This window comes from Cenococcum geophilum, assembly GCF_001692895.1.
Source record: "Cenococcum geophilum 1.58 unplaced genomic scaffold K441scaffold_24, whole genome shotgun sequence".
Lineage (NCBI taxonomy): Eukaryota > Fungi > Ascomycota > Dothideomycetes > Gloniales > Gloniaceae > Cenococcum > Cenococcum geophilum.
Window position 1 is genome coordinate 1,619,295 of NW_027137582.1, and position 136,368 is coordinate 1,755,662.

Here is a 136,368-nt window from a genome sequence, read left to right on the forward strand (position 1 = left end):
ATAATCGTTAGGAAACTATAGCTAAAGTGGAAAATAAAATGCTTATATTATTCTAAAACGCTAGCTAAACTAATTAAGACTTTTAATTCTAAGAAAGAGCTAGAGGACGGTATCCTTTTTATCTTATAATAGTTTATTATAGCCTAGCAATTATTTAGTAGACCACGTGGGGTTAAGAAAGCTTATATTAGGCTTAAAGGGAGAACTTAAATAGGATTTTCTCGGAATCCACTATGCCGATTTATTTAAATAGTGGGAAGACGCTAGAATTCTAGGCATCTTTAAGGAAGAGTTTAATATATATACACACCATTTATAAAAGACCGCTAGGAAAGAGAAAGATGGTATCCTCCAGACTATATGTTATTCTTTACTATAATAGGTAGTTTATATAAATCTAGAGCATTACAGACACACTATAGCTTTATGCACTAATAATGCTACTCATTTTATTGCATATCCAAGCTATACACTCTAGTTTCTTAATGGCTATCTCCCTAAAAAACGGAACTTGGAAATTAATCTTCTTTAGGTATAAGAAGGAGTGCCAAATTCTAGGGAAAGCTGGCTTCGTTCTTGTGTTTCCTTAATTAATAAGGGGAGTTAGTCTTATACGGAACTCCTACCCGGAATAAATAAGCTTGCTTTAAGAGCGTAGGGAACTTAATAGTAGAGGGTATATTAAGAATATGGAGACAGCCTAGACTAAGTCTAATGCTAAGAAGTTTAAACTTAACTGGATGCCTATTACGTTAAAAACTGGAGAAGTACAATTTATAAAAGCTACTATTGCATAAGAAGCACCTTAAGCAACATTAAGCCGCTTAATTATTACTCCAGATTTAATTGTATAGAAATCCCTAGGCTTAAGAGCTAGTAGGAAGTTATATAGATAAATCTGGCTAGCCTTCCCCTGGTATTAGCTCCTATTAGCAAACCTATTACTAATGCTCCTCCATATAAATTCCTGGCCTATATATAACTGCGGGCAAAGAGTGCCCTTTTAAACGCTTTAGTTAGAAGACTTTATAGGATAATCCTTAAGTAAGGGCAGAATAGCGGATAATCCTAGATTTTACCTTAAATAATAAATATAAAGCATTTTGGGAGAGATATAGGGCGCGTATTACTAAGGCTATTCGGGATATCTAGAAGTAAAGATAGAGCTACTACGCTTTAGAATATTAGGATTGCTACCCTAAATCTTGGTCCCGATATCCTTAATAATAGAGTAGTGCCTATAGAAGTTAACTAGGAGCTAAAAGATATAAGTAAGCCTAAAGAAAATGGCTTCTGGAGTGCTGTTTCTAAACATTTACTAGTATTTATTAATACTCCGGAGGTTGCTAATAAACTAGTAGTATTAAGCCGCCTAATACCTTCGCTAATTTCAGAAAAAGGCACTGTTTTAGGAGAACAGGTAATTGATTTTAGCGTTCTATAATCTTCTACGTAGAAGGAGATATAGGCGGAAATGGATACTGTTTAAGAAAGAGTGTCTTTAAATCTCTAAGCTGGTGCTTTTAGTATAAATAATAATATAAGTGTAAAGCTTAAGGTGAAGGGCGTTACGGATAAGAATAATGCGGAAGAAATAGAAGTAATGATTAAGGAGGGAGTGTAGGCGGCTTTAGAAAAGTTAAAGGAGTGTTAGGCATTAGGCTATTTTCTGTCTTTAGGTATTTATTACCTACTAAGGGGGTTATAAGGAAACGTTAGGGGACAACGTTTTAGGTAGGGGTGGTAATATAGTAGTATTAAATGCCTTAGTTATTTTGGTTTATTTTCTTATTATATATAGGAGGCTTAGGGTTATATATATTATAGAAGGAGCTTAGGTTTTAACCTTACCTTACCTTAATATAATATAATTCTTTCCCCCCTCTATTTATTCCTCCACTTCTCTAGTATAATAAAAATGTTTATTAGTAGATTATAAGCACCTCCTACTTCTACTAACAATATTAAACTTCTCTATTTTTAAGCCGTATAGCTTTTGCTTTTATATATAACTTATTCTATAACAAACGACGTTACCTATAAGAGGTATAAATTCGGTAGCCTAGTTTGTACTAGTAATTATAAAGATCCTAGAAAAGCATATCCCGAATATAGTAGCACCCTTTCTTAGTAATATTACGGTAAAAGGAGCTAAAACAACCTATAGAGGTGAGGAGGCTTTACTAGGTATACGCCGCTATATACTTAAATATATCTAGTAGTTAGACGCTATATTTGTAGATTTAGAAAAAGTAGGCTGTATAATTTCTAGTACTAAATCGCACTTCTATAAGTCTAAAATAGTAATTATAGGATACCTCTATAATAGTAATAGACGACTACTAGAGGCCTTAAAGGTAGCGAAGATTATTTTATAAAAAGAATATAAAGACGTCTAGTTAGTTAGAGCATTCTTAAGGGTATATACGTACTATAGGATATAAGTTATTGACTTTTCCATTATGGCGGAGCCTCTGTTACGGTTGCTTAGGAAAAGTATAGTGTTTTACTAGGGACTAGAGTAATTATAAGCAATAGTGACTTTAAAGACAGCTATTATTATAGCGCTAGTACTAATCTAAATTAATAAAGAAGACAGGCGCTATTTATATAGGTTTAAGAGCGGGATATAGTTAAAGGGAGAATGGAAGTATAATTCTAGAAAGCTTAAGTATAGAGCTCTACTTTATGCGCTTAAGAAGTTCTAAGTCTAGCTATATAGAGCGCGATTTACAGTCAAAATAGATGCTAATACCCTAGTAGCCTAGCTTAATAGGTCAGCGACAGATCTCCCTAGCTTATTAATAACTTGTTAGTTAGCTTGGATTTAGTTATAGGATTTTAGTATACGGTATATACCTAGAAAGGAGGATAGCGTAGTAGACGGCTTGCCCCAACGGCCCGCGTAAGAGGGAGAATTAAAAGACAAACCTAAGGAGGATTTAGAGGACTTTATAGATTTAGAACTTAGGTATATTACATATATAATAAATTTAATAGTGCTGTAAAATAAAGATCTAAACGACAGCCCGCTTAATAATATATACTCTAAAGAATACCGGAAGATTACGCGATAGCTATTAACGCTTTAAAGACCTTAAGAGATGACTATAAAAGAGTTTAAAAGCTTTAAACGCAAGGCAGTCAAATTTAAGATTAAGGAATAACTCCTACTTAGAAGAATAAGCAAGAATATACTACTACGAAAAGTAGTAGATAGCGAGGAATATTAGAAGGAAATAGTGTAATAGATATATAATAAGAACGGATACTATAGGAAGGAAGGAACGTATATAAAGGTATTAGCACGATATTAGTGGCCTAAACTCTATAAAACGGTTAAGAAATATATAGAAAAATACCCTAAGTGCTAGAGATATTTACTAAAGCGAGAGGAGGAAGCCTTATATTAAACTTAAATAGCTACCCTTTAAGAACAGGTCTTAATGGATATTATCTATATACCAACGGCCAAATTTAGAAAGCAGTATTTAGCAGTAGCTAGAGAGTACTACGCCTTAAGGATTATATAAACCCTACTAAGAAGTAGCCTCCTATAAAGATTCTTTTATAAGTAAGCTGTTACTTAGAATAACTGTCTATAAGAAGTAACTCTTTTATTTTCTTTACCTCTATATAGAACACATAAAGCAACTGCAAGGACTAAGAATCTTCTACTACACTCCTACCTTATCTCGCTGCTATAGAGAATTAAGAAAAGAAGCTTAGTTCTTTAAAGCTGGTTTTAAATCCTCTATCTCAATAACTGTTCTCATAAGAAATAACTTTATATATAGTCTTCTTCCCCCTATCTTTATTACTAATAGCTATCTCTTATAAGCATTTTACATTTTCACGCTCTATAGTTTTTGAATTAATATATTTATTTTCCTTTTAAGCTAAGAGAAGAGTTACTTTACTTTAAGAAATCTTGGTTAAGTATACCGAAGGTTAGAATTAAACGTTATCTAAGTCTTGTCAATTTTTTTAGAAAATTGTTAATGTTTAGGTTATTGACATGTAAAGTCTTAGTAAGGAGAATCTAACTAATTAAATAACTTTGACCGCCGGTTAAAGTTCCTTAACATCTTAAGATTTTACGTAATAGCCCTTTTTAATTCACCTTTTTCTAGAAAATACCATAAGGCCTTTATTTTGATTTCCTATTATCTTATCTCGTTCAATTATATATACTTATTTACTTTTCTTAAGCGCTAAGAAGGCACTGTTATAACTCTTTTCTTAAAATACTACCTATACGCCCGTTATACACACGGAATTTCACTATAAAAATGCCTGGAACTATAGAACTCCGCTTAAAAAGAAAGCCGCCGCCTCTACCCCCTACTATTTAATTAATGGCCCTTATATACTAAGGAAAGGCGTAAATAATAGAAGTTATCCTTAGAGCTGCCTAAAGCTATCTAGTTAATTAGCGCGTAAACATCTATTATAGTTTAACGTAGGTTATTTTAAACTAGGAGTATAATATAGTTAAGGCTATAAAAAATACGATAATTAAGATTAAGAAGGATGTGGAGCTTAAGGGAAACTTAGAAGGTAAAGAGTGGGAAAATGCATTTATAGACATTAGAAAGCTCTCTAAGATTACCTATAAGATTAATAAGATTAAGGCGGTGCGGGATATAATTAAGAAGGAGTAGGGAAAGGAGCTTTTGGAAGGTCCCTGTAAGCTCTTTTATATATACTACACACTAAAGAGCATTTATATCTTTATTAATTAGGTAAAAAGGGGTTAGGTCTCTAGAAAGGATGCGTTAGAAATGGTTAATAATACAATACTAAGCCGCCTAAAACTCTTAAAGGTTAGGATTTTAAGGACCCTATACCTAACGCCTTTGGACTTCCTTACCGCATATAAGTTTAGATTAGTAGTTAATAAGGAGTTAGTTAAGAAATAGAAGCTTATTTATTATCTAAGCTAGGGTTATAAGCTCTTAGTACTAGCCTTAACTATTAAAACTAAAGAGGAATTTACACTAGAGCTAGTTACCCTGGTACCTTTACTGTTACCTTTTAAAGAGATTAAGGGGTTAAACGTAAAGATACTGCGTAGCTTATTTCTGTTTAGAGGTAGGGTTCTTAAAGCGTAAGGAGAAGACTCTATATTTAATGGATCTATATCTTTAGAGAATAGCCTTATTACTAGCTCCCCATAGAAATATAGGGCTGGAAAGGCCTCTAAGAGATTCCTAAGGAAGAAGCTAAAGATAGGGCCTACGGAACCTTTAGCTTTTAATAGAACTAATAAATAGAAAGGAAAGGCGGCTATAATCGCTAAAGTTAATAGAGAGGTAATTATTAGGAAAATATAGATAAAGCAGAAAATAAAATGCTTGTGTTATTCTAAAACGCCAGTTAAACTAATTAAGACCCTTAATTTTAAGAAAGAGCTAAAGGGCGGTATATTGGCTGTCTTATAATAGTTTATTACGGCCTAGTAAGGAAATGGAACGGAAGTCTACGCATTATACTAAATACATCTTTAGAAAATGGTAGGGTTATTAGGGTTAGATGCTAGCGTTTCTTCTATAAATTTATATTTGCGAATCTACTTAGTCTTTAAGAACTATAATACTGTTAATATTCTCTGGACGGCCAAAAGCTCTTACTTCTAGTTTAAAAGAGATAGTCGCCCCAAATATGCGAATAATAGTCTTAGAATTTATGCCTATTCTACTGTATAGCCTAGCGATTACCTAGTAAACCTTATAGGGTTAAGAAAGCTTATATTAGGCTTAAAAGGAGAACTTAAATAGGACCTACTCAGAATCCACTATGCCGATTTATTTAAATAGTAGATAGACGCCGAAATTCTAGATATTTTTAAGGAGGAATTCAACATATACGCGTATTATTTGCGTAAGACCGCTGGAAAGGATAATAGCGGTATTCTTTAAACTATATGCCATTTACTACTATAGTAGGTGGTTTAAATAGATCTAGAGCACTACTAGTATATAGTGGCTCTACGCACTAATAGTGCTACTTGTTTTATTGCGTATCCAAGCTACGCACTCTAGTTCCTTAAAGGCTACCTTCCTAAAAAATAGAACTTAGATATCGACCTTCTCTAAGTATATAAAGGAGGGCCAAATTCTAGAGAAAGTTGGCTTTATTCTTATGTTTCCTTAATTAATAAGGGAAGTTAGTCTTATGCTAAGCTCCTACTTAGAATGCATTAGCATATACCGGAATGGGTAGGTTTACTTTAAGAGCGTAGAGAACTTAATAGCCGAGGGCGTATTAAGAATATGGAAACAGCCTAGACTAAAGCTAATACTAAAAAGTTTAAGCTTAACTAAACGCCCATTATATTAAGAACTAGTAAAGTGTAATTTATAAAAGCTACTATTACATAAGGAGCCTCTTAAGCCATATTAAGCCGCTTAATTATTATACTAGACTTAATCATAATCCTACTAAACACTAGAAGATTGGAGATCCCTAGGCTTAAGAGCTAGTAGGCGGTTATATAGATAAATCTAGATGCCTTTCCCCCGGTATTAACTCCTACTGGCAGGCCTATTACTAATATTCCCCTATATAAATTCCCGGCCTATATATAGCTGTAGGCAAAGAGTGCTCTTTTAAATGCTTTGGTTGGGAGACTTTTATAGGATAACCCTTAAGTAAGGGTAGAACGGCAGATAATCCTAGATCCTACCTTAAATAATAAATATAAAGCATTTTGGGAAAGATATAGGGCGCGTATTACTAAGGCTGTTTAGAATAGCTTTAAAGAGCTAGAGGAATTTGAATGAGAAGTATTTAGAGCAAAGTCTTACTTTTTAGCAAAAGAATAAGGATATGGGCGTCCTATAGATAACCTAGAATATCCTAAAGACCTAATTTTAGATCTAGAAAATGAGAATAACCTAGTTGGTATAACTTCTAGCGCTCCCCTATTAACTAAGCATGGTTCTAAAGGCTATACTAAAGGTAAAGATAGGGCTGTTACGCCTTAAGGCGCTAGGACTACTGCTCTGTATCTTAATCCTAGTATCCTTAATAATAAAGTGGTGCCTATAGAAGTTAACCGTAAACTAAAGGATCTAAGTAAGCCTAAGGAAGATAGCCCCCGGGATACTACCCCTGAACGATTATTAATAGTTATTAGTACTTTAGAAGACACTAATAAACTAGTAGTATTACACCGCCTAACGCCTTTACCAATTTCGGAAAAGGGTGCTGCTTTAGGAGAGTAGGCAATTAATTCTAGTATTCTATAATCTCCCTTATAAAAGAAAATATAAGTAAAAATAGATGCTATCTAAATAAGAGTGTCTTTAAAACTCTAAGCTAGAGCTATTAATATATAAGAAGATGTAAGTGCGGAGATTAAGGCAGAGGACGTTATAGATAAAGATAATAGGTAAAATACAGAGACGATAATTGAGGAGGGAGTAAAGGCTGCTTTAGAGAAGTTAGGGGAGTATTAGGTATTAGATTATCTTCTTTTTTTTTAGGTATTTATTACCTACTAAGAAAATTATAAGGAAATGTTAGGGGATAATATTTTAGGTAGGGGAGGCAATATAGTAGTATCGAATGCCCTTGGTTATTTTAGGTTGTTTCTCTTTTTATATATAGGAGCCTATAGTAGTAGTAATATTAATCCGGCTATAAAGCTAAGCTCCCTATATACTACTATATATATATTAAGCAGCTTGTTAGTAAGGAGGCTTAGCGGAATATATATAGGGTGTAAAATAAAGGCTGAAAGGTAGGAAGTATTAAAATTGCTTAACTATTAAAAAGTTAGTAAATATGCTCTTAAAACGCCCTCTTTGGTTAACTCTAATATATATATAATTGCCTATTTAGGTTGGAATTAAGGATCTAGACTAAATTAAGATTTACCTATATCTATTAGACCAAATTAGGATCTACTTATATTTATTTGGATTTCGTATTAACCTTATTAAAATATTATCAGAATGGCAATAGCTTACCTTACCCTTTATAACCGCGATAAGGACTAGAACCTCTTCCTCTTCCTCTTTCTTATATCTAGTATGTTCTAAATATATTATATATTTAGGCTTTATAAGCTTAATAGGCTATAACTTATAGGTAATAGCACCTAAGTATTATATAGAGTAGGCTAGCGTAGGGGTTGGCCTAGAGAGAGTTGCGGTTATATAGCGGATATAGTAGCGACTAATATAGCGACTAATATAGCAACAGATATAGCGATACTAGTGGTAGTAGTAGATATAGCAGTATTAAACAGGGAGTTAATTAATAAAGTTTAACTCTAGCTCGGCGTCGGATTAATACTAGAAATCCTAAATATCGCATCTATACCCTGTAATAAAGGGTATAGTATACAATTATATTTAAAACTAGCCGCACGCAACTCCTGCTATAGACTTTTAGATAGTAGATCTGCGTACTCCTATTTATTTATATAGTCGTTAAAGCGTTTACGTATAGTAATTAGGTGGAATTAATATGCTATTTAATATAGCAGAGTATATAGAACGGTAATAGTATAATGTATTAGAAATAGAGCAGATCTACTAATGGCTACAGGTACTACTAATATCTAAGCCTACGTCTAAAGTCTCTTAAGGATATAATTCTTTTTAGCATCTAGATTTGCCCCCTTTTTATTATATATTTTACGTTCAGGCGTTCTTAACTAAAGTAAATTATTATAGTAACTATAGTAGGAGCCTTTATTAGTATTAGCAGCAATTAAAGCGTTAGGCTCGGCGAAATACTTATATAGTGTTTTCTTAATATACTTGTAGTCGTTATATAGCTAAAAAAACTTATCTCTTATCTCTATACGCTTCTGTTTATCTTCCTTTTTATCTCCCTACTTTAATTAGATAGTATTATTAGCTAATAAGTTATCTAAGTTTATAGAGTTAACTAACGGTGATTAGGATTGGTGTAATAGTAATGGTTAAAAGGTAAAAAAAGGATAGGATAATAGTGCGTAAGACTGTTACTGTTAATAAGAATTTAAATGATATACTACCTTTGGCTTTAATTATAGGAGTAGATCTTATTCGCTAAAGCACTAGTGTTTAAATAGAAAGATTACTTTAGCCCTTCTACTATTACGGCTAGCTTAACCACCACGCTATAGAAGAAGAGAGAAATATAGTTTAGGCGCTGGTATTATATATATAACCACTCTACGGACGTTTAGAAGATTAATACTAACCCTAATAGCCTCTATAGCAAAAATAATTTAAATCTTAGAAGACTCTACCAGTTTCCTAAACTTAGCTAGTATTAACTTCTTTCTAAATAATGAGATTGTTTAATAAAATACGGCCATAATTAAGCTGGTAATATCCTTAGTATATTAAGCTGGATATAGCTGCTGTAGGTACTTGGATATGCTTTTATGCGCCTTTATAGCTTAGAGTTTAGTATTAAAAAATATAATAGTCTTTAGAATCTTATGCGGAGTAGCTAAGCGGCTCCCTCCCTAAAAGACGGTAGGATTAATATACGTTTTAATAGTTGGAGGATTAATAGCCTTATTAAGAAGGAAGCGGAGTAAGGTATATCTAGCAATTTTATCCTTTAGTATCTGGCTAAGATAAAAGATAAGCTCTTTATAGGTAATAGAAGTCTGCTTAAGGTGTATATTAGTATTATTAAAGCCTAACGATTTTTTTACTGTTTTTAATATTTTTAGATCTAAAGTTATAGAGTAAGTAAACTATAGAACTGAGCTTCCAATTAGATTGCGTATATAGCGTAGCTGCGTATACTTAGGGCGAAACTTCTTGCCCTATTATGTAATAAGATAAGCTTTATTGATAATAACTAAGGCTAATTACTTCTTAAACTTAGGGTCTTTAAGTAGAGAATAGAAATTTAGTGTACTGGTAAGCTTAGGGCTAATAAAGATATAGGTATATAGGCCGGCTCTTGCATTCTTAATTGCTTTATCTATATCCTTAACGTCGGCGTTAAGGAGTAGCGCATTACTACTAATCTAATTAACCTTTTAAACTTGCTCTTTTGCAATCTCGTTTAGAGGAAGAAATACTAGTAATATAGTATTTTTATAAAGGATTAAAATTACTTATATAATAAGGCTTTTACCAAAGCTAGTTTGTGTAATAAGGATAATATTAATATAATTATAGATAAGCCTCCGAATACAGGTTACCTGCTCCTTTTTTGCATAGAATTTATTGCCGTATAGCAGTAATATAGTATCCTAAATTACGTTATCTCATGCTTAAGTTGTTATATTGGGCTTCTTCTTATCTTGGATTTTTCTCTAAGCTCTAGCTACCCGTATCTTTATTATATCCTAGCTGGCTAAGCTAGTAGAGAGTTAAGGTGTATCCTGGCTGGCCAAGCTAGTAGAGAGTTAAGATATTTGTTAGTCTACTATACTAATAGTATTATCTACTACCTTGCTAGTAGTAGGACAGTCGCGTACTATACTGGGCGCATTTCCAACCTTTAGCCTCCTTATTAAGGCCTTTAAGCGTTTCTTTATACCAAACGGCGTTATATAGCTTATTAGTAAACACGGAGTTAATAGGGGGTTTATAGGTTAGTATAGGCAGCGGAGAAGCAATAAAGCAGGTAATAAGGCACAGAATTAATCTAGATACAATATATTAGCTATTTAAGTGTTTATCTACTATAAATATTAATATAGGAGGTTAAACGTTAAGGATTGGTGATGGTTAATGGCTCTGGCTGAATATTTACTGCTTTGGTGGTAATATTTAAGGCGAAATATAGCGGTAACTACTAGGCCGTTTGTAGTAATTTTGGCAGCGTTAGAATTGCCTTATAAAGTTCTAGAATATAACGTTGGCCAATTGTTTATAAAGGCGTTAGTTTGTTGTTAATTGATGGCTAAAAAATTAGTATAGCGCGCGAGTTTGTATGAGGATCACATACAAATTAGCGCGCGGGACTAATAAATTTCCGAACCGTGTACCAGACGATCATTATTGTAAGCTGATTAATCTTTATGTAAGCAGCTTGTGATTGGATGATCGTCTGGGACCGAGATAAGGATAAACCGCCTTACTTTCAGAACCGCCTCGGTCGATCACCTTGGCCGCACGATCACCTTAGTCGCACGATTTTCCAGCTCGTAATAATCACCTAGCTCGCAAGATCTCCTAGCTCGCACGATCACTTAGCTCCCACGGCCTCCTAGCTCCCACGATCTCCTAGCTCGCATGATTACCCAGCTCACACGACCTCCAACTCGCAAGATCCCAGAGCTCCCAAACTCGCACGATTGCCTAGTTCGCACAACCCTCCCGGCTCGAACTTGAGCGGAGAATGCTTATTTATACTAGTGCGCAATTAATATTGCAGTCGTGCAAGCTAGGGTAGAAGGTCATACAGGACTGGATTCATGCTGTAAGCAGGAGGATCGCGGGCGTATATACACACATAGGGCGATCAAGGGAGCAAGGGCAGGCGTACAATAACTTTACGGCAAAGTGGAAGCATGGTACCGAAAGGCAGATAGGGCAAGACAGGCAATCAGGACGCTCCCTTACAGGAGTCTCAGAGCCGTTGATGTAATACAGGTGCTGCCTGGAGGGGTACGTGTAATTACCTCTCACGTCTCCCTTGGAGGTTTTTCGTACCTATAACTTATCGGTATTAGTCTGCATGGACCCTAATTTGGGACCTCACCAGACGTTAATCAAGAATCGAGAATAATATATCTACCTTAACTCTAAAAATATCTAATATTTAATATTTAATATCTCTCAGTATTGACCCTCCAATATTCAATATCAATATCCAATATCCAATACCAACAACACCACCAGCTGAGAGCGTTAAAACCCGCGCACCAACGCGTGCATCGGAAGCCCGCGCGATCCAGGCAGACGCTTCTTGACCACTAAGAAGCCGCGGTCTTTGGCTGCAACAAAAACAACGTTTAGAGGATCTCGCCTTTCATATAGTAGGACGCCCAAGAGCACCACCTAGTCCCTTTGCTTTCATTCGGGTTTAAAAATATTATTATCCCACGGAAGGGCACCCAAGAACGCCGCCCATAGTTATATGCCCCGATACAAGCAAAACATTCCATATTCTCTCGGAGCGATGCTCCCGAGGAAGCTTGCTTAAGCCAACCGCAAGTCCTCAGGTTTTGTTCCCCAGGGATTTTTGCAGTCTTGATGAAGTATCAAAGGGATATTTCAGGACAGGGACCGCAAGTTGATGGAGCAAAATCCTGACGTGGAATGATGCAACAGTATTGCTTGGCTTAATCTTGTCTAGTGTCAGGATGTGTGGTTACAAGCCTTTCGGTCAAAGATAAATGTGACTCTTCTACCAGCTGTACTAGTTGAGGGTTTCTGTTGGTCCTCTGGAGGCTTCATTTTCCGATGAGACTTCTATCCTAGAATTGGAAGAAAGCGCCTTGAGAGGCTCGCCATTCATCTGAATTTGCTCCGGAATGATGACATGGCATAGGCGTCAGACCTGATGAGCGCTCATATCCTATTTCTCGAATTATGGAATGGAACTTGGTCCTCACGTCAATCAAGTTGTGCAACGTGAGAATTTGTAGAAGCGATATAGAATATGCCACATCATTTTAAGATACTGCTGCTGTCCTAGTGAAACTCGGTGTCTGCTCCGAATTTGTTCAGAGGATTTTATCCCTAAGCCTAAATTATTCCGCACATTTTGCATCTGTGTAGCTGGGCTGCTTCCCTTGGGCGACAAAATCTTTGAACGGCCTTTAAAAGCACACAGGCGGGCTTTGACGTATAACTGCTCACATCCAGACGCGTCCTCTAAAATGGTAGCGCAATAAAGAACTTCCGTTTACATCCTATTATACTCGAGTCCAATGTCGAGATAAGAAGCTCTTGTGCCTGCTGTGTCTCAGCGGTTCTCTGAAATATAAAACGATACTGCTTTCCGGTTGGTTCCAAATCCTGAGGCCCCAGAGGTTCAGGATGGTGGATTTCTACCTCTGGCGTAGCTGGATGACTGCTTCTTTGCTCTCCGATCTGACTCTCGGTTCCGGATGATGTAGTTGGCGTGGGTTTGCTTAGTTCATTTGGACGTAGGGCTTTTTGTATAGATTCAGAATCCTTAGAGCTACTCCCGTTGATTAGGGGGGAAGTTGAAACTGGTGAGGGCCGCTGGCAGTCCGCCAACACAGCTCCTCTAACACACTTGCCGAGGTGCTCGTAGAAAGCCTGCGGGTCAGCGAAGGGGATGGGACATATCGAGCAAGGTCCGCTCATGGAGGAACTCTCACGCGCTTCACCTGAGAAGCGGTGGTCGCGGGTATCCCCCCATGGTGGCTTCGGGGCTCCTGTGTGGTAGCGGACAGGGTCGGGATTCTTCCAAATGCTCAGGAGTGCCACGTCAACATCGTGAATACTGATCAAACGGCGCTTGAGGGAGTCAACAGGAAAAAAGCAAGCTTCGTTTTCTGTACCATACCCCGGACAGAAGGCGCACACTAGTTTCCTCATGCTGTGCGCAAGTATGTGCCTATCCCTATCGTATTTACGCGCGAATTCTTTGATATAATATTCGCAATTCTCGACTAGACACTTCTCCAGCCGTGTATTCTCATGTGTCAGCATGTGCCCCTTAAGGTCTTTAAATATTAGTTCACATTAAGGGACGAAATACCTTCCTCCCTCATAACCTTCTTTTTCCCACGCGATGTTGGCGTATTTCCGTTTCCGAGTATGCTCAGGATGCAGCTTGCTCGATACGCCCACAATATGCTCCCCCAGCTGCGGAAGTGACTGTATTTCAGTACAGTCACCGGAATCAATGGTTCTTAGACTTATCGGTGCAGACGGTGGCGGTTGTAGCAAAGCTAGAGCCAGGGTTGGCCTAGGTCCATCATGATCCAGTAGCGGCGAGCGCTGTGGCTTGACAGAAGGGTCGGACTTCGCGAGGACTAGGTTATGCGGACTTGCAGCCTTTGTCCTAAGTAGTGTTATATCGGGCGTCTGAGGAATGGTATGTGGTCTGCGTCGCGCCAGTGAAAACGAATGTTTCTTAGGTAAAGTGGAGGGCCCACATGACGAACAGTCCTAAAGCCTTTAGTAGCTAAGTAGCTTAAAAAGCGGCACTTGCTATTGATACTCAGATTGGCGCATATTCCCGGGCTACGTAAAGATGCTCAGCAATGAAAGACAGTTCTATAAAAAGGCCACACATGGATAATGGACTCAGTTTCCGCTGCTTTCCGCAGGTCTTAAAATGGAAAGTCAGGCGAGTATTGAGATGTACGCGAAATCAGGGCGGTAAATGGGGATCTAGTGCAGGTTGCAGTTGCTCGCGCGAGCCGCACCAAATCGGGAACGAGATCGGGTTTGTAGAAAGATAAGGGCTGGCCTTCAAGCTAGGTTCGTATGATCCACTCTTATTATACAAGATGGGGGAGAAGCAGTGGGCCTCAGGAGGTGGCTTGCTCCAGATCTGGCTCGGGGCGTACATGTAACTATCTCAAAAAATAATTATAAATTGTTGGACTTCAATTGGGCGACTCTTACCTTTTAGTAAGGCTGGAAAATTACCTTTGAGAGTTTTTAAGCTATTTCACCCCTATCACGTGCTATACAAAAACCTCATCCAAACGACGTCAGAAGCTTGGACCTCCACCCCCGCGGCAGCAATCCCACGGTGTGCATCATCGGCGGAAACTTGCATCAAGAACAGTCATGCGATGGCGGCCTACTGATATCCCATAAGGGTCTTCTGAAAAAGGGTTGAGTTACGCTACCTCTCTAGTCAATGGAGAATAGCACATCAAAATGGAAGAGCAGGTTGACCGGCTAGTCAAAAAGACATGGGAAAAATTCGAAGACTTACCCAAATCGCAACGCCTCCTGATCGGGATATCAGGCATTCCTGGCTCAGGTACCACTTCCGTCTTTTCCCTACATAGGCCCAATTTTATCAACATTCTTCCGTTTGGAATCTACTAACACCAAGTTGTTTCTGCTTCATAGGAAAGACTACATTAGCCGCAATTGTCGTGAACAGGATCAATAAGCTATATCACCAGCAATCTCCAGGTACCTCTATTGGTAACCCCCTGGCTGCCTTCATCCCCATGGATGGCTATCACCTTTCGCGCGCCCAGCTCTCCGCAATGCCAGACCCTGTCTCCGCGCACGCTCGGCGCGGCGCAGCTTTTACTTTCGACGGGGGCTCTTTTCTTGCCCTCGTCAAAGAACTACGCAAGCCATTGCTCCCTGAGAGTCAAACGTTCTACGCGCCGAGTTTCGACCACGCGATTAAGGACCCTGTTGCTGATGATATTGCGATTACACCGTGTATGCGCGTGGTCATATTTGAAGGGAATTATTTAAGCTTGAGAAAGCCTCCGTGGAAAGAAGCTGCGGAGCTAATGGATGAATTGTGGTTTGTGGATGTCGATTTCGAGGTGGCAAGGAAGAGATTGGTGGGACGGCACGTTAAGGCCGGAATAGCGAAGGATGAGGAGGATGCGAATAAGCGGGTTAGCGAGAATGATTTAGTAAATGGAAAGGAGATTGTGGAAGAAAGGCTGGAGGTACATGAGCTGATTGTGAGTAAGGAGGATGATGCGTGGAAGCTGGAGAGGCAGGGAGTCGGAGAAGGGCAGGAGAGGGAGGTGCCTGCTATGGCAGAGTTGGCGTGATATGGTCTATTATTGGATGGAACGGAGTTTGAGAGAGTGGGCTGGGCCCTAATAGTTATTATGGCTTCCATGTATTGAGAGTGACCTATTAAGATAAATAGTACATTCTTGTGTGCTCTGTAAGAGTTTATAAATTGCCTGGCGGACAAGTTCGGTTTTACCAGAGAGTGAAGAGCTACCCTCTTCTTAGGAGCTGCACCTTAAAAGGGCGCTCCTTAAGGGGGGAAGAAACTGGAGGATCCTGAAAGTATTGCATATTTTCTCAAGTATAATGTCCCCTTTGGAAATGTAGAGAATGTCCGCGAGCCGTAAGCCGATACGGGTGGATCTAGATAGTCTATGTAGAGCTGAATTGATATAACAATATTCAAATTGAAACCATTTTATGGCATTTAGACTTTGTGTTTGGAGAGAAATGAATATATAAGAGAAGTTGTTTGTTGGCTTCTAGAGTTCGAGGGTTGAAGTGTCAACGCTCGGGCGTCTTGGCGTGCATCGTAAATGTTGCCAAACAATGACGTGAGGAAGAAATGGCGATTGTAGGCTCGATGGGCTTCGTCGCATGCCAAACAATGACGTGAGGAAGAAATGGCGATTGTAGGCTCGATGGGCTTCGTCGCATGGAAATTCCATCCAAATCCATGGCATGGCTAGGAATGGGCTAGCTAGGGGCACTGTGTCTATGCCATTCTCGAATTTAGCAGCAAAAATGCCTTGATGATGCAACGTTGGCGGGAAGTACACCAGCACCGAAGTCAACTTGGCAGCTATTCGTTACGTCACTGTGTCAGGTATCATCAAAAATTGGGGTACAAAAACTCCTGGCAAGCGCATTCCTTGTCTCCTCCAACACCTGTACTACACCAGTGACTCCAATTCCATCCACTTTTTCACACTCAAACTCAATCCTCCCATCACCACCAATCCATCACAATGGCCACTCTTCACTGTAAGTTGTTCCCCACTCTCTTCCCTTGTCACTAAACATGGGAGCTTGCAGAATCATTCGAGACGAGATTTCAATGTAACGGGAGTACCCTGGGAAGACAGCTGCCTCTCCATTGAATGGTCTTAGCTTTACTCTGCTTGCTCTCGCCTACTTCGTCTTCCTGCTTCCGTACTCTCATAAAACTAACAGAAACTCCGCAGACCTCCCACCTGTTAAACCCTCAGCCATTGCCCTTGGCACTTTCTTTAACCACGCCATCTCCCTCGCAGTTCTTGGCCCCGTCTTTGGCAACACCTACCGTCAAGCCCAAGCTGCTAACTCAAAGGAGGAATTCTTCAAGTCAAAGGAGGCTGCCACTGCCGCCGCTTCTTGGGGTAGCTCTCTCCTCGGCTCTGCCATCCAGTCATATGGCGTCGGCGCTCTTCTCAATGCCACCGGCACACTGACCTACAAGGGTGCGGCATACATGGGCAGCTTGATCTTCATGGCTAGCACGGCACCTTCGGTATGTCATCGCAGGATTGTTTCCTTTAATTGAACACCTGATTCAATTGTACATGGCGAATTAAAGAACAGACGACTAATCAATGAAAAGATCATCTCTCAAGTCGTTACCGAAAAGCGTCCCCTCGACACGATCGCCGTCAGCGCTCTCGCCCGCATCTTCGAAACCGTTGGTCTCAGCATGTTCCTCACCTACTGGGGCACCCGGACGAACGCATTCGACTAAATTTTCTTTGAGTTGGGGAAGGGAGGAGATGGTGTGGTTGAGGCGATGGTAGCAGAGACAGACTTGACTTTGCGTTGGCTTTAAAACGATACAATGAATCGGATGAAGGCCCATCAAGTGGCTATTAGGATTTTTTTCCCTTGTAACAATAAACCACTATCCGATAAAACTAATTGGGAGCTTGTGCATATTGTTTGATGGTGCTACAGAACCGTCTGATTGACATCTCTCTCTAGTCTGAAGTCAGGACATGACGCGGCTATTTTTTGGATTATCTTTAATGCTTTGATACCTTGTAGTGGATACAGAAGGCTCTAAATTGATCAAGGTGTAGTGCCTTTTTTTAACCCCCGTGCAGTGCTAAATGAAAGCAGATAGGTGATTTTCAGCCGCATCCCAACTTATAATAATTTCCACGGACCTTTACTACTCCACCGTAACCTGCAACCTCATCAATTCGATCTCTCCTACCTTTCTCCACCGATTGACTACCGGGGGCATATGGGGCATCAAAGACTTGATTAATTCAGCAGCCCATCGGGCATCTCGTCAAGCAAACCACCAAACGACACTGACAGCCTTTCACAACTCATTCCACTTGATAAAACATCATATCCCCTCTTGCCTTGCCTTTCCGCATGCTTAATTTATACCCATGCATCACTCCGTCTACTAATCTCGGGCAGCGGAAATCATTTGCGCTGTGAGACCAGGTTTGAAGGGAGGATGTGGAGAACCAAGCTCGTAACGAGGATGACGATAGTAGAATCACGGGAGGTCTAGCGACAGCCATTGAGGATTTAATTGTTCAGGTTTTGGTGATTGGCTTGTCGTGTCGGTAGGTGAAGGACTGCTGCTGATTTTGTTGGGAGCGAGTGGTTGCTCCCGTGGTTGCAGAAAAAGTGAAAAGGCGTCTTATGAGAGGGGATATGAGTCTACAGTAAGTGGGTAGGAAGAACATTGAAAACACTGAAGCCTGCTTATCCCATGCGCTGTCAAGATAGGCGTCCAAGTAGACGAGCCAACTAGAGGCTTTAGATCAAATGAAGTCTTGGCAAACTTAAAGTTCTGATTCTATCAATATAAGGCCCATATTATTATAATAAATCTTAAATATGCTATATTATTGAGTTAATCATGATTAGATTAAGTTGAGGCGTTCCTGCTAACAAGGGCCTTCTTTGCAGAGCGGTGTGAAGCTATATAGATTCTATGGTGGAGACTAATTCATATTTTGGTGGTCGCGCACGGGCCATATCTATTGCATGGGATAACCGTTAATTTTGTTCACCAGCAACACTCACAACGCAGTCATTAAACACATTAAGCAATACCAAGCTCAAGAAGCTTTTCATTCGTTGCGCCACTCAGTCTAGTATCTAGACCAGGAACGCAAAGCCTCTAGAATACACGACTCAAATGTGTGTGACCGTAAAATCCTTGCCTCAGATACCCATGGCTTTTCCGCACTCCTATCAAAGCGACTAGAAGACAGAGCGCGAAGCGAACTCCAGTTCAAACACCAGTACCCCCACGTCCGCCCGGCCAGGGAAGATAAACAAAAAGTGAAAAAGATAAAAGTGCCATTGCATACTGGCAGGCCGTCAATCAACTCCTGAAATCTGACATCGGTAGAAGGAAACAGCCAAAAAAAAATAAGCCGTATTCAAATAAGAAAACAGGCCAAGAAAATATACGATGAATCCACAGCACAATGCGGGTGATCGTACAAGAGACATGGTAAGTGTCAAAAAGATATCAATAGGCCTCAGCCAGCCAGCCAGCCAGCTCGAGCCAGATCGTACACTCATCCCATATATTAGAAAGATTTATTAGTCAACTTCCTCATAGTCTCTCGCGCTGCAATCTCTCCACGCGCTCAGCCAGCGGTGGTGTCAGGCCTGCAGAGATCCAGAATTCCTCTGGGATGTCGTCTCTGCGGGCCAACCGCTCCAGTATCGATCTCATCTGCTCTAGCTCTGGGTCCTGAATATGCGCGTCATCTTCTACATCTCTGTCGCCAAGAGAGATGTCATCATCGAATGAGTGATTAGGTAGGCTATCTTCGCGCGGACCAGCACGCGAAGTGAATGAATAGAAATTACGGACGAAGCGACTGGCATCGCGAGAACGATTGCGCAGGTCGCGGGAATAACGATATGGGTTCCGGGACGGTGGTTCATCAGCAAGGTATGGGGCCATGCGGGACGATGTATGTCGAGGGGCGCTAATTTCGCGAACTTCAATATCCTCGGGTTCCGTGTCCGAGGCCGTGTCTTCATCTGAAGTGTCGCAAACCCGAGCGATGACCTCATCCGGAGAGTTTCGCGATGGTATAGTCAAATGAGTACGCGAGGAGGATGCTGAGTTGGAGTTTGAACTTCCCGAACGAGAGCTCGGATGAGAATTTGAGAAGGATGCAGAAGCAGCCGCTGAGGTAAAAGAGGAGTCAGCACTGGGAAGATGAGGATCTGGAGCAACAGTGCTGAGCATAGTGTCCCAGTGATCATCGACTGGGCTGAAGCTGCGATCTCGGTCACCTAAGCCATCAACGGTGCTGGCTGGACTCCATGACTCTCGAAGAGAACTTGAGGGAAGTGGTCCGTCTGCAATAGTACGGCGACCCATGCGGCGAAGTGGCGGAAATCCAAAAGCAACATGCTCATGTTCATCTTCCTCTCCATCTTCAACGATGATAATCTCGTTTCTTAGATGCAGAGGAGCTTCTCTTTCTCCATCTCTCGAGTGAGGTCTCATTGGTGGCCTTCTCGATTGGAACCTGATCGTATTTGTCTCCAGCATTTCTGCAGCTGGCACATGTCGCGATCCTGCATATCCTGCTGGTGCAAAATTTGGGGTATATGCCGGAAGTTCGCCGTATGCTCGTGGAGGCCGCGGTGCACGATGGTAGAGCGCATCTTCCAGTTCGGGCGGAGGTCGAGAGAAAGGATTCGGTTCATCACCGAGCCCGAAATACTGTGAAGACCGCTCATAGTCCCGGAAGTGATGTGAGTTTCTCGGGGTAGACATCTCATTTGCGCCACGAGTATAGTTCCTAGACTCAGGGACTGGAGGGAGAGGAGCATCTCGCTCAATAGGGTTGGGGCGGCGGTCACTGTACTCGAAGTCGAATGCAGGCGGTGTCCGGAAACCAAACTCGCCTCGCCTGGGGGAGCGTTGCGAAGTGCCACTGGGTGGCGCATGTGCGTTGCCAGATCTTCGGGCGCGACGGGGTATGACCGGAGAGCGCACCCGACGGCGGATGGTTGAACGCGACGACGCAGTTAAATCAACCTTGATAGCATCTTTAGATTCCTCGGGCGACGGAGCGCGCCAAACTCTGAATGCGATGTTGTCAGTTAATGATGCGCGGATCTTGAAGGGGGGTAGAGGCGAGGCTGAAGCGCGAAGCCGCCGCGCAAAGCAAACAAGCATGCTGATAGAAGGAAAGCTTACGGAAGGCCCATTTTTTGGGGTAAAAACCGCGAAAGAGAGGAGATTCACAGCTGTAACCAAGAAGGGAGAGTCTGGGAGCAAAATTCGGATGAAAATGGGGATGAGTGGAGGGTTTGTTGTGGTCGGGTTGGCGATGGAGAGAGTGGAGGCCTGAGGAAGAAGTTGAGGAGGGAGGCGAAAGATTGACCCCAGGTGCCCGGTCGTGCCCGTCACAAGGCTGCCCTGCAACCCGTAAGCGAACTAAGATCTGCCCAGTGTAGCCGCCACAATGGGGCACTGCTCGTCCAGCCTTTCGACACGCTGAAAACACGCAAAGTGAGCCTTTGGGGTGATATGGCAAAAAGATAAATGGACGAGGCCGGCTCACGCTTTAGTATCGCGAGTGATATCCCTCTGGTAAAGTCCCGCGGTTTGGCGTCAAGTGTCCAGGGCTAGAGGTTGAAGATTCGGGTGAGCGGGCAGCGATTATTCTGGCCATCCCGAACCCCCGATCTACCTTTTAGGCTACTCTGCTGCAGGACATCTTCGAATCTCGCTCGCCCGCCATCCAGCCGTTGTTCTGACTCACCGCCTGTTCTTACAGCTGCAGGTACATGCACCAAGGCCGACGGAGACTCTGACTCTCCGTTTCAAAACACGCGTGTGCACTCCGTTTGCCTGGCAACACCAAGGCCAATGCCCTCTAGAGTCCCGGGAATTTCTCATGGTCGCGATGATTCAGCCCGGTCTTGAGCGGATCAGCCTCCTCCTCAAACACACGCCGTTGCCGTGGAAAGCGATTCATGTTGCAGGCACTAATGGAAAAGGCTCAATATGCGCTGCTGCGTCTGCAATGCTGCTCCAGTCGAAGGTGCGGTGTGGGCGCTTCACGTCTCCTCACTTGATCGACAGGTATTCCCTCACTTGCATCTTCTCTGCGACATTTCCACTTTATGACTAGTGGCTAACGAGTGGTGCATGTTGGCTTTTGAAGGTGGGATTGCATTACCATCGACGACGTTCCAATTAAGCAGAATCTATTCCGCGAAGTAGAAGACCAGGTCCTCAAGTATAATACGACAGAAGGAATCAAAGCGTCTGAGTTTGAGGTTCTTACCGCCACTGCATTTGAAATCTTCACACGAGAGGAGATTGAAGTAGGCGTTGTTGAGGTTGGCATGGGCGGGCGACTCGATGCCACCAACGTCCTCCAATCGCCTCTAGTCACTATCATCTCAAAAATCAGTCTAGACCATCAAGCATGGTTAGGAAACACTACAGATGAAATTGCAAGAGAGAAGGCGGGAATCTTGAAGCCAGGCGTCCCTTGTGTAATAGACCACACTAATGAGCCAACTGTGAAAAAGGTCATCGAGACCGTTGCGAAAGAGGTGGGAGCTGGCCCACTACTATATGGAGACAAATTGCCTGAAGAAATAGAAAAATTCAAAGGATGGCGGGATAACGTAGGCAATCTCCCACTTCATCAGCAAGTCAATACTGCATGTGCTTATCTTGCGATCTGCCGAGCTTTGGAATCCTTACGACGCCCTGCTCTAGACGTACATAGCATTATGTCCGCTTTAAAGCAGCAGAACTGGCCGGGCCGTTTACAAAAATTACATCTCGAACCGATCACTGGTTGCTCCGAATCGGTCCTCCTCGACGGTGCTCATAATGCTGACTCTGCTCGAATTCTTGGTGGATATGTCAACAAGAGAGTTCGCGCAAATCGGTCGAACGAAAAGACAACCAAAATTACTTGGGTTTTGGCAATGTCTGATGGCAAAGCCGTTACAGAGATTCTGACCCCGTTGATTGCTGATGGTGACAACGTTGTCACTGTAGAATTTGGACCCGTCGATGGCATGCCATGGGTTCGGCCGATGTCTTCTGCAGACCTTCTCAAGGCTGCTTACGGGATTGCTAAAATCGAGCAAGGCAACCATTATGGAGATGACGTTTTAGCAGCTCTAGTATCAGCCGCAAAAATAGCGAAAGAGAGCCATATGGTAGTGGCTGGGAGCTTGTATCTGGTTTCAGATATTCTCCGCTTAAGGAGGAATTTTTCACAGCAGATGTCCCCCGAGGCAAAACCAACGGATGCAGGACAGCATTGAGGGGTTTTTCTCACTCCGATGAAGGCCACCTCCTCGCCTAGATACGGAGACTTTGCAGAGAGAGTCGAGATAAATAAAGGTACGACCTACTTTCTTCAGAGACACACCCACAGTCTCGGTTCCAGAGATCAGAGTAGTTGGTAGCATTGTAGCAGACAAATACCGCTTTATCGCGTGCTGCTATATTCACGGTTGCTGTTAAAGTAGAAAGCCGCTTCATGTGTAAGAAACCATTGAGAAAGACCTTATTGTCATTCGTTTTCAATTCCTCTTTGCTTAACAAGGCCGATTTTTCCGACTAATTACCTTAACCCCAAAGCTCAGCAATACCAGGAACCATTATCTTACGTTATTTGCTACTATTTGTCTAAACCCTTCAACGCAATGGACAAAGTACCCTTACGGCACTGTTCTGATACAATCAGCCACTTCTCCTACAGTCAACATAGTGTCCTCAACTACTAAGACTGCAACAGGAGTTGCATAAATTTTGCATTTGCATTCGGATGGAATAGAGGGACAATTAGACGTCGATAACGTGAATTTCGATACGAGTTTCCCACGGTGTATGTTCCCATACTTTGTAAGCGCGCATCAAAAAGTAGCCGCTTGGTTGATGCTTTTGATCAGCATATTTAAGCCTTAAGTTATTCTCATCTCAATATGTAATGATTCAAGGAAAATTCCTTGAAAAGTTTCCTCTTTCTTATAGTTACCTTCTTATGATTTTACTCAAGCAAGTCCTCAAATGGCAAATTTTTCCGCCTACCTTCTCATCCTGCTTTTCATCGAACTCCCAAGCAGCTACGCTCAGAAATGTTATTTTCCTGACGGGTCTTTGGCTAGCGGCCACCATCCATGCTACTTGAGCGCAAACGCATAGTGCATGTTGCAATGCTGATAACCCGCAAGGCGCCGACTACTGCCTCTCAAGTGGCCTATGCTGGGGTCGCGGCTATGGATTCACATGGAGAAATTCACATGAAAAAAGAATTTGGACGTTGGAAGGCGGCGAGGCTTTTTGGCGAAGCTTTAGGATTGGCCTGAGCGAGATATTCAAGCGAGGGAATGAGCATAGATTTGTAATCCTAGTGCTTTTTCGATGTATGGATCACTCCCATTCGTGCAGTTTATCAATATGTCGATTTTGCACTAGGCGGATGGGAGAAAATGATGGCGTCGATTTATAGTACTTGATAAAACCTTTACAAAGGCTTTAGAGAAGCTTTATTGTAAACTAAACAGGCACGACTTGGGTAATACCCTTTTATTTTTTTCAAGCAAAACTACAGTAGTATTAGGGTACCCGTTTGGTTGGAAAAGGTAGCTACTCTGCGTATCGCCTGAGGATTTTCGACCTCGACATCAAAGAAACTCTCTCCCGCCAGCTTCCCTTTGGCTTCTGTCGGCCCGCTAGCTCGGTCTGAGCTGAGCCTTGTTGGCCAGGTTCGCACTACGGTGTGAGCTCGTAAAACTTTCGCTCCGTTGACGAGGCGAGGTTTTACTGACATTTCCTCTTTTCTTCCCATTCGCGCTAATTATGCTCCCCTCAGCATGNTAAGACTTTACTCGCTTACTCTGCTTCCGAAACTCCAACCGTCCCTCAATAAACAGATTCGCGTCTGACCAGAGAGCGTAGCCATGAAATAGTACTTCAGACTCATCTGGATCGTACATGTATATCTGAGGGAATAACATTGTCACAGGACGTGGGGAACCGTTGATAACGTCCTCTTGGCTCTGGGTCGGCGGCGTAACTCCCTCCTGTCCGTTGTAATCTCCCCAATCCCCCACGCCTTGTGCAATATCAGCGGCTGCTACTATTCTGGACGAGCTCCTTTGTCCGCGATTCCAAAGTCCTTCGGCAGTCGTTACGAAACCGACCAGATCCTGGCGGAGAGATTCGATGGTAGATTGCTCTGGGAGCAGTGGAGCAAAGATGGCGACTATGTCACTTACCACAGAGTTTAAGAGAGACTGTGTTGCGTGTGGCCGATCTGTTGTGTGCGCCGTAGCTAATAGCGATCGCAAAATAGATTCTTTTGGGGGGCTTGTTTCGAGAAAGCTATCCAGCATACCGGTTAAGACAATCCGTTCATTTTGTGACCGAAGGTAGAGGTTTTGAAATATGCCCTCGACTATCTTCTTGGCAACCACTGCCTCAAACGCTGCCGCACGGAGGTGCGAAGATGCGGCAGAGTTCGAAATGGGAACTTGCTGATTTATCACAATAGGGGACCCTGAACTCTTAAGGCGCATAAAGAGATCATCCTGGATTGGTCAGCTTAGATGGAAGTGAGTGGTTATCAAACTCACAGTGTTGACATTAGTTGGGTATTGGGCATGGAAGTACTGTATTGATAAGCCATGCAAATTTTCTGCCAGCATTTGTAGTTTTCCAGGGCTGTGTTTGGTTAGCAGCTATCTTTCCCCTGGGGATAGACTAACAAATCATCACCCAATTCTTCTAAGCCGATATTTAGTTTAAGATCTCCGAGCTCGTCCTGGCATTCTTTAAGCTGTTCCTTGGCTCCACGAAGGGACGACGACGTGTCCGCTAGCTTTGCTTTGTTGCTTTCCAACTGTTTCAATGCTTCATCACGTCCCTCCATTAATTTCCGTTTTTCACCAAGCCAAGACGCTTCTTGTTTATGTTTAATCCTCTCAAGTTCCTTAGTGATTTGGGATTTCTCAAGCTTCCAGTTTGCGGTGTCTTCGGTGAACTGGGTGGTCAACGATTTGTTCGCGGCTTTATGTTCTGCAATCTCTTTGTCTTTTCCAGTAAGTTGGTTTTTAATGCGATTTATGTCGTTGGTAAGGCTTTCGCACTCGGCTATAACCTGTGAATATTTCATCACTTCTTTTCCAGCATCCTCAAACTTCTTCCAGCACTCAAGCAGCGCCTTACGATTGGGACTGGGTGTTGCTGTTGACATTGCAGGAGCTAGGCCACAAACGCAGGTACCCAGGATGCAGTTTAAATGAAAAGAGCTGTAATTCAATTTGCGATCTGGCTGAAGTAAATGTCGGGTTCGTTACTCTAACGCGGGGAAAAGCCACCCCAAAGCCACCTAACACATGTTTAAGAGTCACCGAAGCTAGAGAGTATCTACTCCAATAAGCATGAGGGGTGGCCTCCCACTGGCACTCTCAAGTTTGGGGGTTACGTGTTGGGACATTAGTGGAGGAGAGTTTGATCGCCCCGTTTGTATGATGGTTGATGAAAATGCTGTCGTATAACCTTCGTTATGCACTGGCGGGTATGGAATAGCTGTGTGATTGGGGTTAAACATTTATGACATGCAACAGGGCAGACTGCTTGACCAATCTACATGCAGGGTTGGGTGGTGTTACACAGCCTGAATGTGGGGTGACAAGCCCCGCACCACTCAGCCACCAGACAACCCTGCAATATGGTAAGCGGATAGTTATATAGCTCAATTGCCAGATACGCTGCGTAGAACATACCTGATACTGAAGACACAGCAGAAGCGACTAGAATGTCTTAGAGAGACTAGCCCTTATTGTAAAGATCTAAACTATAAAAGTAGAAAAAGATTAAGCTAGAAATAAAACTACTTATATTAAAAAGTCAGTATTAGAATATATTATTTCTATTTAAAAGTAATTTAATTTATTACTATTATATATACGTTGAAGCTTTTATTAACTATTTTTAAACTAAACTAAATTACTTATTATTATTATTATTATTTGTTCTATTTATTGCCCGATTCGGTCCCTTTTCTAGGTCCATGCAGGCTTCTACCTATTTACAGGAAAAATCCCTAGTAAGGGAAAAACCCAGGTGTATCCTTCCAGCTAGTCTTGCGCGCTCCGCCTACGCCTAGCCTGTTTACCATTTTAGTGTGTCTGCCTTTCGTACCATGCTTCCAAGGTATCTTGGAAGGTCTAGGGGGTAGTGGGAGGGTCTGGTGATTCGCCTGCGTGCCGCCTTCGGCACAGCGGGGATTACTTTTCAACGGTTTTACTTTTTAAAAGGTATTATAAAAGAGCAGATAGGCTTCTCTCTAACCTGTAAGCTTTTCTTATTTTTACGTAAGAGCGGCAGAATTACGTATAACTACTTTAGTAGGTAACATATACTTTTAAGGACTTCGAAAGCTACTTGTCTCTAGCAAAATATAAAGCGGAGTACCCCTTAAAATCTTTAGAATTCCCTCGTCGTGATCCGTTAGGGTACCTCAAATGCTTAGATCTTGAAAGAATAGCACTGCCGGATCAATGGGTCAGAAAATTCACGGGCGAATTTTAGAATTGCACGAGAAGGTTGTTATGCCTTTGTGCCTTTAATTGTCTCATCACTAACCAAGGATTCAATGATGAGAGATAGCATTTCAAAATAGTGGGCGTCATTATCAATTCGTAATAGTGCTAGCTACTAAAGCAAAAGCAATATAGTTCACCCTTGATGATAGCTATTAAGCATTATCACTAGTTTTCTTTGCCAGCGCATAACTCGACTCGTACGACAAGATCTGGTTGCCCCACTTCTAGCCTAGTAAATAGGCATACCGGATTGTGATTGCACTGGATAACAGTCAAACTATGGTCGAGTCTAGCACTACTAACCTGACCCTAAAACGCTTGCAGCAATTATACACCTTTTAACTCTACTTGAAATTGTTTTGCGGCTCTAACGAAGACAGAAGAAGTCGTCCTTATTGCAGTCGGTTCTTCGCTCTTCCGGGATGGCGTCCTTAGCAAGAAGCTGAGTGTATCAAGAGGTATACCGCGTGCTCATGGACCAAGTCTAGCCGTCAGTTTGCAGAAATTTACATGCGCTGAGAACCGGAGGAGAGTTTAATCAGTTGTTGCCAGAATTCGGACGCAACATATCTGAAGACCTTCGGTTGCTTCAGAAAATTTGGATACATCTCCCAAAAGTTTGCGGGATGCCTTTAGGTCTAAGTTGAAGAGTGATGAAACACCAAACATCAAACGTTGAGAATTGCTTTGGATTTTGCGCGGGAATACTGATGCAGTATCGCTGAGTAGTCGTGAGGACGTTGGGTTGATCAGAGCTTACTGGTTTTCCTAGGTATCATCACTCTAGAATGTATTATGAAGTCGCTGGATTCATAACTCATAAATATGAAAGCTTTAATTAATCACACATATTACGATTCCAGATTTGCAATCAACTTCGCAAAAGCCTTATCCACCAGCTTAGCCCTCTCCACCGTCTCACTCATAACCCTCAGTGCATCTGCGTCGACCGCAAGTACTTGGCCACCCTTCATACAACTCACATCCGCCTTTGTGGCGCCTTTCACCCACTCCGCATCAATCATCCACCACTCAGGCACCGTAAACTCCTTTTGGTCAACCGCCTTATTTTTCAACAAGCTTCCATTATACCATAGGAGTTTGCCGTCCTCACCAGCATGCGCAATGCTGAACCCGCAAACCTTCTCCTTCGGCATCTTGAGTCCAACAGACGCGGTGCCATTCCTCCTCACATTCGCCCCGGACCTAATTGGCACCTTATCTCCCAGAACAGCGCCATAGTGCTCCTCAAACGCAAACGGGACGCCGGACAGCTCCATGCCGAACCACCAGCTCTCCTTATCGCCATATGTCATCTTATACGTCCACTCATCCCTCACCTCCCGGCTGTTCTGCCACGCCACATGCAGCAGCCCCGTCAGCACCTCCAAGCGCCTCTTATCTAGCACCACAACCCCGGAATCGCCCTCCTCCGCATATCCTTCCGTCCAGACCTTACTCTTCCTCAGCGCCTCCGATGGCGTCCGCCCCGCCTTCTTCAGCTCCCAACGCCACCACTCCGCGCGGTCCACAAACTTATTCTGCGACACCAGCTGATCATGATACAGCATCACGCCCGTCTCATTGTACCCCAGCGTCCGCAACACCGTGTCCTCGGGCCGTGCCGCAAACACCACATCCGCATCCAGCAGCACGACCTGCTCGAAGTCGCTCGCGAGCGCCGCAAACGGCTTGACGGCCCAGCCCGCCTTGCCGTCGCGCAGCTGCAGCGAGCGGTCGTCGAAGACGGACAGCACGTCGAGCGCGGAGACGTTGGCGGCGAGCCCGCACAGCGCGGCGCGGTACTCGTGCGGCAGGTCGCCGTCGCCCGCGTACGCGATCTGGATCGGCAGCGACGAGTTCAGCACCGCGCGCAGGTTCTGGATTAGGTGCGCTGCGAAGCGGAACTGGGGTTTGCCGGCGGGGATGACGATGCCGCGGGTGCCTGAGCGGATGCGGTGGCGGAGGGCGGTGAAGGGCGCTCTGTTGGCTTGCTGGAGGGTGTGGAAGTCGGTCGAGGTGTAGGGCAGGCTCGGGTTGCGGAGGAAGGGGAAGGAGGCGAGCAGGGCGGTGTTGAGGGCGGAGTCGAGCGTGGCGGTTTCGTTGGGTGTGAAGGAGGGTGCGAGGGTGTCAGAGAGCTTTATCCACGAGGTTAGGAGCTCGGTGCGTCTGCCCAGCTCGCCGAAGGCGGAGGATGGGAGCGGGTAGTTTGTGAAGTACGATGCGGCATCGGAAACGATTGCGGTGAGGTTTGGAAGGCTGGAGGAACTGGAGGAGGCGCGGAAGGGGTTTCTGAGCCTGCTAGAGACTTCTAGGCCGTTTCTATCGATGTGGAAAAATGTGTACAGGAATAGGACGAATACAGCGGCGATTGCTATGTATTTATAGCGAGAACGCTGAAAAAATGGATATTTGGAAGTCAATTGAGCGTAGAGTGAATACATATTTACATATTACAAGAAATAACGAACGACTTTTACAAGAGAAGGAGCGAAAGTAGCAAAAGAACAGCTAGAAAAGGTCGAAGACAAATTTTGGAGGTTGCAGTGTCTTGCGTTTTCCACTAGCGCGGCTGACTGCTGATACTGCGGAGGACCCAGCACCGCCTTGATTGACCTATCCTGGTGTGCCTCACGGGCGATCATATGCTCTCACTAGACTTTCTATTGGATAAGAATAGGATGGCGTGCGCCATTGTGTTATCCAACCAAACGGGAGATGGGTTTAAGAAACATCCTGGGAGAAAGAAAAGGGGAGGTTATTGGTGGCTGCGTTAGCTGGAGGCCGGTGCAGCTGTAGGCCTCGTGTAGTGATTGCTCTCATAACGTCTGGAACAATGATTATTTTGCGATGAACCTTGGGCTGATCTACATGCTGACTGTGGCTTTGCGTGGGCTGAGCTTTCTGCTGTGGCACCGTGGTCAATCCGGGATCGTGGGATTAGGATCACGGACCGTGCGAGCCCGTCACCCCCATACCCAGCATCACCATTTAAATACACTCTCTAGATACAGGAATATCGCTCACATCTTTACTCATGCATTTAACTTCCCTAAATCCACCCCAGTCCAGATTTCATATTTGATTGACTTGCAAAGAGACAATCTCCTCGAAATCTCTGCGACAAAGACTTCATCTGGCCTCTCACTTCCCCCCGGTTCTATGTATGCAAACTGCACCCATTCAATATCCAAAGATTGAAGGCTATCCGCAAATTGCTCGAGAAACACAGTCAATGACCGCTGTGTTGTTGGAACAGCTAGTTTCAATCGCCAGAGCCCTGGACATGAGACCTTCTGTTGCAGTTGTGCAGGAAGGTCGTCGTCAAGCATATATGCCCTATTTCCCAACATCGCAGTTGAGCCATACGAAATTTCCAGTTCCTCCAGTTTCCTGAGCTGCTGGATGAAAATCGCAACATGTCCCGCCATATAAATCTCATTTCTTAATTCTGTAATTTCGAGCCGACGGAGGTTGATAAAAGCCACTCCCATTTCTTGATACCCAAGTTTGACGCCTTCTTTGGGGACAAGAGGCCAGTAGCCCTTGTTTGATTGTGGAGGCCAGAAGAGGCTGCAATCAGCATTGATCTTGAGAGACTTTAACCTTTGACAGGCAGCCGCCTTTTTGATAACAGGGAGCAAGTAGTTAAATGACGTAAATTCTTCACCTTCCCCATAGTATTTTATCCAGTTTCTATAGTGTGTAGTGATAATAATGGATTTGAGGTTCGTAAAGAGACCTACTACCCTATGTAAATCCTCACTTGTGGTGTCAGTCCCCCTAGTCGTTCCTAGTGGTTGTATGTAGAAGACAATATGTTTGACCATCTGACAGAAATTTTCGGTGGTAGCCAATGCAATAAAATCCCTCATCCTCCTCGGAGATGGATAAATATGCACCACGGAGAATAGCAGCGGACTGGCTATGTGAGCTATTTTCCTACACGTACTGCGAAGTCGTTTAAGGGTTTTAGGGTCGCAATAAGTAAGAGTATGGTTGATGAGTTCTTCAGGGAGTTCCAGTATCTTGAATGGGCACGGCCGGAGACGCTTGGCTGGGTTCATGGTCGGCGGGAGGTTGGGCTGAAAGCAAAGCAGTGTTGTCCTAAAGACCTTGAGCATGAGGTTAGCTTCATTACGGGCAAAGCTTACCGGAAGCCCATGAGGTTAGCTTCATTACGGGCAAAGCTTACCGGAAGCCCATGAGGTTAGCTTCATTACGGGCAAAGCTTACCGGAAGCCTAGAGAAAGGCGGAGTGCAGACTGTCAAGGATGTCTCCACGTCGACGACGGAAAGTGGTCGAGGCACTCCGGAATCTACGCGCGTATGACGCTCAATGCCAAGACGCCCAATGCCAAGACGCCAAACCGACAGGTCGAGAACGCTCTGGCAGATTCTGGGATTCTAGAAAACCTGAACAGCTATTAAATTATTAAATTATTTCGAGACTACTTAACCGGAATATGAATTTCAAAACACCGAAATTTTCATGCGGCTCCAAACCGACTACCACTCCAATGGACCCTGACCGCCCCCAGTTGTGCCGCAGAGGGACCTCAATCCAGCTAACTCATCCAGTTCTTTGCATACTAGGGGACGAGTATTAGCTTCGGATCCGTCGTGTGATTTTTTCCATGCTCGATCTCACCTTGTTCAGCCCTCCGGCACTCACTGCTTCTCCCTTCTCGTCTCGAGCCCGGTAGTATTTCTCCTCCAGACATCTGCTCAAGCTTGAGATGAGCTTTGAGTAAAGGTAAAAATACGGGCTTATCCGATAATGGTTCGTCCTTCAGCTTAGCATACTTGCATTCGAGCTCTCGAACCCATCCTTGGAAGTTGTTTGAGAGAGCATTCTGGTAAGCTTCTCCAACCGATATTTTACGTGTTGAGTATACGTCGCATCGCACAGAACTTTTGGAAGCGGAGACGGGAAGCACAGTCAAAGCAACCCAAAGCGAGGTTCCGGCAATGGTCTTTACGGTGGTTAATGGGGATAAGCTTAGCCTATCATCTTCCCGAATGGCAACACTGGTACCTCGAAACATGAGCATATATGCAAAAATTGAATTTGATCTCTGCTGAGTGCGTTGTGTGACTTTATTTTCGATTGGATCTTGCGCTGCTTAAACTGATGAGTATGGCCATGCTATAATAAATATATTTTAAAGTTTAAATGGCTCACCTGCGGCTTTCCAGTTGAAGTCTCCTCTAATTTCCCATCCCGCTACCCATGAGCTTTGCGCAGTGATACCATATTGAGTAGAGAAGCTGATAATCTGTTCACAGCTCGGAGGCTCTACAATCTCACCGGCATCTAGATTGATGTGGATAAACCCGCCCTTGTCAGTACAGGTATGAATCTTGAAAAGACTATTTTGGGCCTTGTCAAAACCGGCAATACCGTCGAATTGCGGCGCCTTTACAAGATTTCCTTTAGTATCATAGCTCCAACCATGATATTTGCAACCAAGGACTAGAGAAGACCCAGCAACTTTCTTGGTTACGGCATATGCTCGGTGTCTACACACGTTATGGAAAGCTCGAGGAATGTTGTCCTTGCCAAGGATGATGAAGATTGGGAAGCCTGCCATTTCCATAGATATATAATCACCGCGTCTGGTGAAACGGCTTCGATGCACGACACAAATCCATGTCTATTACAAGGTCAATTTGATTACAAAGGATAATTTTGATAACATTACTTTGCTGAATATTGCCCGCCTCTCAAGCATGAACAATTTTTCATCTGTCCACCATCCTTCAGGAAAGCCTGGTTCTTTAGACACTTCCATTGTTGGCTCGTCAAAGAAAAGGTGATGAGCCCAACTGAACTTGCGTCACTAACAAGTAATATGAAATTAGCCTGCGCAAGATATTAGCAAGCTAGGAGGTCTTGATGCTCGAAGTCCAAATAATGGCGTAATTAACGGATTCAGAAGAAACAAGACTATTATTGGATTGAGTAGCACAACTATGAACGGTGAATGCGAATTTCTATACCAAGTAGGAATCAAATACCATGACTCTAAATCAAATCAATAATATACATATCAAGCTGCATGAGTTCCAGACTGGGCCATGTTATGGAAATTCTCCGGAGTTCTTTGTGGGGTGCGGTAGACGTCTGGGATTACCACAAACAATTTACATAATCTAAACGACTTTATTCGTCAAAGGAATAAGAAAAGTTAGCAGAGGAATTGAACGCCGATAGAGGTAGGACGAATGAAACCGAGTTGCCTTTTTTGGTTATATTTTCCCGCTTGCACACCCAACAAAAAAGCCGAGATCTATCCATTCATGCAGGTCATGATCGACGCTAAGAGGAAGAAAATAGGTCGTTGAGCTACAGCATGCGCATGTCGGGCCGCAACCCTAATTCAAAGCCTTTCAACTTGTCAAATGATTCATGGCAAGCCTACCAGAAGCAAACCAGTGTTCGTGCATATAAGCCAGCAAATACTCGTGATTTTCTGGGACCCTATGAAGCTGCAAGCTCCACAAGGCTGGAGCGTGCCACGTATTTGTTGCTTGGAACCGTGTGACTGGGGTTAACGCGTTTCTCTCCCTCGTGCTGCGAGCAAACAAGGTCGAGAACGCGTTGCTGATAGACTTTATGTAACACATCAATATCTTGAAAAATACGTTCTTAACCGGGAATTGCTTACAGACTACTCCAGTCTCTTTGACCGGATTAAGTATCCCTTCAGTATAGATACCCTTTTCCAGATTTTCTTGGGCCTTTTCACAAAGCTCGAAATCTTCTATGGCGACCTGTCTTACAAACTTGAAGTATTCTTCAAATTTATCGCCCGATTCCGTATGGTAATAGTCAAATTCCATCCGGGTGACCCCAGGCTTCTCCGTCGGGCAAATCCGGAACGATGACATACCACCACCGTAAACATTGAGTGTACAATTAGGAAAGAAGTAGAGGAAGAGGCCGTCATTCCGTTTTTTTGGATCCGCTACATGTTGGGAAAAGTTCTTGTGGTTGTATACAGTATAAAATGTTGGCGGATAATATATGGAAAATGAAGGATGAGTGTATTGGCAGTGCAGGCATTCTTGATATCCATCCACCCTAAATTAATTAGCAACTTGTTTCGTTAAAAATCCGTCTAGTTGACTTACATTGTCTTCCAGTTGAAGTTGCCCTCGTACTTGATGCTTCGCCGGTATGGAAGTTTTGTGAAATCTACTGTCGCAAGCAAAGGTTCCAAATCCGGAAAGAATTCATCAAAAGTTGGTGCGTGGGCTGATATTGTAGTAAAAAGAAGCCCGGTCTCTGTCAAATGGCTTCGCATTTCGACACTCTGCTCAACTCGATGAGTGTTGCTTGCAGGATAATTGGCAGCGCCAGGTGACGCGCAAGCATACTGACATCTGCTGTGTAGACCTTGATATCTCGAACTCCCTCGGAGTTGCGGCGAACTGTCAACCTAATCTGAGCTATCTCATAGTCTACCTCTTCCCCAATGTTCCGAAATCGAGTTGCCGGTCCTAGAAGGTACCATGACTGTCCGGAAGTCATTATGGGGTGTTACGGCTACGGTTTTGTTGGAATGATACTAGCCTTCATAAAGACCGCACGACGCTCAAGTTGATAGAGAGGTGAGCTACAGTACCAGGACGCAGGAAGGGTCTTAGTGAGGGAAGCCATATCGAGACCTGAATGCACACAAACGAACGAAAAATTCTGGGGGTTCTTCTTTCAGCTTACTCAAGTGCGAGTCTTGGAATTATGTTTTCACGACATAGCATTGCATAAAATATATAATTGTGACTGTAAATGGATAAAACGTCCCGATACGTGATGAAGCATGGTACCCGCATGCCGGTTTGTCATGGAAGCCTCGTATTACGTGCCTGGTCTCTTTATTGCGCCAGGAGCAAGGCCTGGAGTTGATAATGCTTATCGCGAGTTGGACGAAATCTACACTTCAGGGATCACCAGCTTATCGCAAGTCGGCTGCAAAGCAGCAGTGACCCGGTGACTGCGCGATTCAAGCCGGCATCTCCGGTATCGATCCACATTGAAGAGATGTGTTATTGTTGCAGGACCACGTAAGACAAGCGTGTTGATCCTTCGGTTGTGCATTTTGGAGAGGGGTTAGGTTGGTGGCTCTAGCAAATCAGTAGGATTTATTTCTCCGCGGGAAGAGTGGGTTGATAGTGTTCACTAGCAAGGGGAATATAAGCTTGTCAGCAGCTCATATATAATAGATATCTGAAAGTTTGGAGATACTTTACCGGCTTTACCAGATTAGGGTTTCAATACGCTTGGCTTGAAACATCATGCTTGCCCTCGAGTTCCTTACTCAAATGATATATTTTGTCATCGTAGTTTATTGCATGACTTTGATAGCGTCCGAAAATGGTAAAAGGAATCCTAGCCATCCTCAGATTGTCACCTCTAATCCGTAGATCTATTCTATACACATCTTTCCGGGCATCGTCGCAGTCTACTTTTTGGTCATTGGTACCTTTGGCCTTCAGTGCAGTGACTTAGCCGGCCGGAAAAGTCTGCGGTTATCCATCACAATTCCGGACGTATCTTCCAGGCTCTCTGATATTTTGCCTAGCTGATGCATTATCTGGGATCTTTTGGTCCATTTCTTCCGCGTTGCACTGGATCCTCCTACGTACGACTAGGTGTAATATTTTAAAAACTCGATTCGCCGATATGAGCCAAGAACAGCAGGTTTCGAAGGGTTTCCAAGCTTTGGAGAAAGTTTCCTTTCTCTGCTGGCTGCTTTTTGTAACCGGTACCATCCCACAGGTCATCAGAGTTCTATCTCTTAGCGGAGTTTGCTGGACAAAGACACGGGGTTGCATGTACTTGGTTTCGTTTGGAATACTTGAACTACTCTTACTCGTGACAAGACCGCGTTCAAGCCTCCGCGCACGGCAAACAATGTTCGCTGTTAAATTTGACTATGGCATCGAAAAAGCTATCGGACGAGTTACTTTGGCCGTACAGCTATCTTTTCTCGCCTGGGATATCCGCCAAATATGGCATCCTGATCTAGTAGTTTGTGTAGAGAGGGTTAAGTGGCTTTATGTGGCTGCTGGTCCATATGGGCAATAACATGTATCCTTAGTAGACTTATGTTATTTACTTGCATCGTGTATTTACCGGCAGTGGCGATCTCATAATTCTTTGGCTTTTCCGAAGGATCTCGGGATGAATTTGATGCTCTGAATCACACTCTGTTCATAGTCCTCCTGGTGATTGCTCCACTGGCTTCTATTTGCTATATCTACTCTAGACGAGCTAGCTCAGCGTGCATGTTAAAACCTTTGGCTGGGATGATCTGCGTGATCCAGCGCTTCTAATATCTTTTGGTGTAATGTTTTTGGCCTCTTTGGTCCTATCTCATTCTCGCTCTTGGCAGCGCCAGGGCTCAAGCATAGATGCTAATCACGGGTCTGACGCACTGATCTTCTCTATTCATATCTTCGTCTTAAGGCAGTTTTGGTATAACTTGCGGTATGAACCTTCCTGCATATAAGCTTGCATGGACGAATGATTTTGGATAAATAATAAACGTCTCCGTAGCGCAACGTTAATAAAATGTTAATAGAAGGATTCTATACTCCGCGAATAGGAAATAAAGCCCGCGCAGTTTAATATGCATAGTACTTCATTGCATCCTAGTTCATTGCATCTTAGTTTCTCATTTCGTAGGCTTCGTCTGCCTAAGACAAAGCATGGCCAATTAGATGGTGAGAATTTTCGCGTCGTCGGGTTCGAGCCTGGGCCCTTTCCACACTAGCAAAATCTCAAAGAGGTCCTTGGACGCTGTCACTTGATCGTCGAACCCTCAACTACCATCTTCGGGTATCGATATAATAAGCTCCATTCTCTCCTTAATAGCCTATTATCAATTCATGCGAATATTCGGATGCTGAAAAGAAATCAAATTGGGCTGGATATGCCCGCCCGATCAGCTCTTCCAGGGTGAGTGTCTGGAACCGAAACATTCAGCCACAAGCTTTACTAATCTATTACCATAGCAGCTATAGCACTCTGCAATTGCATCGTTTTCTAACCCTGCTTAACCTCCCCGAAGAACTTTTAGACCACATCATTGTTTACATTTGTGACGATTTCATCTCCCTCAAGAAGACACGCGCTACATGCAGGGGGCTAGCCCGGATAACTACACCTTATGTTTTTGGAACTGTTCACATTACTTTGTCAAAAAAAAGTATAGAGAACTTCATCAATATTGGGTTGAACAATGCCCTGGCTCCACTGGTCAGGGAGTTGGTTTTCCATGGGCAAATACCGCGCAAATTTCCCGATCAAGAGACATGGGAAAGGTATATCCATCTAGGCCTCGAGGAGGACGGCCTCGGGTCTGGAAACCTGTCTTGGTATGAGTATGATAGGTATGGATATGAGAGTGAGTCTGCCTAACTCTATTTATGGCTTATTACCAATCACAGGTTGCCGAGTGCCCTATCTCTTACAATATTTCGGGACCTCAATGTGTATGAATTGTTATCTTTCTAACACTGTATGAATATAGATAAAAACCCACCGCATGAACCGGAAAAACTTATGCGAGATCTCAACCGATATTACCAAGCGTATAAAGAATATCAGCATGCCCCCGAGCACTTCAACGATTGCTATTCCCTTAACACGATATCCGCCGATAATCCAATGCTCTATTCTTATCGGTACTTCTCAGTAGCCATCGGAATGCTGAAGAACCTGCGGTTTGCACAAGTCACATGTCATGATCCAATGGACAATTTTCATCCTGTATGGCGGAACTTTCGCCGAGAGATCTTACAGGGTCCTTCTGACTGGACTTCATATACCGAAAAATCGCTAGCAAGCTTTGAATATGCTGACCACCAACTTGAAGGCGTTACTCAACTTACTTGTCTATTGCATGCTCTCGGTGTTGCTGGGCCGAGGGTCAATTTAAGGTCCCTGAAGTTCTCCACTGATGGGCACTACTTTTGGCTTCAAGACCAAATTAAAATACGCCATGAAAACAAAAAGTTAGTCAAGAATAGCTTAGCTCTAATGGCGCCAGCCTTCATAAATCTGCGAGAACTCGACGTATATGTAATCTATTCAACCACGAATAGGTATAACTACCCCATGGTGACTACCCTTGCTGGGTTTCTCCGGTCCGCTTTAAATTTGGAGATGCTTCGTGTGGAGTTTAGAGAAGCGGACTGGGCCGAAAATAGTGCAGAAGATCCCCATTTCGACCTGTTGGCTCATCTTATTTCCGGATCCTGGCCCCAGCTTAAGCGGCTTACTCTTAATCTATCAACTACCGAGCAGTCATTGAAATCATTCCTTAGAAAGATCGGGTTAAGCCTACGAGCGTTAAACCTCGAAAGCGTTACCTTCTTCGAGAATTGCGGGTCATGGGAAAACTTGCTCATCGAAATGCCGAAACTCCTAGCTTTAGATTCTGTGTACTTAGAGAATCTCTGCGAATTTAGGCAAGGCCGGCTCGCTGACAGTCTGGTATTCTTTAAGGATGCAGAAAATTCATCAGCCCCGTTTTCCTGCCATTACCAGGCCATGGAGAGATACATTCTCCGTAAAACCTCTGAGAGACCGCCCTTGGATTTGGAAGAATTTAGCAGATTTCATGGAGAGTGCAATCTTTGTACACCCTCTGATGGCAGGGATTTTCCCGGTGAAGATATGCCGATGTTTAAATTGCAAGGTTGACATGTTGTAGAGGACCATGGCGGCCGTGGACTGCAATTCTTATACGAAGCCTAAAGTAAGTCAAGGCTTTCTCAAAACTCCATTATCTCTTTCCTTAGTATGTGGTAAAGTTTTGGAAACCGATTGCGAACAATCGGAACCCACATAAATCTACGCGTCGATAGCATATGAGAAACTGGGCTTTGGGAACGTCCGACGAGAAGAATATCTATTCAAATTGCTTGATGAGTGGCTTTAGCCCCACATTGATGTCAAGCTACTAATACTATCATAGATTTATAGAATTTTCTTGTAGTTGCATTTCGCTCTTCTTGCAGCAAACATCCACCCTAATCATATCCACTCAAACCCCTTCCTGACATTAAACCGTGACAATTCATAAAATTGTACTGCGCACTCGTCGTTCCAAAATCTCCACTGCTCCATCCGTTGACCCAGTCTTTCATTAAGATGGAAGATTAATTCCTTTCAAATATTCTTGTGCCGGCAGGTCCTACTGCCTCGACAGCATAGCCACCTTCCCAACCTGCGAGACCAACCTGGCCATCTCCACTTGAGTGACACCGCCGGTATTACTATTCTCTTCCTACACGTCCTCGAGAACGACGTCCATCCTGGCAACACTCAGCCTCTGGAGAACCCAATCCTTCTGCGCTCGGAAAATTCCTCCTGTTGCTCTCGCTCTGCCTTTAGGTTCGCCTTCCGTTCCTCCTTCGCCGCACCTTCCGCTCTTCTTCGTTGTCGAAGTGTAGACGCATGCCATGATAACGCACACCGGCGTGGTGGTCCGGGCCGACGGGGAGATGCCTCTCCAAATTAGTCGTGCACGCCAAGTGGCGCTTCAGGACTTCCCGCTGCAGCTCGAGGTACTGCGCAGAGGAGGACTGCATGGGGAAGCGTCGGACGGGGACGGGGGGCCCGCTCTGGTACTCCTCCATGAACCCGAGGCCAGAGTCGTAGGTGGCGTTGGCGTCGGCGTCGGGTTCTGCAGGCGGCGAGGCGCAGACGTTCTTGCCTTCAGGCTCTGCTGTTGGTGACGCCTGGCTGTTGAGGAAGCGGTAGACGGGGAGGCTATTCCACTCTTCAGGATCCTCGTCCGGTCCGTTAGACCAGCGAGAGGTGAGGTGAAGGACGGAGCTGATTTCTTCCTCGGGCGACGGCGCGTCCTGGGTGGCTTCGTCCTCTTCTAAAGTGTAGTCGTGGATATGACTTGGGCGTTTGAAAAGCATGTCGAGTGCTTCATCCATTGCGTACATTGCTTCAAGATGTGTTGACATGGCGATTTTTTTGGGGGATGGCTTTAGAGAGCTTCTTTGTAACGTGTAAAGGAAAATGTAGTGTGGAACGCTTCAAAGTCTTTTGAAGGGCCTATTTGAGAAGTGCGGAGGCCTGCAAAGAGTTTTGGGGGGTTTAGCAGGTCAGCATAGTGCCAGGAGGAAGTTGATGAAGTGAGTAGGCGAGATATAGGACAGTATTTATGCACCGCATTGTGCGTCAGAAAAGTTCGTAACATCAGAGCGCCTTGAGGGCAGAGCATATATAACGCTCTGTTAAAGTCTATTTGGATCCAAAATGGTGGGCTAGCCTATATAGGTAACTATTATTCCTATCTAGGTATGGTGCATTGGATTTGGACTGAAGCATTGGAGTGGATTCGACCTCACCACGCCGGTCCAAATACTGGTGTGAGTTTAAAGGTTGAGCTTCCGAATCAAAGTTTTAGCCAATGAGGACTACATATGGGCCTAGCGAAAGCTCATATTTAGCATTGAAACCATACTAGAGGATTTTTGAAGGTACAATGATGCCTGCAAATGTGTGGAATTTGATCCGAGTCAGTAATATTAAGACTCAGGCACTAGTATACTTCTAGGACCTTGATGAAAACGTCTAGGTCACCTCATACCTAGATCACTCTAGCAAAAATAGCATTGTCTTATAAACGGACTAGACTTAATAAGCTTTGACTAAGGGGGGATACTATAATAACTCTATGATCAGGACACTTTAACTTATTTTAATTGTGGTTGTCGTCATTGTAAGCTTCACTTATGCCAAGACCAATGCGACTCGCTCAGCCTAGCAAAAATTCATTGTAGCAATAGAGCACGTCCACGCTGTTTACCTGGTACAGGCGCTTTCAGACTGGCACCGCATTTCGTTTTCCGATTTGGGCGCTGGAGAGTGAGTGCCTCCGACCGAGTCCGTCATTCCGAACGCTATGTTTACGGATCCATTACGCTTGCGGCTTTAGCAAAATACTTTATCTACCTGACTGCTGCGGGCTCTGCTTGCACTGATTTTTCTCTATTCAGCAGTTGTACACGCTATAGCGAAGAGTACGGGCCTATTACCCAAGGAGCCTGACTGCGTCGCTGCTGTTGCGAATCCGTATGCAGATAGCGAGAATGAGTAGTGAAGAATACTAAGTGCGCCCGAAAGTTTATTTAAGGTCATGCCGTTCCAGAACAACATAGAGTCAAGTCTAGCTTACCGTTTCAATGCATCAGTGAGAATGCTATCTAGTGCCTTGATGCAGGCTTACCTTAACAGATTCTAAGTTCCCTGTATTCTACGAGGGAGAGCCTCTCTAGATCGTAAGTACGGTACTGGAGAGTGAAAGCCCAGAAGACTGCAATGGCAAGGCATTTAAACAGACACAGTACATACTACCACCGCTCCACACGAAGATACAGCGAGATGGAAAAGAGAGCAGAAATAGTCTTTGATAGTGTCATTGCTTGCAGCAGTACTCCTTAATATTGGGGGGATATGGGGCCACCAAAGACATATGGTTGCCTTGAAGGAATATGTGGAATGCTCGTGGGATTTGAGGCCACATTAACCTTGCGCTTCTTGACATGCTGGATACTTTTTCCTGATAGAAGTAATGGCCCCCAAATTGTGGCCTTTCTAGAAGCTATAATCTCACCGGACAGGAAATTGCCGATAAAATTTCCTGAAAAGATATAAGTGACCGTGATAAAGTTTTGTTTCATAGGTTAGCACTTGAAGCCCGGGGATGGCTGCCGCAAGCTAGGCTTCTTCACCTGATACTAGAGACGCTGTTAAGCAGTCCCTTACAATTGATCAGCTTCAATTCGATTTTAGCAGCCTTTCGATCGTTATAGAATAGGTGTTAGGAGGATATTTAAGGGAAGATGTTGTACAATGATTGCCGTTACGGGTGGGCCTTGATGCATCTCCAGGTCAACGCTGGTGTTTAAGTTTTAGCATTCTCCTCCACTTCCACATCGTGAGAACTCGCATGCTTAGAACTTGTCCTCAAACACAAACTGTACAATATCTTTGCGCTTGTTGTAAATTTTCTTTTAATATTGATCGCTACTTTTTGACGTTAGGAGCAATTAGGCCACACCTACAGGCAAAAGGGTCACATCTCTGGAATTTACCAACGGGGCAATCACAACACCTCTTTTCGCATTCCTCAACTCCTTACGGTGGCTACAAGCTTTTCAAAACGCTACTCCCACATGTTATAGCATTCCAGGGACCTAGCCGCTCGCATGGCAACCTTTAATTTCAAGCCACTACAAGTGGCGAAACGAAAGTTGCAACCTTACAACACTGTACCGGCTTATGATCACGAAGGCGACTCTTGCGATGTTGAGAAACGCTTATCTGACGACGATGGTGAATATCTCTCCTCTCCTTCCTCCGCTTTCTCCTCCCGAGCGTCTTCGGGCGTGCACCAGCAGATGGTCCGGCGGCATTCGACGGCGAGACCGACAATTAATGCATACTCCTATCGAAATCCGCGAGCCTTCTCCCGATACTTTACGCTGGCGCTAGGATCTACAATAATAATATTTATACTCTTCTTGACGAAGATGGGATGGTCATCGACGAAGAGTGTGCAATTGGGATTATCGAAGCCACCTCCGCCGCCACCGGTGTGGGAAAGCTTCCCATTTCTAAAGAGGTATCATGGAGGCATACGGGCATTAACATCGCGGCCTCAGAATGTGCCGGAATATCCAGGGGAAGGAGATGAGGCTCCCATACCGTCATCATCACCTGTGGCCGAGGAAGGACGAGATCAGAATTCAAAATTTGAGCGTCGATTGGAAGGCGGAGGCGTGCCACCCAGCGACCGGTTTAATCCTTATCCAAACTATGAGTCGGAAGCATATCTCAACGAATTCCCTCCCGTGCAGCCCTGCTATCTCGATGCTGAAGAAACAACCAAGATACCTCCCCTGCGCGCTTATCATGGTGTCCCGCGAGGCATGCCAGACAATGTGATGGGATCCTATGAGGTTCTTGGATTGAGGAACGATGTCTGCTTCGAGCGATTTGGCAGGTTAGGACCGTACGGATTGGGATATAGCAGAAAGCTGGGCGGGACAGGAGCTGGTATGGAAGGAGACAGAGAGGGCATAGATAAGGTGTGGGAAGACGATCAAGAAGTTGATTTCAGGGAGGTCAAGTGGGCAGAAGTACAAGACCGTTGCATGGAGAAGAATCATCTTCGCTTCAAAGCCAAGCCCAAAGGCAAGAACCACTTTTACCAGACAATGGCGATGGGAGGTCCAGATGCAGAGTTACCTGACGCTACCTCAGGGGAATTGCATGAGCTGGCCAAGGAAGGGAAATATACCAATTCTACCGGCAACAAACCTCCAAAATCCCCACCTCATCACAGTCTTATATCTCGCACTGTTGTTTTGATTCGCACATGGTGGGACTACAACTACGATGACGAAGATCTTATGTTCCTGCGAGCTCTCATCTCTGAGCTTTCTGTCCAATCCGGCGGCGAATACACAGTCCACTTTCTCGTCCACGTAAAAGACGATAATAAACAGATTTGGTCAGACGATGCCACCTACCAAGAAGTCCTTGATAATGCCCTTCCAGCTGAATTCAAAGGTATGGGAACTCTCTGGTCTGAACGTCAAATGGGTCTTATCTACGGTGGCCTGGAGGAATCACTCTACCGCAACCTACCCGTCCACGGAGCATACCGCTCTACCTTCATGCCGGTCCAATACTTCGCACACCAGCACCCTGAATTTGACTACTTCTGGCACTGGGAAATGGACATCCGCTACACAGGTCATTTCTACCATCTCTTCGACCGCATTTCCAACTGGGCTAAAGCGCAACCACGTAAAGGGTTATGGGAACGTAATTCGCGTTTCTACGTCCCAGCTGAGCATGGCTCGTGGGAAGATTTCACGCACATGGTGCGCGTGCAGACAGAGCATGGCACAAACAACAAAGCAAACACATGGTCTAAGCACCTTCCCGAGAATCCAAATGTCCCCTCCACCGAACCCGCAAAACCGGAGAAGCCAATCTGGGGCCCCGAACCACCACTCGACGACGAAATCGACCTCTATGAATCTCCGGAAGTCACCGGGCCTTACAAAGACGATAATTACATCTGGGGCGTCGGCGAGGAGGCGGACCTCATAACCTTCAACCCACTCTTCGATCCCGACGGCACCAACTGGATCCTCGCTGAAGACGTGACAGGCTACAACACTTCGCGCTCGTTGCCACCCCGACGCACAGCCATCATCACGGCGAGCAGACTGAGCAGGAGGTTGCTCGAGACGATGCACCGCGAGACGGCACTGCACCGCCGCACCATGTTTTCCGAGATGTGGCCGGGCTCCTGCGCGCTGCACCACGGGCTCAAAGCTGTCTACGCGCCACATCCCGTCTTCATCGACCGCCGATGGCCTACTGGTTATCTCGCCGCTATCTTCAACGGTGGACGGAACGGCGCGGCAGGCGGAGCGAGGTTGAGCGTTTTCAGCGATGAGAGGCAGCATAATTTCCGCGGTACGACGTGGTATTACGACGCGGGCTTCGCGCCGAATCTGTGGAGGAGGTGGCTAGGATATAAAGTTGATAATGATGGGGGCGAGGAAGAAGAGATGGCGGGTGAAGGGAGGATGTGTCTTCCCGCCATGTTACTACATCCAGTGAAGCAGACAGATCTGGTGTTTGAGCATGAGGAATAGTATGGATGCAGAGCTTCAAAAATGGAGATGAGAATGGAGTGAAGTGGGCGTTTTGGCGTTTTGCTAAGCTTGGTGGCGGCTGTATAGCTTGGTAACGTGGATCTTTCAGCGTTCACATATGTTGCTGGATTCCTACGCATAATTTATTTGGAGCTATGAGCCGTATAGGAGCATGGTATTTAGAGCTTGTGCATGGAGTTTTGCGTCTACATCACGGAAATCCCAGAGTACGTTTCGAGCAAGGTTTCGTGCAGCCTCCCTTTTGGCCAAGTTGGATTCCCTGCCGCTCAATTGAATGCCTCCCAGGACACCTTACCCATTTAAAATTAGAACAGCGTTTACGAATGCAGGTACCCAACAATTTGTCATTTGGTACTTATTTCTTTCACTGGGGTATAATGCAAGTACACTTCTCATCTACTTCATCATCATCCAATGTTTCAACTATTTCCTCTTCTCCAAACTCTCCGGCCACTGCCTCATCCCCTTCTACTTCCGTTACGCGGAACGTTACCTTCTCTTTCTCTTTCTCTTTATCATCCTCGGCTTCCGGCACCCCAAACAGGGCCCCTTCATTATGGTCGTCCTCCTCCGCCTCTCCCGTTTTCCTAACTTTAATCCTGCCCAACCGATACGCAAACACAAAATCATCACTCCCTCCAAACTCCACCCCATCCTCCTTCTTAATTTCGGCCTCCAACTTCGGGCCCACGCTTCCGGGCGCCACCATTAAAGTTCTGTCCACACTAACACTCAACCTACCTCCATTCGCCTTCGTGCGTAGCGTCTTGGCCGTAGCCCCACGAGCAATCTTGACGCCTTTTACGATATACAGCGGCTTCCTCCCGCGACTCTTGCTGAGGTATCTAATGACGCCTGGCGCCTTCACCGCGCTCTCCAGATAACCCTCTACCGTATGCGGCTCGAAAAACGACGTCTCAAGCTTATCAAACTTATACTCGTTCTCCGTGCCGCGCTCCCAACTCGTGCCAACATCTACGCCGACGCCGACGCCGACGCCGACGCCGACCACAACTTCCAGGAATTTTGCCCAGATCCCAACTTTGCCCGAGTGGGATTTTGCTGCGGTGGACTTCCAGTCGGTCTTTGTTATTGTTTTCAGGGCGGCGGTGGGGATTGCGGGGCGGGTGGAAGCATTGTTAAGGGGCTTGTCGGGGTATCTCGGCGAGCTGATGATGTTTCCGAGGAGGATGGGGCCGGTGGGTGGGTAGTCGAAGGAGGGCGTTAGGAAATAAGTTTTTTGTGGGTTGGCCATGAGGTGTGCAGGGGTGCTTTTGAGGGTGATTACGAAGCTTAAATAACTGTATAAAAGAGGCAGTTTTATGCAAGAAGCTTTGAAAGGCTGTGTATGGCGAGATTATATTAAATATAGGTATGGGAAGGGTATCTCAGAGCTGTATATCAATTCAGAGAAATCGAGTTTCACCCCGCTATGGGCTTCAGACCCCACTTCAGCCACAAATCGTAAACTCTGCAAATCGCGTAGGGCTGTTTTAGTGTATTTCGCGAGTCATGCCCAACACCACGCTAAGTGAAAACGCGTCATGCTAGCAAGTCATATTGAATCTTTCGGAAATTTAGGAAGCTTGATCTAATGCCAGGTAATTCCTTCCTGAGCGACAGTAAGCTGTAACTGGGTGAACCTCTGCTTCTTTCATTAGAGGATCCTAGGCTCTTGCATTTTTGATATTAGTCAAAATATTGTTCAAATAATCCGCCGACGGCTTGAAGCCTAAGCCCCTTAGATCCTTCAATAAGGTTCAGTACACCTCTTAGGGCAGCAGAGCAACCTTAACAACCGTCTCTAAATTCGCCCGCGCTAGAATTGCAGTGTGCTAGTGCGATGTGTAGTTTGCTGCGGCTCCCTCATTGTTTCCAGCCTTATCGTCCTTCTCGGTAAGAATTGTGGCACGCTGAAGCAATATATTAATTGTATATCCCTCTTTGATCTGTTTCTCGAACTTATCATTCACTGGGCCTGCTTGGTGGTTGATGTCGCTGAAGATATCGGGGCCAAAGTCTGTGCACGCGCTTGTTTGCTGTTTTGATGTGTATCCTGGAGCCTTTCTGCCAGTATTTCACGGCACATCTCTAGGACCAAATCGTTTGAGAGACAGCCTCAGCTACGATTTATCCCATATAATTCTTGCTCTTCCAGTTCCCCAGCTTTCCTACCTCGTTCCACTCTAACTAACTCCCAAACGGCTAAACCCGCCACCATTGCGGCTAAAACGAAAAGCGGCACCATCATCCACCGAGTGGCTCTTTCAATCATACATTGCCTGCCCATATCGCCACCTATATTGCTCTGCTCCTCCTCCGCAATTATGGTAACGCTATTCAATTCGCAAGTCCATGTCTCTAGATCGAAGACTCCTTTGTCATAAATATGTGATGGGCCGTACCCAACATACTTTGAGGTGTAGTGAATATCGAAACGAGCGGATTTGGCATGTACTATGTTTAGAGTGATCAATAATGATAAAACTAGAATGGTGTTCAAGATAGGAAGTGTAGTGTGGATACGGCGACGCGAAAACTTGTAATTCAACAGGATGTTAGCCTTTTTAGTGGGAGATTGCTTAATAGAACAGGGGTCCGGCTAGAAATTGGTCTTACCTGTACGCCACCTTTTCCAGTACAGAGCATAAAGATGAGAAAACCGATGCTAATGCCTGCCGAGGTGAATCCCGTAGCTGCGGTGAACTTGACGACGTCGTAGCTGCATCAAGATAGAACTCCTCGCCCATGTTGTTGGAGATGAACGTTATACTTGATTCTGAGAGTCCAATTATTATGACAGAGAGGATGACGAGAAGGGGGATGACTATGAAGAGTACTTTTCGAACGAGAGAGGGCTCCATGGTGAAGCTTTAAGTACTCTAAATGAAAGGTATTCTAGCTTTCCAAGCACAAGACGATGACTGTTGGGAATGAATAGGACAATGAGGCAGTTGTGAGGATGAAGAAATCACGAGACAGAGCAAACCTGTAACGCATATGCATTGACGGCCGCTACGTTGAGCTGGCAAGTGAGGCACGGTATGGGAGGCTTGCAACAGGGCTAATCAGCAGGACATTCATGCCTATGTAAGCGCTGTCTTGGTTACCAATTGAGCTATCCTCGAATCAATTTAAAAGTCAAGAGCGCGGAGGAAATAGCTCTATGCAGTCCTCTAACCTTAGGCAAGATGTAGAAAAGAATCGGCATGCCTCCGACTAAGGAGGCTGAATAATACCATGTTTGTTGTTATTGTTCCCACCGGCTGACGACTTCTTCGGAGGCGAACAATGTCGAAGGTTCTTTTGTGGTTGATGAAGGTACCCACCGGGAGCGTTTTGGCTTTTGACTGCAGAGGCTTACTATTATGCATGGAGCAAAATGCTTCAAGACTCAGGAGGTGACAGGCGGAGAGAGGTTGGACTTCTGCGGCGCAGCAGCTGGTATTAATACAACAAGCCTAAAGGAAATGTTGGACGACCCTAGATGAACTAAACATAGAACGGAAAAATGAAACCTGAGTCAATGCTTCCTAAAACATACTCTTATATAAGAGCTATAGCAGTGGGTATTTCTACGAACGTTACGAGAAGATTTTTGATGTTGAGGCGACCTTTGAAGGAAATAGCGCCTCGCTTCCGCCGCAGCGCGTCCATCATGTATGCAATACCGAACCTCCATCACGTCTTCTTCTCAGCCCTCATTTCCAATAATTAAAATGCCAGCAGGCATGCATCCTCCAGAAATTGACCTAGCTTTCTCTAGCAATCCTGAACTCAGAAAAAGAGTTCACGATGCCATCAGTAAGTTGGCTTAGGCTCCAACATCTCCGCGTATGTATGCTTTAATCCTCCGAACTAACAATTACCGTGTTATTGTAGACGAATATCCAGCCCACAGCATTCTCTTCCGCGATATTTCCTCCTACATACTCAGCGCCCCTAGCTGTCAATCCACGCTCGTCAATGGTGAACCAGCCACGAAGAAGCGTAAAGTCGAGAACGGCGAGCGTGAATTGAATGGGGCTGCAGGCAGGTCCACAGCAGGCACTTGGGTCGATGCAGCGGTGCGGGCATCGTGGCAAGGCCGAGACACTAGCTTCTCCATACCCCAGCGGAAGAAGTTGACGCTGGAAATGGTGAAGAGGGGCGACGGGTGTAAGGAGGGAGGAATTAGGGGCATAAACCCTGCGACCGGGGCTGTTGAATTCGGCGTTGGATGGAAGAATATTGGTGAGTCTACTACTGTGCTTCCCAGCAAATTTTTGGGATTTAACATGCAAAACTAACCGGTGCGTCCTTAAAGAGCAAATATTCTGTCTTCCCCTCCCGGAGAAAGCCAAGCGTCAGCATAACCTCATCGTAATACCAGTCAACGGCGATGGCGTAAACCCTGTTCCTGACTCTGTTACTGCGCCCCCCGAGCCGATTGTCTGGACATTCGCGGAGGCGACGGGCAAGGATGTTAAGGAGGGCGAGGATCCGGGACCTGCACCTATCGCAGCAGTTATAAATGAATGCTTAGCGAAGGAAGGTGTAGGGAAGAAGGTAGTGTTCCCAGATGATAAGGAGTTTGCGAGTGCGATTGTGCAAAGCCATCGCAAGGGAGAGAAAGCATTTCATGTCAAGGCGTTTAGGGGAAGTAAAGACGGTGAGTTTGTTCAATTCCCACTTCATCTCACCCCTCATGTCAACACTTGAACCATATATAAGAAATCGGTCTGAAGGCACTGTATCCCGAGCTACACATGCTGATAAGTATGCAGGCTTTCTCTTCTTCACCTCCGTTGGCATCCTCTGGGCATTCAAAAAACCTCTCGCCTTCTTTTCCTTCGACACTGTGTCCTCAATATCTTATACATCCGTCCTCCAACGCACATTTAACCTCAATATCGCCGTTTCGCATCCTACCGATGCATCAAAAACTCCAGAATTTGAGTTCTCTATGTTAGACCAGGCAGACTATGCGGGTATCGATGGATACATCAAGAAGCATGGGCTGCAGGATGCCAGCATGGCAGAGCAGAGAAAGGCCAAGAAATTAAATGTCAACCCCCCAGCTGTGAAAGCGGAGAATGGCGCTGCGGGTGATGGGGAGGAAGGGGAGGACGAGGAAACGGAGTTACAGAAGGCAGAGAGGTTACTGCAGGAGGAGGATGATGAGGAAGAAGAGGATTATGATCCTGGGAGCGAAGGAGAAAGTGAGGGGAGTGGGAGTAGTGATGAAGAGGATGAAGGGGGTGAAGGATATGAAGAGGGGGGCGAGGAAGAGGAGGGATACGAAGAGGGAGAGGGCTATGAGGAAGGGTACGAAGAAAGGTATGACGAGGGCGATGAGGAAATGGAGGAGCAGTATTGAGTGCATGTCGACGGTGATGTAATATCATGTATTGGGTAACGAACGGGCCAAGACGTCACCCCAGATAAATAGTTTGAAACATTACTAGCATACGGAGTGTCATAGACATGTCAGAACCCAAACTTCACGACAGCGTACTCTCTTCTTGAGCTTCATCCCTGAATTTGTTGCTTTAATATTTTCTTACTCCAAGCCAACCATCCCTAAATTCTTCGACGATCCGTTTTCGTGCCAAGGAAAATATGTGAGAGGTTACCACTTCACGATAATTTGGACACGGCAAAGTGTATCTCACCACGTTTCTCCATGGAAGAGCGAATGCCTTTCTATTCAGCTATGAATTACGAGTCCTCGCTCTGCGGAGAACCCTAATAACTTCCTCTACAGTCGTATCGAGATTGCGGGATCTCCGCACGAACCAGTGGCGTCCCCGTTTTTGCGCCTCGCCCAAGCCACGTCTATAGCAGATGTCGCGCAACCAAGCTCTGCCCTCGTACAGCAACAGTTTCAACACCATGATCTGATAGTCGTTCGCTATGCATTCTCCTAGTTTCCCTAAACCGTCCTGGCGGTTCCTGCAGTTCCTCGCCCTCACCACGGCCCTCCTCGTCGCTACTATCCTCCTCACCTGGACTAATGGCGCCCCGACCCACATCCCCTTGTCAATCCCCTCCCCGTTCCGGGACTCACCCATTGGGGTTTCAAACACCCTATCGATGAGCTGGTCGCGGCTGCAGAGGCAGATTTTGAGGCTCTGCTTGCGAAAGAGGTCAGGAGCTTGGATGCTGCAGCGAAGGCATACAGGAAGAGGCGCGGGAGACATCCGCCTCCTGGCTTCGAGGAGTGGTATAACTTCACCGTGGAGCACGGTGCGCTTGTGGTTGAAGACTTCTTCGACCGGATATACGATGACCTAGGTCCGTTTTGGGGGATTGAACCGAGAAAGATACGGCAGCAAGCGCACTCGTTTGATTTTGTGATTAGTGTGAGGAATGGGAGCACAACGCAGAAGACGGACCATGAAAGAGCTTGGATGAATTTATGGGACCAGCTCATAGGCACGATTGAGAAGTTCCTGCCAGACGTAGATGTGCCTATTAATACGATGGACGAATCGCGCCTGCTTGTTCCTTGGGAAACGGTTAGTGACTATATGAATGATGCGCGGCACACCATGTCTCCAGCTTCCGATGTCATACCAGAGCTCTCTGGGCTTGGCGATCTCGATAATTCAACCTTTGACTGGAAATGGCAAGGCCCACATATTACTTGGCCGGGCGTGGATAAGCGCCCACGTCCTTATTGGTCTTTTGTGCGCGCCGCGTGCGCTCCTGATACTCCTACTCGGAAAACACCTGTATATGAGGATATCTGGAGTGACCATCCTCGTCCTGAACATGCGGCAGCATTGCTACTCCCGACGTCCTTCCCGACGTCCTTCCCGCCCAAAACGCTGCGTGGATATGTGCAGAACTGGACGCAAGCCACAGATCCGTGCTACCACCCGCACTTACAAGGTCTCCATGGCACATTTGTTGAGTCAATATCGTTATCTGTATCTGAAAAACTATTTCCGCTTTTCGGAGGCTCGAAACTACCCATGAACAACGAGATTTTGCTGCCTGCGGCTATGTACTGGAGTGACATGGAACTCTACTCTGGTGGCGAAGAATCGCACGGTTTGCCTTGGCCCGAGAAAAGTAATAGCCTCATCTGGCGCGGCGCTGCGACAGGCGGCCGCAACAAGAAAGAAAACTCGCCGCGCTTTCAACGCCACCGCTTCCTCTCTATGGTGAATGGGACTCAAGTCTCGACCGCCGAGCTGCCGCCCGGAGAGGTCGACCCAAGCATTGCGGGCATCGGACCGGGTGGGAATTTTCGTCTACCACCTGGCAACCCGTACGGAGTCACCGCTGCATCAGAACGACACCTAAGCGACTGGATTGGCAGTTTCTCCGACGCCAAGTTCATGGACCTTGTCTGCTTTCCCGGCGAAGACGCGCCAACTTGCTCCTATACCAACGAATTCTACTCTGTGACCGGGATGATGCCGATGAAAGAGCAGTATGCGTATAAATACCTGCCCGACATCGACGGAAATAGCTTCTCTGGCCGCTAACGCGGCTTCCTGCGCTCCACCTCACTCCCCATCAAAGCTACCATCTACAAAGAATGGCACGACTCGCGCCTGTTCCCCTGGGTGCACTTCGTGCCCATGGAAATACATTCATAGACTTCTACGGCATTATGGAATCTTTCATCGGCTCAGACCCTAAGCTCACGCCCATCGCTCCTCTGGCTGCCTCAGAACCCGAACCTGAACCCGAACCAGCGGAGGAATCAGAAGCGGAAGACGGGCTAGGCGGCGAGTCTCCTGAGGCCGCGGAAAAGCGGTCAGTGCACAAGGAGAAGAAAGACGGCCACGACGAGGCTGCGCGCAAGATCGCAGAGCGGGGGCAGAAGTGGGCTGAGATGGTGCTGCGGTGCGAGGATATGCAGATTTACGTTTACAGGCTGCTGCTCGAGTACGCGCGCGTCTGCGACAATCGCAGGGAGAGGCTGGGCTTCGTGGAGGATCTGAAGGCGGTTTGAGACATAGCAATAGCGTGGAATTAAGTACAATATTGAGGGCTATGGCCCAGACGAGTGGGCGAACTCGCACAGTATCAGGCGCCGCGGATGCTGGAATCGCCTAGGTACGCTTGCAGGATTGGGGTGGCGGGAGCGAGGCATCCGGCGCGCTTGGGGAGGAGGAAAGGCGGTGGTGTTTGGGTGGTATACGGGATCTCAGATTCAGAGATTGAGGGCGCGGTTCTAGCCGCAAGGCAAGTCTTGAGGTTATATACACATGAGAATCTAGATATCATGAATGGTATGTTTTCTTCGACCATATCCTTCCATGTTTTAGGTTTCCGTTTGCTGATCATACGACTCTATCTCAGGCATGGTCTGAGATCCGATTCTGGCCTTTCCATATTCGAAAAGGGGGACCAGAGCGGAGATGTGGGATCATGCTTGTTCTTCGGTAAGCCAATATTCCTTTTTTGAGCGATAGCCATGGCGAGGTGCGAGCAGATCCAGTACTTGAAGGCTTTGCGCATGGAGCCATGAGCGGGAGACTTGACGTAAGTGTCGGCAATCAGTGTGCGCCAGAATACCACGCTAAGGCCCTGTTGTGTTGGTCCATATGGGTCCTCGAGGCCTGCGCAGATTTCAAACCATGTCGGGATATCATGGCCGTCTAGAGTATCACTGATGGGCTCGGAGGCGGCGACAATGCGATCGAAAACTGCACCGCGCGTATCGAGAGACTCCTCGGGGGTTATGTTCGCAAAGGCAGGACCGTAGCGCTGTGGGCAGCACCCAAACTCCAGGCGTGGGATCGAAAGCGGTTGCGGAACGTCTGGGCAACTACAGTCAGGTGCCCACGATGGCAGATTCTGAATTCTGCGGCTACTTTTGTCTTCGACATATGGGGGGTTTGATAGGCGCGGATGCCTGATTAGAAGAATTGTGGCGACAAATTTATACAGTGTTTGAGGCATCGATGAAGACGAGTAGTTAGGTACTATGGGCATTGTCTTGCCTGGCGGTAATGCTTTTTGAGCGATTCCTAGGTATGCATATATCTTACCGCGCGGGTCTGAGGATAGATATGGCCGAGTAAGGTAGAGCAGGCGCTGGAAATATCCGAACTAATGAAGGTCTGGCTCATTGCCTTTGAGTACATCTGGCCTTTTTTTTTAAAATTTTTTTCACTCTATAATATATAACATAGGCAGATTCCAAGTAGAATTTCTTGAATTAATTGCCCTATAGGGCGCCCGAAGACCATCCCCACAATACAAAGAAGAAATATCTCAACCCAGCATCTAAAATGGACGCTCTCCTCAGAGAGAATGCCAATCCAAGACTAGCTATGAGACATCTAAGTAGAGGCCCATTTCGAACCACCCAACCCACCTTGCTTGACCCCAGGGCCCTTCAGAAAAGTCTCGGAGGTAACCAACATGCTCCTATTCCAGGCAATGGGGGCGCAGGCGGCGGCTGGGGCACGGGGGGGAGCTAGGCGTGCAGGAGGTGGAGGAACAGGAGGTAGAGGAACAGGAACCGCACGAACGGGAACCGCACGAACGGGAGCAGGACGGGTGGGAGCGGGACGGGCGGGAGCAGGGCCGGCGGTAGCATGGCGGGGACGAGCGGCAGCAGGAGGCGGGAGGAGAGCGGCCCGGTTTATCCTATGTAATTGGCCACCATGCAAGTCGCCCTTGGCGATCGCGTCCGCATCCTTCTGGTCTGTTGTCTCAGAAAATCCTATAAAGTCAGTGGACCGAGCGCTAAATGGCTGAGAGGATGGTGACTTACTGCTCCAAGCTGCGCAAGCTTCTTCAGCTCCCTTGGCGGGCTTGGGTTGCTGGAGAGTAGGAAGATAGCCGGTGCGGAATGCGTGGTCGCGTTCTGTGTACGCCGCAACGGTCTCGTTGTAACGCTCTATGCCAAGATCCGCGGTCGTGAAGTGGGGTTGGTCATCGTAAGCCCCGTCTAACTGTGGTGGGCCACAATAATCGGGGACATGGTCGTAGTTGCCAAGATAGTCGGGGCCGCAATAGTCGGGTTGGAAAAATGGAATGTGAGTTCTGGACAGCAAGTTCGGTGGGCTAATCATACTGACCGTGATGCCCCGCTCATGGCTGATGAAGATTGTGCCAGTTGTGGAGTAACGCCAAGAGAATTCGAATGGATGGATATCGTCGCGAGCTATAGAAAAAGCATAGATGATGAAGATAGAGGCGAATACGATTATATCGTAAGGGCCTGCCAGGTGCTTCGAAATGCAAACGAAGAAGCCGCAGGCGAGCATATCAATGATGGCCGTGGCGGAGTGTTCCATGACTCTAGCTCGGGGTATGATATGTACATCCAGGAGCTCGCCAAGAATTGACGTAGGGAGTGTTGGGTCGAAGATGCCGCAATCAGCAAACACAAATATTTCAGGTATCCAAGAATAGATGCACATGATAACTGCGGTTCGGATGAAGGCGCCAAAGCTGCCTGCATCTAGGTTGGTGTAATATATTAGCTAAGAACGTTGGAGAGGCGTGATCAAAGGCGAAGATCATTCAGGATGAAGTTTAGCGGGTATAGATTGTCGTTTGTCGTCGATGCAGACAAAATAATTCGTTAGCCATCGAAGAGATAGATATAGGAAAGTATACAGTGATTTCTTTACGCAAGGCATGTCTGGAGAGAAGCAGAAAGATTGTCGTTCTTGGTGATGAGTTATTTTTGAATGCGACTTACTGCGAGCGTGTTGTCCGTCAAGCCAATACCCCATGATTCCACCCAAGTCCATGTTATCCATTGCGGTGTGTTGACTGATGAGCTGACGAAATGATATAACTTGTATTTGTTGCTTGATGATCGAGATAGTGTGATGAGCCGAGAGGTTGCTGGTGGTGAAATGGGAAGGGAGAGGAAGTGAGGCAGACCACTCTAACTAGGAGGAAGGGAGCTTGGTATATACCAACTTGTCGCGTCTCATGTCAACCAGCCCCCACAAAAACGCAAGCTTGCAGTGCCCACCCCCAATTCAGTTAGGGCCAGCTCCGTAATCATATATCTTTGCCATAGGCCATTCGCTAGAAATTGATTTCATCGTCTGTCGAAAAATCCGATTGCTGAAAGTTTGAGCCTTTACTAAAAGGCGTGCTGGACGGTGAGCCAGCATCGAGAATTCTTCTGCAATGTCTCCCGCGCCTAGTAAGCGACACCCATATTCTTTGGAATAACCACTTATTCTCTTGGTAATGATTACTGACGATAAGAATAACCTACCGTGACAGGATATATTCTAGAATATCCGCGAATCCACATCCAAACACAGATCGGATCGCTTGAGATTTTTTCATTGGTGGCAAACCTTTGCGCGAATCTTAACCGTGCGTTGTCTATGCGTAGCGTGCCATGAGCTACATACAGGTCATCACGTTAAGGGAGCAGTAATGAAAGAAATGCTGAAGACAGATCGATCTTAGTGCACACAGGCATCTGAGCCGCGACAAACGCTACTGGGAATGCTGGGCAAACAATGCGACCTACGCCACCAAAAAGCATACGAGCAACTCGCGCACCCACAGATAACAAGTGAGAGGGGAATAGGACGAGCGTGCAATACCCCTTTCATGAACGGAAAATAGGCCTTAAGGGCCTTGATTCTGCCTAAGATAAGGTCAGCATGTCTGTGCGCGACATAAGCACCTCCTTGGTGAAGCAATAATATCGATCATTGAGCGTACTGTTCCATGGCAGCGCAGCGCCGCAAATACAAAACAGGGTGGAAGGGAGACGGGGACAAATAGACATTAGCGTTTAAAGGAGAGAGTCTTAGAGAAAGAACTAGGCCTTAGAGCAGCAACCTGAGAATTTGCGATCCGATTTGAAAGAATCTAGCCAACGAAATCGGGATACGGTCAGCACAGAATGTATTACAAGGTGTGAGCTGTGGAGGAACGAACCGAAACGATGCTGAGCTACAAAGTAGAGCAACACACAAGAGCTATAAGAAGGTTATTGGAGCCGACGAAGACAATAGCCACTGAAGATTTAGGCTGGGGAGAGAGATATTGCTAATGCTAAAGCTTCGCGAATTCAAGAAGATGGCAGAATATGGAACAAGCTCACAACCGGACAGGTTTACGGACCAACAGGCAGTAGCGACGGCTAACTCTGAGGATCAATAAGCTGTATGAGAAGGTTGGTTATTAAAGAACATGATCTGGAGTTCAACGCACTCACATTATGATACGGTTGGAGACATCTTTTGCGCCGAATATTACGAGCTTCATCCCAGGCATCTCCATCAGTGACTGTGCACGCAAAAATCCTTAGGCCAAACTTCAACAGCGAACGCAAAAGACTGGCCGTGAGAGGCTGTCAAGGCATTCAACATGGGAAAATAGAAAATGGCGATTGATACAAGAGCCAAGACATGTAGGAGCTTAGGAGGGGACATACCACAGACTGTGAAATACTAAAGGAAGTATGAGGCATGAACCAGGAACCAGGAACCAGGAACTCCGCACACCGGGAAGTCAGCAGACAATGCCCAAGTCTAAATACAACATTGGGCACCGATCAAGCGGCACACAAAAAGAAAATCGAAAGTGCGAAAAGGATTTTGGATTCCGGTTGAGAATGAAATAAAAGACTCTGTTCTATATAGAAGGAAGAACACTGATGGTTGAGAAGACACAGTTCCTAGCAATGATAAGGAGCAGAACTCAAGCACGTTCCATACAGCCACGCTACCTATAAATGGCAGACGGATATCTCTACAGCAAGTATGATAGACGGCAGAAGCACCATTGACTTGCTGCAGCGGGGTAGGAGAACTCTGAAATTCCAAAGACATTTATACAAAGAATTAAGTTGGGAGGGGTTAACGCGGTGGCGGACAGGAATTAACATTGATCGGAGAACGAGATAAGTAAAGTGGGGGTACATATACATTCCATCCAAGAAGCCTTCATGTAAAAGGGTACTGACTTAAGCTGATAATATCTTCCTCAATTCTCAAACTCCAGCCGCCTCTGATCAGAACAACCAAACGAATACTCAAAGTACAAATCTCGAATGGTATAAGGTATGCCGAAAGTAAAAGCGAATTAAATGGTCGTTAGGAATAAAGAAAAATGCACGCGTTGAAATCCCTCCCCCAATGTGGCAGGTAGGCTTGGGTAAGCTGAGAGCTAGATGGAAGTTGACAGGACGGAGTATTCATAAATCGTGGACCCCCAAACTAGACCCAGAACTGCTCCAGCGGCTCTCTTTTGGACTTTGGATTTTTTAAGAGGCGCAGTCAGCCAAGTCAGCCAGCTTACATGCTGGGAGTTTGTTGTTTCCACTCGGAGATCCACAGAGTGGGCGGTTCTAAAGCGATAGTTCACATACCTTCAGTTGCACGCTTCTATTCAGCCATCTCGCCACATCGCCTGAATGTTGGGAAGTAGCGGCCTCTTTGTCAAGCGTATCGATGCTGGCCCAGGAAAAGGGAGTCGGCATCGTTGAAATAAAGTTGGCGCACGCTATCCCGCGCTCGGTTTGGCGTTGTGGGGAACGTGAGAACGTTCCTCGGCAGTGGGCTCCCCAATCCAGCAACCCCGGACCTAACTGTGCCTTGTGGTATTACCTAACGACATCGACTGGCATTTGATCGTCCGACAACTCGTAGCAGTACCGCTATATAAGCAAGTTGAGGTCTTCACATCTCAGATACGATCGATTGCGCCTTACGCTATTCCGCTTCGCCATGGCTCCAGCTCCAGCGCGTCAGGAGCTCACAAAACTCTTGAATATCATGATTCTAAGCTCGCAAACCAGTCACACGCTTCCACCCGGGTGGTGCTGAACAGCAGGAAGAGTTAGGTCCAGCGGCTCGATCTACTACGATCTTATTTACAGCATACGGGCTGCAAAAGCAAACCTGTTACCTTCCGTAATCGTAAGCAACAAATCTACTAGTCGTTCAAAACAACCCGAAATGCCCTCTAGAAAGAAGATCGTTGGAAATTATGGCGGCCATGACAGGAATGATAACTTGTCCTGGAGCAGCCTAACATCCTAACTCAAGAAGCCTGAAAGGAACAGAACTGGGCCTGTTCCTAATTTCTTCGTTAATCCAAGGCGGAAAGATGGCTGGAATCTCACTTTCGTACAGACCAATTAAGCATCCAGCAAGTTGACGCGAACGAATAAGCAAATAGCCGGATCGGATAGTGTTAGAGCCCCATGTCTACTCCAGTCATCAGACGGCTTGTTGCCTGCTACGCAAACCGGCATCCCGCAAGTCAGCTGCAGAGGATAGATAGATGTTGGATTTGCTAGCCGTGGAAGATGACGACGACTGTGGGGTACCTTCCATCTAGCAACAAATGTTGCAGCCAAGGCATGAGAAGGCATCGTTTCCAAACTTGTCCAACCGGGCTGTAGTGTCCTTGCTTTGGCAACCTGACCAAGCAACCTTCTTCCCAGCTATCGGTTTCAATTGATGGTTCCAGCTTACGAACCGTAACGAGACGAGCTCGGCAGATATAGCTCCCTGTTAGGTTGTCCGCGCGGCCACACGAAAATTTTGAGGAGGTTCTTCTCTAGTCGTATTTGGGTACTTAGTTACCGGGCTAGCCCTGTAGTTGTCGTGATTTGTCTGCGATTGTTTCGCAATATCTCCCATTAGGTATATACTCTATGCCGCCAGCGATATGCCTAGGCCGATGAGCACTTTTTGCCATCGAAAGGGCGGCGGTTAACGGCACATGATTCCTTTAGTTGAGATCCACTGTCTACAGGGTCTTGAGTTGCTGCACTCGAGCTGGTTTGTCTCACAACAATGCTAATGTTCGAGAGAAATTGACAATCTCCCACAGGCTCAAGGATGCTTGGTTACCGTTCTCCTATGCCTGCATAACTGTGCATATGTTAGTCATCGCTCCAGTCTTACTCAAGCCATCTCAACCGCACATGTTTTACGTACCTGGCAGGCGTCTTTATACTCGAATATGTTGAGGAAATCTTTATCTGGACTCCGGAGTTAACCGAACCTCCAAATCGACATGATCTTGATCTTGATGTAATTCCTGCAATGATCCAATAAATAGGAAGACACTCACGTTAGTGTACACCCAGTTGGGGGCTAAAGGGTTATATAATTTCAATTGACTACTCATTACTCCAGAAACCCGCGGCCACTTAGTCTAAACCGGAGCAGCAAATGCAGAGTTAAAAAAAATTACCGCCACCACCTGTCGACCGGAATTTGAGGCTACATATTGTCCTAATTGGCGCTGCCAAAATGACTTGTCTTTTTGGTGCCAATTGGCGGTCAACACCACCACTACCACAAGAACAACAAAACTGCAACACCAACGCCCGCAAAAAAAGAAAGACCAAACTATCGAATACTTTGATCAAGTGAGTCGTACGACACCGAGCTTGTGGAGAGCCGACGTCCTGCACGCATTGAATAGTGTTGTCTGATTAAAGTTTTCGATTAGGCTCAGGCTGTAAGCACCTGTATCTAGTCCGCTATGCACACACATACCCCACGACCATCCTAAACCCAACCTAGGTGGTAGGGGTGTGACCTTCGGCTATCGAAGCACGAAAGGGCCAATTGTAAAGAGAGTGTATTAGCTTGAGGATCCAGACTTCTACGAAGATGAGATCTTGTGCAGTCGAATAGTAGGAGTCGCTGAACAACCATCGCAACTTCCTCAACTCGGCCTGCGAGAGGACTTGGTATCTCATGAATTGCAGCGCTGCGATGCGCGGAGGTCTTTCGTCATTCCATCTGCCTCGATGAGGACACGCGGATACCGCACCACAGCCACCATGCCCCAACCGAAGCCCGAGCCAGCAAGCAGATTCAGTCTCCAGACACCGCAGTAAGTGGCCCCAGGAACACGCCTGCTCCTCAAAGCGAGACGGTGCTCCGAGCGACTGGACACGCTTTCCGCTAGCCTCGCTTGGAACAGGCCAGCCTCGGGCGAGATCGCCCCGGGCGGCCATTCTACAAGCGTGCTGGCGGCGAATGTGGCCGGGCCGTTTGGAGATACCAGTTGCAGGAGAGGAGTGGTGGTCTTTGGGTCATCATGATCTGCGACTGGCGCGGTCTAGGGTGAGTAGGCGGAGCGGGTCCGGTGTCATGTTGGATTCCGATGTCTGACGTTGGAAGGGTGGTGTTATACCATGGGATGGGTGACGAGGGCCGGGTCCTTGGATGGAGGGTGTAGGGTTGGGGTTTAGTTGAGGCTCCAGCGTGCTGTGTTAAAATCTCTTGTTTGTAATATATACTTTTGTGAAGTCTTGCTCAGTCGATATCCTTCGTTGATTTGATGTAGGTAAATTTTCTAAATTTGCCTGATATTCACTCTTAAATCCAGCACGTGACCTTGCTTCAGTTTACCATATTCGGAGCAGACTTCACCTTGTACACCAATATTCGTATGTTACCCTCCCAGCCAAGCTTCAAGACATAAATTATTGGAACGGCTGTTAAGATCTAACTGGTGTCATCCTATTATTGACTTTTCTTTTACTTAACAAGGCGCAAGAATTCGAAACTATTGCCAGAAACGCAACCGTCGGCTAATTCTTACTGAACCAGATTTATGAGTTGCAATATCACCGGCCGGACGAGTCACAAAGTCTTTTTTTGGTCGGGCACGAAGCAAATTATCGCCTCAAGCAATAGCATCTCGCCAACCTTGTAGACCCACAAATTTTCTGCGAAAGAATTCTTAGTAGACCAAACCCTCCGTTAGAAGGCTCTCGCCGGGCCTATCGACCTTTAGTTTTACTCAGTGTGGCCAACAGGCAGCGTTCAGCGAGCGATGATGCCTTCCGCTGACTGCAGAGCTGACAGCGCGCTTATCCTAATTGGGTAATTTATATAAATCTAATAGAGTTACAGTTAAATTTTAGGTTTTTGGCAGCACCTCTATATATAAATATTGACGTTATCCGATCTTAGATCTACTAAAATTAACCTTAAATAGTATCTAAATATTATTGGATTTAATTAGTACGCCGCGTGGGCTTTAAAGTAGGTATTTGCACCGGCAGTAACGTTAATAGTAGGAATCTAGGTTAGGTAGTTAAGCGGGCTCTATTTTAAAATTAGACTTTATTAAGGGATAAGCTTTAATAGATCTACCTATCTTAGCTAGTGTTTTTACCGCTATATTTAACTTATAGTTAAGTTAGTATTTAAATTTATTAGCTAAGGCGTAGTTAAGGCACTGTTAAAGCCAATATAGTTAATTAAGCTGCTTAGTAGAAGGCCTTTAAGAAGCTACTACTTCTAATATTAATCTACTTTAATTATATTGGTATTTATAATAACTAGTAAGCCTGCCGTGCTTACCTAGGAAAAGATTCTTTTAGTTAATTAGGAATTAGGAATATATAGCTATCCCTTAACCCATTAGGGTCCTATAAGTAGGTAGTCTATACGCGAACACTAGACTTAAGACTATACGTACTCTATATAGAATTCAACCATTAATTACACCACCACTATGCCTTGCAATTGCGCTAGAATTGATATAGACCTTATTTAGAAGACTTAGTATAACGTTCCACTAAATAAGATAGCGAAAACACCCCCCCTAAAGCCCTGGCCGCTGCCCCATTTTAAACCTCTCTATATTAATAATTAGGACGACTATAGCTTACTAAACCTCCCCTTAGACATTAATTAGCATAATCCTTATAAGCTATTTAGCTTATTTTTTATAGAGGATATTATAAATAAGCTTATAAAGTGGATAAATAAGCACGCGGAGCTTTATCTATTATATAAGGAAATAAAGTATATACGCCTATAGCAGTCAATATATAAGAAGGAACTATACGCGTACTTTAGTGTGCTTATTTATATAGGCATTACTATAAAATTATATATTAAGGATTACTAGAAGGATTTAGACACCTATAGCACAGAGTATATTATTAAAAAGTATATTTTAATTATCTAATTTTAGCAGCTTAACCGTTACTTTTAAGCCTTACTATTAATTAATTAATAATTAATAATTCATTGCTTAACGTCCGATTTAGATCCCTATTAGGCCCACGCGGACTACTCCTTATGTATATATAGGGAGAAAACTCTATTTAAGAAAACCCCGTAATCTATCTCTTTGCCTTTTAGGACTCGCCTATAAGGCGCCTACAAGGCGCCTATAAGTCACCTATAGTACTCCTACTACCTTACTTTTTAACCTTTTTAGGAACTATTACTGCCGTAATAAGCCTACAGACGCGCTAGTATTGTAAACTTTACTCTACTACTATAGAGTTATTAGGGGGCGCCCGTTACTTACCCTCCCACCCTCTATTACTATTTCCCTTATAACCTAAAACTGGTTTAGTATATTTTAGCTAATAAGCCACTAGGTAACCGCCTTAAGGCCTTTTTATATTAAGAGTAGTATATTATAGTTCTCTATACCAGCTACTAAAAGTATTACTTTTTAGTTAGTATATAAGGGGCATAACAGTATTACGTGTTTTAGTGTCTGTCTTAGCCAGCTATATTTATATCTTAAGCTACCTACTAGGATACCTACCCAGTAAAGCTAGTCTTTTAGTCCTATTATTCCTATTTTTAAAAGTATCTGTTGGGAATGAAGTAAGCGGTCATTACATAACGTCGCGGAACTAGCGTGGTGAGGAGTCTTAAGCTCCTTGCCCTCCCTTATTTTAATAAATAAGCTTTATTAACTAACATTACTATAACCTACTTGAGTAGTCGTTATTAGTAAGTTACCCTGTGTAACTAATACTAATTAGTGGTTAAATATATAGTTAACTATAGAGCAGCTAGGTTTTTAAATAGAAGAGACAGTCTTATATAGGGGTGCCATATACGCTTATATGGAATGGATTCCGGCGATACTGTGCTACCTTAAACTTGTAGAAAACTAGTAATAGAAGTGTTATTAAGTACTAGGAGATACTAAGTTGCGTTTATTACGCAGAATAACCACGTTTACGAAGATTTGGTTAAGTACTTTAGGTTAGAAGTGTTACTAAACCTATAGTCCTAAGTTAACGTCTAAAACGCGTTAAACGATGTCTAAAACGCGTTAAATAATATCTTAAATTGCCTACCTCTTAATAGTAAACCTACAAGATCCTATAAAACTGAAAATCCTACCTACCTTCGACGTATAATACCCCGTTAATTCTGCACCTACTATAGCGTTAACCTATCTAAAGAAGTACGAGAAGGACATTAATCCGGAAATATAAAATACCGATATAATCGACTTTATAAACGCTAAGCAATAGGACCTAAACGGATTTTTATTATACTATATAGTATACTATAAAGATAGCGAATATAACGACACTATACTATAGTACTATATAAGGGAGGATTTTATTAAATAGATAAAGGAAATATAGACTCCTATAAAGAAGGATATTATATAAGACTTCCGTAACTTTTTATAGGAGTATAAAGTATTTATACCTATAGATGGGGGTACTATTAGAGACAATATTTAGGAGTAGGTTATTAATATAAAAGAAGAGCACGAATGGACTTTATAAGAGATTAAGCACTAACTACGCACTATAAGGAAGCTTAACTTATAATAGAACCTAAGTAATATACCTCTAGAGATAAACCTACCTTCGCCTTTAACTCCTTTGTATCTAATTTAACCTATAACCTTAATATCGGATACTATACCCTAATAAGAGCAGGTATAGGATCCCACTACTTTACAATTTAATGACCTTTAGACTCCATTAACTAGACCTACGTCCCTACTATAGCCTGTAATGCAACTCCTACCTCCTTTATCTTAATCTTAAATTAGAGGTAGTTTAAAATTGCTTATAGAGCTTACGAAACTCTACTTAAATTAAGAGAAGAAGTTTAGTAGGGAATTATATAATGTTCTTAATTCTAAACTACGTATCTTCTATAACTATTACTAGAAGGTAAAAATAGAGTCTAATTAATACTATAACGCCTATTCTATTATGCTTAAGGGCTAAGCTAGTACCTTCTATTATAATTATTTGGTAGGAAAAGGATATAATTTTAACCATATAATATATAAGTTAAGATACCATTTTAAAATAGAAGAGAATAAGTAGCAGTATATATTAGAATAGAGAGAGACTACCTTTTTAAGAATTATTGCTATAAACCTAGATATCCCTTAGCTTAATTATCTTTAAAAGCTCTTTAATTAACTTTAGATAATTTAGCGTAGTTTATCCGAATTATATTAAGAGGATTTTAGCCTACGTGATTAAGTTATTAGCGTATGCTAAGGCATTAAAGAATATAACCTTGCTCTCTTTAATCCTATAAATACTTATAAAGGTATATATACCCAATTAAGATCTTTTATTAGCACCGCTCTACGCTCTTAAGAAGTATAGTAATTTAACGCTTAACTCTAACCTACTTTAATTAACCCGCCTAACTAATATAATTATAACTAGACTAATTAAATATATAGTGGCTGTGGTAGGCAATATAGTAGAGGGTATAATTAGCGACTATAAGGTAAAGGTAGAGGTCCTTATAGAGGTTTATTTCGAAGTAATTGCTAGAAGAAGTGTTAGGTGAAACCTGAGTAGATAGCTATGTAGCTGCGAGGTGCAGGCGACCCGCAGGCGACTCGCCTGTGAGGCACGTGCGCTGCACGTGCCTATGGAAACCCCTTACCTCGCACCTCAGACTCCTCCTTCTCCCTTAAGGATTCGTCTCTACTATACAATATACCCTATTGTTCTATCATTGGACTCCCTATCTATATCCTCACCTTATAAGAAGTGCTACGTTTGTAAGAAACCGAATTGCTAGTTAACTAGGCATTCTCTTAATAAATAAAAGGAGGTATATAATAAGTTTCGCTAAAGTATAAGAAATGTTAGAAATTATAAGGCTACTACGGCCTACTTTTAAAGCTTTCTAGTTTAATATAAAGGCGTAGAAGATCTTAAGGGTGAGGTTAATAAGGCCAAACAGCTCCTTATAGATATAGAAATTGAGAACTACTTACCTAACCAATACTTTACTAAGTATGGTGAGGTAGATGGTATATAAATTATTGCTGTTCTTAATAACCAATTTACGCTCCATTCTATTATAAAGTTAGATATTTTTAACGAACTAAAGGAGAGCTTCGCGTTCTCCTTTAATAATAGATACTTGGTAAATGTTTTCTATAGTATTATACTAGATACTAGAGCCGTATAAGTATCTATAATAAAAGAACCTTAAGTTTAAGCCCTTTAGTAGCTTAATAACTCTGTTTAAATTAACTATTTAATGGCAAGCTAATATACGATTTGTTTTGGCAAGGGTACTGCGATTTTTCTTAGCATAATTAGGGTCTAAACCCCCTTAGGGTGTATTACTTTCTATATTGTTCCTATAAATACCCCATTTCTATTTTGCATTAGAGATATAAATAAATTAGGCGTTAAGCTTGATAACCTTAAGAATATATTTGTATAGGGAGATAGTCGGATACCTATTATACGTAAGTAGGATTACCCTTAGTTGCTCCTTTATTAACTAGAAAAGAGTATTACTTAGAGCCACCTAACTAAGTTAAAGTTACATTAACTATACCGTTAATTTAGCCACCTATTTGTTTATTAATTGCTTAGGGTTCTTTAGCGAGTAGGTTATAAAGTTAAGGTTAAGGCAATTAAGTATCTTATAAAGTACTACTATTACTATTAAATAAACTAGAAGTCCCCTGGCCGATTTAAGTTCACCCTTAAAGATAACTACGACTTTAACTTCTGTATTATTATTGATGTTATATACCTTAGCGGCAAGCCAGTACTTTAAGTTATTAACTTCTTAACCTTCTTTTAAGCCGTACGTTTTTTAAAGGATATATTAGCTAGAAACGCATAGGATACCCTATAATTATGCTAGATTAATATCTACCTAGGACCCTTTAATTAAATCGTCCATAATGTAAAAAAAAACTTCTTATTTATAGAGTTTTAATAATAGATAAAAGTAATAGTAATTAAGGTTAAGGAAGTCCCTATTAAGGCATATAACAGTATTAAAAAAGTAGAGCGATATTACGCGCCATTACGCCGCGTATATAAGATTATCTCTTTAGAACTAGAGAACGCTAACAAAGAACTTACCTTATAAATAGCTATTAAAGCCATTAATAATTCCGCTAGCCTAGATGGACTTATACCTACGTTACTGGTCTTTAGCGCCTACCCTTAAATAACTAATAATTCTCTACTATCTCCCTCTATTATATAATAAGCTAAGGCTATTTATAAGGCAATAAAGGAGGTGCGATATCTCTACGTTATACGCTAGGTTAACAACGTACTAGGAATAAGAAATGGCCTAAATACCTTAACTATACTTAATTTGCCACTCTAGTTTAAGGTACGCGTATAGTGTAAAAAGGGAGAATAGTTAGGCCTATATTAACTTATTATAATTAATAGTTAAACTTATACTATTTAGATGCCTTATAAACCCACTTAATTTCATTTAACTGTTATTAAGCCTTACTATAAAGATAATAGTTCTAAGCCTTTATAGGATGCTATAGAAAATGCCCTAGAAGAGAACTATAATTAACATGCTTTAGAAAGCGACCATAATCCTAATATAATTATAGTAGATACGCCATAACTATAACGCGGTAGAGGTCGCTTAAAGGGATTATAAAATTACTAATATCTTATTAATTTCGAAGAGTAATTTAATAATAATTCATTGCTTAACGTCCGATTTGGATCCTTATTGGGCCTACGCGGACTACTCCTTATATACATGTGGGGAGAAAACTCTATTTGAGAAAACCCCGTGATCTATCTCCCCGCCTTTTGGGACTCGCCTGCGAGGCGCCTGCGAGGCGCCTGCGAGTTACTTGTGGTGCTCCTGCTACCTTACTTTTTGACCTCCTTAGGAACCACTGCTGCCGTAACAAGCCTACGGACGCGCTAGTATCGTAAACTTTACTCTACTGCTATAGAGTCATCAGGGGGCACCCGTTGCTCGCCCCCCTGCCTTCTATTACTATTTCCTTTATAACCCAGAACTGGTTTAGTATATTTTAGCTAATAAGCTACTAGGTAACCGCCTTAAGGCCTTTTTATATTGAGAGCAGTGTCTTATAGTTCTCTATGCTAGCTACTAAGAGTATTACTTCTTGGTTAGTACGTAAGGGGCATAGCAGTATTACGTGCTTTGGTGTCTATCTTAGCCAGCTATATTCGCATCTTAGGCTACCTACTAGGACACCCACCCAGTAAAGCCAGTCTTTTAGTCCTATTACACCTATTCTTAAGAGTGTTGCTATTGTGTTTTCTGCCTTTGTTAGGCCTTCTCAGAGCCCTAGAGTGTTTACCCCCCATGGCGTTGACCATGCTACGGCTTGGGTTCTTCTTGCCTCAGTTAACCTCTGTACCTTTGACTCCCATGCGCCTCTCCAGCGTTGGTCCAGCCAGTATTGCATTGCGGTAGTTGTCGAAGAGTAATTTATTACCGCTATTGAGAATAGAGTTAAGCTATTAATGGCCTTTATAATAGCTAAGGAGAAGGCTAACTTTAAACTTATAAAATAGCTTTAAAAGGAAGGTTATATTATAACTCTAGGAGCTCCTTTCTAAGCATCTAATAAGTAGGAGATCGATAGTCTTATTGTAAGAGGAGTCTTTAAATTTAAGAAGTATAACCCTATTAAGTTCGATAGAGTTTATATCTTTAAGTTAAGAATAGTTAACGAGATTAAGGGCAAAGCTATTAACGCCCTATTTAAGAAATTAAGGCTTATTATCTAAGGTTATAATAATAATAGTAAGGAGGTGATTCTTACGTAATCTCCTACGATTTAATAAGCTAGTTAGTAAGTTATTATTACGCTAGCTTCCTCCTTAATAAAGAATAGAATAGCGGTTTATTTACGAGATATTACTTAAGCCTATACTTAATTAGAGACGTACCTTTAGCGCTTAATATTAGCATACCTTCCGGAGTAAATTTACTACTAGTATCCTAAAGATACGATTATAGTTGTGCTTAAGCTATTATATAGAATTGCAGAGGTAGGAACTTACTAGTAAGCTACCTATAGTAAGCACTATAAAGAGAAGCTTTTGATGACTACTTCTATATTTAACCCCTACTTTCTTATTATAACTACGGGAACTCTATTTAGAATTGTTGGTATATAAACTAACGATATAATTATCTTAGGAGACGACTAGTTTTTAGCTCTTAAAGAAGACGAGCTAATAAAGGTAAATCTTATGGCAAAGCTAAAGGAAAAGCTTAATTTAATAACACTATTACTTTTTAATAAATATATCCTCTCCCTAAATAAGGATTCTATTACTTTACACTAGAAGGGTTAAGGTAAGAAGATTAACGTTATTAACGTTAATTCTCTAAAGTAAGGATATATGGAGTAACGCGCTTATAGAGCTTATGTTACTTCTATTTATTAACCCAAGGCTTTATTTAATCTCTCTATTACCGCTTAACACTAGGAACTAACTAAGGATAACGTTCTTGCTCTAAATAAGCGTTTTTCCTGGTAAATAAACTATCTTAATTAGGGACTATTCTATATGCCTATTAATCTTCCTACCACTAAGCTCTTTATATTTATTAATAGATTATTTATAAATAATAAAGANTTTAGCTNCTAGCTAGGATATAANATTATTATTNNAAANAAATNTACTANAGAGAATGACTTTANNATCTACGGTAATCTTATTTATTAGAGCTTAACTAAGAGTAAGCGCGTTACTTAAAGCGTTCTAGCGTTAGAGATATATAGAATAGTTGGCGGAGTTAATATAGTAATTGTAATTAGAACTACCCTAAAGATAATTATAGATTGACTTGAACTTCCTATTATCCCTATAATTATATATACCGACTTATATTCCCTCTATAAGTGTTTAGTTAAGCTTGGTACTATAAAGGAGAAGCGCCTTATAATTAATATTATGGCACTTTAGTAATCCTACAAGCGTTAAAAACTCTTTAAGATTTAATAGATTAATAGCTAAAATAACCCAGTAGATGTAATAATAAAGGCGAACCTAAATAAGGCACTAGAGACGTTTATTAATATAAATACTCTATATATATAAGTTAAAGGTTAGGTTAAAAGGGAGTCCCTAAAAATTTCTTAGTTATATAAGGTCTTAAGATATCTAGGAACTTTAACCGCCGGTTAAAGTTATTTAATTAGCTAGATTCTGCAGACCCTAACTTAACCCAGCTAATTAGGATTTTCTATCCCCGGGATAGAAAATCGCTATTGGCTTGCTTATAACTAGCGCCTTAGCGGCCCTAATATAATATATACTTACGACTCCAAGTAAGAAAGCACTACGTGCTAAGAGGCAAATTTTAGAATAGTAAGACTTATATTACAATGGTAATAGTAAGTAAGAAGGATTGGTATTTGTTACGCTAGTTAAGCAGTATTTGTATATAGATGGCAACTATAAAAGAAGAGTTGCTAGTGTCGGGAATAAGGTAAGCGGTTATTACGTAACGCCGCGGAACTAGCGTAGCGAGGAGTCTTAAGCTCCTCGCCCTCCCTTATTCTAATAAATAAGCTTTATTAACTAACATTACTGTAACCTACTCGAGTAGTTGTTATTAGTGAGTCACCCTATGTGACTAACAGTATCGCTATTATATTTTCTGCCTTTATTAGGCCTTCTTAGAGCCCTAAAGTATTTACCCCCTATAGCGTTAACTATACTATAGCTTAGGTTCCTCTTGCCTTAGTTAGCCTCTATACCTTTAACTCCTATACGCCTTTTTAGCGTTAGTCTAACCAGTATTATATTATGGTAGATAATTTCCTAGCATTCTTTTATACCCTACTTTAGCTCCTTTCTCTTTCTTACTATTATCTTTACTAACCTCTTATACGTCTCCCTTCCTCCTCTATATAAGCCTAAGCCCTAAAGCAGCACTATTTTTCTTTTATTTTCTTTACCTGTTTCTCTAATATATCTTCCCTACTTTAAGGTTATTAGTTTATTCTCCTATAGGGCGCCCTAAAGTCCCTCTATAATTTATTTAAGCGTGTCTTAATATACTTTATAACATTAGAGTTATATTTATTTTAGGCCCTTTATATTGCAGCGGCTTTAATATATAGTTATAGGGGGGGAATATTAGCTTCCTTCTTAAGTAGTGCTGTAGNCGTTCGCTTATATCCGCCTATTATACTCTAGAGGTAGGCTATTTAGACCTTTTAACGTAGTTTAAGAAGCGACTTAGGGGGGCCTTTTTTAGATTCTCTAATAGCCCAAATACTAGACTTATACGTTATAGTTAGCTAGATAACTACTATATATAGTAAGCGTAACCTTTAGAAGTATAGGCCCTATATAGAATTAACGATCCTAGATAATATAATATACTATACTTAGCCCTTATAGGCCGCTTATACTATATATGCGCTTTACTAAAGCTTACTATCTACCTATACTCCTAATACCCTTAGGCCCTAAACTAGTTAACCCCTAAAGCCTTAGATACGGATTATATACTAGAGATCTATAGATTAGTTACGTTTTCTTATAAAATAGATTAGCTAGTATTTCTCTGGTAAAAATTAAACTTTATATTATCTTGCCTATTCTATATAGGTATTATAAGCTTTCTTTAGCATTCTGCAATTCTTTATAGCTAATAGCCCGTATATAATTAGGTTTATATTATTAACAAAGCCTATCCCCTAGGTCGCCCCTTTCTTAAAGGAGTTAAGTAGGTTACTTATAAAGAAAAGGAAGAGTATAGGCGAGAGGGGTAATCCTTATAGTATTCCTGTTACAACTGTAATAGGGGGGCTCTAGTATCCGCTAAAGACTAGTAATATTTCTTTCTAACCTATAAACCCTTAAATAAATTATATAATCTATTTTAGGAAGCCTTTTGCCCTAAGGATATATAGAAGACGCTCGTAGGGTATATTATTATAGGCGCTACTAATGTCTAGGCTAAGCATTAATACTATAAAGTCCCTTCGCATCGCCTATGCAGATTTAATAGTGGTAGCGAGTAGCATAAGTGCTAATAGTGTTAAGCGGTTCTTTCTTGCCCCTATTTAGCTCTATAGTAGTAGGGCGTGTTTCTTAACTATGTCTACTATATAGTCCGCTATTACCTTTTTTAAGATCTTATTAAGGGTGTTTTCTAAGGCAATAGGGCGGTAGCTTCCTAGGATTAAGTAATCTACTTTACCTTCTTTTTATAGGATAACTATCGTTATAAATCTTCCAAGTCGTAGGTAGTAGCCTATAGTAAAGTATACTCTGGCTATATCTATAAGCTAGGGTACTATAAGTAGTCCATAAGTCTTTAAGGCCTTATTTAAAATCCTATCTAGGCCTAGTACTATATTATTTAAAAGGCGGCTAATAGTTTTAGCCATTTTCTCTATTATTATATTGCTATTAACCTATAGGTAAGTTACTAGTGCTTTACCTATAATGTTACTAAGGTCTACTAGAGCTGGTTAGGGGAAGAACCTTTTTATAAGGATCTTTACCTTCTTATTATTATTATTAGTGGCCTATAATTCCCCTACTCTTTATAGGGGTAGTAGGTATAGGTCTTTTACTAGTCGCCCTACCTTTTTCTTTACCTATTTTATTATAGCCCACAGGCCCTTATTATAGGGGAGGCTTGGGTTAAAAATATACTTATTTATAAATTATCTCTAGTTATTCCTTACTTCTTTTTTTAGGGTATTCTTTAACTGGTTTCTTATATCTTTATATTATCTCTTATCTTTAGGGTTATAGCTACTTAAGTATTTCCTTCTTACTCGTTATTGGCTAGCTATAAGAACCGCGCCTTATATAGACTAAGTATATCGCGTATAGGGGCCCAGTCTTAAGACCGGGCAGTACTCTTCTAGCCCGTTTTTAATTGCTGCCTAGATCCTTTCTAGTTTTTAGTTAATTTCCTTAGGGGTAGCTAATAAACCTCGCTCGATTAGTATTAGGTGGATTTTTTCTAGGTCTTAGAGTTATTATTTAACTATATTAAGGAAGCTATCTACCTTAAGCATCTTTATTACGTATCTTTTGCTATTTAGTTACGCCTTAATATCCAAATCTAGCTATATCTAGATGGGGATATAGTCTAAGGTAAATGCCTATTTTTCTTTAGGGTTATACCTTTTAAGTCTCTAGTATAGGCCTTCGTCTATAAATATAAGGTTAATTATACTTCTAGCGGATCCTTATTACCATATAATTGCTCTAGGGGGGGTGGCCAGCTTAAAGCCCTAGGTGTTTATAGCTTTTAGTAGGCACTCTACCTATTATTTAGTAGTAACGTGGATACCCCCCTACCGCGGGTAGTAAAGGTTTATATCTCCTAATAGGATAGACTCTATGCCTTTGGTTTTAAGTAAGCTTATTACTAATATAATATTCTCTATTTATGGGACCCTTTTAACCCTAGGGTTATATATATTAATGATTTATACCAGTCCTCTATATATCTGGATTATTATAACTATAATATTTAGATTAACTACCTACTATAACTATAAGGATAGGCTAATAGTCTTGCTAATTATAAAGTATATATATATAACTGCTTTTGGTTTATATAGGAGCTGGAATCCTTAGGGGCAGTATATTAATTATATATAGGTATTATAGTACGGCTCTTATATAGTAAGGATATAATATTTCTCTAGGTCTAGACTGTCTAGTAAGGGCCTTATAAAATAGTAGTTTGTATTACTATAGTTATACTATATAATAGATAGGTAGCGAACCCCCGGTAAGGGTCCTTTACCTTTTTATTATTCCTCGCTTCTTCTATTTCTACTTTCTTTAGGATATTTAAAACTTCTATCTCTTATATCTACACCCTAGTTACTACTTATTTTATATAGAGCTTTTTATTCCCATGTTTTATGTTCCTACTAGCGCTTCTATATTTAAATCTATTATTATCTCTAGTTTTTCCCCTATTCTTACTAGTTAGCTATATACCCTTTAAAAGTCGGCTATGAATATTATATTTGCCGCGTTAAGTCTAATTCTTAATTATCCTGGTCTTAAGCTTGCTATAGCTGTCTATAAGGGTCTTCCTATAGGGCGTCCTCTCCCTTATGTCCCCTATAACCCTTATATCCCTATATAGTCTAGTAATATTACACAGCGTCGCTTTTGGCCTGTTAAGGCTTGGGATAGCTAGCCTAGCCCCCTAGTATTAAAGGTAGGGAACGCTAGGAAGGCACCTACGCCCCCCTAGCTTATTACCTATTATTTCCATTTATATAACCTAGCGTGCAGTTATTCCCGTAGCTGTTAAGCCCTAACCTTCTATCTCCTATATTTAATACAGTCTTCTCTCTTCTATACCTTATGTATACTTTAGTAGCAGTTTATACATTTTATTTAGTCTTAATTTAAGCAGTGTCTTATATCGTAGGGGCCTATATAGTGGCCGTAGCATACCTATACTGCGCATATAGATTAGGTGTGCCCCTATTATATATAGTAATAGCATTATTTTAGGCGGAGTCTATAGTTATAGAGCCTTACGTTATATATAAGGCTATTTATAATAATACCTTTTTGGATAAGGAGTTTTTGCATTCTTAGTGTATATATACTAACAATAAGGGAGCCATACGTTTAACCGGCGTTTCCCTAGCAAGTCTCTAGCAACCCTTATATTCTTTTATTATTCTTATTATATACTTAGTTTATATTTTCCTATTAAAGCTATTAAATTTAGGTAATTTTAAATCCTAGTATAAGGCGTTCCGTTTATTTTACTATCTTATATATAGTTGCTATGTTATCCGCCTAGCGTCCCTTTTCTACCCTAAGGCTTAGGAGAACCACTAAGACTTTAACTAGGTAATCTTTACGGAGCACTTTTATGCCAATATGTTTTCCTAGCCTATTCCCTACCCTAATAGCTCGTTCCTTTACCTATTGGTCCCTTAGGGTAACTCTAATATTTCTACTCCTAAGGTGTCGGACTATAATAGCGTCGTAGACCTCTTTATAGATCTCTATAAGGACTTTTATTTCTAATTATCCCCTAAGCCCCTCTACTTTTTCTATATTTAGTCGTATTATAATTATATACCCAGATATTATCTTTAGGGGGGTAGGTTCCCTATACTATAGACGCGTAGCTATAGCGGCCTAGGTGCGGTTTACCGGTAAGGAGGGATTTTATTTATTTTTAATTTTACTTAGCCGTTAGAGGATTTAATTAAGGGTTTGCTAGAGGGGCGCCTAAGGTTTACTAGACTAGCGGAGCTATTCTACTAGCTATATTAGTTCGTTATAGCTAATGGTAGCTCCCCCGTAACTACGGATACTAGACGCGTTTAATAGGCTTTATATTTTGTTAGATGCCTTCTTAATAGAGGTCTTTCCGCTTTATAGTGTGGTATTCACCCGTTCTTATTATAGAGGGCTATTACTAGACGTAGTTCTAGTAGATGCGCGCGAGTGCGAACCACCGTTGTTTAATATATGCCTCCCCTGCGATGTATACATCTTAGGGGGATTCTCTAGGTGTTTTTCAGGGTTCTTTTGGTTGGTTTTGGTCTTTTTAGGCCGGGTGCAGCAAGAGCTCCAAAGTTTTTGTTCCTTTATTAAGTTTTCTAAGCCTTACTATTATAGCTAAAGGATAATACAGTACCTAAATCTATATTTAATTAAGTTAACAAGCTTACTAAATATATTTGGCTAACCTATAGGAAGCTTTATACGCCTAAAATATACCTTACCGTTAATAAGATAATTTAACGCTTTATAGGCCGTGCACCTAAGATTATTAATATTCCATCTAAACCTATACTAGAAGGCTTTAAGATATAGATTTTAGTAAATAAGGGCTATATATTAGACTTTATATAGCACGCTAAAGGTAATAAAAAGGGCCTAGTTAATTTAGATAAGTCTTTTATTAATAAAGGCTTTTTAAAGATGTAGGCAGTAGTTCTTAATTTACTTTTATAAAAAGATACTAAAATAGATAAACGCCTCTACCCACCTAGAAAGCACGTTATTTGGCTTAATAATCTATTTATAAGTATTAAGCTTCTTAAACAACTATAAGGCCTTAGTATTAGAGGCGTAGGAACTATTTATATAACTAAAATATAATATAAGGAGCAGGGGGACCTTAAAGGCGATATTAAGATAGTTATAACTATAAAAGAAAAAAAGAAAAAAAAGGTACCTATTAAGTAAATTAGCTAGAGGCTTATAGAGCTTAAATTAACTTATACGGCTTAAATTCTATAGGGAGAATTATATAGTAAGCTTTCTAAAAACGGCTAGGTAATAGAGTTTGCTTAAAAAGACGCTAATATAGTGCTTTTTATAAGTACTGTTAATAATAGTAAGCTAAACGCCTCTATAATAAGGCTTAAAAGCTAATAATATTATATATCGCTAGGTTAATAAAAGATTAAGGACTTATAAAAATAACCTATTTTTACCTTTAGCGGCGCTAGATAGACTTAGAAGGTCTTTAGTAATAAGGTATAAAAGTAGTTACTTATTCCTACCTTTATTTTCTACTATAATTACTATATATATGGTGTAGATATTATAGATTAATTATAATAGTATTTTATAATATAGAGGATCTATAGGTAGACTTAGAAGCCTCTATTACAATTCCTGCTTAATATAGTAATTAAAAATTACTTCCTACTATATTTTTACCGTCCTACTAATTATTATAAAGGCTGTTATAACGGCTATAAGTAGTTTTAAATTAATCTACGCAATATCTTATTTAAACGCTTAATTTAGAAGTAAAAGGCTCTTATATATAAACACGAATACCTTCCTTAACGCTCTATAGATAATATTATATAGGTTCCTATATAGCTGTATAAGCTAATTAAGATATCTTATAAACCTATTTACTACTTAGCTTACGTAACGGCTAGTAGATATACTTAGGTAGAGCATATAGGACGTTAAAAAGCTCTATTAGAGCTTTCACTAAATACTATAAGGAAGCCTCGCGATAGTAAGAAATGGGATAGGCGCAGGCGTCTTCTAAGGACGCTTTTTGGCTGCAGTATCTGCAAAATACCGTTCTACAGGAACAACGACTGCTAGAGGCCTTATATCAAGCGACTCAACTCCAAAGAATAAACTTATATATCAATTTTGTATGAGAATTAAGTAATATTACCAACTTCGTATTCCTGAGCACGGGTCTTAATTCTATTGATTTAATTGGCTGGCCCTTATCGATAACCGTAGGACCCGAATTAACGGGTTAAGGGATAGTTCTAGCCAGCTAGTAGAGGCTCTCGTTATATAGAGTTGTTCTACTTATTTAGTTTAAATATGTCTTTAATTATAAGGGGAGTACAAGTAGTAAATCGCAAGGTCTATAAGCTTTATGGACGTAAATTAAGAATTAAATAAGGAAGGAGTAATTAGAGGAAGAAGCTCTACTATATTTCTAGTAGGAAATATAAGGTCCCGTTGTATTTTCCTATTGTAATAAAGGCTGGCATTTAGTGGACAAAACGCGTATATAGACGCGACGGGGAATTTAGAGAAAACTATATAATTTAGTATAAATATCCCNGGGTTTCCCACCTAAATTTTAACCGGAGATCCGAAGATCCTCAACTTCTACAAAAGGCTTCAAAATACCACCAAATTGATCCTTCCTTACCACTTAAGCAGCGAGCTGTCAGCGCGCTGCATAAATATACGCTGACTGGCTGTTGTAACTATGTACGCTGACTGACTGCTTACATCAGCAGCGAGCTGTCAGCGACGCTGCCAGCGACGCTGCCTGTTGGCCACACTGGTTTTACTATAAATCAATTAACAGTACCGCTGCTAATTATAATCCGTTTCTTTAACATACCTTAAGAGCGGGTTCCCATACCAAACTTTTTTGTGGGCGATTGGGTTGAGATGCAAACTCCAGAAGGGTTAGGTGATACTAAGGACATAAAACTAAAATATGGATCTATGGCACTTGCAAATAGTTTCGCAACTCAGGTTCCGGGAGGAGAAGCCATAACTCCTACGATTCTGATGAAGCAAATCAGAGAGAATACTGAAAAAGTGTGCAAAGAGCATCCAGATATGGATCATGGATGGCAAAACAACAACTACACTGAGGAGCACACTTTCTTATGGCGTGTAGTGTAAGACCAGTTGATGACCTAATAGTATGAATAGGTCGAATGGATGCTTAAAGGATCCGTGATTAAAGTCGCGTACCGTAAAGAAATAAAAGCAGTGATCTTATTGGACTGGACTGGAGTGGATTTGGGGGTCAAATCCACTCCATACGCCGAGGAGGCGGTGGAGCTCTAGGACTCCAATATGACTCCAGATTAAATATATACTATAAATAGTAAGTCTTGGCAGAAGGTAAGGAAAAAGTTAAGGAAAGAAGAACGTACTAAATCAACCCTAAATCACAAAGCCTCTATATAAGAAGCTTCGTGATCTTCTACCTTAATCGCCTCCTTAAAGGCAGCATATGCGCCCTTATCGTGGCTCTCACTCTCGTCATCATCTGGCTCTATAGCCACTGGCTTACCCGGCCCACCTAGCTCCCCCGGAGGTGCCTCTGCTACTGCATTTGCTGCTATAGCTTCCTTATACGCGGCAACTCGAGCCTTTAAGGCCTCCTTTGGTGGTACCATTTGTGTAGGCTCCTCCCTCTATAACTCCAACATATATTATTAAACGTGCCCTTGCGCGGAGGCCCGTACCAATGGCGGAGGCACTCGTTAGCCTTAATAATATCTATTTACAAGCGAGAGCGACGGGTGACGTGCGTTGCTTTGTATGCTTCGGTTTCTTCGTTAAGGCGTTACATTGAATATAGTTCTTGCCCTACAGCTTAAACTTAACCACCTCCTTTATGTCGTCGGCTTTCGAATTGATTGATTTTGGGGCGGGGGTAACGTGGAGGCGGGCGTACTGAGAGATATCGTTCCATCGCGGAGGTAGGAAAGTCGAATACAACACCACGACAGTAAGTGTAGATGCAGAACCGTAACAGCAGAAGTGACAGCAGCCAGGTGTCCTAGATTCTATAGCTAATACACTACTTATTAGACAGTGAATCAGTGGTAGAGTTAAGAGACTTGCCGATTGGCTTCTTCTTTTGCACTGACCCCTCAGCGCTCTATTCCTCCTCAGCCGCACTTTGAATTGGGTATAGATCTGGAGCTCCAAGAGTCAAATCAACCGTAGATCCACTCTAATCCACCAACCAGAAGGCCCAATCTAAATCCATATCGAAGCCGAATCCACATTGGAGCTCCAAATAGACCCCGCTCCAAGTAGATCACTGAATAAAAGTGATACAGAGTTGTAGGGAAAGTAATTGCGCGTATAGTTTGCCACAATGCTGGAGCGAATAGATCCTCAATACCGGTATTCGGCTAAGTTGAATTAAATAGCTGGCACAGGTCGAGTATTTAAAACCCTTAGATGCCGAAGAACACGTTTCCAAAATGGCATCGGCAAATGCCTGTGGTGGTAATATAGGTAATGATCCTGCGTAGAAGTTAAAAGAAAGATGCTGTAAGGTCGTTTTATGTAGTGAGATAGGTCCTGCCGAATAATTCATTGGTCAGAGGGCTCTATAGGTAAATTGAAAGGGACCATTTGCTTGTTGGGGAAATGAAAAGACGAACAAATAAAATAAAGTAAAGAGCGACAGGGGTAGAAAGGCCAAGTGAAAGAGAAATACGAAAGGGTCAGGTTAATGAGCGGAAGACTTGTGGTTTGCAAAGGTGGGAGAGGGATGGTATAAATACTGTGCGCCAAGATACGCGGTTGTTGGGAGCATAACCGGAAGTATAAAAGAGGTCAGAGGGTTGAGTCAAGATTGCAAAGCTTCCATGTTTCGATAGAAACCAAATTCTTAGTGTTATACAAAAAGTACTCGCAACCACGGCACCGATTGATGATCCCAACGCCTTCAAGCCATTTTCTCCATCCCAATCTATAATGTTAACAGGGAGATTTTGAGCTATTCACCATGTTTCCAGAGAATAAATCTAAATGTTGCAAACAATGGTCAGTTGAGGCCCAACTTGTTAAGGGGAGGCCATACTTAAAAGTAAAATCAACACATCTCAAGCGCCAAGTGTTGTTGATAAAGTTAGTAACAGCCAGCAAATTTTTTGCTCAGAACCCTCTCAACACTTGGCCGTATCGCCCTCATCTATCCCACGTTAGAGGTGATGAATGAAGATCACGACGCGAAACCTTACTTCTCACGATCTTCGCAATTGCCAACATCATACTAATCCCCATGACAGTGCACCCAAATGCCACACACAACCCCGCTGCATATGTCTTCCAGCTCCTAGAACTCAGCTTCATGAAGCAGAGAGGAGGTAGGATATAAGCAAGGGCGCATGCGCTTGTAGCTCCAATCAATTCAAACACAGCGCCGAGATCACAGGTCAATAGAGAGAGTGTCATGGCCGACACAACTAGCACAGTGGTGAAGAGGAGGTGGCGATTTGGATCCCACTGCTCGTGTGGAAAGTAGTAGTTCGTCATGACTTCGCGACAGACGAAAGCCTCAAGAGGGAGAGTGGTAAGCATGTTGAGCCCAAAGCAGCTAGTGTGGAGTGAGTCAAAAGCAATATTTGGACTATGTCATTCGGCACAGTAGATTCTTACAATCTTGCAATATTGACCATAATGTTGTCAGCTGGGAAGTTGTTGAGAACGTTTCCTTGCGTCTTATCACCGAAGGTGAGGTAGCCAGCGAGCGCCATAATTAGACACGCCACCATTGAGATGCCGGTGGAGTAATGAGTGACGCGTGCGAAGCGGTCTATGGTCGGCTTCTTAAGAGAGCCGTAGATGAGGAGAGAATTATGATCTGAGTGGTATCATGAGTGGGATGCGTTTTGGGGGGACGGATAGAATGTCTTACGGCAAACAAATGCTATGCTGAGTTAGTAACCCTATTTCTATAAAGAACATCGTCAGAGCATTACCAAAGGAAATGACGCCAATGGCTTGGAAAATCCCCGAGTGGATTAGCAATCCACCTTTCAATTCGCCGCGTAACTCCGAGGGGACACGGAAGCCCTGTGTAATAATTGTGACAATTATAACAACCATACTGATTAACGCTAATGTGCTCGCTTTCGCCAACTGTTGTATGTCAGCCCTGCGAGAATAATTCATGAAATCTGATTGTTGACTCACTTTTGCAATGTCCCTGTACAAAGAAAGAGGATACGAAATCCCAAGAATAAATATAACAATAACCGCACGTCGATTTGTTAGAAGCCATAAAAACGACATGTTTTCTAACGAAGGAAACAAAGCATTCATGACATGCGGTATGGTATCGCCAATAATGATACAGAAGGCGATCATGCCTCCAAATGCACTGGCATCAATTAGCAGGCCTCAATAACAGCCTTTGAGTGCGGTGAAACTAACAACGCCCATTGTGCGATTGATATCGCAATCAACCCAGTCTTTCCAAAACAGTGTTCCACAGTTGCTTGAAAAGAATTGGCGCCGCTTAATTTCGAATTAATCACAATGAGGCGTATAGTCCAATCTACGGTAACTGTAAGCCCAATGAGAAGCAGTGTTCCTGTTATGAGGCCGGCTTGGCGGAATGCGTAAGGCTGTCCGATGATACCTGCACCACTTTGAAATCATGAAGATCAGCACGCATTCGAGATGAAACCCGGGTATTTTCATTGTGATTTGGGGATTGGAGGAAGTGTCTATAAAACCCGAGAGACCAAAAATGTCACACGTACATGATGCTATTTGCCATGTTCATGAACGCGCTACGCATCCCACTCTTTGGTCTTGCGCTCTCTAGGTGATCTGCTGGGTCGAATGCCTCGTCCGCTACAGTCACACTTGGCGCTTCAATACCCGTTAATAGTGGTAGGCGTTGCACTCTTTCACGCCCTCTTCCATTTTGTCTCCCCCTGTCATCAAGGTAGTCCTCAGCTTCCAGCTCAAGCCACCCAGAATCTGTATGTCCATTCGCGCCACCAATATCCCCTGTATGCTCTTGGAACCTGACTCTGTTAGGGGTCCGCGGAGTGCCATCTGGTCTCGGCTGGGCAAAGGAGGACTGTCTCTGCTGCGGGCGTGGAGAGTTGCTGTTCGGTCTGCTACTCGGACTGGGGCTTAGGCTTTGGCTGCGGCTAGGGCCAGGGTGAACGACAAGCTCGTTGTCACTATCATCCTCGGATGCAGAGCCTTCTTCGAGCAGCTTGCGAGACTCTTGCATTATGGAACCAGCAGTTGCATTGTCGGCGGAGGCTCGTTGGAGAGGTTCAAAGACGCTATCGTAAGCGGGTTCTCGACAATCCCTGCGTTTCGCGTATTTTTGGCCAAGTCCCAGGGCTACCACGGCAAGTGGGGGTCAAAGAAAGCTCGAACACCACCAACGTCTTTGTATACAGACCAGGGCTTGCTTCAGCGTAATGAGAGCTCCATCAAACATTTCTACGAAAGCTATTACAGAAACTATATGATTAGACGTAATTTACTTAAATCTCCTCACCCTAAGCACTAGTTAACAGCTTGTGCGCTCAACCAAATTCCCTACCTACCAAAATACTTCACAAGGGAGGTATATTACAGCACAAAAATGCTTAGCTAGCTGTCATTTCATGATAACAGTGACCTACGTACCCAGTTGCAATCTAGCCAAAAGTTGGTATTGACACTCCAGCTTTAGGCCATGACACTCAAAAGACACTGACAACACCAAAAGAATCCCCAAAAATTGTCATATAAAAGCAGAAACATGCATATGTCAACTCCGCCCCAATCCCTATGTTCCTTCGTGTTAGTATTGTTCTTAGAGTACAAGAAAACATGCATTAAGGTGATGCCCGTCGCAGGTTATCTTAACCCTCTCTTCACGTAGAGTTGCCCTAGACTAAGTTGTTTGTGGTTCATGCCGCAAGTGACACCGCACCCACAGAGTCTCTTTAAAGTCTGAAACCACATATCGATAATCCTAAGGGATGGCGTTGAAGTTTTTGTGATAGTCGCTTCGTTTAGGTGTTGAAGAGCAAAAGACATGCATCTTGAGTTGACTGATGAACCTGGGATGCATTGTGCCAGTGTTGCATGTGTACGAGTGCTATCGGTTGCACTTACCATACATTAAAACTCTTCCGTGGTCATGACTCAGGTTTATGCAAAAAAGCGAGGCGTGTCTAAGCTGTCTCAGGGCCGAGTGCAGCTGCAGAAGTTTGATAGCGAGGTCTTAAACCAACTTAATTTCACGCTCGACAACTCCTTGAAAGAACTCGCTGCCAGACGAGAACATACCGAGACGTTCGTACGCGCCTGGAACCCGTTGTGACAAGCCTAACACAATGCCCGATATCCACTCGTGTGAGTAGCTTGCAATATTTAAGCATAGGACCGTAGACTTGAAATGCTTGAGCGTTTCACTTGGTCTTGCCCTTCGCACCGTCCGCGAACGTGTTCCTGACTCAGACTCTACATCATCCTCTACGAGCAGAGAATCCGGCGACACGTTCATAGTGGAGGCCCCTTTTATTAGGAGCTGGTAAGCAAACTCATTAGGCTCTGGAGCGACAAGAATGCCCTCAAGAACCGGTCCACGAAGTGTGATAAACCCATCCGTGATTTCTCCCAAAGAGTTTAATCCCGCAAGTGTACACTGTGCGTCGATGATTTCGATGTTCGACCTCCCTTCAACGCCCTCAGCCACATCGGGCTCGTAGTACTGGATCTCGGTATCGACTGAAGCCCACGAAAAGCTGGGCGCTCTCCAATCCGTGAGCCTTTTTGCTTGGTGTGGTGGTTCTAAGTAAGGAGATGATCCCCATAAGAGCCCCTCAGCAAGATTGTCTCTCCACAATCCGGCAAGATAAACGGATTTTGTTGCATCTTGGATTTTGGATGCGATCCCGGAGATGGCCGGCAGCTTGTCAGACGGGACGGTTAACCTTCGCTTAGTGTACTGGGCGACGACTTGATGCCAAGTTGCCCAGGCCCTATTCTTCTTGCTAGAAGATAGCATCTTAGGGATTAAAGCTGGCGTAGTTGCAAATCGCTTAGGTGATGGCATACATTCACATCGATAAGCTATCCTGCATTCGAAAATAAGTTCTGTGGAGGTGTAATAGAGAATTCGAGAACATAACACATGTTCTTGGAGAGCCCACGCGCGGCTCATCAGAGGACCTCTTGGTCGTGCAGGCGTGCCTTCGGATGGATCTGGATGGTGATCTAGGATTTTTCGCACTTTTAGTATCGATGCCTCTCCTTTGGTATTCAAATATTGGAGGTTGACAGTCTTAAAACGCTCCGTAAGGCAATGTGAGTCGCTATCTCCAGAGGTAACTGCGGCAATTGTGATGTAAGAGTTCTCATATATGCTACTCATTTTTGCGGATTCGCATTCCCAGTCTTGTTTTGAGTCTTGAATTATGCATAACGAATCGATCCATAAAAACCTCATTCCTAACTGCCGGGTGATTATAACAGCATCTTGGAACAATGCGGGCAACGACAGCCAATCAATACAGACTTTCCTAGAACTCAAATTCTCGGTGGAAGTTGTTAGAAGCGGTCCAGCCCCCCAGCAGTGGCTCAAAGACGCATATTTTATGTCTTTCCCACGTGGTTCGCAAATCTTGATGGGTTTGTCGACTCTCCCGACATCAAGTAATCGTTTCGGAGAGGCAGGCTTGGCGCTGCCACGACAAGCACGATGCTTTGGATTCGTCAAACAGTCCTCAATGCACTTTCGGGCAAAAGCGAAGCACTCATCTGATCCGGAATTTGATGAAATCTCGTGTGTGCTGCCGAGTGTTGGCCAAGGAGCTCGGGTGCCTTATAATCGCTTAGAAATATGTAACAAAGAGATGGGCAATATGAGATGCGAGTGCTGTTAACACCCTAATGGAAAGAAAGGTCCTACCATGAGGCACGTATATTTCTAGGCTTACACCATTGTATTTGATCCCCTCAATTGATACATTGATTGGCTTCCCCTCAACTAGATCAATTGTGATCCGACCTCGACTAGCCCGCCAGTCCTTGAGAAATGCGTCGAGAGCTTGGGCAACAAGGAGACAAAATTTACAACCAAATTCAGCTGTGCTCTGCAGCTTTAGTCCATCGACGACTAGCGTTAAGCTGGCGCCGGCCCGCGAGCTACTCTCAGCATCGTATGCAGCAGCTGTGTGTCCTCGGGGATCCAAATTATTGCAAAGTTTGCATGGGCCCCTGCGCCTCTTCTGCGCGCTTCTCGTCAGAGGTGGTTGAAGCGTCTTTGACCGGAGCGCCTTTGGCATCGCTACCGTTGGAGGGAACGAAAAACAAATATATACAAGATAAAATTACATAATTGATATGCGGTTTTACATGATTCAATAATTGAGATGGCGTACAGACACCCCGATGACGTTCTGGAGCTGGAAGTCCGCTCTGACCAGAATGACCGGGATCCTGAACCCGTGACTAAGGATAATCGTATTTCCGAACGCTAAATTTGAATCGTGTTTCTTTTCGTATCCAGGGGAAACATCATCCTGCCAATTTTCCAAATACGAAGGTGCCTAATGCAAAATTTCCATGCTATCGTTACCTTTTGGACAAACTAGATGCATCAAATGATGATCCGAAACGTTGCACGGCAATAATGTTTGTCTAACACACTCAAAAAGCCATCGCGTGTCACAGGCGGTGCATGTAGGGCTGCTCAGCCCCGTTTTCCAACGATCGCATAGCACCAAATCACAGTTTCTCCAGATCTTCACGCACTGACGCGAAAGAAGCATGATTAGACGAGGGGCTGAGAGACGCCGATATTGGAGCTCCGACTCTTTGTAGGTAAGGCCATTCCTGGTGCATAAAACAATTTAAATTGGTGAGCGCCACGACGTAGGCCATTGGTTCACCATCCTCGTGTTTCGGCACTGTGTTAGGAACAGTCTGGAATAATTCTTGGCACCGTGTCTGAATCTTCCAGACACAAAGTGCAGCTAAAATAGTATACGAGCCTTGTGGCATGTTTTCCTAGCTTCATTCTCTTCTCGCCCAACCATCACCAGCGGCTGCGCCCAGAACTCTCCAGCCGAAGCTTGTTGTCCTTGCATTGGGCGGCGGCCTAGGGATATTGCCACGGGGGCTGAAACCAATTTCAGAAGGGGCAGCAGTGCTAGGAAGGTGGTACCTCCTATATATACCTTTACAATTCCCAAGTTTCCGCTTTCTTGTTTATCTTCATCAAGTCGCATAATTACTAGTCTCTCGTTTCACAACTCTTACTGGATCTCAAATACCGCTCACTAAATACCACTCACTTCATACCTAATATCAAAATGGTTTCGAAAATTCTCGCTGTTGCGTCTTTCCTCGTTGCCTCCGTCTATGGAGAGCTCTCTGGATTCTTCATGATGGACAATAGCTTCGGCTCAATGATCAAGCGTCAAGGTGGCTACTATCCCACGACCCACACCTGCGGTCAAGGTGACACTTGCGAAGAGGCATGCGGTGCTGGTCAGATAACTTGCCCATCCACCTCTAGTATCATGTACTGCTATGACCCCACCATCGGTGATACTTGCTGCCCAGACGGAAGTGGAAGTCAGTATTCCCTGCACTCTGCAAATTGAACCAAACTAACAATGCATACATAGACTCCTGCTCCGATGGCTACTTCTGTACCTCTGACTCTGCTGGTAACACCTACTGCTGCCTTGATGGCATGAGCCTCTCCGACTGCGGCGCCGCCTACAGTCTCACAGTTGCTCTCTTCTCGGAAACCGGTACCGTCGTCGCAACCGCCGCAGCCTCGTCAGGCTCACAAGTAGCTCCATCAAGCGTTGCCGCCTTCACGAGCTCCTCGGTTATCCACATCCAACCCACGACCAAGCCAGCTACCTCTCTGAAAGCCACCAGCATCACCCCACCTAGGAACGCGACTGTGAGCACCGCATCTGCCCCCGCGCAAGTCACCACCAACGCTGCCAATGCTAATGGCTTCGCTGGTGCGGCTGTTGCGCTTGGTTTCGCTGGTGTTATTGCTGCTTTGTAAATATCTTTACATAATAATTTGCACGAGTAGAATGGCTTAAGATGGTTTATGTGCATCGGTGTGCACGGTTTAAAATGGTGTTGATTCTAATTCATTTTTGGTGGAGGGTCATGCAAACGATTAGCAGCGACGATTTTACTGCAGATAGTTCGCATATACATCCCGACTGAGGAATACCATTGAAAGCCTCTGCACCATTTTAGCGTCCATAAATGCCCCCTTAATGCCCCCTTTGGTGCCCAAGTGATTTTTGTTGCACTACGCATAGCAGAACCATCTTCCACCAATTTGCTCGAGGCCCTGTGATGTTGTTATTAGCTAAACATAAATTAAGCTTGTGCAGGGGCAAATAAGGCCTCTTGGCAGGACTGCAGTTTTTTGTTTTTCGGTTTCAACGGTGGACGTGGCGGCCAATCCGACGCAGCACAAGGAAAATTCCGAGAAACGTTCGAATAGGGGCACACGTGATGTAAAATTTACGCTGCCCGACTGGCCGGCGGCCGGACGGAAACAGCGAACACAAACCCATTCCACCAGGGCTAGAGAAGAGACATGAAAGACTTCGCGTATGCTATTCGTTAATCTGCGCCGAATCGCAGGCTGAGTCTAACGTGAGCGATAGGGTTATGATGGTTCCTAACAAATTTCATCTGTGCGCGGTTTTGATGTTCCAAACCGTCTGGGATTAGTGGCCTTCCCCCCATAAGGTCACCCATAAGGTTAGGGGCCTTTGGCGGGTCTTACGGACAGAGACCGCCTAAAATCCCGTCGCTTCGGCGACAGAGCCCCCGTAACTCTGGGGCTTTATGGAGAGTAGCCCCAAAAAGGAAGAGGAAATCTATTTCCGCGCGGTCCTCCTGAGAATCCTTTCGTTCCCTCTAGAAAGTTCGCCTGTGCTACTACCACAGTGCACGAGCTCCGGCGTCTCCGTTGCGCAGTGCGGCACACTAGCAATCTCGCCTTCCCGCACACTAGTTTAACTCTTACAATTAAGCTTTAAAAATTAGACTTTACAGTAGGTGCACAGTGCACTTGACGGGGCCGGAGCTTGTACACCCTGTACTGCTCTGCCGCCTGGGTGACCTTGCAGTATCCATTGAATGTCAAGGACCATTCGTTACACCTGGTAGGCTTCGCTCTGTGCTACACGGCTGAAAATTCGAGCGACCGTGTCGCTCAGCTTCCTGCCCTGGTCTGCCTGAAACGGAAGCTGCGCCGATTGCTGACCCTCGCACAAATCCCGGCATCAATCCAACGGCTCTTTCAACATTTACGAGGGCTGCTTTTACCTCAGTTCAAGAGTTTATCTTACTTTACTTTGCTTTGCATGCATTCATGGCAAAGCCTTCCACGTTCATTAGCTCTGCGCCCGCGTCGCGTAGCCAGGCCTGCTTCATCCGCAATTTTGTCGCATTTTTCAATAGTGATGCTTCGGTTTTGTTGGAGCTCACTGCGGCCAAAAATAACGGCTTTTGATTGCGCCGTCTAATTTGTGGCGCTTTTTTGCATTTCTACATGCCCTAGATGGAGCCTTTACATAGTTAAGTATTGAATGTAGAGTGTTCATGTGCAACCCTCGTTCAATGACCCCGGGGCAGGTGCACCCAAGTTGGATCGCATCTCCGTATCCTACAGTGATCTATTTATCTTTCTTAAAATACATGCACCCAAGTTTTCTGTCTGAACACCAGTTTTCTAGCTTGTTATGAAGATAAAGATATCCGCACTTTCGAGCAGGTTTTTCTGCCGCATAACGTCCTTTCAAGGTTTTGCTTAAGGCGAACATTTTGGGAACAGCGTAACGAGAAGCTTGGAACAAGGTTCCATGTCTACGGTCGGCGACGCCGCATGATTGTCGCAACGTGTCGAACGGACAATTAGGTCAGGAAAGGAGGACTCGTGTGTAGATTGATCTACGAAGAAAAGAGACTATATATACATGAGGTAGTACGTAATGAATAGGTAATAGAAACAGGTTTGTAAGACATTAGCGGGGTAGTGAGACATAGGGTGGTCAGTTCGACACAACGAATTGATCCACATAAACTACGCTAACGGAGCGAAGGACACCTACCGTAGTCCGCTCCACTTTAGGATTCTATGTTGCTATATACGCACAGTGGCTTTTCTGAAATCTTAAACAGGAATTCTTTGAGAGGGTTCACATCAAATTAGGAGACGTGCTCATGACACTTAATGCGTACTGTGCCTGGTAGGCTTACAGCTTGGAAGGTTACCAGCACAGAGACTTCCGCTAGAGACCAATACATGTAAACAGTAGATTACAGATAACACCCAGAAGGTGGGGGCAATAATGTGGTGTCGACTTAAGCTTAATTAATCGTGGCTTGCCGAGTAATTCCAGGACTACATTGCAATCAGAATCATTCCGGCTGTACCATTCAAGGCAATCACAAATTTCGCAAGACCGCAGTATTCACATATCGGCCTGTTCCAAAATTCCTTATTATTTTCCACGCAGGGCTCTATGCGAAAGGTCAATAACATCAAATGAACTTATCAGATCACATTTAGATTCGCTAAGTTCCGATATCTGATTTCCCAATCCCTTCATCACCACAGATTGCCCTTCTATCACCTCGTAAATACTATAAAATGTAGGAAACTTATATTCTCCTATTTCGTCAAGCAAAGTAAAACTTCATTTGCAGGCAGTGATCCGGTACCAGCCCCAATACGTTACCGTAGTAAGGCCTCTCCTGACACCTCCTCCCCCTTATTTTTTTCCCCTCCCTCCCCGCTCAAACCACTAGCCGAGTCCACAGCCCACACACATGCCTGCGTATAACACCCCGCGCCTTTCTCCCCCATCCAAACCGGCTCGCCCGCGTACGCTCTTCCTTCGGCCTCTGTCGACCTGTTTCCACTACCTATTACCGACTGAGTGGCAATATCGACCGGGCGGCAATGGAGTAACAATTACAAATTGTCGTCAGCATCGTCGTCAGCCTTTTGCCACCTACTTAGTGTATATAGTGAGGCTCTAGAGCCTCTTGCAATGAGACGGAGTCTTCCTTCTTCTGATCTGCATCGGATCGACATCCTCCCACGCCTTTGCGGACGCGTAGATAGGGTGGTTTACGGCGTCGCTGTACCAGGAGAGGTTCTCGACTTCACCGGGAGGCGGATTGTGCGTGAGGCCGGCGTTGATGGCGGCGATGTGGCGGGCGTGGGAGAGGGTGAGAGGGGAGGCGGGGGAGGGCGCGGTGGGTGTCTTTGGTGGACATTGTATGTTGGGAATACGTGTGTATGGGTAGCTAGATTATTTAGGTAGGGGGAGTCTCTCGCGGTGGTGTTGCTGGAAGTTTGAAGTATGATGGGAATTTAAGAAATGTGTAGAGTAATGAGTAGTTTTGCGAATGACCTGTCCCGCCCTGAGCATAATTCACCCACTTAAGCGAGGCATACTCACACTTCAAAGTGTATGAATACCATGGTGTTCAATATGGATATATTGTGGCCCCCCCCCTAAAAAACCTCCCGCTATTCACACTACCACGCTCTATAATACAGACATCAGGTCATATGAGAGACAACAACGGCATCACCAAATCTCAATAATAGTAATACAAGTAAGCAAAGTTGAAGCTGCCCGAATTGGAGAAGAGAAAGCTAGGGTATCAGGCGATATTCAAGAGACAACTGCATAACGCAGGTCTTAAATATGATCGTGACCTGTAGCAAGTATAATTAGTACCGTTCTCAAGCACCGGTACGTCTATAAGGAGAGAAGGAGGACTTACGACCAAGGGGCTTGGCCCTCTTCGAGATAGACCTGGCCTGGTTCTGCTTGATCTTGGCAAGGCGGGCTCTGAAAGGGGAAGACAAGGTTAGCCGATGACATCACCACCCAGCAGCCAATCGCTGCATAAACAACGGAGAATCAACTCACTCTTCCGCAGCCTCGCGCTCAAGTCGCTTGATATGCTCCCTAGCCTCTCTTACTGCAGCCCTGGCCTGCACGAGAGCCCTGTCCGCATCCCGCTCAGCCGCCTCGGCGCCCAGGACGCGCTCGCGTGCCGTGACGATGGATGGGTCTTCATGGCGGTGCAGAAGCCCATGGCGGGGGGAACTCGTGGTCGTGATCGTGGTGTTCTCAGCTGGGGAGAAGGAACGACGGCGGCCGAACATGCCGCTTCGGCGGTTCTCGATGACTTCTAGAGGAGGAGAGGTTTCTGCGGTACGGCGGCCGAAGAGAGGCATGATGTATTTATGAATTTAGCTTTGGGGGTGTGCAGAGGTAGAGAGACAGAGAGGACTGCGGGGATATTGCAATTGTGGAGACTGTAGAGAGATAGAAGTTGTGGACATGGGGTGAGTTTATAGTAGCTTTTGGTGTTGGTGCTGAAACCAGATTTCAGAGCGAAGTCCCAATGACGTCAATCACCATTCGCTCCGCAACAACATGATCGTCCAACGCCGATAAACTTCGGCCCAAGTGTCATTTACATTGTTATTCTCGTCCGGGCAAAGTTTCATTTCCCCCTTAATTCTATTTCTGGTCTCGCTTTCTCATGCGAAGGTGTAGTTATCTACAAAGTCACGTTGTAGTGTTTGTGTGGTGAAAGATCGGAACAGCGCCGGTTAAACAAGAACCAAGACCGTGCTAAAGGAAATAGTTGTCTGATGCAGGAAACCCCGAATATCTAAAGACTATTCTATTATTAAAGCCCCACTCTATCTCACAAATACACCAATATCTTCCAATTAGCTAAGAAACAGTAAGGTACCTCTCCTACGTCTGGGGTAGTAGATGAGGAAAAGCTAAGTAGTGGAAGATATACTATTTCATATCTTCTAAAAGCACCAAGGGAACGCTAGAGCACGCATAAAATCGTTCCTAACTCGCAGTATCTGTGACCCAGAGTCCATGCCTGTGCACAGTAATCGGAGCAGGTGAACAGCATAAGGTCTAGAGACTTGGAACGTATGGGCCCCACCGTATTTGCGGCGTCGAGGCACGGCGAGCATCTGCCATACTAGCTGAAAGAGCGGGCCAGGAATTTCCCGTTGCATATGAGACCTGCCAGATGTGATACACCTAAGGTTAGCAAATCCACGATAAATTTATCAGAGGTTCTCGGCGGAGCCAAGGACCCGGCGTTATAAATGGGTGTCATCTTACCTCCTCTAGTAGTGGCGGGCAGCTTGGGTTCTTTGAAGTAGATTTGTGGACACTCCAGTAGACCTGTGTTAGAAATTAGACAAAACCAAGCCTATGCCAAGATGGAATGGTAACTAGGACGGAGAACTCACCCAGGGCATCCCGCGATCGTTCAGAGTCTGGGCTCCGGATGTAATTAAATTTTTTTGCGCGGTAGTATCAATTTCAGAGGCTGTCCATTCTTCCACCATAAAGAACTTCGATGTATCATCGCCGTATGGGGGAAGTTGCTCTACGGAAAATTGGTTATCGTATCTAAGAAATGAACCAATTGCGGTTAAAATTAGTCAATCTTGCAAAACTTGCACAATAAGAAGCTATGCTCAGACGAGAAGACCTACACATGCAAGGCTTGTATGTCAATTTGTGGGCACGCCCCTCCATACAACCATTTGGGTAAGTTTTGACTAGTATTGGGGCCATATGTCCCCCTATCGTTTGAACCTCCAATACCGCCTGTGCTGACAAGCAGATTTGGTGCTACTGACTTGATAGTTTGGGCGCGGCCACAGAGCCAATCAAAACCTGTGGGTGTTTGGAGAAGATTCCGAGCTTGGAGGAATGGTTCATTCTGGATATCAACAGCCATCAGCACATCCGTCGCCGAACCCCATGCTTGATTGAGACCGTTTGGATTGATGTACTTGAGAACATTTTGGATACGAGCATCGAATTTGGCAGTAACTAAACAGTGTCTCCTATCAGCTTTTCAAGATGTCCTGAACATTCCAAAGGATTGGGGATGCGAACGTGTACTATCAGTATAGAATTTATTAGCCGCGTCAGTCTGGAGATTGGTTGTCATGGAACCCTGCGCGGCGACGCAATAATTGTCACACTTGGTCAAACCAAAGTTGTTTCCGTTGTGTAGGGCGAGGATAACTTTGATCAGGGGTCTTAACGATCACGGGATTCTTATCGATAAAATAATCGTAATCGTTAAGGATCGTGCGTAGAATCGCGATAATCGTTAAGCCACACAGCTAAGCCACAGTTAAGCCGTAGCTATTTTATTAATAAGACCCTTGAGTATTTACGCTGATCTATATATACACAGCTATTATAGAATTCACCCATAACACCTTATTTCCACCTATCCTGCCATTTTCTGCCGTCCCTAGTGTTGGAAGTTGCCTGCTAGCAACTCTAAGCCGCAAGGACTATTTTTGGAAGCCTTTCCAAATATTACCTTGTATACTACTCTCGTATAAGCTAGAGTTTTATTTTTACCCTTTTAAGATACCACCTCTATACCAGCTTTTTAAACACTTAGTTCTTTTAATATTCTCTAGTCTAAGTGATATTCTTTCCCATATAATCGTACGACGTCCTCCAGAAAATACCCTCTCTGGCTCATCGCTTATAGCAGGAATTAAAAGAATTTTAATTGCAAATCGTAAAAGAAGGGGCCATCTCTTTCTTTGCTAATCCTGGCACTACCACTAAAGTGCTAACCGGCTTTGAATATCGTACGATGCTTTAGAACAGTAATTATTATACTTATCTTCATCTTTATTCGCTCTAATATTACTTCTAAGCCCTTCTAGAATCTAATTATACTCATTAAAAGGCTCCTGTTCTTAGAGAGGATTATAATTATACAATATTTTAGCTTAATAAGTCTCTTTATATTACCTCTAGAGCTCTTTAACCTTTTATAAGTGTAACGTTTCCCGCCCCAACGTCGCCATTCGGCCAAAAAGACACGGAGTGCTTGCGATATTGATCGCAAGCGCGGCGGGATCTAATATATGTACTCTTACAATAAGGCTGGTATCTGCCAGTCCTTCTTCTAGTTTGCTTTAATATATCTTATATGATAGGTAGGATAGAGGATAAGTGCGGCAGCATAGAAAGGTGAATTATCTGTATGCTAGTAGTATAAAATATACTTTTTCTAGCAACGTTAAATTTAAGTAACTAAGTCTTTATTCTTCTTATAAGTAATAAGAGCACGCTTAATGTATATAAGAAGAATATCCATAGTAAGGAGAACTCGATTAATTCGTACGGAATCGCCTTGTGTCTTAAGGGTCGCTTAATAGAAAAGTTTTAGAAAGGAGTGGATCGTACAAAGGTTTACCCAGTCCTATGGCAAGAGTATATCATCCTTAAGAGCTTTTAGGTTCTTCTTTACGTACTTATTAACTTTTAACTCTATTTTAAGCGCTATATTAAGAAGGCTAAACCAGGAATTTTATCTTGTACAATTATCCAGCGGAATTATCCTTCTAATAATTTGCTTAAACTTAGCCGTATAACCCGCAGAAGCACGGCTATAGATAATGATATTATAGAGCTTTCCAAGTACTCCTATTGCTCAAAAAGTCTACTCTTTCTTCTTTCTTTGCTTCTTATTAAGACCTATTCCGTTTATCTTATCTTCTTTATATAACTTAATTATAGAAGTATTAATTACTCCTTAGAAAAGAAAGTCCTAGACAGTAAGGTTAATAATATACCCCTGGTAACGAATTTATTAGATAGATGGATCCCAATTAATATTCTAAAGCGCTATAAAATTAGAGATTATATAACAAAAAGTATTATTTATTCCAGAATTATCCGTAATAAAAGCTCTAAGTTTATATATAATCCCGTATTCCTAGAGGACTAGAAGGAGAGTATCCTATTAGTTATCTCCACTATATCCTAAAACCGTATAAAGAGCAAAAAGAGATTTTCTTAGCTCTTCTTGGTTGTCTACAAAGTAAGCATAGATTGTAAGAAAGAGGTAATTATTTAGAGATGTCCAGATATTAATTAAGATGTAAATCCGAGTAAGGGCCAATTATAGCTTCTTTTATACGATATCCTTCTAGTCTATAAATAATTCTTTAATATATAAAACAACCGTTGCAGGCGCTATTAGAAGGATACCAGGCTTAATTAATTCTGGATTTAAGGCTCTATAGAGAATATAGAATTCTGGCCATTGTACCGTACTAAAGGGGAGGTTTTATATAATAATTAAATTTATAAGTGCCTGGTTTAGAATATCCTTATTTAGGATCTTCTTTAGGACTATAGATTTAATCTTAGTTATATAAACGTCTAACTCCATTGCTTTAGTATAGAGTTCAGCAAGCCGTTAATATGCTTCTCCTTTCGTACAATTTCCCCGAGCATTACATTTAATTTAATACTTGCTAAAAAGATGGTTCCAAAGGTTAATTGTTAAGGGGTAACCGTTCTCTTCTATTTCGTCTAGACAGATCCTACAGTAGTATAATAACCGCCCATTTTTTCTCTTTGGTTCATCCTTATATGGGTCACGGCAATATTCATAGACTGGAGATATCTTTTTACGAGATTATTAAGTTCTTAAGGATGCAATTAATGGAGTAAAAAGGGATAAATCTAAGTCAGAAGCCATTTTATACAAATAGAACTTAAAATGCAAGGATATTAGAACTAGAATTTTATTATGGGAATGCCAAGAATAATCGCGATCGTGATTCGATTATCGCGATTCTCGGAATTCTTATCGATAAGATTCTAATCGGATCTAATCGCGATAAGATTTATCGTTAAGACCCCTGACTTTGATACCTGTAGTTTTTTGTCCTGATGAGCATTGGCCATAATATTGAAGTGGGCAACACAACGTTGAAGCTACTATACTGCAACTCCTCTAGGATTGAAGTGGAAGCTCACGAAAGGGGAACTGACCCGCTTTCTTCAGCTCGACCAGCATTGTATCATATCGCTCCATGACATCTTGGTTCAGGCTGCCGCCAATTACCGATTCAACCTATCGAAGAGAAGAATAAAAGTTGTTAGTAATTTAGATAATATAAGGAAGGTAATGCTTTTAAACGAATGTTATACTTACATCAGCGTGCTTCTCAACTTGGTCGTTTTTCTCGCAAGTATTGTCTTCTGAACTAACTGTGTGGAATATCTTAGAATCTTGGATCCAGATTTTCAATAAGAACAAACTCGTGAACCGACTTACTGAATGTCCTGACGACAGCAACATTATTGTTCTTGAAGGTTTCGATCGCCTCAACCATATCCGGGTAAGGGAGACTGGCGAGGTAATAGTGATTCACACCAGCCCAGGAAGTTGCGGCCAGAGCTAGTGGAAGAAGAGAACCAGCAGATAGGAGCGCTGCTGGGAGAATAGATATGAGCTTCATAACGAGCGGTTCCAAGCCAATTCAAATGACTTGATTCTTTGCAGTGGATTTCCCCCCTAACAAACGGACAGCAGCGCTTCAGATTGGAAAGAGAAATGCAGTTGCTTCTGAAATAAAAGTCTAAATTCAATGGAGTGTATGTTCCTGGTGCACATATGAAGACGACATTCAGCTATTTAAGCAGCTTTGATCAAATGTTAAACACTGAGGCTGAGCACGTTGAGCGCTGAGCAAGAATAATTGTGAGGACACGGTAGCCCCCAGGGGCAGCGCGAACTTGAAGCTCTGGCAAGATTTAATACATACAAGATTTCGTAAATTCGTGTGTTGGGTATACTGCAACGTGACTGGATATTACCTTAGACACGAGACAGCTATGCTTGGCGAGATCAGATATCTGATCCGGATATCTATTCATAACGTTATCCAAATGCATCTTGCATCTCAATTGGGTAGCATGATTGGAAACATCTCTGATTTCGAGCCTCTAACTCGCTGCTTCCTTTACCGGTCAAGTTGAGGTGGAGAGTTTAATTGCTTCTTGGCACTTTAAACGCTGGTGGCGGACATTTTCGCAGGCACGGTCATGCCTGTTTCAGCGCGCGTACCTGCATATAGATCTAGAATAGACTAGGCAGCGGACAGGAGATCTTTCTGCTGTTCGCCTCAAACGGCAGGCTGCGCCTATGATCCTTGCTTGTGTTTGTAAATGAAGATCAAACGATCGCATTGGTCATCCCGTGATGCACTCTGGAGTCGGGGAAAAAAGCTCAATAGTGCTTACCAAAATGAACATCCTAAAAGATGGACTCAGCTTCCAGAAAATATTCCTATTTTATATATCATGACTCTATTGAAAAGAGGAGAGCTGTTTTGGAGTGGATGAGGAATATGTAAGCTAGCGTCGTGACGTTATGGCAAAGTATACCATGGCGCATCCGGTTGAAAGCGCGTTTTGATCTTAGCAATCAAACGGCACAATTTTATACCTTTAAAGTAATAAGCACGACCATTTTAACGTGTTTAACGTATTTTTGGGTATGAATCCGCGTAGCTTAATCTGCACGCTTTCAACCGGTAATCTAAAGCTTGGGCCCTCAAGTGATCTAGCCTTGTCGGTCCACCGATACCTCAGTCACGACAGTCAATTCCACACCTTAATGAGCTTTGAAATCTTCCTAAATACTGTTATTAGTTAACCATCTTATGCCCTAAATTGCTCGTTACCGTACAAACCCTCTTAGAAGATCAATTTGCGGTCTAGGTGTATTCTCTTCCGATCAAGTTCGAGTGCTATGACGTCAAGCGTTCGTGAGTTCTGAATGGTATAATTATCGGAGTGAATTATTGATTAAGATACTTGACAGCCCTAGTAATGATATAGTCGCTGATAATCATACACCCCCTACTCAAACAGGCTTAGATTATTCCCATTCAGTTTAAAACATCACTATTCTTACTACTTGTAATACTACCTACCCATTTCTAAGTTAATTAGATTGCGTAGGGGCCTAAAATGTTAGCAGACAAGCTCACAACGGTATCGCGTGATGAGGCTTGGCGCTAGATGAGGGGAAACCTCATCTACTACCTATATAGAAGATAAGCAATAACAGAGCTTTAGCCACATACCGCTTACATTCCAACATAACAGGCACTGCGCGAGCTAATTTACATATTGCTACCTTTACTTAACGCCTAGAAACTGCCTCGGCAGGTATAGCCAGCGCCCGCGCCCACGCCTAGTGTATGCGGTATTTTACTTAAATGCTGATAGTTCGCGACGGGTTGAGGTATTAATGCGATTTATATTTCGTAGAACTAGCTTAGCTGTAAGGCTAAATTCACGCAACTTTTAAACCTAAAGTAGAAGGGTCTAGGCCTATTTTAGGGTGGTGTATGTGTATGCGTATCATTCAGGGAACGAATGATTATCATCGACCAATGATATTGGGGTAATGAGCGTAGGAATATGTGACACAAGATAAGCCACAAGAAGGGAAATGGAGGAATTAAGAAATACCCCGCAAGGGATGGAACGAGGGTGTAAACGAAGATTGGAATGATCATGAACGAATGCGTTGGGTGATTTTCTCCTAAGCTGAAACCCTTCTCATTACCCCAATTAAAAGTGTCTTAATGCGTAATAAAGCTGGTATGGTTCCTTAAAGCTGTACTACGGCACTTGTACTGCAACTATTCCCGTACGTCTACCCACAACTTGTCAAAAGAACATGGATGCAGGGACTGTGTCAACCATCTTCAAATGGGGCATAGGCTAAATTTGAACAACGGCCGCCAACTGTTTAAACTTTCCGGGGTGCGGAGAAGTGGGGAATATCACACGCTTACGTTCAGAATGGGGTTTTTATGGGAGGAAGTTGGCATCGCTGTCAGCCTCTTGTGAAAAAGGCTATCTGTCCCAAGCTGCTCCTCTCACTCTACAACCAAGCACCGTTACTATGTTGGCGGATACTGAATTTATCCCAAGTTGGTCTTGCAGGACTTACATATGATAGGCTGAGTACAGTGAATATCTCAAGACGCCTTCTATCATCACGTTTATCAGGCATCCAGCAGCCAGCTATCAGCATCAGGCTCAAATTTCGAATCAAAAATGGGAGATGGCGAAGTCGACTTCAAAGAGTCTTCCAAACATCAGGAAACATCTGTGGATGTTGTGCCGAAGTTGGATCCTCATGGCTTCCCTCTTCGACCGCAGCCTTCTGATGATCCCTTAGGTGAGACCTCAGGAATCGCATCCTTGCTAAGGCTTTTAATGGTATTCGTGCTAATCTCCTTCTGTAGACCCTCTCAATTGGAGTAGGTGGTTGAAGCTCTGGGTACTGTTCCAAGTCTCTTTCCTAGCATTTCTAGGACCGTTTACCGCAGCTCTCATTGTAAGCTTCTTCGGAATTTACGCCACCGCAGGACTATGAGCAATCTGTGTCTTACCATTCATAGAATCCTGCCTTCGTTCCGCTGGCCAAATCTATGCACGTGTCGGTAGTCGAAGCATCCTACCAAACCACAGTTCCGATTGCTATTGCCGGTGTATTGCCGCTGATATGGTCCCCGATTTCCAACGTATACGGCCGTCGCCCAATCCTCATCTTTGTTACGGCTATTGGCGTGGCCGCTCATGCTGCATCTGGCGCAGCTAAAAGTTGGGGAGGTATTCTCGCAGCTCGGGCATTTGTTGGAATAGGGATTTCTGCAGGGATGGGGATTGGTTCAGCTCTTGTTGCAGATATGTATTTTATGCATGAGCGTGGAATGTAAGGAACCCCACAACCCATCTCTAAAGTTGGACACAATGGTTAACTTACCTTGCAGATACATGGGGTTCTACATGGTCTTGTAAGCTGAAAATCTCTCGGTAATATATGCGGTGCAAACGACTAACTTCTCCAAGTTTCACGAATGGTGCTCATCTTGCGGCTGTTATTGGCGGCTTCACAGCAAAGTATGTAGGTTGGCGTTGGTGCTACTGGCTTGGGGCTATTGTTCTTGGAGCCACTTGGCTCGTAAATCTCTTCTGTCTCCCAGAAACGCTCTATCTGCGATCCCAAATGCCTACACGGTTCACTCAGCCGACAAAGCAATCTTGGATGCGGCTTTTGACCTTCAGGGGCGTGCACCGCACACGCAAGCTCCACCTTGTGGACTTCACACATGTTTTCTCAATGCTTGGATATCCTTCCGTTCTGCTTCCAGCCCTCTACTATGGCCTCTCCTTTGGGTTTGGGAGCGTGCTCTTCGCCGTTACGGGCGCCGCAGCATTCGGTTCTATATACCACTTCGACACCGTTGGGATCGGCCTGTCCATTGGTTTATCTACATTTATTGGTACTTTGGTTGGCGAGTTATTCGCTGGTCCTGTCAGCGACCGCCTGCTCTACCTTTACCAAAAAAAGCACGCCGGCGACCCCGTACCAGAATCAAGACTTCAAGCTATGTGGCCTGGTTTTGTCCTCTTACCAGCAGGCGTCATTGTTGAAGGAGTCTGCTTGCAGTATAAGACACACTGGGCCGGGCCTGTGATGGGTATTTCAATTGGAGCGGTTGGCCTGCAGATCGTTTCGACCAACATATTTGCTTATGTGACAGACGTGAGTGCGGAGTTGTGATGTTTTTATGCGCTCTTTCTTTTCAAGAAAGTTCCACTGACAATTAACATCCGCGCTAGTGTTATAAGCCGCAGTCGGCTGAGATTTCTGCACTTCTCAATTTCAGCCGTCAGACGTTCTCATTCACACTCGTATTCTATACAGTAAGCCTTATATGATTTTAGCCCAAGACTATTTGCTGAATGAATTAGGTACCGTTCGCCGAAAGGACGACATGGGGTGTAGCTTGGGGGATCTTTGCAGTAATCGATGCAGTCTTCTTCCTTGGCATCATTCTCCTGATGTGGAAAGGGAAGCAATGGAGGGAAAGACTCGGCACACCGAAATTCGACAGAGATCTTTAGGAGCTACGGCGTAGTAAGTATAATATCACAGGGTGGACTGAGATAGTTGTGAGACAAATTGCCGAAACCATCCAATTTATAAAGTATGCAAACCTCTTGCTCCAGTGTTTATTATACAACCCAAACTCCACCTCACCTTCGTTTGATCTCAGTCCTCCAACCTGACACTCAGCGTTATCCGTTCCAATTTATGTGGCGCTTCCCTCAACTTCGGATAGACCCTTAGCGCATTATTTCTTCCAATCTTCACTAGTAACGTCGCACCCCAGGAAGCGAGCCACCCCCCCAAGCGAGCCACTTGCACCTAGACTTCTATGTATTAATAATAAACTCCACAACGCCTATAAATTAAATCTAAATAGCCCAAATTAAAGCGACTGCGCTTCTTATTACAGAAGAAAACGACTTGGAAGTTTTCGAGCACGCTGTGGGCGTGATATTGCACCTGGCGTCGGCCAATTATATAGCTTACCCCCACATTCCTCCGAGGCCCCCTTCCAGATCAATATACTATCAAAATAAGTATTTACAGGCTAGGGGTTACACCTAAAGACGTGCGCAAAGGACGCCCAATCTTGGTCATATTCGCCGGGGTTTAATACTGCTTTAGTATATAAAGCAACGTTAATGTCAGACGCCAAGTGTGGCTTAGTTTATGAGTCATACGGGGAGGGGGGTCCCCCCCTACCTGTGACTCATACCTCATGTATATATAGTCTCTTTTCTTCATAGATCAATCTTCACACGAGTTCTCACAGTTAAGCTCTGGTAGAGATATCCCTTCCTCATACTCCTTTTAAACCAACTTTTGGCTAGCAAGCTCTTGCTGTACCAGATCCTCTGCCTTCAATCTGTCAACGTCATCCTGGGTAAGAATTCTACCTTTGCTTAGGAGTCTCCTGCTACTTTTCTTATCAATTTTAAACTTCTAAAACTTCTTGTTCTCCTCTCTCTGTATATACGCATCAGCGGCAAAGCCTATAGTAGCTTTAAACAGCTTTTTAAGACGCTGCTGTATAGGGGACTTAAGCATACCATCTGGTCGGCCAGTGGTTGATTCGGCGATTTGGTCTCGTAGAGATTTAAGGTCCTTTACCGTCTTAGGCGTCTTTACGGGTTAAAGGCTTATATTTATAATCAATAGATCTATTCCTAGGCCTGCAGAGTCCTCTATACATGGTAGAGTCTTTAAAACAGCGGTAGGATTATATAGCAGAAGACCGGTAGCTTTCCAGGCGTTACAAATGGTCTCATAGGTAAACGCCTGTACGCGCGCCACTGGGTAGAGCTTTATAAAATACTCCTTATTAACCCCTATATGGCCATATCAACAGAAGTCGTCTACTTATATACCGTAGTAGTGCTAAAGAGGTCTAAAGTAGCCTACATCTAGTGGCTGAAGCTTATGCGTTAAATAAGGTGGTAGAGCCACTAGAACAATCTTACGTAATAGTGCATATTAAATAAACTGCCAGGTAAAGTAGCTTAAATAATTATCCATTAAAAGCATACGGTAGCTTTAAATGTTGCCCTTAACATCCTCCACAAGGTGCTTAGTATGTTTGTTATAGTATTCAATATAATATATACCCAGTAAGTCGTCCGTCCAGCCACTCTTTAAAAGCGCGTAGGTATATCCATAAACTTACTCGTTTTCCTCAGTAATCTAATACTAAGCCTCCTAGTATTGCTCCCCCTTCTAAATTAAGAATGGAGGCAGATAAGAGCCGTTAGCGTTAATTATCTTTATTAAAGAGACTGACTCCCGTAATCCTGGGTGTTAAACAGACCGATTCTTTAACCTCTCCTTACTATTTTTGCCTGAGACGATCACCCAAGCTATCGCTGCGATACCTAGCATAATACCTTTTTTGTTAAAGTTAGATATAAATTTAAAGTGCCTAATCCGATATTTGTTTCATACGCCTTAAAAGAACTTAAACCAGTTACTAATAATAACTGGATCATCGTTCCAGGCCCTCTAGCAATCCAATTAACAACTCATTATAGTTTCTAGCCCGTGGCGTTATAGAAATCTCTCCCCCTAATACTTGCCTACTACCCTGCCTTCTACCAAGAATAAGCCCGCCATTACAGGAAGCATATTAACCCTCATCAGAAGGCCCCAAGACTGACATTCGTATATCCATTAAACAATTTAATCTTCCTAATAATAATGTAGTATAGTCTTATAAGCTAGGTATCGGGGGAGACGCCCAGCATGGCGATGTGTAACGGTGGATCGTAGTAGGCTGCGGACGTCGGAGGCTTTGCGAATTAATGGCTCAACGCCCGAATCAAAGTCTTGTATAGCTTTTTGTATGGTAGCTTCGGCTTCGCGAGAACTTAGTTTAGGAAGTGACATATTGATTTGTACAATAAATTTTCAATTTGGGTGTAATTTGGCAGGTGAAGAAGAAGAACGCGTACAGACGCGTATGGCTCGCTTCCTGGGGTGCGACGTTAGTGATCTCTCACATTAAGCGAGTCCCTCACATGTTCATCGAACCACACCGGGCCGTTTGGGATGCTTTCGAACGGGTAGTCGATAGAGAACATGATGGAGTCGGCGCTGATCTCGGCGAGGACGCACAGCAGCGCGGGGGTCGAGAAGTGGCTAGAGGTGGTGATGAAAACCTGCATGCCAAAATAGTCGCGCACGAGCTTGTCTTTGCACATACGCAAGCGCGCGCGTTGAGCGCGGTAGAGGTCATATGGACCGGAGGGAAACCGTTAGAAAGTTACCTTCATAGCACAGAGTGACGCCACGTCATATCATCCATTCACGCCCAAAATCTGTTGCGCATATGGATTCATAATGGCGGGTAGTGGGTGGTGAAGTAGGAGAAGAAGTACGATAGAATGGCAAATCTCACGCATAAATACTCCCTGCCATAATACTAGCCTGACCCCCGGAAACCTATCCAGCACCCCACTCGTAATAATCCCCAACGCATGAATATTCACGCGGTTCGCGTACCCGAGCGCGCTATGCGCCAGCTGCTCCCTCCCCTCCCACATTTGCACCTGAATCAATGGCGTCGCGCTGCGCGGATAGATATACACCAACGCATCTAGCTCCTCCGCCGACGCCTAGAAGACGTCGTACGCCGGCGAGTCGTAGAACAGTATCGTGTTGCCGTCGTCCCCGCGGACTAAAAGTCGTTCAGCATGCAGTCGACAAAGCCGCGCTTCTGAGTCATGCAGCGCCCAGCTCGGAGGCGGCTTTCGCCGGGTCGTGCATACTCAGGGCCGCCATGGCGGCGAAGCGGGACGGTTTCCGCAGCACGGCCGCTTCGAGGGCGTCGTTGGCCGTGCGGGCGAGGTGCTCGACGGCGGTGCGGTCGGAGAGGCCTTAGGCGCTGGCGGAGACAAGGGAGAGGACAATTGGTTCAATGCCGTTGTCGTTCATTTGCGAGAGCTGTTCGAAGTGGATGTCGAGTAGGTTCGCGACGAGGTCGCCGCCCATGACGCCTTTTGGGGCCAGCGAGAAGGAGTCGAAGCTCGAGAGAGCTTCGGGGAGCGTCCAGGCTTCTTCCAGGGCGATTTTTCCTAGCATTGTGGTGGCTGTGAGAGGGTAAAGTGTCAATTAGTGTTTTTAGTTTTCGGGAATTGGTGCTTTTAAGGAAGGACCTAACTATAGCACCTATTAGGTGTTATCCCTTAACCCGCTGGTGGACAACGCTCGGGCCAGTTTTCAGGCCCGTGCAGCAACACTCCATCACGGAGAGCTGAGAGAGAGCCTCCTATTGGCTAGATCCTTATCGATAACGTTGAGCCCATCTCAGCGGGTTAAGGGATAATAGCTTTAAGTAATAGATATCTATATATCTATATAGTTTTATTAATATTAGCAGACTATTTAATAAGATATAATATATGCTTACGCTTTTTGTTACGGCACTGGCAGAACTTAGCAGAACTTCGCGGTCACGTGACTAGAAGACCGCATAAAAAGAACCCTACTTCAACTAGCGCTGCTCTTCTTCTCCTTTCCTTTCTCTAGCTTTAGATCCTCGTTTATAGACTACCAATCGTATAGGCTTACGCGCCCCTCTTGCCGTGCTCGTGCCTCGATTAACTAAGTCGCTAATATTATTTAAAGCTTAACTACCCTTTCTTTTTAAGAAGGAACTTAAATATATCTATAGACTATAAACCAGAACAGAATATAGAATTAGACCTAAAGAATATTACTAGAACCAGAAGAATAGAAAAGAATAATAAGACCTATAAAATATGTATAGACCAGAACCCCTATAGAATCCTACCGGAGGTTACCCTAATAACTATACCACGATGCTAAGAAATATAGCAGCCGGTAAAGCAGCTATAGGACCCTTAAATACCTCTAATGGTAAAATAGCAACTAACTTAAACTCCTAAATGGAGCTTGTAGTAGCTAATACCAAAATTAAATAACTTTAAGAGCTGCTTAAAGCTAGAGAACCCCCTACGCCTAGTAAGGAATTATTAGACACCTAAAGACTTGCTATAGTCCTTAAGGCTCTAGCCCAATATATAGTATTAGCATTATCGCGGTCCGTAAAGGTCGCGGACCCCCTATTGCTTATAGACGGAACCAACCCTATATTTAATAATTGGAAGCTTTAATTATAGGATAAGCTTAAAGTTAATGCGGACCACTTCCCTACCACTTAGGCTAAAATGGCCTACGTCTTTAGCCGTACTGGCGGGGACGTATAGACGCACTTACGTCCGCGGTATATATAGGACTTAGCAGAGCTCTTCCTCTTTAAAAAAGAGATAATTGTCTACCTGTCTTCTATTTATAAGGACCCCTTTAAAGTATAGAACGCCTAACTTAATTATAAAAGCCTAAACATAAAAACGACAGAGACTTTCTTGGCCTTTTAGACCTACTTTCTGTACCTAGCCGGCCAGGCTTAAATTCCCTAGAAAGATCTAATGCTAGACCTATTTAATAAGCTTACCCTAGACCTATAGTAAGCCGTACTGCTAGTTTTTACTACTATATAGACGCTAAAGGAACTTATAGACTAGTGCTTGGCTATTAACTAAGGCCTCCGCTAAATTAAGGTACGCGCCAAACGGTATAAAGCTAGAAACCCTTTAAATCAGACTATAAGTAATATAAGAACAGCCTATAATGCCCTAGTACAATTAGCAACCCCCACAACACTACCCATACAGCCTACTACTAATTTAGTAGCTAGCCGTGCGGCTAGCCCTACTATAGGTCCGGCAAATGCTCGGCCTATATATAGCAACCCCTATATATAGGCCCTTAGTGATTAAGGAGCTTACTTCTTTTACGGATAAAAAAGTTACTGTGTAAAGGATTACCTAATAAATATAAAAGCGGATAAGGTTCTATTAATTTAGGAGGACAGCGCAGAGTTAGAAAAAGAGGAACCCTAAAGAAAGACTCCTCTCTAGGGTTAAAAGGGATTAATATATTAGATATTAATCTAGGTCAGCTAGTTAGTAGAAGAAGCTGCACTATCCCTTATACTTTATTCCGTAATAGATACCAAGTTTTAACCTCTGCTTTAGCTAACTCTAGAGTAAATACCTTCGCCTTAATAGATACCTAGTGTGCCGTAAAGCTGGCTAACTTTCTAAATATACCTATTAAAGAACTACCTAAACTAATTCCTATTTGCGGGTATAATAGGCGGATAGAACCACCTATTACGACTATCTTGCGGATTTACCTCCGTATTAATAGATAAAGGTAGTATAACGCCCCCTTCCTTATTACGGACCTAGGTAGCCATAATATAATCTTAGGGCGAAAATAGCTAGCCTATTTAGGCTTATAGCTTAACGTATAGAGTAAACGGCTTACCTAGCCCAAAACCTTACCCCCGACCCCTTCCTTTATAAAAGAAATTAGCATTATAATAAAAAACCTTATACGGCCCTAGATTAATACTATTTACTAGGCCGATGCTGTGCGTAGGGACTAGGCCTTTAAGAAAGATATATAGCTTAATTCGCAACGGATCCGTATACTACGTTACCCCCAGACTACCTATGTTACGCCACCCGCATTAAAGACCTAGGAAGTTAATAGTGACCTAGAAAAGCCCCCCATAAAGAGCTTAGGCCCTATACAGCCACAAAGAATAGTAAGGGATGTTGGATGTTATACTAAACTAATAGATTAGAGGGATAACCTGCGGAAGATAAAATAGGAGCTAAGAAAGATTATAAACCCTAAACCGTAAAATACGGTCCGGAAAATAGCTATAAGGAAACTAGCGGACCTCCCACCAGTTAATGTCTGCTGTATTAGTGCCGTAGGATTCTACTAGAACTTAGTTTAGCCTAATACTATCGCCTTTATAACAAGCTTATACGAAATTAATTAAATAATTAAGGAAAAGGGAAATAAGCTTAGCGGATAAGAAAGTGAGCTTATAGATAAGGAACTAGTAGAATAAAAGCTACCCTATTAACACCAAAAATTTAAGGACGTATTCTCTAAAGTAGCGTCTAATATACTTTTACCTTACCAACTATATAACTATAAGATTAAGATTAAGCAGGGCAAAGAAAATACCCTTAGCTTTAGCCCCCTCTACGAGCAGTCTATTACCAAATTATAGGCCATAAAGTAGTATCTTATCAATAACCTAAATAAGGGCTTTATTGAGCCTAGCTAGCATCAGCATTTTATTAGGGTGCCAAGATCCTGGAGGCCTCCTGACAGGATTTTGATTTTCCTAGAGGTCCTAATCGTCCTAACAGGCTCCTGACAGGCTCCTAACAGGCTCCTAGCAGGATTTTGATTTTCCTAATCGTCCTAAACGTCCTAAACGTCCTAAACGTCCTAATGTCCTGAACGTCCTAAACGTCCTAATCGTCCTAGTCGTCCTGACAGGCTCCTAACAGGCTCCTGGCAGGATTTTGATTTTCCTAATTATCCTGAACGTCCTAAACGTCCTAATGTCCTAAACGTCCTGAACGTCCTGATCGTCCTGGTCGTCCTGACAGGCTCCTGACAGGACCCTACTATCCTGATGCGCTCCTGACAGGACCCTACCATCCTGATGCGCTCCTGACAGGAAACTAGTATTTCCTGATCGTCCTGTCAGGATACCCCCCCAAAGCAACACCCTATGCACACCCCTCAAGCAACACTACTGGGGCTCTGCACGAGGCTCTACATACACGAAGCTCTGCGCGAAGCTCTGCTCGGAGCTCTACGCGAAGCTTGCACGAAGCTCTGCACGAAGCTCTACACGAAGCTTGCACGAAGCTCTGCACGAAGCTCTACACGGGGCTCTACACGAAGCTCTACACGAAGCTCTGCACGAATCTCTGCACGAAGCTCTGCGCGAAGCTCTGCACGAAGCTTTGCACGAAGCTTTGCACGGAGCTTTGCACGAAGCTTTGCACGAGGCTCTACACGAAGCTCTACACGAAGCTCTACACGAAGCTCTACACGAAGCTCTACACGAAGCTCTACACGAAGCTCTACACGAAGCTCTACGTACAAAGGCTCTGCACGAGGCTCTGCACGAGGCTCTGCGCGAAGCTCTGCGTACGGAGGCTCTACACGAAGCCCCGCATGACACACATTACTATCGGGTCCCCGCTATATTCCCGATAGCCCTACACGTGCCTCTGCCAAGCTACCCCTTTGTAGCCACCTTATTTTTACCCTTCCTTACATCCTCCCTACCTTAGGAGGCACTAGAACGGCAGCCAGCAGAGACTATCGCCAGAACCAGACCGACCGTCGCCAGAACCAGACGACCGTCGCCAGAACAGACGAACCGTCGCCAGAACCAGACGCCATCGCCAGAACCAGACGACCGTTGCCCAGAATTAGATAACCGGTCCTAGAGCCAGATAACCGTTACCAGAACCAGACGACCGTTACGCAACTAGACGACGACCTTTTAAATAACCAGCCAGCGAATACCACGAATGATTTAATTGATCGATCGATCGAATTAAACCAGAGCTTTTGATATTAGCTTATCACCGAATCGAATCAAGGCTCCTAGGGAGGCACCCTAGACGACTACCGTTCGAATGTACAGCTAGCGAATGGCCGTAGAGAACGATCTGAATCGATAGAGCCTTCGATCGGGGCCGACCCCTCCCCGAATTGAATTAGATACTGACATAGGCAGACAGGCAGGCAGGCAGGCAGGGCAGGCAGGCAGGCAGATAGGTAGGTAGGTAGGCAGGTAGGAGACGACCGTCGCCAGAACCAGACGACGACCGTTCCGAACGACCAGCCAGCAAACACCACGAACGATTCAATTAATTAATCGATCGAATTGAACCAGAGCTTCGATATTGGCCTGTACTGAATCGAATCAAGGCCTCCTAGGGAGGCACCCTAGACGACCACCGTTCGAATGTACAGCCAGCGAACGGCCATAGAGAACGATTCGAATTAATACAATTAATCGCAATCGAATCAAGCAGAGCCTTCGATCGGGGCGACCTCTGCCCCGAATTGCAGATACAGACAGGTAGGCATAGACAAGTAGGCACACACAGGCAGGCACAGACAGGTAGGCACAGACAGGTAGGCACCGACAGACAGGTACAGACAGGTAGGATGGTCGGACAGGTAGGACAGGTAGGACAGGCAGGACAGGCAGGACAGGCAAGCAGGCAGGCAGGCAGGCAGGCACTAGGCCTAGTTAGGAAATCAGTACACGGCCGGTGGATCATCGGGAACACCGCCAATTGACGATTTGGAACCTCTGCGAGAGCCTTCCCCCTCGTCTCCTCAATCGATCGATTGATTGATTGATTGCTTGACGCCTGAGTAGACACGGATATAGGGGTAGGTAGGAAGGATCGATTTGGATTATTTAGATAGCTTAAAGCATCCTGTATATAGAATAGGGCCTAAAATTAAACCAATTTTTATATTTTAACTGCTATAAATACTGGAGTATTAATATACCTTATTTTAAAATCTAGAATTTTGTTATTTTAATTATTATCCTAATTGTCCTAATTATCCTAATTGTACTAATGGTACTGATGGTCCTGATGGTCCTGATGGTCCTGGAGGTCCTGGAGATCCTAGAGGTCCTGGAGGTCCTAGAGGTCCGTGTGGTCCGTATGGTCCGGACGACCTCCTAATAGGTTCCTGACAGGAAGCCGAGTGTGAGTGTCTCCTAGAGCTCCTGACAGCCCTAACAGGAGCTGTCAGGAACCTGTCAGTACTGTTAGGAGGTATAAACATTTTCCTAATGCTAAGCCCCTTTTGCCTCGCCTATTCTCTTTATTAAAAAGCTAAATAGAGGACTCTGCTTCTGTATTAACTACTATAAGCTAAATAATATAACCCGCAAGGATTGCTATCCGCTGCTCTTATTTAATAAGACTTTAGCCTAAATAAGTAGAGCTAAGGTCTTTATAAAGCTTAATATCCGCCAAGCCTTTTACCGAATTAGGATGGACCCTAGGTCTAAAGATCTTACTACGTTTTGGACCTGTTACGGAATATATAAATATAAAGTACTCCCTTTTAAACTAACTAATAGACTAGCTATATACTAGCGGTATATAAATAATATACTCTTTAACTACCTTAACAATTTCTATATGGCTTATTTGGATAATATTATAATCTACTTTAAGAATAAGCTAGAATATAAGGAGCACGTCTATAAAGTCCTACAACGGCTCCGTAAGGCTAGCCTCTAGGTTAATATTAAGAAGTTAGAGTTTAGTATTAAGCGTATAAAGTACCTAGGTTTTATTATTAGTATAGACGGAATTAAAACCAACTTAGAGAAAACGGCCGCAATTAACTAGTAGACACCCCTATGGACCGTAAAGGGGGTATAATCCTTTTTAGGGTTTTATAACTTCTACTAACACTTTATTAAAAACTATAGCAGGATCACCCGGCCTCTTAACCGTCTTACTAGAAAAGACTAGCCCTTCCACTTTAACGCTATATATAGGCAGGCCTTTAATAAGCTTAAGAAACGGCTGGTATCGGCTCCCCTACTTGCCCATTTTAACCCAGAACGGCCCTTAATGCTAGAAACTAATGCCTTAAACGGCGTAATAGCTAGTGTTTTTTCCTAGAAGTAACCGGATGGAGAGTAGCACCCTATTGTATACTATTTAAAGACTATAATAGATGCTAAGCTAAATGTCACGGGACGGGGCAGTGGCTATAAGACGTATGTATTCGAGGAGTCTATAAGACGTTGCGCGATTAATCGTAAGGGTCGAGGGCGTAAGGAGGTAATATACCTACGCGTAGCTGACATAAGCTATACGCAAGGTATATGCAAGAGCACGGGGCTCTCCTATAGAGGCCCCTGCGGTAGGGTTCCGTAACACTACCCCCCCTCCTATAGAGGCGGAGCTCCGGCGACGCTATGGTTACTATATATATATAAAAGGGACACTTAGGGTATAAAAAAAAAGAAAAGGGGGGTATCGCTAAAGGCTTAAAACAACGTCATGTAATAAGGCTTAGCATCTAAGAATCCGACCAATTAGATAACTTTAACCGCCGGTTAAAGTTCCTAGACATCTTAACGATATTCCGGTCACGTAATTGTACTTTACCGCAATCTAACGGTAATCTAACAGCAATTTGCCCCTATATAGTAATGTATAACGGTTTAACTCTATAAGGGCTCCTATAGAGGATTAGGTATAAAATCTCTACTTAGGCCCGGTTTCTATAGGTTCGCGTAGTAAAAGTCGCTAATTAGATCCTTTGCATTTTTAAAGTCTTCCTATAGTTGCTATTCTGGCTAGTCTATGTTAAATCCTGTGTATATAGCTCTATAGTAGAGCTATCGTCCTCTACCTTTGCCAAAGTATTTAGAGTTAATAATTCGTTTAACAGTCCACTCCTTATAGTTCTCGTCTTCGTTCTTGTCTCGGATTAGTACTAATAGGGGTTTAGGCTATATCTACCCTAGTAAGGGGTTAGGCTAATAAAGGTATAGTAGCCATAGGTAAAATATAGGCTATATCCCGCGGGTAGCTAGGGCAGGCGGGAGCTCTAGCTTGTATACGGCTCCCCTATTAATAACTCGTTTAATTAGGTAGGGGCTAAGGTTCTTATAATTAAGTGACTTTATAGGCCTTTGCGTAGAGATATTGCGTATATCTAGCCATACCTAGTCGCTAACACGCATCTTTGGTAGTAGCGTTCTATAATAGTCGGCGAAGTAGGCCTACTTTGCTTAAGCCTAGGCCATTTCTCCCTTATAGTAGTCGAGTAGATTTTTTATACGGTCTATATACTAGTCGGCAAGTAGCATCTTAAGGCGTTTTCCATATGGCAGTTTCTTATCAATAGGTTTTAGTGGTTCTATGCCGGATTAGGGGTAATATCCCTTGTTCGCAAAGAACGGGGTAAGTCCTATAGTAGTTAAGACATAGTTATTTGCTGTAAATTTACCTAGTAGGAGGTGATTTACCTAGTTATCTTAACTATAGGCAACTACCTGTTATAGGTACGCTTTTATGCTAGCATTAGCGTTTTCTAGTTGCCTAGTAGTTTCGTAGTAAAAGGATATAAACATCTTAACGGAGATGCCAAGGCGTTAGCAGATTCGTCTCCATATATTAGAGCCGAACTATATGCCTTAGTCGGACGTAATCGAGTTAGGTAACCTATGTAATCGGTAGATTTTATAAAGGAAGGCGTTAGTGACGTTACTAACGGCTACGCCTTTGGTTAGGACGTAGTGGCGCTCTTTTATAAGTCAGCATATTATTATAAGGATGTTCTTATAGGTACGGCTATATCGCTTATAGGGTAGTAGGTTAACAACGAAATCTATAGCGATATCTGCCTATTATCATATAGGTACTAGTAGAGGGTACAGTAGTCCTTAGTACTTTATATTAAAGGCCTTAGCGCACTTATAACCGTGGCAGGCGCCTATAAAGCGTTTAACTAAGTCTATTATTTTAGGCCAGAAGTAGTATTGGCTAAGAAGCTTATAGGTTCCTCTTTTACCTAGGTGGCCGCTTAATCAGAGGTCGTGGGCCATTTAGATTAGTTGCCGTTATAGATTTTCTAAGTTAGGGATAAATAGACGGCCTCTATAATAGAGCCTGTTCTCTTTTACTTTTAAGGCTACTATATTAATCTAGCCTAAGCTTTAGAGTTTAGTCGGCAGCGTACGGGTACTAGCGGTCTTTGCGGTAATAAGTTAATATAGTAATAGGTTAATAGAGGTATTATATACCGTAGTAATAAGCTTATTAATTTTAGGAAGTAATTCTAGTTCTATAGTGTAGAGCTAAGGTATAGTTAGCTCTATTATAGATAGCATACCTAGGGCTAAATTCCGTACTTTTAGGATCGTTTGTTATTGGAACTGGTTATAGGGGTTATCTTTAGACTAAGGAAGGTCTTATAAGCGGCGTATTAGGCTATTAGGCTTAGTACCTTATACTCCTAGCCTATATATAATTTTAAAGTTAAAACTAAAGAGGAACTTATTCCAGCGTACTTAGCGTTAGTTTAGCTATTTTATAGTTATAAAGTACTTAAGGTTGCGATAATCTGTAAGGACTTTAGTTAGCTAGTTAGGTTCTACTAAGGAGAGTTCTAGTTAGAATTCCTTAAACGCTTATATAATTGCAAGAAGTTCCTTATGATAGATCTTATAGTTACATTCTTATAGTATAAACTTAGATAAATAGAATGCGACTAGATAGAGGAGACTGTTATTACCTATTTAGGAGAAAACGCCTACATTAATATAGTCTAAGGAGTTAGTCTTAAGATAGAGTTATCATCTTAGTATAAAGTGAGCTAGAATAGGTGCTTTGGTAAAAGTATCTTTAAGGTCTTAGAACGCCTTCTTATATTTAGGCGTCTAGATAAAACGTAAATATATTTTTCTTCCTTTTACGGAAAGGCCCTTCGTTCGTATTATTGCTATAAGTAGTGCTATAATACCCAAGAAGTTATATATAAATTTTTAATAGAAGTTAGCAAAACAGAGGAAAGCTTATACGTCTTTAATGCAGTTAGGGGTTTACTATTTAGTAATTATGCGTACCTTTTTAAGGTCTATATAGACACCCTTAGTAATAACAATTAGTTTAAGGTATTTTACTTCTATAACTAAGAATTCGCACTTCTTTAAATTAATATAAAGTCCTACGTCCCTAAGGCGCTGTAGGACCTTTTAAACGTGCTCGGTATGCTTAGAAGGGTTATTACTATAAATAAGTATATCGTCTAGGTACGCAGAGCAGAAGTCGTTAAGGTAGTCCTATAAGGCGTTATTAATATAGCTTTAAAAGCTGCCTGGGCCGTTATATATACTAAAGGGTATAACGGTATATTCAAATTGGCCAAAGCGCGATACGAATACGGTTTTCTATTTATTACCTTCTTATATTTAAAGGCGGTTAAAGGCGGCAATAATATTAAGCTTGGTATAGATTTTGGCTTAGCTAAGCCGCTTAAGAGTCTTACGTATAAGCGGTACGGGGTATTGGTTCTTAATTGTAATAGCATTAAGTCCTCTATAGTTAACGCAGAATTAAATACCTCCTTTTAGCTTCTTAGTAAGGAGAATAGGGGCGGCTGCTAGGGATATGCTNGGGCGAATAAACCCTTTATNNAGGTGTTNNTNGATATACTTTTTAANAACTAGAAGTTNNTCTTTTAATATTAGGTAGGGTCTCTTATAGGGTAGCGTTTTTCCTTATTTAATATTAATGGTATAGTTATTAGGTTAATATAGGGGGAGTATATCTACGCTCTTTTATAAGCATACGTTAATAAAGTTATAGTACCTCTTAGGGAGGAGCTTGCGGAGTTCCTTATTGGTAAGTCCTTTTTTAAGCTTTATAAACTTCTTAAAGTCTAAAGGTAAAAGTCCGTAGAGTTTTGCGGGGGCATCGTTTTCTAGAAGGTCAACTATATCTATTCTATTACTATAGAGGACGTAGTCCTATTCTTTATTAAGCTTATATAGTTATAATCAGGAGGCTGCGGTAACGGTCTAGCCTTTTCTACGTGCTATGCGGTAGAAGGCCGCGGCACTTATATAGTGGTAGTTAGTTATAGGTAGGGTAATAAGGGGTTCCTTAGGTTGGTATCCTAGGGAATAGATAGAGGCGGCTAGGCCATATCCTAGGCAGGTCTCTCTATAGTATTTAGAGTTAAAGGTTACTTCTCTCTTTTTCCAGTTAATAGTGGGGTTGTATTATTTAAGCTAGTTTATTCTAAGGATAATAGGGTAGTTAGTAAGTAGTATAATATAGGCCTAGAGTTCTTCCTGGTGCCCATTTATATCTAGGTAGAGTTGTGCTATATAGGTAATCTTCTATATAGTATAACTACCGTCGGCGAGTTATAGGGCGCGGGCTTTAGTAAGGGGTAAGGTAGGTAGGTTATAAGTACGCACAAATTAGGTATCTATAAATTTATTAGTAGCTCCGNAATTNATTATAGAANGGCTTTTATATTNTTTTTTAGNANTAGTTCCTATTACGGGTAAAACTATCTATTTCCGTCTATTTATCTTTACTAAGTTATTTATTAAGTAGGCCGATATATAGATCCCCTTATTATTAGGGCGTCCTAACCTGCAACTTAGGGCTAGGACTTAGCGTTTTCCATTTCCGTATCCAACTCTACCACTATTACTACGTCTTTATCTTATACGGTAGTAGTATATAGCAACGTATTTAGTGTTTAAGGTACTAGATTAGGTATTAGGCAACAACTACTAAACCTAGCTATTAGGCAGTTTAGGCTATAGCTATAACAGCCTTCTTAATAACATTTATAGCAACGCTTTAGCTTCTAGAGTAGCTCGCGTTCTCCATCTAGTAGCTTTTACGGGAAGGTTAGTATAGAAAGGTCAATATTAGGACCAGTAGTGTTACTTAGGGTAATAGACGTTGGTAGTTTAGTAGGTCCGGAGGGCTTCTATAGGGAGGTCTTCGGGCGGAGGTTTGTAGTAGCGATCTGATTTAGTTATCATTTAATCTTCCGTATAGCTGCTACCATATTATAAACATTATTATAGTTATAGCTGGCGGCTACGTAACTAAGGCGATAAGTAACTTTTTTAAGGAGATCTTTTTGGTCTTTAGTATTGTCTCAGGCAAGGGCTCTAATATATTCCTAGAATTTAATATAGAACTCATTAAATAATTCAGTAGGGCTTATCTTTAGGGCACGTAGTTTAGCTCGGTTAATAGCCAGTAGGTTGTAGTTACGATATATTAGGTTAAAATTATTAAGGACTTTTTAGTAGGACTGCCACTTCTAGGGGCCATTGGTCTCCTATTAGGCAAAGAGTCTATTAAATAGTATACCCTTTATTCGCCCAATAATATAGCCAATCTTAGTATCTTCTATAGGAAAAAGGTAGGCGCTCTAAGTTAGTTTCTTACGGATTTATATCTTCTAGTAGCTGTATTCTTTACAATCTCCCTAAAAAACTAGGGGATTAGGGTAACGTGTATTAGACCCTATAGTGGCAGCTTAGGTTTAGTCATTATAGCTTTTATTATTACTTTAGTAGGGGTTCCCGTTAGGTAAGGCTGCTTAGCGCTAACTCTCTATTAAGCGTTAAGTAGGTAAAGTTACTAGGGGCGTAGAGACTTAAGTGGCGTTATATACAGTAGAGAGGTGTCTAGCGTTATTATAAATATACTTATTAAGCTAAGATTATAAGTATTTAATTATGCCTTCTTTTTTAGTAACCGTAGCAATAAGTGCAATCTTAGCCTTTTTTAATTGTTAGATATCGCGTTTAGACACGCGAAGGTTATCTTCGGTTTCTTAATACGTGTTATCGGCAAGCGCCTCACAAGCTTATAGGTCTTAGATAATATTGTAATCTTAGGCAGTATGCATCTCGGCTTATATAAGCTTTAGGTAGTAGTTCTATAAAAGGCGGTAGTATTTATCGGGTTCTTATACTACTATTTTTACGAACATCTCGGCGTCTCATATTTCGATTTTAATAGGTAGTAGCCCTTTTACTTACTTATCCGTAGTTATATAGTCAATAAAAGATAAAATATTATTAGTGTCTATCTCCTTAGGGGTTAAGGCTAGAGCTAATAAATCGAATTCTCCTAGGATTAATTGGCGTCGTAGGTTAAGTGTAGGTATTAGATTGTTCTTTAGGTTTAATATAGTAGCTAGTAAGAAATATCGTCTTACTATTATGGGTTCCTTAGAAGTATAAAGTGAGGTAACTTATAGGCACGCTGCTTCTGGCAGCGCCTATAGTATTATAGAGACGTAGAATTGGTCATAGGCTGAGTGTCGGTAGTAAAAAGGCGCAACGTAATGTCACGGGACGGGGTAGTGGCTACAAGACGTATGTATTCGAGGAGTCTACAAGACGTTACGCGATCGATCGTAAGGGTCGAGGGCGTAAGGAGGTGATATACTGTCACGGAACGAGGGCAGTGGCTACAGAGCGTATGTATTCGAGGAGTCTACAAGACGTTGCGCGATCGATCGTAAGGGTCGAGGGCGTAAGGAGGTGATATACCTACGCGTAGCTGACATAAGCTGTACGCGAGGTGTACGCAAGAGCACGGGGCTCTCCTATGGAGGCCCCTGCGGTGGGGTTCCGTGACACTAAATTACCATATCCATAACAAAGAAATGCTGGCTATTATCTCTAGCTTTTAGCACTAGTGTGCATAGCTAGAGGGGACCCCTAAGCCAATTAAGGTAGTTTTAAATTATAAGGCCCTAGAATACTTTATAACAACTAAGGCCCTTACGGCCCGGTAGGTACGCTAGGCGGATACCCTATCTTAGTTTAACTTCTTAATTATGTATAGACTAGGCGCTATGAACTATGCAGACGCTCTTATAAGGCGCGAGCAAGACCTAAATAACTAAATAGCTGTGAAGATCTTACTATAGACCTAGACACTACTATAACTAGAATACCTTAACCCCTAAATACGGGCAGAACTAAGCATAGATTCTTTAGGCGCCGAGATATATCCTATTAACTCCTCTAAACTTAACCTTATTAATAAACTACTATAGGCTAACTAAATAACCCCCTCTCTATAGGAATACCGTAAAAAGGTAAAGAACGTTGCTAGCCTATGGTCCCTTAAAAACGGACTACTTAAGCACTAGGAACGGCTAGTAGTAGCTAAAAAATAAAACTTACGGACCCAGCTTATTGCCAAAGCTTATACCTAGGTCTCTACGGCCTACCCTAGAAAAAATAAGACCCCTAAGATTATTAGTAACCGCTACTACTGGCCCGGAATAATTATAGATATTAACTGTTATATACGGAACTGCGATAGCTGCTGTAGATCTATAATTCTATAAGATAAGACCCTAGGACTATTAAAACCTCTCCTAATACCCGACCGCCCCTAGTAGTATATCTCTATAGACTTCTATAAGCTACTAATAGACCGCGACGGATATAATATGGTTATAATTCTAGTTAACTGCTTTGGTAAGCGCCCGTTCTTAATTCCCTATTATAAGAATATTAATGCTAAGGAGGCGGCCTAACTATATATCTATTACGTCTACCGCATTTATAGACCACTAGATACTATTATATCTAATTACGGCCCGTAATTTATATCGGCCTTTTGGAACGAGTTTACCTAGATCCTAGGTATTAGGCTAAAGCTCTTTATAATATACTACCCCTAAACAGATAGCCAGACGGAGATTATAAATTAATATTTAGATTAGAGACTCCGGCCTTTTATTAACTACTTCTAGGACAACTAGGGCGAACTACTACCCCTAATAAACTACGCCCAGGCGACCCTACCCTATAACTTTACGGGATTTGCACCTATCTAACTAGAAATGGGGTATTTACCCTAAATAAGCTTTAACTAGGATAGACCAAAAGGACCACGGACCGTATATAAAAAACTGTCTTATAAGGAAGCCTAGCAGTACGCTAAGCGCTTAAAGGAAGCCTAAACGGTAGCTCGTATAAATCTAGAAAAGGCCTAGAAATTAATAGAATAGCAGGTAAATAAGTATAGGCGCGAACCTAACTTTACCATAGGCGATATGGTCTAGGTTATAACAAAGAACTAAAAGACGGAACGGCCTAGCCGTAAGCTAGACTATTAGATGGCGGGACCGTATAAGGTCTTTAAGAAAATAGGTAACTTATATAAAGTAAAGCTCCCAGATTCGATTAAGGTTCACTCTATTTTCTTACTAGATAAGCTATAGAAAGCTATAAACGACCTATTACCTAGATAAAAGAACGAACCTCCCCTACCAATTTAAGTTAATGGCGACAATAAATAGGAAATTAAAGAAGTACTGGCCTGTAAACTAGTAAGGAAAACGCTAAAGTACCGCGTTAGTTAGAAAGGCTATAACCTAGATCCTACCTAGTACCCTATATAGAACTTTATTAGCAGTCCCCATAAGCTTTAAGAATTCTATAACTACTACCCTAATAAACCAGGACCCCCAAAGTACCTAGACGAGTAGATAGAGTGCTAGTATAGTGAAGATGATAAGCTACCGGAAGAACATAAAGATAAGAACGCCCTATAAGCATAATACGGACTACAAAGCCTAAGGGCAGGCTTTTGCGGAGGGGGGGGGTAATGTTACGGCACTGGCAGAACTTGGTAGAACTTCGCGGTCATGTGACTAGAAGACCGCATAAAAAGAACCCTACTTCGACTAGCGCTGCTCTTCTTCTCCTTTCCTTTCTCTAGCTTTAGATCCTCGTTTATAGACTACTAATCGTATAGGCTTGCGCGCCCCTCTTGCCGTGCTCGTACCTCGATTGACTAAGTCGCTAACACTTTTAATAATACGTTTTTTAACTTTAACGAAATTAATATTAGGACTAAGTAATAGCCGTATTATAAAATTTATACCATTTAGAAGCCCTAAGTCTTAAAAATAATGTATAAACTTTTGGTAATAATAACGCGTTGTGTAAATAAATGAATTAGGGTAATGCTAATCGGACACCCCCTAATTGCTAGGTGGACACCCCCCCAAATCAGGTTTGGCGCCTGCCTCAATAGGTTAGAATATCACGTGCGTTTGACTTGTTTGCGCCTGCATCACGAAAATCAAAGTGCGCGCCATAACTGCAACACCACGATTAAGTCTTAATTTCAGTTATAGTATAAGTAGTAAAGTCCAAATCCGGACCGCGCTAAAGGAGCGATTAATTAGATTGCGCAGTGCTTTGTAAAGCATCGCGCGAACTAATTTAGGTGCTGCCACCTCTGCTTAATATGTGTAAGCTGCCTCCGCGCCCACGCCCGCGCCGCGCCGGTGCATGCGCCCGGGAGGACTTTAGCTAGTATTTCGCTCAAACGCTGAGGGCTCTCTACAAGTAAATCCATCGACGCGATTGGCAATTATAGAGCTAGTTGTAGAGCCAATTGGCTAACTGTGGCAACGCTCTACAATTGTAGGCTCTTGGATGCAATGCGGTGTTGATTTAGATAGGGCGCGCACTTTGATTTTCGCGATGCAGATGCAAATAAGTCAAACGCACGTGATATTCTAACCTATTGAGGCAGGCGCCAAACCTGATTTGGGGGGGTGTCCACCTAGCAATTGGGGGGTGTCCACCTAGCAATTGGGGGGTGTCCACCTAGCAATTAGGGGGTGTCCGATTAGCATCACCCATGAATTAAATATCCGCAATATCCATTTTGCGGATTTTGCTTACGTTTTTAACAAATCTCGCTAAAGCCTCTTAGACGTGATTTTGCAATTCGGAAGACGGCGTAGGTTATTCCGACGCTAGCTAAAAAATCGCGTCTGAGCTCGCTGAGGTAAAGCCTAACCCGGACCTCCGATACTGTACCTAAGAACTTAAAATTGTTGCCTACCAACCTTTGTATCGACACCTTCAACAGACATAAACCATACCACGATCCCAACATTATTAGACTTATTTCGACCTGCAAGAGAAATTTTAAAGCAATGGCTCTTAGCAATTCGAATCCACGACATCTACCCTGTGCTTTGCTGCGCAGCCAGGGAATCCGCTGCGTAGTCTGGTTCGAGGATGCTATCGCCCACTATGGAGTCCCGACGATTGTATTTGACTTGTATGTCCTTGTGCAGGACCCTGCATCTGCTGCAAAATTGCTACTACAGAGCGGATGGACTTTCATGCAACGAGAACAAAAAATTGGAAACGCAACTCTTGCCTGCATGCAGTACGCGCTGTCCCCACCTGCGCAAAACTTGATACGACGAGCAGGGGAGCTTCCAGGGCCTACGACCACCGTTCTCCTTCGCGCTGATGATTGGAATTTTAACCTCGAACAGTATTGCTCTCCTGCTACTGTGATCCCTCCGCTAGCGCCGCTACTAGACGCTTTAATCGACAGTTGGTTGGATAGTCCTAACGACAACCTTATGCTCCGAATGCACCTAGGCTGCATGATCGCCTATCTCTATGATTATGCACCCGAGCTACAGCAAGAGACATTTGCGGTACAACTGAAAAAAGAGCATCGCCAGTATCATTATGATGTCCGTTCAGGGATGTCAACCGGAACTGCACCATTCTTAAATCGTCAACGTCAAATTCGAGAAGAGTTAAGGAAAGCTCGCCAGCTTCCAGTACTTTAGCAGTAGCGCCTATGTCAAACCCTAGGGGAGACCAGGCGTGAAAGTGCTCTAGCTGTTAAGCGAAGTATACGTCTAGGAAGGTGCCGGCCAAGGCTTCGTCACGCCTTAACGTATTTATTATACAAGTGTGGTAAAAACATTAGGTTAACTAGCCAGAAGATCTGTATCATAAAGAGAGCTGGAGTATTTTGTACGCCTTGTATTTTGCTAGCTTATGTTTGTTTACCTGTCTGTCATTCGCATGTACTACTCCCACTGGCAAACTTGATACGCCACCTTTCCCGTTAAGCTTGTGAGCTTCTACTCCTTTTGTTTGGTCTGTTTGTCGTCTTCGTCTCTAGATTCTAGATTAAATGCTAGTAGTTATACAAATCAAGTATTCGGTTTTGCTCAAGTTTATAGAAGGGAATATGCTAGAGAAGTATTTCTGGTTGGCTAAGGATTGGGGAGGCGACGCTTTCCCTAAAGTTAACGACATGAGCTACGAGTACCGTGGCTTATTGCCGAAGGCCATACTGGTGATCGCCATGGATCTGGGTTGAGGGTGACGATGATTGTGGATTGTCTGGAGGAACCTGGAGAAGGTGTCGGCACCGCCCCGCGATTTCCCCATAGTCATTAACAATTCTTACTGATTTAGAATATCATACATTTTTACTGATCGGCGCGAATTATTTAGTGCGTATGTTCTGTTAAGATCAACTCTCTATTATAGAAGTATTTAAGAACTTCCGAGTGGTCTTATAAAGCTATGTTACGTACTATTCTTCGGGTTTGAGGGGCACTGCGTGTTATTCACAACTCACTCAAGGTTTTCACTCAACTACCTTTCCATTCCACTTCCCCTCTGATCTGCCTAAAATATACTTAGGTAGTAGCAGTCAATTTCGAAAGAAATCAATTTACGCCTTTCACGAAAGGTCGATCACAGCACGGTTCCTAAACTCCAGACATTGCACCCAGGGCTGTGATGAACGTGTTCTTGAGCAACCTATGCATCTGCGAGTAGAATATCGTTTGCCGGCTGACTCTCCGGTTTCTTGTGTTCTGGGACCTCTCGGATATCAATCCATCCAATGCCGCTGGACAAAACGAAAGCTAATGATGATCCAGCTACTGAAAGCAACTATCATGACCAGGCTTTTAGTCAGCGTCAATGTGAGAAACTGGATAAAGAGAGATAGCTTACGAAGACTTTCGTTATGGCGCCATTGTAGGCTACTAGGATGGCACGAAGGAATCGGGGGAAATTTTCTGCGGTTGTTTCCCGTACCCTCGCATCGGCCAAGATCCGGGCAGTAACACTTGGCAGTAACTTTACTGCCCGAATCTTTCGATCGGCGGCGGTTTAGCAGGCGGTCAGGGCAGCCAAGGCACTACTCGGGCACCTATTTTACTAGTAAAAGCCATATAAATACAATGTTTACTAAATACCCCCCACCCCGGCAGCCCCCGTAGGCTACCGCACGGTTAAACGGAGGTATACGTACTTTCGTTACCGCCAAGATTCATTAATTAACACCGCTTAATCGCCACCCAAGCTCTACATAAATACGTGGCAATAGCTCCCTACGCTCTATACTAAGATTCTTATCCAAAATGGACGCTTCTACCTTAGTTACTCCTGCCACCGCGCCCTAGGAAACTCTATCAGTTAAATAAAAGGCTTACGAGAAGCTAAGAAATAAGAACGCGATTACAGTAATGCAGGTAGCTATTTAATTAATCCCTCCTAAACACTTGCTTAAGCCAGAAGCTAGTAAGCACTATAAAACTCGAGACTTAGTGGTATAGCGCTTTAATAACTACGCGTTCTTTTAAGGCCGCGAGCTCTATATAAGTAGTGGCCAAATTATATAGCAACTCTACATAAAATGTAAAGCTTATAGTAGAGAGACTCATAACTATTAAAAGCTTACTAAGAATAACCGCCAGCGGTAAAATAAGGAAGGTTAATTACTTAGGCGGCTAAATAAAAAGATTTTAAAGAAGAATTGTCCCTATTACGTCTCTGCTTACAAGTATATAGACAAAGGAGTTATTACCTAGGTTATAAAAGTTAATAACGGTATATATACCTACATAGCTATACTAAATCCTCTCTCTCTTCCAAAATATAGGAGCCGTTGGCTATAGTATGCAGCAACTATAGCGGAAGCCCTTAATCACTAAGCTGCCAATATATCCGCAGGAGAGGTATAGCGGCTTCTATCCGCCAATAACTTACCACTAATAAGTAGTCGCAACTACTAGAATATGGGAGGGTAAGTTTATTAAGGTAAATAGATAAAAGGTGTAATAAAGCGGGAGTAATTTACGGAGCTCTATTCGGCTCTCCAACAAGCCGGCTTCTATACTTGCTCGCGTATCTATACGGAAGTTAATACTAAAATAGGTAAGCTTACTATTTTATTTAGTAAGATCTAAGAGGTGGTAAGATTAAGGCGATGGTAAGATCTTAAGGTAATAGCAAGATTAGGGCGATTATAATATTCAAGCAATAATAGGACCCTATTAAGAAGAATATTCCCCTTTATTTAGATTACTTACCGGCCTTCTAAATAGGCGTATCTTATAGCTTTAAAGAAAGAATAGAAAAGGAATAAGTTACTATAGTGGATTCGGGTTTATTGGATAAACAACCTTCGGCCTTAATTCCGGCAGTATAGATAATATAGCATTTTCCGGTATATCTAAGTTATAAATTAGTATAGTGGGACCTACTAAATACGATAATCTAACTGTGCGGTAGCATGTCTTAGAGTACTTCGGTATTAAAGCGCCTAGGATATTTATTTACTATCTGCTACTAACTTAATACTAACTTATTCTTCTCCCTAGGTAACCCTACCTCTTAAGTTCTTATTTAACTTACCTTTACAACTCCTAAACAAATTACTTTTATATATTAATTTGCCTCTAGCTTCTATATTTATACTAATATAATATTCTCTACAAACCAGCTCCGCATACTACTATTAACTATAGTAATAATAATAAATACCGGCAAGACAGTTCCAATTATACACTTAATTATTATATCTAAGGCTAAGTAGGTGTTTAAAGAGATGCATAACTTTATAAATAAGTTTATATTCTATAATATACCCATACTAAAAGTTTATATTAGCGATTAGGGAGCTAGCTTTATATTGGCTACCAAAAAGCTTATCTAAGAGGATATCTAAATACAACTCTGTAAGTAGCACGTTGTTAAAAATATTAAGACTATATTAGTTAACAGTGGTAAGTACTTAAAGGAGAAATAAAAAACATTAGAGGACTTAATTTGGGCGTATACTAAGTTAGAGAGTCCCGCTAAACTTAAAGCTAATTATAATACACTTATACGTTAACTTAACTAGCTAAAGGCTCTTAAAATTAAAGATTACTAGGGCCTAAGGGAGGCCTACTTTAATAGGGCTTATACTTATTGTTACCGTAATCTTAATGCCAACACCTTATAAAGGGGCGAATTAATTCACCTAGTAATAAAAGTAAGGTTATATAAGGACCTTACGTTACTAGAAGTTATTAATTAGATTAAGTTAGTAATTAATAAAAAGTTTAAGGAGTATAAGAGATTAGAATATAAGGATCGTAGGGAGTCTTTCCGGCTTTAAGATACTTATGTATTTTGGTTACTATAGGGTTAAGTAACTAATAAGGCCATTAGGCTTATACGGGATAAATAAAAAGTCGTCAAATCCGACTATAAACAGTTTGGCCAGCTCGCTAAGGACAGTAAAAAGTACGGGCCGCTTAAAAGTAATTACGTTATCGCTTATACGTATTAGCGACTCTTAGAGTTCTATATACGAAGATTTAATACTAAGGACGGCCATAGTAAATACGGCTGCTATTTAGAGTAAGGCGACTGCAATCTTTCTGTTTAATATGGCCTCCCATATCGTTATTAGATGGAAAAAGCTTTATAGGAATTAGCGTTATTACTACTAAGCCTTCTTTACCCCTAATAGCTACTTAACAGGCCGTCTGCTATTAGATTTAATTAGCAACTAAGTTATAATACCTAACTTAGTTCCGACGATAAAGCTATTACTAATAGCGATTACTTTAGCAATAACGGAGCAGATATAGCGTTGGGCGCGGCGACTATAGTATATAACGTAATTACTAAATTATATCCTATTAAGCAAGTAGAAGTTTTTATAGACTTATTTTAATAATAGACTTAATAGCTTTTTCTTAAATTTAAAGGGGTGCGTAAAAAGGATAACGCTATACTAGTAAAACTACCTAATCTGGTTTAGACTTTAAAAATAGAGTTTAAGAAGAAGGGTAAGGCTAATAAGCGTAGTCTTACTGGCCTTAAGCAAGCTAAAAGGGCTATAAAGTATAAAGAGTAGGCAAAATAATAGATATCTTAATAGAAGAAGAGGCAGAGATTAGCAGTAGGGGTCCGTAAGGAGCTTAAAATATCGTTAAATGCACTACCTGCATTAACTACACCTGCGAGATTATAGTGCTTACCACGAGCGGCTGTTAATAAGCGGAAATGTTAGTTAACCTAGTCGTTAACCTTATATAAATCCTCTTAAGAGTAACCGTTAATGATATTAAATATATTTGTCCGTCTATTTAGCTTACCGTCTCCTATACTAGTATCCTCTAGCTAGGACTTTAAAGATTCTAATAACTCTAATAACTCTCTTATACAGCTAAATACTTAGGACTTTAGGTCGTCGTAATTTAAGATATAAGCTATAGTTATTCTACCTACGCGACTAAGTAATTAAGTATATGGCAGGCTAAGCCTAGTTTGGAAATTATATACTAGCTTAGAGTTAACCGGAGACGTAGCTATTTAACATTGTTTTGCAGCTTTAATAAATACGACTATTCCTAACCGACAGTGGTAATTTATAGCTTACTACGTTACTCTATCCAAGTTACCACCTTATACTATGTTAAATATATATATAAAGAAGTTCTTTATAACTTGGCTAGACCCTACTACTAATATTAACGATATTAGTGGGGGGTCGTTAATGACGTCCCTACGGCAAGATTTCTAGCGACACTATTTTTAACAATCGCGATCTTGATTATTTAGGGTATCTCTATTACTGCAGTAGCTACTATAGTGATAAAGACACCCTAAATAATTAATACTCCTAAATTCCGACACCACCCTAAGCACTATAGCTCTCCTATAGTGATTAAGCAGCCTTAACTTCCTTCTAATACTTAGCGTTAAGTCTTGTTATATTACTATAGAGCCTTATAAGCCTTATTATATTACCGCCGAGGCCCTTAGCCTAATTAGGCAGTAGAAGATTGCGGGTTCAGTTCCCATTAGTAGCGTATTAAAAATATTAAAAAAAAAGTTTATTTCCTATTAAATTACGTATTAGTAAGGCTTTAAATTAATTATATTGTTCTTATCTTATTTTTAACGCCCCAAGTTATATTAAACCTATGTATTTGTATTGTGGCCTAATGGGCTACTTAAGAACTTTAGGAAAAGTGGTATAATTACGTTAGGCTAGCTCTAAATTAAATTAAAGTAATTATAGAACTTACCATACTACTGCGCCACGGAGACTTTGCATTATAATACCTATAATTTAATTAAATTATAACCCCTTCTAAACCTTATAATTGAATATTTTTATATACAATACCACGCCAAGGCTTACGATGCAGGTGCAGATTACGACTCAAGTATGGCTGAATTGCGACGCCGTGGCTCTGCCAATCAATTGATATATAGCTCTAAAATTAAGATCTATAACACTAAAAACAAGCTCCAAGCCACTGATTTTACATCGGCAGAATTGAACTTGGCAAAAGATTCGGGCAGTAAAGTTACTGCCAAGTGTTACTGCCCGGATCTTGGCCGCCCTCGCATTCCCACCCTGCAGCAGTTTACCAACTTGGGTTGAATCCAAACCCACAGAATTAGTAAGCTCCTTCACTAATCGGGTTTGGAAAATGGCACCGCCGATACTCTGCATTATCGAGCTGCCAAAGTATTGGGCAAACAGGACCAGAGAAATACCTAGTGGAACCTGTTGTGGTGAATGCTTCAAGACGGTCTGTACCATGAGCAGAGGCATCTGACCCGCGAAGCCACATCCAAGGCCCTGTAGCACTTGAAATGATATCCATTTAGCAGGAGTGGTAGAAAATGCAGTAAAAGTGGTGTAAAGGCCTGCTCCTACACAGAGCAATACAGATCCAAGGAAGAACCAGGGGTTGTAGTATCCTGTGCGAGAGGCTGGTTGAGCATTAGCATAAGTATACACTAATGATGGAGGAACTTACCCAATACTCCTGAGAAGATAGATCCCAAAATTTGGGATATCACCAAGGGTAGCATCATAATGCCGCTGTGTGTTGGGTCCACGCCTTTGACAATTTGAAACCACTCTGGGAGATAGTATGCCGGAATAACGTAAGATCCAAGTAAGAGAAAGCCGAATAGAACGCTGAATAGGATAGGCCTTTGTCTTAATACCGAGAATGGGATCATTGCATGGTCTCCCTTGTGTAATTCCCATATTGCAAACCCCAGGATAGTGCTGCCGAAGCCAACGAACAGTCCAATAACGGTCGGTGAATTNCATGGATATTGGTCGCCGCCCCATTCTAGAGCCAGAAGAACCATAATGATAGAGGCAACAAACAACCCGCATCCAATCAGGTCGAGCTGCAAAACTTTTTGGCGTGTACTGAATTTCTGAACTGCGAAATTCGGAGGCGGGTTGAAGAACAGAAGTAGAGCCCCGATTGTCACAGCTCCGGCAGGGAGATTGATAAAAAAGCACCATCTCCAAGTTGCATTTTCGGTGAGGGCACCTCCAACAATAGGCGCGACAACTGTTCCAAGCACGTATAATGAGGTAAGAAATCCCGTGAACAATGCACGCTTGTCTGGGGGTGTCACAATTGCAATGACCGAGAGGCCACCAGAGACAACACCTGCTCCGCCAATGCCTGCGACGGCTCGACCAATGATGAACATTTTAGAACTCGTGGCAACTCCGCAGAGAAGCGAACCAAATAGGAATATGATGAAAAAAATCTGGTATGTCCACCTCAAGGAGAAAATCGTAGCGATTTTCCCACTTAACGGTTGCAGAGAGCACATTGTCAAAGGATATGCAGCGCCGTACCAACCAATGTCTGTGCTAGCATGGAATTGGCTTGTGATGGATGGAATTGCCTATTAGAAAAGGATCATTAGCTATGATCGCTGGTATATCTTAGGCAGTGTGTCCAAGAGCCAGCGTCGCTGACAGCGTCGCTGCCAAGACGCTGATAATGTAAGCAGTCAGCGAGCGATTATATTTATTAACAGCGCGCCAGCGAGCAAAAGCTCTATAAGGCTCAGCTCGCTAGCGCGCTAATGAGGTAGTAATACGATTTTGGTGTTAAGGCAGATTGCGGAAGTTTGCTTAATTTCGGCTTATGTTTAGGGCGCCAATCTACTACTAGGCGATAAGAAATATGGAGATATACACTATAGGTTAGCGTGTTTTCCCTTAATATCCCTATTATTGCGTTCTTTATCGGCCAGCTATACATCCTACTAAGAGTTGACTTTTCCTCTACCTTAACACTACCCCCCTAATTAACCTTACTATGTAACGGACCCTCTTTTAAATATATAGACTAGGCCTTAGAGCTTTTACTACTTCTTCTTTTTCGTCTTCTATATAAACTACGCCTTAACTAACCCCTACCGCGTTAAGTTCACGCGTCGAGCTTGCTAGTTTAATTGCCTTCTTACCTCTATTAGTTAATAACGACTTTTGCCCCTTTGCCTCTCCTAGTACTCCTACCCTGTCTAGCAGTTAGATATTATAAATAACACCTTTAGCTAATCTAAATTCCGGCTAAATCTTTTATATTTAATAGGACGACCTTTAGCTTAATGTAATTAAAATCTACCTATTAGAAATCGGCTATTAAGTTTAATATAAGCGTACTGCCTCATTAAACGCTTAAATATTGGATATTTAGAAGGACGGCGCAGATCTAAGCTGGTAGACTCCTTAGGGCACTAAGAAACTGTAGCTTTGTAAGATTTATTACTTAAATAAGAAGCCTAGAGGCTTGCTTATAGTAAACGGCAACAACCATATTTTTAGACATCTTAAGTTAAATTATAATATTGTTAAAGGCGTTTACCTTAGTAAGCTCTTACCAGCTAATCCGTTTAAAGTAGCTAAAGCGGCTACTACTTCTACTGGGTAATATATTCCTTTTTAGTTAAGAGGTTATATCTAGGCCTTTATTAACTAGGCGATTCTTTAAGATATTACCTTCCGGTAAGCAACTAGTGCTTATATAAGAGCTCTACTTATATTCAATTGTCCTAAATTGCAATACTACCTCGCCTATACCCCTACTTCTCTATCTATATAGATTACGAACGCGTATAAGCCACGGAAAGTGGATATTAAGAAGTTAATAATATTAAGCAGGAGTAAGATTAATATTAGCTGTAATATTTAGACGTCTACAAATGGGCTCTTATTACTTAGTATAGTTGCCTATTTTATTAATAAATTTAGTAAGCTTTAATCTGTTCTTTTAGGACTTCCTTAGATCTACGGCTCTTATTCTGGTAAAAATATGTCACAGCGACTCAGTCAATCGAGGCACGAGCGCCGTAGAACGTATGCAAGCCTGTATAATTGGTAGTCTATTGACCCGGATATCAAGATGAGGAGAAAAAGAAGGTCGTGGAAAGGACACGTCTATATACATGGAGCCAAGACGTAAGCGAACCCCCCTAACTAGGCCCTATCCAGGTTACGCGCGTCAGTGCCGTAACAAATATCGCATAAGTCCTTACTCTAGCACTTAAATAGTATAAGATTTAATATAAGCTTGGCTGCCTTATAATGGATAACGCTATAAATAATAACAAGCTCTATACTCACCTCTTTAGAAGCCTTTCCCTCCCTCCTTATATACGCCTTCGGTACGTTGGCTATATTATTAACCTTATCGTTAAGGCGTTAATATTTGGAAAGGGTATTAGCAAACTTAAATAGGAGCTTATTAGTGTAAGTAATAAAGCTAAGTTTAAGCTTATAAGAGAGAAGGGATTTATTAGTAAGCTTTATAATATTATTAAATATATTATAAGAAGTACGGGCTGTTATAAGGACTTTATAGATAATTAAGCTAAAGCAGCGGCTGAGGACGAGCTCTTTAATTAGCTGGAGCTTATACTGGTAAAGGACGACGGCGTGTAATAGAACTCCACCTACTTTATGGCTGCTCGAGCTCTAAAGCTTAAGAAGGCGATTTAGAAGTACTGCCTCTTGTGGCGGCCGCTAGCTAACGAAAAGAATAGCTATAATTTAAGGCAGGATTTCCTTACTAATAGTAACTAGTAATTAATTAAACAACTTATTAAGTTGCTTAAGCCGTTTATAAAAATAATAAAGCGTATAGAAGGTAACGCGAACGCCTTAGGAGTTAAAGGCTCTTATAGTGCTTTATAGGAGTCTATTATTAGCTTAGATACGCTCTATAAATACCTTCTTTAAGCTAAGTAGAAGCTTAAGAATAAGGACAACTTTTTTCTTAAGTCTAGTATTACTATGGCCATTTAAAAGATTAATAAGTATTTTAACAAGTTTAAGACAGAGAGTCCCTACTACTTTGCTATAGTTATTCTCTACCCCTCCCTTAAGAGAGCCTGGTTCGCGGATAAGTAGCGGAAATAGCTAATATAGGTTAGGCACGCTAAAAAGAGTATTAAGACTCTATTTGTTAAGTACCTAGAGGCAAAAAATAAGGAGGAAGCTAAGGAGCTTACGCAGCTAAGTTGTTAAAAGGTACCGCGGAAGCCTAATAACGATTTAAATGACAACTTTAAAGCTCGCCTTATAGTAAATAAGGACTACGCTATAATAATATGTGTGTGGAAGAAGATAAAGCTAGCGAATGAGCTTTAAAGATACTATAAGGCTAGGCTCAAGCTTTATCGTTAGAAGGAGGATAATAAGGAATTGGTAGAGCCAATAGCAAATCCACTTACTTAGTAGTTAATATAAGGCTCTATTTACTATCTAATCCTCGCTAAAATCGCCCTAAATCTCTTTTCTATACCCGCTATAAGTTTAGCTTATAAACGAGTCTTTAGCCTTGCCAAGAAGGTGGTTACTAATAAAAGAAATTGCCTATTTGCGGACACAATTAAAGCAGATAAATATTAAAAGTAGTAGCTACTAAAAGGGCTTATTCCGAGCAGCTTAACTAACTATATTAAGACTAATGGATCGTTAACTATACCGTGGCTTAGTAGTCTTACAGTTAATCTTACTGGCTTTAATCCAGATTTAGGCGCGGCAGTGACGGCTTAGTAAGTTTAATTTACCAGAGCTCTTAATATCTGCTTAATCTAACCTCTGGCAGACTGCGGCCTACCCCCTAACAGCTATCCTTCCTCTCTTATGCCCCCACCTTCTTATCTACCTTCTACGACTTGGCCGCTTTAGAGGATAATCTTAAGGATATTTGAATATAATACAAGCAATATAAGGACATCTGATTAAGTGGGCAACGTTAACTTGTATATAGGGGGAGGTTCTGCCAAAAATTTAATATTACACTAATCTTCTATCATGTATTTCCTAATTGGGACAGCGCGCTGTTAGCGCGCTAGCGACGAGCTCCAAAAACAGCAGCGAGTCAGCTTCAAAGCATTTTTTGACAGCTAGCTAGTGCGTCTTAGCAGCTCGCTCGCTAATGGCTCGCTGTTGGACACACTGATCTTAGGGTAGCCAGTGAAAAGAAATTGGAGACTTGCTGTCGCGATAACGGAGGCATCAAGGGAAATAAGAAACGATGCAATAGAAACACCTGTCAAGATGCTATACAGCTTAATGCCAGCAAGATGTTGCATTTCTGTAGCATCACTCCCCTGCGCCGAATTAGGAACATCGGGTGCAACATCTTGAGATGGAGTAGAGCGAAACATTTCTTAATGTTTTCCTGGGAGATCTTTCTACATGACAAGAAGAAAAAGAACTTTCAAAGAATGCGTGAAATGGTCAGGAATCATGAAACGGAAATGAACAGAAAAAATTGGGCCAGTTGCTGTCTTAAGACGGCCAACATTTTGTTGAGGAGGCAGATAGAAATAGCTACAGAAAGTTTCCAAATTCAGTTGCCTAATTTACTTTCGTATGCTAGGGCAGGAGCATAGGTAACGTTGAAGCCTCCGTGCTGGCTCCGATTCCGATTCCGACTCCGATCCCGCTCCTGCTCCCGCTCATGCGGATAATCGACGGTGCCAGCGGCGACATCCAACTGCATCAGTCGTAGAGGCCTTCAATTAACACAACGATACGGTTTGCCTACGTTCATCAGCTTTGGAATGACATAAGCCAGGGACTGTCTCAAATTCGGCCATCAAATACGCCCAGCCAGCAGGAGCAAACCATAGCTCCCAAAGAGGTTTTTCCATAAGGTCAGATTTCAGGTGCAGTAGCTCATCTAGTAAGCGATTATTATATTGACCATAACAATGAATCCGAGAAAGCCCCCAAGACGGCATGCCTGCGTCCGGTGCGTGCATTCGAAAGTCAGGTGCTCGACTCTGGAAGGTGGCACGGCCTGTGAACGCTGTGCAAGACTGGGTCGAGAGTGCATCTTTTCAGACACATCCCGGTCCAGTAGGCCAAAGCACGATTCGTATGATAATACATCCCTGTCTTCATTGCATTTCCGAGCTGACTCAAGACAGAAAGGATCGTATTGACAGGCTCCAGGAGCAAGTAGATAGTCTAGCCGCTCAACTTGCACAAAAGGCATCTAATGTTCTCTCAGTCCATCAAGACCGCATCTGATAAGTTCTCCAGGATATCGAGAGCGCGCAGACGCCCTTGCAGCCCCGAAATGGTTCTGAAAGTCAAACGCCGGATGCCTTGCCGAAGGAGTCAATACCCGCCTCCGAATCATGCTGTGATCTTTTCGCACGCGGAATTATTACCACTACAGAAGCTGGTCGGCTGCTTGAGAAATTCCGCGTCAACAAAATGCCACAGTTTCCATTCGTGATTGTACCTCGTGAGATGAGTGTCTCTGCTCTCCGAGAGCAATATCCATTCTTGCTTATGACAATAATGACAGCTTCTCTTGAAGATAACTTGCAGCTGCAAGGCGAATTAGCTTCTGAAGTAAAGAAGGCTATAGGTACTCGTGTGATTTTGAATAATGAGAGGAATTTGGATCTCCTCTTAGGACTGTTGGTCCATGTCGCTTGGTATCATTATCACTGGCAAACCATGCACACGCAAATGTACCTGCTACTACAAATGGCCATCATGATTGTGGTAGATCTCGGTCTCGACAAGGACGAAAATTTTGGGCTTTATACTGGGGTGCAAAAGCCAGAAAAAACCCCAGAAGAAAAACATTATCAGTCTCCCACCGGAAAGCGCGCCCTTCTGGCATGTTACTACCTTTGCCAGGGTGGTTTTGGATAAATCTTATCGCGATAAGTCTTGGCATACCCCAAATAAATTTTCGTCGCCTTTTTCTTCTTTATTATCGTATAAAATATGGCTTCAGAAGTGGAATCAGAAGCTCTCAACTCTATTAATACCTCTAAATCAAAAATATAAGAGGTCGCTTAGCTCTTTTAACATGGGAGCATACCCGTCCACTAGGCAGTAATAAGCCCGTACAAAATAAAAAAGCCCGTCTTTTATTCTATTATAAACACTATACAGAGTCGTACGCTGCATAGTCAACTTCCAACTTCCGAAATTACTTAGCGTTAAAGCATGGTATTACAGTTAAGCCTAAAACTAGTTATAAAAGAAGCAATACGGGATTAATTAAAAGACCTTTACCTTAAAGCGTCATCTTAAAATAAGACAGAAGAGCTAAATTTAGAAGTACTCCGAACGGTCCTAAATAAGGAAGTTATTAATAAGGCCCTTATTACATTAATTGTTGTATAAAACTTACTATTTTAGATAGTTAAGTAGCCAAAGTTCCATATTCTTCTATAGTTAATTAATCCTAAAGTAGACGGCCATATAACTATAGCCCATTTAGCAGTTAGTAAAAAGATCTATAACTTATAGCTATCGCAAAAGGATATTATATAAAAGAGGCTACAGTCTGCACTAATAAGTATTCATCTCTCCGTTAATATCTAGACCTCTCCAAATAATCACCTTCTCCTCGCGATTTACGGCCATTTTATTAATAGCTAGGAAAAGCTTATAAACGCTCTTCTTAGCCTTTATACGGTAGCCTCTTATAGCAGAAACAAGTAATAGAATACTCTTCTTCTAGTGCTTAAGGACTACGGGATTATATAAAAGCTAGGTGCCGTTATATCTAATAACCATACTGTAAATAATAAGCTCTATTATATAATAAGCGACTAGCTTCTCTAAAAAGAAGGAATTAAATAGAATCCCGTCTACTAACGGATCCGCTGTTAGGGTTATATTCTTAACCTTGCCGTATAGGCTTTCCTCTTTAAAAACTTAATTAGTCTTAATAATATTAAGTTATATAAAAAAGGAAAAGAGCTAAATCCAAAAGAGGAGAAAAAGAAGAGTAATTTATTTTAGAAGCTTAGCGCACTTAGAAAGCTTTATAATATTATTATATATACCCGCAGCTTAGCTAGTCGTATAAGGGAGTTTAAAAGTCTTATAGGGAGAAGAATTCCGCTTAATAATCGTATGAGATGGAATAGCTGGTATTTTATACTCAGCGTAGCAATTTAGAAAAAGTCTGCCCTTAATATATATACTAAGCGTAACCTTAATACGCTTAAAAAGGACTATCTTAGTCTAAAGGACTAGGAGGCGCTTTATATAATAAAAAGCTTTCTTTAGATATTCTACCAGGTAACCCTAAAATGCCAGGGACACAAAGCAACGCTTAAGAATATACTTTTTACAATAGATATTATAATTAACCACCTTAATAAATCCCAGGTTAGTCTATCTCCCCTCTTTATTTCCTAGCTAATATATAATAAAAGGAGTATATATCTAATAAGGAGTTCTCTAAACGCATTAAAAATGCTTAGAATACCTTTAATAGGTATTACCATAAAACAGATAACTCGCCCCTTTACGCCGCTGCACTTATTCTTTATCTAGCCCGTTATATAAGATATATTAAGCAGGTTTAAAAGAAGGAGTAGCGTAAGCCTATACTTAACAGCGTTAAAGAGCTTTAGGAAAGATATTGGAATAGGAGTTCTACGCCTAGAAGTATATCATTATATAAAAAGCTAGCTCTAGCTTAAGACCTTAATAAGTTTAATAAGATTGCCAAGGATTTTAATAGTATAATATTTTAACCAAAAAGTCAGAATAAGTATAAGGACTTTATCTCTAAGACGCCATATAAGATTTCAACAACTACACTTTAGTGGTGGTCTTAAGAATAGTAATAAAAACGCTGGCCACGGCTCTCGCTTATGGCAATCAAAATTCTCTTAATTCTAGCAATAAGTAATAAGCCAGAAAGAGTCTTTTTAGGAAGACGTTGTACGGTATTATAGGAGAGAATGCAGATGGATCCTAAAACTCTTAAGAAAACAAAGTGTTTAAAGAATTGGCATTAAAGAAGAACTATAAGAGAAATAGGTAATTTTTCTCTAAGTATATAGCTATTATATAGTTAGGGGGGGAAGGTAGATAGGGACCCTATAATACCTTACGCCTATCTATAATATCCGCAATATCCGCAGTATCCGCAATATCTGCGATATCCACAATATCTGCAATATCTGCGATATCCGCAATATCTATAATATCTGCAATATCCGCAATATCCGTAATATCCGCAATATCTGCAGTATCTGCTAAATTCAGCTAGAATCGAGTCCTATTCTACTTGGTTGGGGTAGAAAAGCTCCGCATAGGACACTTTTATCCTTATCGATTGCGATATTTATGCATATTCTATTGGATAAAGGATATTTTATGCTCGCTTATTCGCATTATCCAAAACCACCCTGACCTTTGCTCGGTGTAAGTTTTCCAGACATGGCTATCAGAGGAACGCCAAAACTAACTGTTTATCTAAGATCATCAATATTTCGTAAAC

At 42.8% G+C, this 136,368-nt stretch overlaps 32 protein-coding genes across 32 annotated transcripts in view; 12 read left to right on the forward strand and 20 right to left on the reverse strand.

Annotated features, from left to right (window-relative positions):
* Positions 1-12,791: 12,791 nt before the first annotated feature.
* Positions 12,792-13,484, reverse strand: K441DRAFT_677877 (uncharacterized protein; the record flags this gene model as incomplete). The annotated part of the gene is made up of 1 exon (XM_067651109.1): positions 12,792-13,484. The coding sequence occupies one exon, from the start codon at positions 13,482-13,484 to the stop codon at positions 12,792-12,794; it is 693 nt and encodes a 230-aa protein (XP_067503527.1).
* Positions 13,485-14,632: 1,148 nt separating this feature from the next.
* On the forward strand, positions 14,633-15,814 carry K441DRAFT_660852 (P-loop containing nucleoside triphosphate hydrolase protein). Its single transcript, XM_067648775.1, has 2 exons — positions 14,633-14,889; positions 14,982-15,814. The coding sequence occupies exons 1-2, from the start codon at positions 14,784-14,786 to the stop codon at positions 15,653-15,655; spliced, it is 780 nt and encodes a 259-aa protein (XP_067503528.1). The 5' UTR covers positions 14,633-14,783; the 3' UTR covers positions 15,656-15,814.
* Positions 15,815-16,588: 774 nt separating this feature from the next.
* K441DRAFT_677879 (DUF1761-domain-containing protein) lies at positions 16,589-17,334 on the forward strand (the record flags this gene model as incomplete). The annotated part of the gene is made up of 3 exons (XM_067651110.1): positions 16,589-16,604; positions 16,805-17,109; positions 17,200-17,334. The coding sequence occupies 3 exons, from the start codon at positions 16,589-16,591 to the stop codon at positions 17,332-17,334; spliced, it is 456 nt and encodes a 151-aa protein (XP_067503529.1).
* A 1,845-nt stretch (positions 17,335-19,179) lies between these two features.
* On the reverse strand, positions 19,180-20,794 carry K441DRAFT_612177 (uncharacterized protein; the record flags this gene model as incomplete). Its single annotated transcript, XM_067645602.1, has 1 exon — positions 19,180-20,794. The coding sequence occupies exon 1, from the start codon at positions 20,767-20,769 to the stop codon at positions 19,180-19,182; it is 1,590 nt and encodes a 529-aa protein (XP_067503530.1). The 5' UTR covers positions 20,770-20,794.
* Positions 20,795-21,348: 554 nt separating this feature from the next.
* Positions 21,349-23,223, forward strand: K441DRAFT_637469 (FolC bifunctional protein). Its single transcript, XM_067646511.1, has 2 exons — positions 21,349-21,681; positions 21,764-23,223. Exons 1-2 carry the CDS (start codon positions 21,494-21,496, stop codon positions 22,887-22,889), a joined length of 1,314 nt encoding a protein of 437 aa, XP_067503531.1. The 5' UTR covers positions 21,349-21,493; the 3' UTR covers positions 22,890-23,223.
* An 830-nt stretch (positions 23,224-24,053) lies between these two features.
* On the reverse strand, positions 24,054-26,141 carry K441DRAFT_660857 (uncharacterized protein). Its single transcript, XM_067648776.1, has 3 exons — positions 25,338-26,141; positions 25,206-25,293; positions 24,054-25,160 (listed from the first exon to the last, which is right to left on the reverse strand). Exons 1-3 carry the CDS (start codon positions 25,823-25,825, stop codon positions 24,303-24,305), a joined length of 1,434 nt encoding a protein of 477 aa, XP_067503532.1. The 5' UTR covers positions 25,826-26,141; the 3' UTR covers positions 24,054-24,302.
* A 1,842-nt stretch (positions 26,142-27,983) lies between these two features.
* On the reverse strand, positions 27,984-29,843 carry K441DRAFT_660859 (glycosyltransferase family 71 protein). The gene has a single exon (XM_067648777.1). The coding sequence runs from the start codon at positions 29,621-29,623 to the stop codon at positions 28,031-28,033; it is 1,593 nt and encodes a 530-aa protein (XP_067503533.1). The 5' UTR covers positions 29,624-29,843; the 3' UTR covers positions 27,984-28,030.
* A 165-nt stretch (positions 29,844-30,008) lies between these two features.
* K441DRAFT_660860 (uncharacterized protein) lies at positions 30,009-31,469 on the reverse strand. Its single transcript, XM_067648778.1, has 2 exons — positions 31,416-31,469; positions 30,009-31,286 (listed from the first exon to the last, which is right to left on the reverse strand). Exon 2 carries the CDS (start codon positions 31,244-31,246, stop codon positions 30,215-30,217), a length of 1,032 nt encoding a protein of 343 aa, XP_067503534.1. The 5' UTR covers positions 31,247-31,286; positions 31,416-31,469; the 3' UTR covers positions 30,009-30,214.
* Positions 31,470-31,600: 131 nt separating this feature from the next.
* On the reverse strand, positions 31,601-33,407 carry K441DRAFT_130060 (ISP domain-containing protein). The gene is made up of 4 exons (XM_067640071.1): positions 33,201-33,407; positions 32,885-33,022; positions 32,365-32,836; positions 31,601-32,301 (listed from the first exon to the last, which is right to left on the reverse strand). The coding sequence occupies exons 2-4, from the start codon at positions 32,972-32,974 to the stop codon at positions 31,772-31,774; spliced, it is 1,092 nt and encodes a 363-aa protein (XP_067503535.1). The 5' UTR covers positions 32,975-33,022; positions 33,201-33,407; the 3' UTR covers positions 31,601-31,771.
* K441DRAFT_130046 (Bet v1-like protein) lies at positions 33,319-34,981 on the reverse strand. The gene is made up of 5 exons (XM_067640070.1): positions 34,759-34,981; positions 34,567-34,701; positions 34,317-34,498; positions 33,851-34,266; positions 33,319-33,794 (listed from the first exon to the last, which is right to left on the reverse strand). The coding sequence occupies exons 1-5, from the start codon at positions 34,843-34,845 to the stop codon at positions 33,664-33,666; spliced, it is 951 nt and encodes a 316-aa protein (XP_067503536.1). The 5' UTR covers positions 34,846-34,981; the 3' UTR covers positions 33,319-33,663.
* A 2,139-nt stretch (positions 34,982-37,120) lies between these two features.
* K441DRAFT_677886 (uncharacterized protein) lies at positions 37,121-38,895 on the forward strand (the record flags this gene model as incomplete). The annotated part of the gene is made up of 3 exons (XM_067651111.1): positions 37,121-37,146; positions 37,206-37,594; positions 37,721-38,895. The coding sequence occupies 3 exons, from the start codon at positions 37,121-37,123 to the stop codon at positions 38,893-38,895; spliced, it is 1,590 nt and encodes a 529-aa protein (XP_067503537.1).
* A 689-nt stretch (positions 38,896-39,584) lies between these two features.
* On the reverse strand, positions 39,585-40,172 carry K441DRAFT_677887 (uncharacterized protein; the record flags this gene model as incomplete). The annotated part of the gene is made up of 1 exon (XM_067651112.1): positions 39,585-40,172. One exon carries the CDS (start codon positions 40,170-40,172, stop codon positions 39,585-39,587), a length of 588 nt encoding a protein of 195 aa, XP_067503538.1.
* A 1,779-nt stretch (positions 40,173-41,951) lies between these two features.
* On the forward strand, positions 41,952-45,250 carry K441DRAFT_660866 (uncharacterized protein). The gene has a single exon (XM_067648779.1). It carries the CDS (start codon positions 42,423-42,425, stop codon positions 44,889-44,891), a length of 2,469 nt encoding a protein of 822 aa, XP_067503539.1. The 5' UTR covers positions 41,952-42,422; the 3' UTR covers positions 44,892-45,250.
* A 26-nt stretch (positions 45,251-45,276) lies between these two features.
* On the reverse strand, positions 45,277-46,306 carry K441DRAFT_696858 (uncharacterized protein; the record flags this gene model as incomplete). The annotated part of the gene is made up of 1 exon (XM_067652932.1): positions 45,277-46,306. Exon 1 carries the CDS (start codon positions 46,165-46,167, stop codon positions 45,277-45,279), a length of 891 nt encoding a protein of 296 aa, XP_067503540.1. The 5' UTR covers positions 46,168-46,306.
* An 891-nt stretch (positions 46,307-47,197) lies between these two features.
* Positions 47,198-47,906, reverse strand: K441DRAFT_130288 (uncharacterized protein). The gene is made up of 2 exons (XM_067640073.1): positions 47,532-47,906; positions 47,198-47,369 (listed from the first exon to the last, which is right to left on the reverse strand). Exons 1-2 carry the CDS (start codon positions 47,774-47,776, stop codon positions 47,294-47,296), a joined length of 321 nt encoding a protein of 106 aa, XP_067503541.1. The 5' UTR covers positions 47,777-47,906; the 3' UTR covers positions 47,198-47,293.
* A 682-nt stretch (positions 47,907-48,588) lies between these two features.
* On the forward strand, positions 48,589-50,271 carry K441DRAFT_612191 (Rtt106-domain-containing protein; the record flags this gene model as incomplete). Its single annotated transcript, XM_067645603.1, has 4 exons — positions 48,589-48,716; positions 48,795-49,145; positions 49,219-49,563; positions 49,679-50,271. Exons 1-4 carry the CDS (start codon positions 48,632-48,634, stop codon positions 50,269-50,271), a joined length of 1,374 nt encoding a protein of 457 aa, XP_067503542.1. The 5' UTR covers positions 48,589-48,631.
* Positions 50,272-50,807: 536 nt separating this feature from the next.
* On the forward strand, positions 50,808-52,863 carry K441DRAFT_687526 (glycosyltransferase family 90 protein; the record flags this gene model as incomplete). The annotated part of the gene is made up of 3 exons (XM_067652101.1): positions 50,808-50,969; positions 51,011-52,335; positions 52,443-52,863. The coding sequence occupies 3 exons, from the start codon at positions 50,808-50,810 to the stop codon at positions 52,861-52,863; spliced, it is 1,908 nt and encodes a 635-aa protein (XP_067503543.1).
* A 1,161-nt stretch (positions 52,864-54,024) lies between these two features.
* K441DRAFT_130128 (uncharacterized protein) lies at positions 54,025-55,599 on the reverse strand. Its single transcript, XM_067640072.1, has 2 exons — positions 54,637-55,599; positions 54,025-54,585 (listed from the first exon to the last, which is right to left on the reverse strand). Exons 1-2 carry the CDS (start codon positions 55,286-55,288, stop codon positions 54,200-54,202), a joined length of 1,038 nt encoding a protein of 345 aa, XP_067503544.1. The 5' UTR covers positions 55,289-55,599; the 3' UTR covers positions 54,025-54,199.
* Positions 55,600-78,144: 22,545 nt separating this feature from the next.
* K441DRAFT_660870 (uncharacterized protein) lies at positions 78,145-78,539 on the reverse strand (the record flags this gene model as incomplete). Its single annotated transcript, XM_067648780.1, has 2 exons — positions 78,145-78,217; positions 78,276-78,539. A coding segment is annotated over one exon (249 nt), but the record flags the coding sequence as incomplete, so codon positions are not given.
* Positions 78,540-79,699: 1,160 nt separating this feature from the next.
* On the reverse strand, positions 79,700-82,156 carry K441DRAFT_660871 (uncharacterized protein). The gene is made up of 9 exons (XM_067648781.1): positions 81,633-82,156; positions 81,301-81,516; positions 81,061-81,247; positions 80,847-81,006; positions 80,783-80,794; positions 80,524-80,728; positions 80,106-80,461; positions 79,946-80,056; positions 79,700-79,889 (listed from the first exon to the last, which is right to left on the reverse strand). The coding sequence occupies exons 1-8, from the start codon at positions 82,115-82,117 to the stop codon at positions 80,031-80,033; spliced, it is 1,647 nt and encodes a 548-aa protein (XP_067503546.1). The 5' UTR covers positions 82,118-82,156; the 3' UTR covers positions 79,700-79,889; positions 79,946-80,030.
* Positions 82,157-82,756: 600 nt separating this feature from the next.
* Positions 82,757-85,270, reverse strand: K441DRAFT_130392 (HET-domain-containing protein). Its single transcript, XM_067640074.1, has 2 exons — positions 84,797-85,270; positions 82,757-84,708 (listed from the first exon to the last, which is right to left on the reverse strand). The coding sequence occupies exons 1-2, from the start codon at positions 85,170-85,172 to the stop codon at positions 83,108-83,110; spliced, it is 1,977 nt and encodes a 658-aa protein (XP_067503547.1). The 5' UTR covers positions 85,173-85,270; the 3' UTR covers positions 82,757-83,107.
* A 302-nt stretch (positions 85,271-85,572) lies between these two features.
* On the reverse strand, positions 85,573-86,045 carry K441DRAFT_130406 (uncharacterized protein). Its single transcript, XM_067640075.1, has one exon. It carries the CDS (start codon positions 85,888-85,890, stop codon positions 85,615-85,617), a length of 276 nt encoding a protein of 91 aa, XP_067503548.1. The 5' UTR covers positions 85,891-86,045; the 3' UTR covers positions 85,573-85,614.
* Positions 86,046-86,273: 228 nt separating this feature from the next.
* Positions 86,274-86,917, forward strand: K441DRAFT_563333 (uncharacterized protein; the record flags this gene model as incomplete). The annotated part of the gene is made up of 2 exons (XM_067643606.1): positions 86,274-86,466; positions 86,520-86,917. 2 exons carry the CDS (start codon positions 86,274-86,276, stop codon positions 86,915-86,917), a joined length of 591 nt encoding a protein of 196 aa, XP_067503549.1.
* Positions 86,918-90,144: 3,227 nt separating this feature from the next.
* K441DRAFT_660876 (uncharacterized protein) lies at positions 90,145-91,204 on the reverse strand. The gene is made up of 4 exons (XM_067648782.1): positions 90,831-91,204; positions 90,682-90,749; positions 90,351-90,613; positions 90,145-90,302 (listed from the first exon to the last, which is right to left on the reverse strand). Exons 1-3 carry the CDS (start codon positions 91,139-91,141, stop codon positions 90,597-90,599), a joined length of 396 nt encoding a protein of 131 aa, XP_067503550.1. The 5' UTR covers positions 91,142-91,204; the 3' UTR covers positions 90,145-90,302; positions 90,351-90,596.
* An 861-nt stretch (positions 91,205-92,065) lies between these two features.
* K441DRAFT_130424 (glycoside hydrolase family 5 protein) lies at positions 92,066-92,956 on the reverse strand. The gene is made up of 3 exons (XM_067640076.1): positions 92,853-92,956; positions 92,444-92,786; positions 92,066-92,357 (listed from the first exon to the last, which is right to left on the reverse strand). Exons 1-3 carry the CDS (start codon positions 92,905-92,907, stop codon positions 92,177-92,179), a joined length of 579 nt encoding a protein of 192 aa, XP_067503551.1. The 5' UTR covers positions 92,908-92,956; the 3' UTR covers positions 92,066-92,176.
* Positions 92,957-93,302: 346 nt separating this feature from the next.
* K441DRAFT_722075 (uncharacterized protein) lies at positions 93,303-93,640 on the forward strand (the record flags this gene model as incomplete). Its single annotated transcript, XM_067654067.1, has 1 exon — positions 93,303-93,640. A coding segment is annotated over one exon (228 nt), but the record flags the coding sequence as incomplete, so codon positions are not given.
* Positions 93,641-95,736: 2,096 nt separating this feature from the next.
* K441DRAFT_677897 (uncharacterized protein) lies at positions 95,737-96,244 on the reverse strand (the record flags this gene model as incomplete). Its single annotated transcript, XM_067651113.1, has 3 exons — positions 95,737-95,856; positions 95,938-95,993; positions 96,061-96,244. The coding sequence occupies 3 exons, from the start codon at positions 96,242-96,244 to the stop codon at positions 95,737-95,739; spliced, it is 360 nt and encodes a 119-aa protein (XP_067503553.1).
* A 2,617-nt stretch (positions 96,245-98,861) lies between these two features.
* Positions 98,862-100,821, forward strand: K441DRAFT_612206 (MFS general substrate transporter; the record flags this gene model as incomplete). The annotated part of the gene is made up of 7 exons (XM_067645604.1): positions 98,862-98,985; positions 99,053-99,144; positions 99,209-99,522; positions 99,581-99,604; positions 99,660-100,356; positions 100,434-100,517; positions 100,566-100,821. 7 exons carry the CDS (start codon positions 98,862-98,864, stop codon positions 100,716-100,718), a joined length of 1,488 nt encoding a protein of 495 aa, XP_067503554.1. The 3' UTR covers positions 100,719-100,821.
* Positions 100,822-103,931: 3,110 nt separating this feature from the next.
* On the reverse strand, positions 103,932-104,325 carry K441DRAFT_660882 (uncharacterized protein). Its single transcript, XM_067648783.1, has one exon. The coding sequence runs from the start codon at positions 104,275-104,277 to the stop codon at positions 104,074-104,076; it is 204 nt and encodes a 67-aa protein (XP_067503555.1). The 5' UTR covers positions 104,278-104,325; the 3' UTR covers positions 103,932-104,073.
* Positions 104,326-120,657: 16,332 nt separating this feature from the next.
* K441DRAFT_495090 (uncharacterized protein) lies at positions 120,658-121,260 on the forward strand (the record flags this gene model as incomplete). The annotated part of the gene is made up of 1 exon (XM_067641994.1): positions 120,658-121,260. A coding segment is annotated over one exon (603 nt), but the record flags the coding sequence as incomplete, so codon positions are not given.
* Positions 121,261-122,281: 1,021 nt separating this feature from the next.
* K441DRAFT_687532 (MFS general substrate transporter) lies at positions 122,282-128,844 on the reverse strand (the record flags this gene model as incomplete). The annotated part of the gene is made up of 5 exons (XM_067652102.1): positions 122,282-122,416; positions 122,480-122,610; positions 127,172-127,534; positions 127,582-128,482; positions 128,779-128,844. The coding sequence occupies 5 exons, from the start codon at positions 128,842-128,844 to the stop codon at positions 122,282-122,284; spliced, it is 1,596 nt and encodes a 531-aa protein (XP_067503557.1).
* A 3,964-nt stretch (positions 128,845-132,808) lies between these two features.
* K441DRAFT_612211 (uncharacterized protein) overlaps positions 132,809-136,368 on the forward strand; it is a gene marked incomplete at its 5' end in the record, with an annotated part of 4,803 nt that continues 1,243 nt past the window's right edge. Inside the window, 4 exons of the mRNA XM_067645605.1 lie at positions 132,809-132,956; positions 133,024-133,109; positions 133,143-133,755; positions 136,321-136,368. The exon at positions 136,321-136,368 is cut by the window's right edge and continues 262 nt beyond it. Of these exons, the coding sequence (XP_067503558.1) occupies positions 132,809-132,956; positions 133,024-133,109; positions 133,143-133,755; positions 136,321-136,368 (895 nt within the window). The remainder of the gene's footprint in view (positions 132,957-133,023; positions 133,110-133,142; positions 133,756-136,320) is intronic.

Excerpts from the sequence above, each read along its gene's own strand:
- K441DRAFT_660852 (XM_067648775.1), top strand. The coding sequence starts at position 14,784 with ATGGAAGAGCAGGTTGACCGGCTAGTCAAAAAGACATGGGAAAAATTC. Across the intron at positions 14,890-14,981 it reads ATCAGGCATTCCTGGCTCAG|GAAAGACTACATTAGCCGCA; the intron begins GTACCACTTCCG and ends TCTGCTTCATAG.
- K441DRAFT_637469 (XM_067646511.1), top strand. The coding sequence starts at position 21,494 with ATGGTCGCGATGATTCAGCCCGGTCTTGAGCGGATCAGCCTCCTCCTC. Across the intron at positions 21,682-21,763 it reads TCTCCTCACTTGATCGACAG|GTGGGATTGCATTACCATCG; the intron begins GTATTCCCTCAC and ends TGGCTTTTGAAG.
- K441DRAFT_660859 (XM_067648777.1), bottom strand. The coding sequence starts at position 29,623 with ATGTATTCACTCTACGCTCAATTGACTTCCAAATATCCATTTTTTCAG.
- K441DRAFT_660860 (XM_067648778.1), bottom strand. The coding sequence starts at position 31,246 with ATGAACCCAGCCAAGCGTCTCCGGCCGTGCCCATTCAAGATACTGGAA.
- K441DRAFT_130060 (XM_067640071.1), bottom strand. The coding sequence starts at position 32,974 with ATGGAAGTGTCTAAAGAACCAGGCTTTCCTGAAGGATGGTGGACAGAT. Across the intron at positions 32,837-32,884 it reads GGCGGGCAATATTCAGCAAA|ACATGGATTTGTGTCGTGCA; the intron begins GTAATGTTATCA and ends ACCTTGTAATAG. Across the intron at positions 32,302-32,364 it reads CTTCAACTGGAAAGCCGCAG|CGCAAGATCCAATCGAAAAT; the intron begins GTGAGCCATTTA and ends CAGTTTAAGCAG.
- K441DRAFT_130046 (XM_067640070.1), bottom strand. The coding sequence starts at position 34,845 with ATGGCTTCCCTCACTAAGACCCTTCCTGCGTCCTGGTACTGTAGCTCA. Across the intron at positions 34,702-34,758 it reads GTCGTGCGGTCTTTATGAAG|TCATGGTACCTTCTAGGACC; the intron begins GCTAGTATCATT and ends ACTTCCGGACAG. Across the intron at positions 33,795-33,850 it reads CAAAGAGACTGGAGTAGTCT|TCTATCAGCAACGCGTTCTC; the intron begins GTAAGCAATTCC and ends TGTTACATAAAG.
- K441DRAFT_660866 (XM_067648779.1), top strand. The coding sequence starts at position 42,423 with ATGGCAACCTTTAATTTCAAGCCACTACAAGTGGCGAAACGAAAGTTG.
- K441DRAFT_130288 (XM_067640073.1), bottom strand. The coding sequence starts at position 47,776 with ATGGAGCCCTCTCTCGTTCGAAAAGTACTCTTCATAGTCATCCCCCTT. Across the intron at positions 47,370-47,531 it reads CTGGAAAAGGTGGCGTACAG|TACATGCCAAATCCGCTCGT; the intron begins GTAAGACCAATT and ends CTCTAAACATAG.
- K441DRAFT_130128 (XM_067640072.1), bottom strand. The coding sequence starts at position 55,288 with ATGTGCATCTATTCTTGGATACCTGAAATATTTGTGTTTGCTGATTGC. Across the intron at positions 54,586-54,636 it reads AGCTTGCGCAGCTTGGAGCA|GATTTTCTGAGACAACAGAC; the intron begins GTAAGTCACCAT and ends CTGACTTTATAG.
- K441DRAFT_660871 (XM_067648781.1), bottom strand. The coding sequence starts at position 82,117 with ATGCAAGAGTCTCGCAAGCTGCTCGAAGAAGGCTCTGCATCCGAGGAT. Across the intron at positions 81,248-81,300 it reads TCAATCGCACAATGGGCGTT|TGCATTTGGAGGCATGATCG; the intron begins GTTAGTTTCACC and ends AATTGATGCCAG. Across the intron at positions 81,007-81,060 it reads TGTACAGGGACATTGCAAAA|TTGGCGAAAGCGAGCACATT; the intron begins GTGAGTCAACAA and ends GACATACAACAG.
- K441DRAFT_130392 (XM_067640074.1), bottom strand. The coding sequence starts at position 85,172 with ATGCCAAAGGCGCTCCGGTCAAAGACGCTTCAACCACCTCTGACGAGA. Across the intron at positions 84,709-84,796 it reads AGAAATATACGTGCCTCATG|GCACCCGAGCTCCTTGGCCA; the intron begins GTAGGACCTTTC and ends AGCGATTATAAG.
- K441DRAFT_130406 (XM_067640075.1), bottom strand. The coding sequence starts at position 85,890 with ATGCCACAAGGCTCGTATACTATTTTAGCTGCACTTTGTGTCTGGAAG.
- K441DRAFT_660876 (XM_067648782.1), bottom strand. The coding sequence starts at position 91,141 with ATGCCTCTCTTCGGCCGCCGTACCGCAGAAACCTCTCCTCCTCTAGAA. Across the intron at positions 90,750-90,830 it reads GAGCGCGAGGCTGCGGAAGA|AGCCCGCCTTGCCAAGATCA; the intron begins GTGAGTTGATTC and ends TTCCCCTTTCAG.
- K441DRAFT_130424 (XM_067640076.1), bottom strand. The coding sequence starts at position 92,907 with ATGACAACCAATCTCCAGACTGACGCGGCTAATAAATTCTATACTGAT. Across the intron at positions 92,787-92,852 it reads ATTCTATACTGATAGTACAC|TTACTGCCAAATTCGATGCT; the intron begins GTTCGCATCCCC and ends GACACTGTTTAG. Across the intron at positions 92,358-92,443 it reads GACATACAAGCCTTGCATGT|ATACGATAACCAATTTTCCG; the intron begins GTAGGTCTTCTC and ends TTCATTTCTTAG.
- K441DRAFT_660882 (XM_067648783.1), bottom strand. The coding sequence starts at position 104,277 with ATGCTAGGAAAAATCGCCCTGGAAGAAGCCTGGACGCTCCCCGAAGCT.